We start from the raw sequence: 144,179 nt of genomic DNA on the forward strand, positions 1-144,179 counted from the left end.
CCTGTGGACCTTCATCCTGACGATGAAACACAGAAATTGCGTCGGAATTGAATACAACAGGTACCATGCCGACTTCTCTCCGGGAGAGTAATGCTTCTAACTATCTGTGCTTTGATACGTTATTGGGATGCCAGTAATAGATTCCGATGGACATGGGAAGGTTTACTGTAACCTGTGGACCTTCATCTTGACGATGAAACACAGAAATTGCGTCGGAATTGAATACAACAGGCACCATGCTGACTTCTCTCCGGGAGAGTAATGCTTCTAACTATCTGTGCTTTGATTCGTTCCTGGGATGCCAGTAATATATTCCGATGGACATGGGCAGGTTTACTGTAACCTGTGGACCTTCATCTTGACGATGAAACACAGAAATTGCGTCGGAATTGATTACAACAGGCACCATGCTGACTTCTCTCCGGGAGAGTAATGCTTCTAACTATCTGTGCTTTGATACGTTATTGGGATGCCAGTAATAGATTCCGATGGACATGGGAAGGTTTACTGTAACCTGTGGACCTTCATCTTGACGATGAAACACAGAAATTGCGTCGGAATTGAATACAACAGGCACCATGCTGATTTCTCTCCGGGAGAGTAATGCTTCTAACTATCTGTGCTTTGATTCGTTCCTGGGATGCCAGTAATAGATTCCGATGGACATGGGAAGGTTTACTGTAACCTGTGGACCTTCATCTTGACGATAAAACACAGAAATTGCGTCGGAAATGAATACAACAGGCACCATGCTGACTTATCACCGGGAGAGTAATGCTTCTAACTATCTGTGCTTTGATTCGTTCCTGGGATTCCAGTAATAGATTTCGATGGACATGGGAAGGTTTACTGTAACCTGTGGACGTTCATCTTGACGATGAAACCTAGAAATTGCGTCGGAATTGAATACAACAGGCACCATGCTGACTTCTCTCCGGGAGAGTAATGCTTCTAACTATCTGTGCTTTGATTCGTTCCTGGGATGCCAGTAATATATTCCGATGGACATGGGAAGGTTTACTGTAACCTGTGGACCTTCATCTTGACGATGAAACACAGAAATTGCGTCGGAATTGAATACAACAGTCACCATGCTGACTTCTCTCCGGGAGAGTAATACTTCAAACTATCTGTGCTTTGATTCTTTCCTGGGATGCCAGTAATATATTCCGATGGACATGGGAAGGTTTACTGTAACCTGTGGACCTTCGTCTTGACGATGAAACACAGAAATTGCGTCGGAATTGAATACAACAGGCACCATGCTGACTTCTCTCCGGGAGAGTAATGCTTCTAACTATCTGTGCTTTGATTCGTTCCTGGGATGCCAGTAATATATTCCGATGGACATGGGAAGGTTTACTGTAACCTGTGGACCTTCATCTTGACGATGAAACACAGAAATTGCGTCGGAATTAAATACAACAGGCACCATGCTGACTTTTCTCCGGTAGAGTAATGCTTCTAACTATCTGTGCTTTGATTCGTTCCTGGGATGCCAGTAATATATTCCGATGGACATGGGAAGGTTTACTGTAACCTGTGGACCTTCATCTTGACGATGAAACACAGAAATTGCGTCGGAATTGAATACAACAGGCACCATGCAGACTTCTCTCCGGGAGAGTAATGATTCTATCTATCTGTGCTTTGATTCGTTCCTGGGATTCCAGTAATTGATTCCGATGGACATGGGAAGGTTTACTGTAACCTGTGGACCTTCATCTTGACGATGAAACACAGAAATTGCGTCGGAATTGAATACAACAGGCACCATGCTGACTCCACTCCGGGAGAGTAATGCTTCTAACTATCTGTGCTTTGATTTGTTCCTGGGATGCCATTAATATATTCCGATGGACATGGGAAGGTTTACTGTAACGTGTGGACCTTCATCTTGACGTTGAAACACAGAAATTGCGTCGGAATTGAATACAACAGTCACCATGCTGACTTCTCTCCGGGAGAGTAATGCTTCAAACTATCTGTGCTTTGATTCTTTCCTGGGATGCCAGTAATATATTCCGATGGACATGGGAAGGTTTACTGTAACCTGTGGACCTTCGTCTTGACGATGTAACACAGAAATTGCGTCGGAATTGAATACAACAGGCACCATGCTGACTTCTCTCCGGGAGAGTAATGCTTCTAACTATCTGTGCTTTGATTCGTTCCTGGGATGCCAGTAATATATTCCGATGGACATGGGAAGGTTTACTGTAACCTGTGGACCTTCATCTTGACGATGAAACACAGAAATTGCGTCGGAATTGAATACAACAGGCACCATGCTGACTTTTCTCCGGGAGAGTAATGCTTCTAACTATCTGTGCTTTGATTCGTTCCTGGGATGCCAGTTATATATTCCGATGGACATGGGAAGGTTTACTGTAACCTGTGGACCTTCATCTTGACGATGAAACACAGAAATTGCGTCGGAATTGAATACAACAGGCACCATGCTGACTTCTCTCCGGGAGAGTAATGCTTCTATCTATCTGTGCTTTGTTTCGTTCCTGGGATTCCAGTAATTGATTCCGATGGACATGGGAAGGTTTACTGTAACCTGTGGACCTTCATCTTGACGATGAAACACAGAAATTGCGTCGGAATTGAATACAACAGGCACCATGCTGACTTTTCTCCTTGAGAGTAATGCTTCTCACTATCTGTGCTTTGATTCGTTCCTGGGATTCCAGTAATAGATTCCGATGGACATGGGAAGGTTTACTGTAAGCTGTGGACCTTCATCTTGACGATGAAATACAGAAATTGCGTCGGAATTGAATACAACAGTCACCATGCTGGCTTCTCTCCGGGAGAGTAATGCTTCTAACTATCTGTGCTTTGATTCTTTCCTGGGATGCCAGTAATATATTCCGATGGACATGGGAAGGTTTACTGTAACCTGTGGACCTTCATCTTGACGATGAAACACAGAAATTGCGTCAGAATTGAATACAACAGGCACCATGCTGACTTCACTCCGGGAGAGTAATGCTTCTAACAATCTGTGCTTTGATTCGTTCCTGGGATGCCAGTAATATATTCCGATGGACATGGGAAGGTTTACTGTAACCTGTGGACCTTCATCTTGACGATGAAACACAGAAATTGCGTCGGAATTGAATACAACAGGCACCATGCCGACTTTTCTCCGGGAGAGTAATGCTTCCAACTATCTGTGCTTTGATTCGTTCCTGGGATTCCAGTAATAGACTCCGATGGACACGGGAAGGTTTACTGTAACCTGTGGACCTTCATCTTGACGATGAAACACAGCAATTACGTCGGAATTGAATACAACAGGCACCATGCTGACTTCTCTCCGGGAGAGTAATGCTTCTAACTATCTGTGCTTTGATTCGTTCCCGGGATGCCAGTAATATATTATGATGGACATGGGAAGGTTTACTGTAACCTGTGGACCTTCATCTTGACGATGAAGCACAGAAATTGCGTCGGATATGAATACAACAGGCACCGTGCCGACTTCTCTCCGGGAGAGTAATGCTTCTAACTATCTGAACTTTGATTCGTTCCTGGGATTCCAGTAATAGATTCCGATGGACATGGGAATTTTTACTGTAACCTGTGGACCTTCATCTTGAAGATGAAACACAGAAATTGCGTCGGAATTTAATACAACAGGCACCATGCCGACTTCTGTCCGGGAGAGTAATACTTCTAACTGTCTCTGCTTTGATTCTTTCCTGGGGTGCCAGTAATAGATTCCGATGGACATGGGAAGGTTTGCTGTAACCTGTGGACCTTCATCTTGACGATGAAGCACAGAAATTGCGTCGGAATTGAATACAACAGGCACCATGCTGACTTCTCTCCGGGAGAGTAATGCTTCTCACTATCTGTGCTTTGATTCGTTCCTGGGATTCCAGTAATAGATTCCGATGGACATGGGAAGGTTCACTGAACCTGTGGACCTTCATCTTGACGATGAAACACAGAAATTGCGTCGGAATTTAATACAACAGGCAACATGCTGACTTCTCTCCAGGAGAGTAATGCTTCTAACTGTCTCTGCTTTGCTTCGGAAATGAATACAACAGGCACCATGCTGACTTCTCTCCTTGAGAGTAATGCTTCTCACTATCTGTGCTTTGATTCGTTCCTGGGATTCCAGTAATAGTTTCCGATGGACATGGGAAGGTTTACTGTAACCTGTGGACCTTCATCTTGACGATGAAACACACAAATTGCGTCGGAATTTAATACAACAGGCAACATGCTGACTTCTCTCCAGGAGAGTAATGCTTCTAACTGTCTCTGCTTTGATTCTTTCCTGGGATGCCAGTAATAGATTCCGATGAACATGGGAAGGTTTACTAAAACCTGTGGACCTTCATCTTGACGATGAAACACAGAATTTGCGTCGGAATTGAATACAACAGGCACCATGCTGACTTTGTTCCGGGAGAGTAATGCTTCTAACTATCTGTGCTTTGATTCTTTCCTGGGATGCCAGTAATATATTCCGATGGACATGGGCAGGTTTACTGTAACCTGTGGACCTTCATCTTGACGATGAAACACAGAAATTGCGTCGGAATTGAATACAACAGGCGCCATGCTGACTTCTCTCCGGGAGAGTAATGCTTCTAACTATCTGTGCTTTGATTCGTTATTGGCATGCCAGTAATAGATTCCGATTGACATGGGAAGGTTTACTGTAACCTGTGGACCTTCAACGTGACGATGAAGCACAGAAATTGCGTCGGAATTGAATACAACAGGCACCATGCCGACTTCTCTCCGGGAGAGAAATGTTTCTAACTGTATCTGCTTTGATTCGTTCCTGGGATGCCAGTAATAGATTCCGATGGACATGGGAAGGTTTACTGTATCCTGTGGACCTTCGTCTTGACCTTGAAGCACAGAAATAGCGTCGGAATTGAATACAACAGGCACCATGCATACTTCTCTCCGGGAGAGTAATGCTTCTAACTATCTGTGCTTTGATTCTTTCCTGGGAAGCCAGTAATATATTCCGTTGGACTTGGGAAGGTTTACTGTAACCTGTGGACCTTCATCTTGACGATGAAACACGAAAATTGCGTCGGAATTGAATACAACAGGCACCATGCTGACTTCTCTCCGGGAGAGTAATGCTTCTAACTATCTGTGCTATGATTCGTTCCTGGGATTCCAGTAATAGATTCCGATGGACATGGGAAGGTTTACTGTAACCTGTGGACCTTCAACGTGACGATGAAGCACAGAAATTGCGCCGGAATTGAATTCAACAGGCACCATGCGGACTTCTCTCCGGGAGAGTAATGCTTCTAACTGTCTCTGCTTTAATTATTTCCTGGGATGCCAGTAATAGATTCCGATGGACATGGGAAGGTTTACTGTAACCTGTGGACCTTCATCTTGACGACGAAACACAGAAATTGCGTCGGAATTGAATACAACAGTCACCATGCTGACTTCTCTCCGGGAGAGTAATGCATCTAACTATCTGTGCTTTGATTCTTTCCTGGAATGCCAGTAATAGATTCCGTTGGACATGGGAAGGTTTACTGTAACCTGTGGACCTTCATCTTGACGATGAAGCACAGAAATTGTGTCGGAATTGAATACAACAGGCACCATCCTGACTTCTCTCCTTGAGAATAATGCTTCTCACTATCTGTGCTTTGATTCGTTCCTGGGATTCCAGTAAGAGATTCCGATGGACATGGGAAGGTTTACTGTAACCTGTGGACCTTCATCTTGACGATGAAACACAGAAATTGCGTCGGAATTTAATACAACAGGCAACATGCTGACTTCTCTCCAGGAGAGTAATGCTTCTAACTGTCTCTGCTTTGATTCTTTCCTAGGATGCCAGTAATAGATTCCGATGAACATGGGAAGGTTTACTGTAACCTGTGGACCTTCATCTTGACGATGAAACACAGAAATTGCGTCGGAATTGAATACAACAGGCACCATGCTGACTTTTTTCCGGGAGAGTAATGCTTCTAACTATCTGTGCTTTGATTCTTTCCTGGGATGCCAGTAATATATTCCGATGGACATGGGAAGGTTTACTGTAACCTGTGGACCTTCATCCTGACGATGAAACACAGAAATTGCGTCGGAATTGAATACAACAGGTACCATGCCGACTTCTCTCCGGGAGAGTAATGCTTCTAACTATCTGTGCTTTGATACGTTATTGGGATGCCAGTAATAGATTCCGATGGACATGGGAAGGTTTACTGTAACCTGTGGACCTTCATCTTGACGATGAAACACAGAAATTGCGTCGGAATTGAATACAACAGGAACCATGCTGACTTCTCTCCGGGAGAGGAATGCTTCTAACTATCTGTGCTTTGATTCGTTCCTGGGATGCCAGTAATATATTCCGATGGACATGGGCAGGTTTACTGTAACCTGTGGACCTTCATCTTGACGATGAAACACAGAAATTGCGTCGGAATTGATTACAACAGGCACCATGGTGACTTCTCTCCGGGAGAGTAATGCTTCTAACTATCTGTGCTTTGATACGTTATTGGGATGCCAGTAATAGATTCCGATGGACATGGGAAGGTTTACTGTAACCTGTGGACCTTCATCTTGACGATGAAACACAGAAATTGCGTCGGAATTGAATACAACAGGCACCATGCTGATTTCTCTCCGGGAGAGTAATGCTTCAAACTATCTGTGCTTTGATTCTTTCCTGGGATGCCAGTAATATATTCCGATGGACATGGGAAGGTTTACTGTAACCTGTGGACCTTCGTCTTGACGATGAAACACAGAAATTGCGTCGGAATTGAATACAACAGGCACCATGCTGACTTCTCTCCGGGAGAGTAATGCTTCTAACTATCTGTGCTTTGATTCGTACCTGGGATGCCAGTAATATATTCCGATGGACATGGGAAGGTTTACTGTAACCTGTGGACCTTCATCTTGACGATGAAACACAGAAATTGCGTCGGAATTGAATACAACAGGCACCATGCTGACTTTTCTCCGGGAGAGTAATGCTTCTAACTATCTGTGCTTTGATTCGTTCCTGGGATGCCAGTAATATATTCCGATGGACATGGGAAGGTTTACTGTAACCTGTGGACCTTCATCTTGACGATGAAACACAGAAATTTCGTCGGAATTGAATACAACAGGCACCATGCTGACCTCTCTCCGGTAGAGTAATGATTCTATCTATCTGTGCTTTGATTCGTTCCTGGGATTCCAGTAATTGATTCCGATGGACATGGGAAGGTTTACTGTAACCTGTGGACCTTCATCTTGACGATGAAACACAGAAATTGCGACGGAATTGAATACAACAGGCACCATGCTGACTTCTCTCCTTGAGAGTAATGCTTCTCACTATCTGTGCTTTGATTCGTTCCTCGGATTCCAGTAATCGATTCCGATGGACATGGGAAGGTTTACTGTAACCTGTGGACCTTCATCTTGACGATGAAACACAGAAATTGCGTCGGAATTGAATACAACAGTCACCATGCTGGCTTCTCTCCGGGAGAGTAATGCTTCTAACTATCTGTGCTTTGATTCTTTCCTGGGATGCCAGTAATATATTCCGATGGACATGGGAAGGTTTACTGTAACCTGTGGACCTTCATCTTGACGATGAAACACAGAAATTGCGTCGGAATTGAATACAACAGGCACCATGCTGACTCCACTCCGGGAGAGTAATGCTTCTAACTATCTGTGCTTTGATTCGTTCCTGGGATGCCATTAATATATTCCGATGGACATGGGAAGGTTTACTGTAACGTGTGGACCTTCATCTTGACGATGAAACACAGAAATTGCGTCGGAATTGAATACAACAGTCACCATGCTGACTTCTCTCCGGGAGAGTAATGCTTCAAACTATCTTTGCTTTGATTCTTTCCTGGGATGCCAGTAATATATTCTGATGGTCATGGGAAGGTTTACTGTAACCTGTGGACCTTCGTCTTGACGATGAAACACAGAAATTGCGTCGGAATTGAATACAACAGGCACCATGCTGACTTCTCTCCGGGAGAGTAATGCTTCTAACTATCTGTGCTTTGATTCGTTCCTGGGATGCCAGTAATATATTCCGATGGACATGGGAAGGTTTACTGTAACCTGTGGACCTTCATCTTGACGATGAAACACAGAAATTGCGTCGGAATTGAATTCAACAGGCACCATGCTGACTTTTCTCCGGGAGAGTAATGCTTCTAACTATCTGTGCTTTGATTCGTTCCTGGGATGCCAGTTATATATTCCGATGGACATGGGAAGGTTTACTGTAACCTGTGGACCTTCATCTTGACGATGAAACACAGAAATTGCGTCGGAATTGAATACAACAGGCACCATGCTGACTTCTCTCCGGGAGAGTAATGCTTCTATCTATCTGTGCTTTGATTCGTTCCTGGGATTCCAGTAATTGATTCCGATGGACATGGGAAGGTTTACTGTAACCTGTGGACCTTCATCTTGACGATGAAGCACAGAAATTGCGTCGGATATGAATACAACAGGCACCGTGCCGACTTCTCTCCGGGAGAGTAATAATTCTAACTATCTGAACTTTGATTCGTTCCTGGGATTCCAGTAATAGATTCCGATGGACATGGGAATTTTTACTGCAACCTGTGGACCTTCATCTTGAAGATGAAACACAGAAATTGCGTCGGAATTTAATACAACAGGCACCATGCCGACTTCTGTCCGGGAGAGTAATACTTCTAACTGTCTCTGCTTTGATTCTTTCCTGGGGTGCCAGTAATAGATTCCGATGGACATGGGAAGGTTTGCTGTAACCTGTGGACCTTCATCTTGACGATGAAGCACAGAAATTGCGTCGGAATTGAATACAAGAGGCACCATGCTGACTTCTCTCCGGGAGAGTAATGCTTCTCACTATCTGTGCTTTGATTCGTTCCTGGGATTCCAGTAATAGATTCCGATGGACATGGGAAGGTTCACTGAACCTGTGGACCTTCATCTTGACGATGAAACACAGAAATTGCGTCGGAATTTAATACAACAGGCAACATGCCGACTTCTCTCCGGGAGAGTAATGCTTCTAACTGTCTCTGCTTTGCGTCGGAAATGAATACAACAGGCACCATGCTGACTTATCACCGGGAGAGTAATGCTTCTAACTATCTGCGCTTTGATTCGTTCCTGGGATTCCAGTAATAGATTCCGATGGACATGGGAAGGTTTACTGTAACCTGTGGAACTTCATCTTGACGATGAAACACAGAAATTGCGTCGGAATTGAATACAACAGGCACCATGCTGACTTCTCTCCGGGAGAGTAATGCTTCTAACTATCTGTGCTTTGATTCGTTCCTGGGATTCCAGTTATATATTCCGATGGACATGGGAAGGTTTACTGTAACCTGTGGACCTTCATCTTGACGATGAAACACAGAAATTGCGTCGGAATTGAATACAACAGTCACCATGCTGACTTCTCTCCGGGAGAGTAATGCTTCAAACTATCTGTGCTTTGATTCCTTCCTGGGATGCCAGTAATATATTCCGATGGACATGGGAAGGTTTACTGTAACCTGTGGACCTTCGTCTTGACGATGAAACACAGAAATTGCGTCGGAATTGAATACAACAGGCACCATGCTGACTTCTCTCCTTGAGAGTAATGCTTCTAACTATCTGTGCTTTGATTCGTTCCTGGGATTCCAGTAATAGATTCCGATGGACATGGGAAGGTTTACTGTAACCTGTGGACCTTCAACGTGACGATGAAACACAGAAATTGCGTCGGAATTGAATACATCAGGCACCATGCCGACTTCTGTCCGGGAGAGTAATGCTTCTCACTATCTGTGCTTTGATTCGTTCCTGGGATTCCAGTAATAGATTCCGATGGACATGGGAAGGTTTACTGTAACCTGTGGACCTTCATCTTGACGATGAAACACAGAAATTGCGTCGGAATTTAATACAACAGGCAACATGCTGACTTCTCTCCAGGAGAGTAATGCTTCTAACTGTCTCTGCCTTGATTCTTTCCTGGGATGCCAGTAGTAGATTCCGATGGACATGGGAAGGTTTACTGTAACCTGTGGACCTTCATCTTGACGATGAAACACAGAAATTGCGTCGGAATTGAATAATCCAGGCACCATGCTGACTTTTTTCCGGTATAGTAATGCTTCTAACTATCTGTGCTTTGATTCTTTCCTGGAATGCCAGTAATATATTCCGATGGACATGGGAAGGTTTACTGTAACCTGCGGACCTTCATCTTGACGATGAAACACAGAAATTGCGTCGGAATTGAATACAACAGGCACCATGCTGACTTCTCTCCTGGAGAGTAATGCTTCTAACTATCTGTGCTTTGATTCGTTCCTGGGACGCCAGTAATATTTTCCGATGGACATGGGCAGGTTTACTGTAACCTGTGGACCTTCATCTTGACGATGAAACACAGAAATTGCGTCGGAATTGAATACAACAGGCACCATGCTGACTTCTCTCCTTGAGAGTAATGCTTCTCACTATCTGTGCTTTGATTCGTTCCTCGGATTCCAGTAATAGATTCCGATGGACATGGGAAGGTTTACTGTAACCTGTGGACCTTCATCTTGACGAAGAAACACAGAAATTGCGTCGGAATTGAATACAACAGGCACCATGCTGACTTTTCTCCGGGAGAGTAATGCTTCTAACTATCTGTGCTTTGATTCGTTCCTGGGATGCCAGTTATATATTCCGATGGACATGGGAAGGTTTACTGTAACCTGTGGACCTTCATCTTGACGATGAAACACAGAAATTGCGTCGGAATTGAATACAACAGGCACCATGCTGACTTCTCTCCGGGAGAGTAATGCTTCTATCTATCTGTGCTTTGATTCGTTCCTGGGATTCCAGTAATTGATTCCGATGGACATGGGAAGGTTTACTGTAACCTGTGGACCTTCATCTTGACGATGAAACACAGAAATTGCGTCGGAATTGAATACAACAGGCACCATGCTGACTTTTCTCCTTGAGAGTAATGCTTCTCACTATCTGTGCTTTGATTCGTTCCTCGGATTCCAGTAATAGATTCCGATGGACATGGGAAGGTTTACTGTAACCTGTGGACCTTCATCTTGACGATGAAATACAGAAATTGCGTCGGATTTGAATACAACAGTCACCATGCTGGCTTCTCTCCGGGAGAGTAATGCTTCTAACTATCTGTGCTTTGATTCTTTCCTGGGATGCCAGTAATATATTCCGATGGACATGGGAAGGTTTACTGTAACCTGTGGACCTTCATCTTGACGATGAAACACAGAAATTGCGTCAGAATTGAATACAACAGGCACCATGCTGACTTCACTCCGGGAGAGTAATGCTTCTAACAATCTGTGCTTTGATTCGTTCCTGGGATTCCAGTAATAGATTCCCTTGGGCATTGGAAGGTTCACTGTAACCTGTGGACCTTCATCTTGACGATGAAACACAGAAATTGCGTCGGAATTGAATACAACAGGCACCATGCTGACTTCTGTCCGGGAGAGTAATGCTTCTAACTATCTGTGCTTTGATTCGTTCCTGGGATTCCAGTAATAGATTCCGATGGACATCGGAAATTTTACGGTAACCTGTGGACCTTCATCTTGAAGATGAAACACAGAAATTGCGTCGGAATTTAATACAACAGGCACCATGCCGACTTCTGTCCGGGAGAGTAATACTTCTAACTGTCTCTGCTTTGATTCTTTCCTGGGGTGCCAGTAATAGATTCCGATGGACATGGGAAGGTTTGCTGTAACCTGTGGACCTTCATCTTGACGATGAAGCACAGAAATTGCGTCGGAATTGAATACAACAGGCACCATGCTGACTTCTCTCCGGGAGAGTAAAGCTTCTCACTATCTGTGCTTTGATTCGTTCCTGGGATTCCAGTAATAGATTCCGATGGACATGGGAAGGTTCACTGAACCTGTGGACCTTCATCTTGACGATGAAACACAGAAATTGCGTCGGAATTTAATACAACAGGCAACATGCTGACTTCTCTCCAGGAGAGTAATGCTTCTAACTGTCTCTGCTTTGCGTCGGATATGAATACAACAGGCACCATACTGACTTATCACCGGGAGAGTAATGCTTCTAACTATCTGTGCTTTGATTCGTTCCTGGGATTCCAGTAATAGATTCCGATGGACATGGGAAGGTTTACTGTAACCTGTGGAACTTCATCTTGACGATGAAACACAGAAATTGCGTCGGAATTGAATACAACAGGCACCATGCTGACTTCTCTCCGGGAGAGTAATGCTTCTAACTATCTGTGCTTTGATTCGTTAGTGGGATGCCAGTAATATATTCCGATGGACGGGGAAGGTTTACTGTAACCTGTGGACCTTCATCTTGACGATGAAACACAGAAATTGCGTCGGAATTGAATACAACAGTCACCATGCTGACTTCTCTCCGGGAGAGTAATGCTTCAAACTATCTGTGCTTTGATTCTTTCCTGGGATGCCAGTAATATATTCCGATGGACATGGGAAGGTTTACTGTAACCTGTGGACCTTCGTCTTGACGATGAAACACAGAAATTGCGTCGGAATTGAATACAACAGGCACCATGCTGACTTCTCTCCTTGAGAGTAATGCTTCTAACTATCTGTGCTTTGATTCGTTCCTGGGATTCCAGTAATAGATTCCGATGGACATGGGAAGGTTTACTGTAACCTGTGGACCTTCATCTTGACGATGAAACACAGAAATTGCGTCGGAATTGAATAATCCAGGCACCATGCTGACTTTTTTCCGGGAGAGTAATGCTTCTAACTATCTGTGCTTTGATTCTTTCCTGGAATGCCAGTAATATATTCCGATGGACATGGGAAGGTTTACTGTAACCTGTGGACCTTCAACGTGACGATGAAACACAGAAATTGCGTCGGAATTGAATACAACAGGCACCATGCCGACTTCTATCCGGGAGAGTAATGCTTCTCACTATCTGTGCTTTGATTCGTTCCTGGGATTCCAGTAATAGATTCCGATGGACATGGGAAGGTTTACTGTAACCTGTGGACCTTCATCTTGACGATGAAACACAGAAATTGCGTCGGAATTTAATACAACAGGCAACATGCTGACTTCTCTCCAGGAGAGTAATGCATCTAACTGTCTCTGCCTTGATTCTTTCCTGGGATGCCAGTAATAGATTCCGATGGACATGGGAAGGTTTACTGTAACCTGTGGACCTTCATCTTGACGATGAAACACAGAAATTGCGTCGGAATTGAATAATCCAGGCACCATGCTGACTTTTTTCCGGGAGAGTAATGCTTCTAACTATCTGTGCTTTGATTCTTTCCTGGAATGCCAGTAATATATTCCGATGGACATGGGAAGGTTTACTGTAACCTGTGGACCTTCATCCTGACGATGAAACACAGAAATTGCGTCGGAATTGAATACAACAGGCACCATGCTGACTTCTCTCCGGGAGAGTAATGCTTCTAACTATCTGTGCTTTGATTCGTTCCTGGGATTCCAGTAATAGATTCCGATGGACATGGGAAGGTTTACTGTAACCTGTGGACATTCAACGTGACGATGAAGCACAGAAATTGCGTCGGAATTGAATACAACGGGCACCATGCCGACTTCTCTCCGGGAGAGTAATGCTTCTAACTATCTGTGCTTTGATTCGTTCCTGGGATTCCAGTAATAGATTCCGATGGACATGCGAAGGTTTACTGTAACCTTTGGACCTTCATCTTGACGATGAAGCACAGAAATTGCGTCGGATATGAATACAACAGGCACCATGCCGACTTCTCTCCGGGAGAGTAATGCTTCTATCTATCTGTGCTTTGATTCGTTCCTGGGATTCCAGTAATAGATTCCGATGGACATGGGAAGGTTTACTGTAACCTGTGGACCTTCATCTTGACGATGAAACGCAGAAATTGCGTCGGAATTGAATACAACAGGCACCATGCTGACTTCTCTCCGGGAGAGTAATGCTTCTAACTATCTGTGCTTTGATTCGTTATTGGGATGCCAGTAATAGATTCCGATGGACATGGGAAGGTTTACTGTAACCTGTGGACCTTCATCTTGACGATGAAACACAGAAATTGCGTCGGAATTGAATACAACAGTCACCATGCTGACTTCTCTCCGGGAGAGTAATGTTTCTATCTACCTGTGCTTTGATTCGTTCCTGGGATGCCAGTAATAGATTCCGATGAACATGGGAAGGTTTACTGTAACCTGTGGACCTTCATCTTGACGATGAAACTCAGAAATTGCGTCGGAATTGAATACAACAGGCACCATGCTGACTTCTCTCCGGGAGAGTAATGCTTCTAACTATCTGTGCTTTGATTCGTTCCTGGGATGCCAGTAATATATTCCGATGGACATGGGAAGGTTTACTGTAAACTGTGGACCTTCATCTTGACGATGAAACACAGAAATTGCGTCGGAATTGAATACAACAGGCACCATGCTGACTTCTCTCCGGGAGAGTAATGCTTCTAACTATCTGTGCTTTGATTCGTTCCTGGGATTCCAGTAATTGATTCCGATGGACATGGGAAGGTTTACTGTAACCTGTGGACCTTCATCTTGACGATGAAACACAGAAATTGCGTCGGAATTGAATACAACAGGCACCATGCTGACTTCTCTCCGGGAGAGTAATGCTTCTAACTATCTGTGCTTTGATTCGTTCCTGGGATGCCAGTAATAGATTCCGATGGACATGGGAAGGTTTACTGTAACCTGTGGACCTTCATCGTGACGATGAAGCACAGAAATTGCGTCCGAATTGAATACAACAGGCACCATGCCGACTTCTGTCCGGGAGAGTAATGCTTCTAACTATCTGTGCATTGTTTCTTTCCTGGGATGCCAGTAATATATTCCGATGGACATGGGAAGGTTTACTGTAACCTGTGGACCTTCATCTTGACGATGAAACACAGAAATTGCGTCGGAATTGAATACAACAGGCACCATGCCGACTTCTCTCCGGGAGAGTAATGCTTCCAACTATCTGTGCTTTGATTCGTTCCTGGGATTCCAGTAATAGACTCCGATGGACATGGGAAGGTTTACTGTAACCTGTGGACCTTCATCTTGACGATGAAACACAGAAATTGCGTCGGAATTGAATACAACAGGCACCATGCTGACTTCTCTCCGGGAGAGTAATGCTTCTAACTATCTGTGCTTTGATTCGTTCCTGGGATGCCAGTAATAGATTCCGATGGACATGGGAAGGTTTACTGTAACCTGTGGTCCTTCAACATGACGATGAAGCACAGAAATTGCGTCGGAATTGAATACAACAGGCACCATGCCGACTTCTCTAAGGGAGAGTAATGCTTCCAACTATCTGTGCTTTGATTCTTTCCTGGGATGCCAGTAATAGATTCCGATGGACATGGGAAGGTTTACTGTAACCTGTGGACCTTTATCTTGACGATGAAACACAGAAATTGCGTCGGAATTGAATACAACAGGCACCATGCTGACTTCTCTCCGGGAGAGTAATGCTTCTAACTATCTGCGCTTTGATTCGTTCCTGGGATTCCAGTAATAGATTCCGATGGACATGGGAAGGTTTACTGTAACCTGTGGACATTCAACGTGACGATGAAGCACAGAAATTGCGTCGGAATTGAATACAACAGGCACCATGCCGACTTCTCTCCGGGAGAGTAATGCTTGTAACTATCTGCGCTTTGATTCGTTCCTGGGATTCCAGTAATTGATTCCGATGGACATGGGAAGGTTTACTGTAACCTGTGGACCTTCATCGTGACGATGAAACACAGAAATTGCGTCGGAATTGAATACAACAGGCACCATGCTGACTTCTCTCCGGGAGAGTAATGCTTCTAACTATCTGTGCTTTGATTCGTTCCTGGGATGCCAGTGATAGATTCCGATGGACATGGGAAGGTTTACTGTAACCTGTGGACATTCAACGTGACGATGAAGCACAGAAATTGCGTCGGAATTGAATACAACAGGCACCATGCCGACTTCTCTCCGGGAGAGTAATGCTTGTAACTATCTGCGCTTTGATTCGTTCCTGGGATTCCAGTAATAGATTCCGATGGACATGGGAAGGTTTACTGTAACCTTTGGACCTTCATCTTGACGATGAAGCACAGAAATTGCGTCGGATATGAATACAACAGGCACCATGCCGACTTCTCTCCGGGATAGTAATGCTTCTAACTATCTGTGCTTTGATTCGTTCCTGGGATTCCAATAATAGATTCCGATGGACATGGGAAGGTTTACTGTAACCTGTGGACCTTCATCTTGACGATGAAACACAGAAATTGCGTCGGAATTTAATACCACAGGCACCATGCCGACTTCTGTCCGGGAGAGTAATACTTCTAACTGTCTGTGCTTTGATTCGTTCCTGGGATTCCAGTAATAGACTCCGATGGACATGGGAAGGTTTACTGTAACCTGTGGACCTTCATCTTGACGATGAAACACAGAAATTGCGTCGGAATTGAATACAACAGGCACCATGCTGACTTCTCTCCGGGAGAGTAATGCTTCTAACTATCTGTGCTTTGATTCGTTCCTGGGATGCCAGTAATAGATTCCGATGGACATGGGAAGGTTTACTGTAACCTGTGGACCTTCATCTTGACGATGAAACACAGAAATTGCGTCGGAATTGAATACAACAGGCACCATGCCGACTTCTCTCCGGGAGAGTAATGCTTCCAACTATCTGTGCTTTGATTCGTTCCTGGGATTCCAGTAATAGACTCCGATGGACATGGGAAGGTTTACTGTAACCTGTGGACCTTCATCTTGACGATGAAACACAGAAATTGCGTCGGAATTGAATACAACAGGCACCATGCTGACTTCTCTCCCGGAGAGTAATGCTTCTAACTATCTGTGCTTTGATTCGTTCCTGGGATGCCAGTAATAGATTCCGATGGACATGGGTAGGTTTACTGTAACCTGTGGTCCTTCAACATGACGATGAAGCACAGAAATTGCGTCGGAATTGGAAACAACAGGCACCATGCCGACTTCTCTCCGGGAGAGTAATGCTTCTAACTATCTGTGCTTTGATTCTTTCCTGGGATGCCAGTAATAGATTCCGATGGACATGGGAAGGTTTACTGTAACCTGTGGACCTTTATCTTGACGATGAAACACAGAAATTGCGTCGGAATTGAATACAACAGGCACCATGCTGACTTCTCTCCGGGAGAGTAATGCTTCTAACTATCTGCGCTTTGATTCGTTCCTGGGATTCCAGTAATAGATTCCGATGGACATGGGAAGGTTTACTGTAACCTGTGGACATTCAACGTGACGATGAAGCACAGAAATTGCGTCGGAATTGAATACAACAGGCACCATGCCGACTTCTCTCCGGGAGAGTAATGCTTGTAACTATCTGCGCTTTGATTCGTTCCTGGGATTCCAGTAATTGATTCCGATGGACATGGGAAGGTTTACTGTAACCTGTGGACCTTCATCTTCACGATGAAACACAGAAATTGCGTCGGAATTGAATACAACAGGCACCATGCTGACTTCTCTCCGGGAGAGTAATGCTTCTAACTATCTGTGCTTTGATTCGTTCCTGGGATGCCAGTAATAGATTCCGATGGACATGGGAAGGTTTACTGTAACCTGTGGACCTTCAACGTGACGATGAAACACAGAAATTGCGTCCGAATTGAATACAACAGGCACCATGCCGACTTCTGTCCGGGAGAGTAATGCTTCTAACTGTATCTGCTTTGATTCTTTCCTGGGATGCCAATAATCGATTCCGATGGACATGGGAAGGTTTACTGTAACCTGTGGACCTTCAACGTGACGATGAAGCACAGAAATTGGGTCGGAATTGAATACAACAGGCACCATGCTGACTTCTCTCCGGGAGAGTAATGCTTCTAACTATCTGTGCATTGTTTCTTTCCTGGGATGCCAGTAATATATTCCGATGGACATGGGAAGGTTTACTGTAACCTGTGGACCTTCATCTTGACGATGAAACACAGAAATTGCGTCGGAATTGAATACAACAGGCACCATGCCGACTTCTCTCCGGGAGAGTAATGCTTCCAACTATCTGTGCTTTGATTCGTTCCTGGGATTCCAGTAATAGACTCCGATGGACATGGGAAGGTTTACTGTAACCTGTGGACCTTCATCTTGACGATGAAACACAGAAATTGCGTCGGAATTGAATACAACAGGCACCATGCTGACTTCTCTCCGGGAGAGTAATGCTTCTAACTATCTGTGCTTTGATTCGTTCCTGGGATGCCAGTAATAGATTCCGATGGACATGGGAAGGTTTACTGTAACCTGTGGTCCTTCAACATGACGATGAAGCACAGAAATTGCGTCGGAATTGAATACAACAGGCACCATGCCGACTTCTCTCCGGGAGAGTAATGCTTCTAACTATCTGTGCTTTGATTCTTTCCTGGGATGGCAGTAATAGATTCCGATGGACATGGGAAGGTTTACTGTAACCTGTGGACCTTTATCTTGACGATGAAACACAGAAATTGCGTCGGAATTGAATACAACAGGCACCATGCTGACTTCTCTCCGGGAGAGTAATGCTTCTAACTATCTGCGCTTTGATTCGTTCCTGCGACTCCAGTAATAGATTCCGATGGACATGGGAAGGTTTACTGTAACCTGTGGACATTCAATGTGACGATGAAGCACAGAAATTGCGTCGGAATTGAATACAACAGGCACCATGCCGACTTCTCTCCGGGAGAGTAATGCTTGTAACTATCTGCGCTTTGATTCGTTCCTGGGATTCCAGTAATAGATTCCGATGGACATGGGAAGGTTTACTGTAACCTTTGGACCTTCATCTTGACGATGAAGCACAGAAATTGCGTCGGATATGAATACAACAGGCACCATGCCGACTTCTCTCCGGGATAGTAATGCTTCTAACTATCTGTGCTTTGATTCGTTCCTGGGATTCCAGTAATAGATTCCGATGGACATGGGAAGGTTTACTGTAACCTGTGGACCTTCATCTTGACGATGAAACACTGAAATGGCGTCGGAATTTAATACCACAGGCACCATGCCGACTTCTGTCCGGGAGAGTAAAGCTTCTAACTGTCTCTGCTTCGATTCTTTCCTCTGGTGCCAGTAATAGATTCCGATGGACATGGGAAGGTTTGCTGTAACCTGTGGACCTTCATCTTGACGATGAAGAACAGAAATTGCGTCGGAATTGAATACAACAGGCACCATGCTGACTTCTATCCGCGAGAGTATGCTTCTAACTATCTGTGCTTTGATTCGTTCCTGGGATTCCGGTAATAGATTCCGATGAACATGGGAAGGTTTACTGTAACCTGTGGACCTTCAATGTGACGATGAAGCACTGAAATTGCGTCGGAATTGAATGCAACAAGCACCATGCCGACTTCTCTCCGGGAGAGTAATGCTTCTAACTATCTGTGCTTTGATTCGTTCCTGGGATTCCAGTAATAGATTCCGATGGACATGGGAAGGTTTACTGTAACCTTTGGACCTTCATCTTGACGATGAAGCACAGAAATTGCGTCGGATGTGAATACAACAGGCACCATGCCGACTTCTCTCCGGGAGAGTAATGCTTCTAACTATCTGTGCATTGATTCGTTCCTGGGATCCCAGTAATAAATTCCGATGGACATGGGAAGGTTTACTGTAACTTGTGGACCTTCATCTTGACGATGAAACACAGAAATTGCGTCGGAATTGAATACAACAGGCACCATGCCGACTTCTGTCCGGGAGAGTAATACTTCTAACTGTCTCTGCTTTGATTCTTTCCTGGGATGCCAATAATAGATTCCGACGGACATGGGAAGGTTTACTGTAACCTGTGGACCTTCAACGTGACGATGAAGCACAGAAATTGCGTCGGAATTGAATACAACAAGCACCATGCCGACATCTCTCCGGGAGAGTAATGCTTCCAGCTATCTGTGCTTTGATTCGTTCCTGGGATTCCAGTAATAGATTTCTATGGACATGGGAAGGTTTACTGTAACCTGTGGACCTTCATCTTGACGATGAAACACAGAAATTGCGTCGGAATTGAATACAACAGGCACCATGCTGACTTCTGTCCGGGAGAGTAATACTTCTAACTGTCTCTGCTTTCATTCTTTCCTGGGATGCCAGTAATAGATTCCGATGGACATGGGTAGGTTTACTGTAACCTGTGGACCTTCATCTTGACGATGAAACACAGAAATTGCGTCGGAATTGAATACAACAGTCACCATGCTGACTTCTCTCCGGGAGAGTAATGCTTCTAACTATCTGTGCTTTGATTCGTTCCTGGGATTCCAGTAATAGATTTCGATGGACATGGGAAGGTTTACTGTAACCTGTGGACCTTCAACGTGACGATGAAGCACAGAAATTGCGTCAAAATTGAATACAACAGGCACCATGCCGACTTCTCTCCGGGAGAGTAATGCTTCTAACTATCTGTGCTTTGATTCGTTCCTGGGATTCCAGTAATAGATTCCGATGGGCATGGGAAGGTTTACTGTAACCTTTGGACCTTCATCTTGACGATGAAGCACAGAAATTGCGTCGAATATGAATACAACAGGCACCATGCCGACTTCTCTCCGGGAGAGTAATGCTTCTAACTATCTGTGCTTTGATTCGTTCCTGGGATTCCAGTAATAGATTCCGATGGACATGGGAAGGTTTACTGTAACCTGTGGACCTTCATCTTGACGATGAAACACAGAAATTGCGTCGGAATTGAATACAACAGGAACCATGCCGACTTCTGTCCGGGAGAGTAATTCTTCTAACTGTCTCTTCTTTGATTCTTTCCTGGGATGCCAGTAACAGATTCCGATGGACATGGGAAGGTGTACTGTAACCTGTGGACCTTCATCTTGACGATGAAACACAGAAATTGCGTCGGAATTGAATACAGCAGGCAACATGCTGACTTCTCTCCGGGATAGTAATGCTTCTAACTATCTGTGCTTTGATTCGTTCCTGGGATTTCAGTAATAGATTCCGATGGACATGGGAAGGTTTACTGTAACCTGTGGACCTTCAACGTGACGATGAAACACAGAAATTGCGTCGGAATTGAATACAACAGGCACCATGCCGACTTCTGTCCGGGAGAGTAATGCTTCTAACTGTCTCTGCTTTGATTCTTTCCTGGGATGCCAATAATAGATTCCGATGGACATGGGAAGGTTGACTGTAACCTGTGGACCTTCAACGTGACGATGAAGCACAGAAATTGCGTCGGAATTGAATACTACAGGCACCATGCCGACATCTCTCCCGGAGAGTAATGCTTCTATCTATCTGTGCTTTGATTCGTTCCTGGGATTCCAGTAATAGATTTCGATGGACATGGGAAGGTTTACTGTAACCTGTGGACCTTCATCTTGGCGATGAAACACAGAAATTGCGTCGGAATTGAATACAACAGGCACCATGCTGACTTCTGTCCGGGAGAGTAATACTTCTAACTGTCTCTGCTTTGATTCTTTCCTGGGATGCCAGTAATAGATTCCGATGGACATGAGAAGGTTTACTGTAACCTGTGGACCTTCGTCTTGACGATGAAGCACAGAAATTGCGTCGGAATTGAATACAGCAGGCACCATGCTGACTTCTCTCCGGGATAGTAATGCTTTTAACTATCTGTGCTATGATTCGTTCCTGGGATTCCAGTAATAGATTCGGATGGACATGGGAAGGTTTACTGTAACCTGTGGACCTTCAACGTGACGATGAAACACAGAAATTGCGTCGGAATTGAATACAACAGGCACCATGCCGACTTCTGTCCAGGAGAGTAATGCTTCTAACTGTCTCTGCTTTGATTCTTTCCTGGGATGCCAGTAATAGATTCCGATGGACATGGGAAGGTTTACTGTAACCTGTGGACCCTCAACGTGACGATGAAGCACAGAAATTGCGTCGGAATTGAATACTACAGGCACCATGCCGACATCTCTCCGGGAGAGTAATGCTTCCAACTATCTGTGCTTTGATTCGTTCCTTGGATTCCAGTAATAGATTTCGATGGACATGCGAAGGTTTACTGTAACCTGTGGACCTTCATCATGACTATGAAACACAGAAATTGCGTCGGAATTGAATACAACAGGCACCATGCCGACTTCTGTCCGGGAGAGTAATACTTCTAACTGTCTCTGCTTTGATTCTTTCCTGGGATGCCAGTAATAGATTCCGATGGACATGAGAAGGTTTACTGTAACCTGTGGACCTTCATCTTGACGATGAAGCACAGAAATTGCGTCGGAATAGAATACAACAGGCACCATGCTGACTTCTCTCCGGGAGAGTAATGCTTTTAACTATCTGTGCTATGAGTCGTTCCTGGGATTCCAGTAATAGATTCCGATGGACATGGGAAGGTTTACTGTAACCTGTGAACCTTCAACGTGACGATGAAACACAGAAATTGCGTCAGAGTCGAATACAACAGGCACCATGCCGACTTCTGTCCGGGAGAGTAATACTTCTAACTGTCTCTGCTTTGATTCTTTCCTGGGATGCCAGTAATAGATTCCGATGGACATGGGAAGGTTTACTGTAACCTGTGGACCTTCAACGTGACGATGAAGCACAGAAATGGCGTCGGAATTGAATACAACAGGCACCATGCTGACTTCTCTCCGGGAGAGTAATGCTTCTAACTATCTGTGCTTTGATTCTTTCCTGGGATGCCAGTAATAGATTCCTGTGGACCTTCAACGTGACGATGAAGCACAGAAATTGCGTCGGTATTGAATACAACAGGCACCATGCCGACTTCCCTCCAGGAGAGTAATGCTTCTAACTATCTGTGCTTTGATTCGTTCCTGGGATTCCAGTAATAGATTCCGATGGACATGGGAAGGTTTACTGGAACCTGTGGACCTTCAACGTGTCGATGAAGCACAGACATTGCGTCGGAATAGAATACAACAGGCACCATGGTGACTTCTCTCCGGGAGAGTAATGCTTCTAACTGTCCCTGCTTTGATGCTTTCCTGGGATGCCAGTAATAGATTGCGATGGACATGGGAAGGTTTACTGTAACCTGTGGACCTTCATCTTGACGATGAAGCACAGAAATTGCGCCGGAATTGAATACAACAGGCACCATGCTGACTTCTCTCCGGGAGAGTAATGCTTCCAACTATGTGTGCTTTGATTCGTTCCTGGGATTCCAGTAAGAGATTCCGATGGACATGGGAAGGTTTACTGTAACCTGTGGACATTCAACGTGACGATGAAGCACAGACATTGCGTCGGAATTGAATACAACAGGCACCATGCCGACTTCTCTCCGGGAGAGTAATGTTTCTAACTATCTGTGCTTTGATTCGTTCCTGGGATTCCAGTAATAGATTCCGATGGACATGGGAAGGTTTACTGTAACCTGTGGACCTTCATCTTCACGATGAAGCACAGAAATTGCGTCGGAATTGAATACAACAGGCACCATGCTGACTTCTCTCCGGGAGAGTAATGCTTCTAACTATCTGTGCTTTGATTCGTTCCTGGGATTCCAGTAATAGATTCCGATGGACATGGGAAGGTTTACTGCAACCTGTGGACCTTCAACGTGACGATGAAGCACAGAAATTGCGTCGGTATTGAATACGACAGGCACCATGCCGACTTCTCTCCGGGAGAGTAATGCTTCTAACTATCTGTGCTTTGATTCGTTCCTGGGATTCCAGTAATAAATTCCGATGGACGTGGGAGGATTTACTGTAACCTGTGGACCTTCAACGTGACGATGAAGCACAGAAATTGCGACGGAATTGAATACAACAGGCACCATGCTATCTTCTCTCCGGGAGAGTAATGCTTCTAACTATCTGTGCTTTGATTCGTTCCTGGGATTCCAGTAATAGATTCCGATGGACATGGGAAGGTTTACTGTAACCTGTGGACCATCATCTTGACGATGAAACACAGAAATTGCGTCGGAATTGAATACAACAGGCACCATGCCGACTTCTCTCCGGGAGAGTAGTGCTTCTAACTATCTGTGCATTGATTCTATCCTGGGATTCCAGTAATAGATTCCGATGGACATGGGTAGGTTTACTGTAACCTGTGGACCTTCAACTTGACGATGAAACACAGAAATTGCGTCAGAATCGAATACAACAGGCACCATGCCGACTTCTGTCCGGGAGAGTAATACTTCAAACTGTGTCTGCTTTGATTCTTTCCTGGGATGCCAGTAATAGATTCCCATGGACATGGGAAGGTTTACTGTAACCTGTGGACATTCAACGTGACGATGAAGCACAGACATTGCGTCGGAATTGAATACAACAGGCACCATGCCGACTTCTCTCCGGGAGAGTAATGTTTCTAACTATCTGTGCTTTGATTCGTTCCTGGGATTCCAGTAATAGATTCCGATGGACATGGGAAGGTTTACTGTAACCTGTGGACCTTCATCTTCACGATGAAGCACAGAAATTGCGTCGGAATTGAATACAACAGGCACCATGCTGACTTCTCTCCGGGAGAGTAATGCTTCTAACTATCTGTGCTTTGATTCGTTCCTGGGATTCCAGTAATAGATTCCGATGGACATGGGAAGGTTTACTGCAACCTGTGGACCTTCAACGTGACGATGAAGCACAGAAATTGCGTCGGTATTGAATACGACAGGCACCATGCCGACTTCTCTCCGGGAGAGTAATGCTTCTAACTATCTGTGCTTTGATTCGTTCCTGGGATTCCAGTAATAAATTCCGATGGACGTGGGAGGATTTACTGTAACCTGTGGACCTTCAACGTGACGATGAAGCACAGAAATTGCGACGGAATTGAATACAACAGGCACCATGCTATCTTCTCTCCGGGAGAGTAATGCTTCTAACTATCTGTGCTTTGATTCGTTCCTGGGATTCCAGTAATAGATTCCGATGGACATGGGAAGGTTTACTGTAACCTGTGGACCATCATCTTGACGATGAAACACAGAAATTGCGTCGGAATTGAATACAACAGGCACCATGCCGACTTCTCTCCGGGAGAGTAATGCTTCTAACTATCTGTGCTTTGATTCTTTCCTGGGATGCCAGTAATAGATTCCTGTGGACCTTCAACGTGACGATGAAGCACAGAAATTGCGTCGATATTGAATACAACAGGCACAATGCCGACCTCCCTCCGGGAGAGTAATGCTTCTAACTATCTGTGCTTTGATTCGTTCCTGGGATTCCAGTAATAGATTCCGATGGACATGGGAAGGTTTACTGTAGCCTGTGGACCTTCAACGTGACGATGAAGCACAGAAATTGCGTCGGAATTGAATACAACAGGCACCATGCCGACTTCTCTCCGGGAGAGTAATGCTTCTAACTGTCCCTGCTTTGATTCTTTCCTGGGATGCCAGTAATAGATTGCGATGGACATGGGAAGGTTTACTGTAACCTGTGGACCTTCATCTTGACGATGAAGCACAGAAATTGCGCCGGTATTGAATACAACAGGCACCGTGCTGACTTCTCTCCGGGAGAGTAATGCTTCTAACTATGTGTGCTTTGATTCGTTCCTGGGATTCCAGTAATAGATTCCGATGGACATGGGAAGGTTTACTGTAACCTGTGGACCTTCAACGTGACGATGAAGCACAGACATTGCGTCGGAATCGAATACAACAGGCACCATGCCGACTTCTCTCCGGGAGAGTAATGCTTCCAACTATCTGTGCTTTGATTCGTTCCTGGGATTCCAGTAATAGATTCCGATGGACATGGGAAGGTTTACTGTAACCTGTGGACCTTCAACGTGACGATGAAGCACAGAAATTGCGTCGGAATTGAATACAACAGGCACCATGCCGACTTCTCTCCGGGAGAGTAATGTATCTAACTGTCTCTGCTTTGATTCTTTCCTAGGATGCCAGTAATAGATTCCGATGGACATGGGAAGGTTTACTGTAACCTGTGGACCTTCATCTTAACGATGAAGCACAGAAATTGCGTCGGAATTGAATATAACAGGCACCATGCTGACTTCTTTCCGGGAGAGTAATGCTTCTAACTATCTGTGCTTTGATTCGTTCCTGGGATTCCAGTAATAGATTCCGATGGACATGGGACGGTTTACTGTAACCTGTGGACCCTCAACGTGACGATGAAGCACAGAAATTGCGTCGGTATTGAATACAACAGGCACCATGCCGACTTCTCTCCTTGAGAGTAATGCTTCTAACTATCTGTGCTATGATTCGTTCCTGGGATTCCAGTAATAGATTCCGATGGACATGGGAAGGTTCACTGTAACCTGTGGACCTCCATCTTGACGATGAAACACAGAAATTGCGTCGGTATTTAATACCACAGGCACCATGCCGACTTCTGTCCGGGAGAGTAATACTTCTAACTGTCTCTGCTTTGATTCTTTCCTGGGGTGCCAGTAATAGATTCCGATGGACATGGGAAGGTTTGCTGTAACCTGTGGAACTTCATCTTGACGATGAAGCACAGAAATTGCGTCGGAATTGAATACAACATGCACCATGCTGACTTCTCTCCGGGAGAGTAATGCTTGTAACTATCTGTGCTTTGATTCGTTCCTGGGATTCCAGTAATAGATTCCGATGGACATGGGAATGTTTACTGTATCCTGTGGACCTTCAACGTGATGATGAAACACAGAAATTGCGTCGGAATTGAATACAACAGGCACCATGCCGACTTCTGTCCGGGAGAGTAATACTTCTAACTGTCTCTGCTTTGATTCTTTCCTGGGATACCAGTAACAGATTCCGATGGACATGGGAAGGTTTACTGTAACCTGTGGACCTTTATTTTGACGATGAAACACAGAAATTGCGTCGGAATTGAATACTACAGGCACCTTGCTGACTTCTCTCCGGGAGAGTAATGCTTCTAACTATCTGTGCTTTGATTCGTTCCTGGGATTCCAGTAATAGATTCCGATGGACATGGGAAGGTTTACTGTAACCTGTGGACCTTCATCTTGACGATGAAACACAGAAATTGCGTCGGAATTTAATACAACAGGCACCATGCCGACTTCTGTCCGGGAGAGTAATACTTCTAACTGTCTCTGCTTTGATTCTTTCCTGGGGTGCCAGTAATAGATTCCGATGGACATGGGAAGGTTTGCTGTAACCTGTGGACCTTCATCTTGACGATGAAGCACAGAAATTGCGTCGGAATTGAATACAACAGGCACCATGCTGACTTCTCTCCGGGAGAGTAATGCTTGTAACTATCTGTGCTTTGATTCGTTCCTGGGACACCAGTAATAGATTCCGATAGACATGGGAAGGTTTACTGTAACCTGTGGACCTTCAACGTGACGATGAAACACAGAAATTGCATCGGAATTGAATACAACAGGCACCATGCCTACTTCTGTCCGGGAGAGTAATACTTCTAACTGTCTCTGCTTTGATTCTTTCCTGGGATGCCAGTAATAGATTCCGATGGACATGAGAAGGTTTACTGTAACCTGTGGACCTTCATCTTGACGATGAAGCACAGAAATTGCGTCGGAATTGAATACAGCAGGCAACATGCTGACTTCTCTCCGGGATAGTAATGCTTCTAACTATCTGTGCTTTGATTCGTTCCTGGGATTCCAGTAATAGATTCCGATGGACATGGGAAGGTTTACTGTAACCTGTGGACCTTCAACGTGGCGATGAAACACAGAAATTGCGTCGGAATTGAATACAACAGGCACCATGCCGACTTCTGTCCGGGAGAGTAATGCTTCTAACTGTCTCTGCTTTGATTCTTTCCTGGGATGCCAATAATAGATTCCGATGGACATGGGAAGGTTTACTGTAACCTGTGGACCTTCAACGTGACGATGAAGCACAGAAATTGCGTCGGAATTGAATACAACAGGCACCATGCCGACATCTCCCCGGGAGAGTAATGCTTCTAACTATCTGTGCTTTGATTCGTTCCTGGGATTCCAGTAATAGATTTCGATGGACATGGGAATGTTTACTGTAACCTGTGGACCTTCATCTTGACGATGGAACACAGAAATTGCGTCGGAATTGCATACAACAGGCACCATGCTGACTTCTGTCCAGGAGAGTAATACTTCTAACTGTCTCTGCTTTGATTCTTTCCTGGGATGCCAGTAATAGATTCCGATGGACATGAGAAGGTTTACTGTAACCTGTGGACCTTCATCTTGACGATGAAGCACAGAAATTGCGTCGGAATTGAATACAGCAGGCACCATGCTGACTTCTCTCCGGGAGAGTAATGCTTTTAACTATCTGTGCTATGATTCGTTCCTGGGATTCCAGTAATAGATTTCGATGGACATGGGAAGGTTTACTGTAACCTGTGGACCTTCATCTTGACGATGAAACACAGAAATTGCGTCGGAATTGAATACAACAGGCACCATGCCGACTTCTGTCCGGGAGAGTAATACTTCTAACTGTCTCTGCTTTGATTCTTTCCTGGGATGCCAGTAATAGATTCCGATGGACATGAGAAGGTTTACTGTAACCTGTGGACCTTCATCTTGACGATGAAGCACAGAAATTGCGTCGGAATTGAATGGAGCAGGCACCATGCTGACTTCGCTCCGGGAGAGTAATGCTTTTAACTATCTGTGCTATGATTCGTTCCTGGGATTCCAGTATAGATTCCGATGGACATGGGAAGGTTTACTGTAACCTGTGGACCTTCAACGTGACGATGAAGCACAGAAATTGCGTCGGAATTGAATACAACAGGCACCATGCTGACTTCTCTCCGGGAGAGTAATGCTTCTAACTATCTGTGCTTTGATTCGTTCCTGGGATTCCAGTAATAGATTCCGATGGACATGGGAAGGATTACTGTAACCTGTGGACCTTCAACGTGACGATGAAGCACAGAAATTGCGTCGGAATTGAATACAACAGGCACCATGCCGACTTCTCTCCGGGAGAGTAATGCTTCTAACTATCTGTGCTTTGATTCGTTCCTGGGATTCCAGTAATAGATTCCGATGGACATGGGAAGGTCTACTGTAACCTGTGGACCTTCAACGTGACGATGAAGGACAGAAATTGCGTCGGAATTTAATACAACAGGCACCATGCCGACTTGTCTCCGGGAGAGTAATGCTTCTAACTATCTGTGCTTTGATTCGTTCCTGGGATTCCAGTAATAGATTCCGATGGACATGGGAAGGTTTACTGTAACCTTTGGACCTTCATCTTGACGATGAAGCACAGAAATTGCGTCGGATATGAATACAACAGGCACCATGCCGACTTCTCTCCGGGAGAGTAATGCTTCTAACTATCTGTGCTTTGATTCGTTCCTGGGATTCCAGTAATAGATTCCGATGGACATGGGAAGGTTTACTGTAACCTGTGGACCTTCATCTTGACGATGAAACACAGAAATTGCGTCGGAATGGAATACAACAGGCACCATGGCGACTTCTGTCCGGGAGAGTAATACTTCTAACTCTCTCTGCTTTGATTCTTTCCTGGGGTGCCAGTTATACATTCCGATGGACATGGGAAGGTTTGCTGTAACCTGTGGACCTTCAACGTGACGATGAAGCACAGAAATTGCGTCAGAATGGAATACAACAGGCACCATGCCGACATCTCTCCGGGAGAGTAATGCTTCTAACTATCTGTGCTTTGATTCGTTCCTGGGACTCCAGTAATAGGTTTCGATGGACATGGGGAGGTTTACTGTAACCTGTGGACCTTCATCTTGACGATGGAACACAGAAATTGCGTCGGAATTGAATACAACAGGCACCATGCTGACTTCTGTCCGGGAGAGTAATACTTCTAACTGTCTCTGCTTTGATTCCTTCCTGGGATGCCAGTAATAGATTCCGATGGACATGAGAAGGTTTACTGTAACCTGTGGACCTTCATCTTGACGTTGAAGCACAGAAATTGTGTCGGAATTGAATACAGCAGGCACCATGCTGACTTCTCTCCGGGAGAGTAATGCTTTTAACTATGTGTGCTATGATTCGTTCCTGGGATTCCAGTAATAGATTTCGATGGACATGGGAAGGTTTACTGTAACCTTTGGACCTTCATCTTGACGATGAAGCACAGAAATTGCGTCGAATATGAATACAACAGGCACCATGCCGACTTCTCTCCGGGAGGGTAATGCTTCTAACTATCTGTGCTTTGATTCGTTCCTGGGACTCCAGTAATAGATTTCGATGGACATGGGGAGGTTTACTGTAACCTGTGGACCTTCATCTTGACGATGGAACACAGAAAGTGCGTCGGAATTGAATACAACAGGCACCATGCTGACTTCTGTCCGGGAGAGTAATACTTCTAACTGTCTCTGCTTTGATTCCTTCCTGGGATGCCAGTAATAGATTCCGATGGACATGAGAAGGTTTACTGTAACCTGTGGACCTTCATCTTGACGTTGAAGCACAGAAATTGCGTCGGAATTGAATACAGCAGGCACCATGCTGACTTCTCTCCGGGATAGTAATGCTTTTAACTATCTGTGCTAAGATTCGTTCCTGGGATTCCAGTATAGATTCCGATGGACATGGGAAGGTTTACTGTAACCTGTGGACCTTCAACGTGACGATGAAGCACAGAAATTGCGTCGGAATTGAATACAACAGGCACCATGCCGACTTCTCTCCGGGAGAGTAATGCTTCTAACTATCTGTGCTTTGATTCGTTCCTGGGATTCCAGTAATAGATTCCGATGGACATGGGAAGGTTTACTGTAACCTTTGGACCTTCATCTTGACGATGAAGCACAGAAATTGCGTCGAATATGAATACAACAGGCACCATGCCGACTTCTCTCCGGGAGGGTAATGCTTCTAACTATCTGTGCTTTGATTCGTTCCTGGGATTCCAGTAATAGATTCCGATGGACGTGGGAAGGTTTACTGTAACCTGTGGACCTTCATCTTGACGATGAAACACAGAAATTGCGTCGGAATTGAATACAACAGGCACCATGGCGACTTCTGTCCGGGAGAGTAATACTTCTAACTGTCTCTGCTTTGATTCTTTCCTGGGGTGCCAGTAATAGATTCCGATGGACATGGGAAGGTTTGCTGTAACCTGTGGACCTTCATCTTGACGATGAAGCACAGAAATTGCGTCGGAATTGAATACAACAGGCACCATGCTGACTTCTCTCCGGGAGAGTAATGCTTGTAACTATCTGTGCTTTGATTCGTTCCTGGGATTCCAGTAATAGATTCCGATGGACATGGGAAGGTTTAAGGTATCCTGTGGACCTTCAACGTGACGATGAAACACAGAAATTGCGGCGGAATTGAATACAACAGGCACCATGCCGACTTCTGTCCGGGAGAGTAATACTTCTAACTGTCTCTGCTTTTGATTCTTTCCTGGGATGCCAGTAACAGATTCCGATGGACATGGGAAGGTGTACTGTAATTTGTGGACCTTCATCTTGACGATGAAGCACAGAAATTGCGTCGGATTTGAATACAGCAGGCAACATGCTGACTTCTCTCCGGGATAGTAATGCTTCTAACTATCTGTGCTTTGATTCGTTCCTGGGATTCCAGTAATAGATTCCGATGGACATGGGAAGGTTTACTGTAACCTGTGGACCTTCAACGTGACGATGAATCACAGAAATTGCGTCGGAATTGAATACAACAGGCACCATGCCGACTTCTGTCCGGGAGAGTAATGCTTCTAACTGTCTCTGCTTTGATTCTTTCCTGGGATGCCAATAATAGATTCCGATGGACATGGGAAGGTTTACTGTAACCTGTGGACCTTCAACGTGACGATGAAGCACAGAAATTGCGTCGGAATTGAATACAACAGGCACCATGCCGACATCTCTCCGGGAGAGTAATGCTTCTAACTATCTGTGCTTTGATTCGTTCCTGGGATTCCAGTAATAGATTTCGATGGACATGGGAAGGTTTACTGTAACCTGTGGACCTTCATCTTGACGATGGAACACAGAAATTGCGTCGGAATTGAATACAACAGGCACCATGCTGACTTCTGTCCGGGAGAGTAATACTTCTAACTGTCTCTGCTTTGATTCTTTCCTGGGATGCCAGTAATAGATTCCGATGGACATGAGAAGGTTTACTGTAACCTGTGGACCTTCATCGTGACGATGAAGCACAGAAATTGCGTCGGAATTGAATTCAGCAGGCACCATGCTGACTTCTCTCCGGGAGAGTAATGCTTTTAACTATCTGTGCTATGATTCGCTCCTGGGATTCCAGTATAGATTCCGATGGACATGGGAAGCTTTACTGTAACCTGTGGACCTTCAACGTGACGATGAAGCACAGAAATTGCGTCGGAATTGAATACAACAGGCACCATGCTGACTTCTCTCCGGGAGAGTAATGCTTCCAACTATCTGTGCTTTGATTCGTTCCTGGGATTCCAGTAATAGATTCCGATGGACATGGGACGGTTTACTGTAACCTGTGGACCTTCAACGTGACGATGAAGCACAGAAATAGCGTCGGAATTGAATACAACAGGCACCATGCCGACTTCTCTCCGGGAGAGTAATGCTTCTAACTATCTGTGCTTTGATTCGTTCCTGGGATTCCAGTAATAGATTCCGATGGACATGGGAAGGTTTACTGTAACCTGTGGACCTTCATCTTGACGATGAAACACAGAAATTGCGTCGGAATTGAATACAACAGGCACCATGGCGACTTCTGTCCGGGAGAGTAATACTTCTAACTGTCTCTGCTTTGATTCTTTCCTGGGGTGCCAGTAATAGATTCCGATGGACATGGGAAGGTTTGCTGTAACCTGTGGACATTCATCTTGACGATGAAGCACAGAAATTGCGTCGGAATTGAATACAACAGGCACCATGCTGACTTCTCTCCGGGAGAGTAATGCTTGTAACTATCTGTGCTTTGATTCGTTCCTGGGATTCCAGTAATAGATTCCGATGGACATGGGAATGTTTACTGTATCCTGTGGACCTTCAACGTGACGATGAAACACAGAAATTGAGTCGGATTTGAATACAACAGGCACCATGCCGACTTCTGTCCGGGAGAGTAATACTTCTAACTGTCTCTGCTTTGATTCTTTCCTGGGATGCCAGTAACAGATTCCAATGGACATGGGAAGGTGTACTGTAATTTGTGGACCTTCATCTTGACGATGAAGCACAGAAATTGCGTCGGAATTGAATACAGCAGGCAACATGCTGACTTCTCTCCGGGATAGTAATGCTTCTAACTATCTGTGCTTTGATTCGTTCCTGGGATTCCAGTAATAGATTCCGATGGACATGGGAAGGTTTACTGTAACCTGTGGACCTACAACGTGTCGATGAAACACAGAAATTGCGTCGGAATTGAATACAACAGGCACCATGCCGACTTCTGTCCGGGAGAGTAATGCTTCTAACTGTCTCTGCTTTGATTCTTTCCTGGGATGCCAATAATAGATTCCGATGGACATGGGAAGGTTTACTGTAACCTGTGGACCTTCAACGTGACGATGAAGCACAGAAATTGCGTCGGAATTGAATACAACAGGCACCATGCCGACATCTCTCCGGGAGAGTAATGCTTCTACCTAATTGTGCTTTGATTCGTTCCTGGGATTCCAGTAATAGTTTCCGATGGACATGAGAAGGTTTACTGTAACCTGTGGACCTTCATCTTGACGATGAAGCACAGAAATTGCGTCGGAATTGAATACAGCAGGCACCATGCTGACTTCTCTCCGGGAGAGTAATGCTTTTAACTATCTGTGCTATGATTCGTTCCTGGGATTCCAGTAATAGATTTCGATGGACATGGGAAGGTTTACTGTAACCTGTGGACCTTCATCTTGACGATGGAACACAGAAATTGCGTCGGAATTGAATACAACAGGCACCATGCTGACTTCTGTCCGGGAGAGTAATACTTCTAACTGTCTCTGCTTTGATTCTTTCCTGGGATGCCAGTAATAGATTCCGATGGACATGAGAAGGTTTACTGTAACCTGTGGACCTTCATCGTGACGATGAAGCACAGAAATTGCGTCGGAATTGAATTCAGCAGGCACCATGCTGACTTCTCTCCGGGAGAGTAATGCTTTTAACTATCTGTGCTATGATTCGCTCCTGGGATTCCAGTATAGATTCCGATGGACATGGGAAGCTTTACTGTAACCTGTGGACCTTCAACGTGACGATGAAGCACAGAAATTGCGTCGGAATTGAATACAACAGGCACCATGCTGACTTCTCTCCGGGAGAGTAATGCTTCTAACTATCTGTGCTTTGATTCGTTCCTGGGATTCCAGTAATAGATTCCGATGGACATGGGACGGTTTACTGTAACCTGTGGACCTTCAACGTGACGATGAAGCACAGAAATAGCGTCGGAATTGAATACAACAGGCACCATGCCGACTTCTCTCCGGGAGAGTAATGCTTCTAACTATCTGTGCTTTGATTCGTTCCTGGGATTCCAGTAATAGATTCCGATGGACATGGGAAGGTTTACTGTAACCTGTGGACCTTCATCTTGACGATGAAACACAGAAATTGCGTCGGAATTGAATACAACAGGCACCATGGCGACTTCTGTCCGGGAGAGTAATACTTCTAACTGTCTCTGCTTTGATTCTTTCCTGGGGTGCCAGTAATAGATTCCGATGGACATGGGAAGGTTTGCTGTAACCTGTGGACCTTCATCTTGACGATGAAGCACAGAAATTGCGTCGGAATTGAATACAACAGGCACCATGCTGACTTCTCTCCGGGAGAGTAATGCTTGTAACTATCTGTGCTTTGATTCGTTCCTGGGATTCCAGTAATAGATTCCGATGGACATGGGAATGTTTACTGTATCCTGTGGACCTTCAACGTGACGATGAAACACAGAAATTGAGTCGGATTTGAATACAACAGGCACCATGCCGACTTCTGTCCGGGAGAGTAATACTTCTAACTGTCTCTGCTTTGATTCTTTCCTGGGATGCCAGTAACAGATTCCAATGGACATGGGAAGGTGTACTGTAATTTGTGGACCTTCATCTTGACGATGAAGCACAGAAATTGCGTCGGAATTGAATACAGCAGGCAACATGCTGACTTCTCTCCGGGATAGTAATGCTTCTAACTATCTGTGCTTTGATTCGTTCCTGGGATTCCAGTAATAGATTCCGATGGACATGGGAAGGTTTACTGTAACCTGTGGACCTTCAACGTGTCGATGAAACACAGAAATTGCGTCGGAATTGAATACAACAGGCACCATGCCGACTTCTGTCCGGGAGAGTAATGCTTCTAACTGTCTCTGCTTTGATTCTTTCCTGGGATGCCAATAATAGATTCCGATGGACATGGGAAGGTTTACTGTAACCTGTGGACCTTCAACGTGACGATGAAGCACAGAAATTGCGTCGGAATTGAATACAACAGGCACCATGCCGACATCTCTCCGGGAGAGTAATGCTTCTAACTAATTGTGCTTTGATTCGTTCCTGGGATTCCAGTAATAGTTTCCGATGGACATGAGAAGGTTTACTGTAACCTGTGGACCTTCATCTTGACGATGAAGCACAGAAATTGCGTCGGAATTGAATACAGCAGGCACCATGCTGACTTCTCTCCGGGAGAGTAATGCTTTTAACTATCTGTGCTATGATTCGTTCCTGGGATTCCAGTAATAGATTTCGATGGACATGGAAAGGTTTACTGTAACCTGTGGACCTTCATCTTGACGATGAAACACAGAAATTGCGTCGGAAATGAATACAACAGGCACCATGCTGACTTCTGTCCGGGAGAGTAATACTTCTAACTGTCTCTGCTTTGATTCTTTCCTGGGATGCCAGTAATAGATTCCGATGGACATGAGATGGTTTACTGTAACCTGTGGACCTTCATCTTGACGATGAGGCACAGAAATTGCGTCGGAATTGAATACAGCAGGCACCATGCTGACTTCTCTCCGGGAGAGTAATGCTTTTAACTATCTGTGCTTTGATTCGTTCCTGGGATTCCAGTATAGATTCCGATGGACATGGGAAGGTTTACTGTAACCTGTGTATAAAGGCACATTTGCATGCCGAGCGTGAGTTTCCTCGGAAACGCGAGATATTAATTAAATAAATAATCAGTGACAAATAAATAAAGCCTATGGCACACAACTGCAGCGCTGTGTCGCTGATAAAACAAAAGTACATTTTCGTTAGTCGTATGTTTGATTAAAAAAAAAAAAGAAGAGCTCTCGTTGAAGTGGTGCGAGAAGCACGTATTTTAGTTTATTGTCTGGCACACCGCCATATTTCATGATATAGAAAATTGCAACCATACTAGGCACTCGATTCTGTAAAGAATTTATATTTATAAAAGTAAGTAGGATTATGAACTGTAGGCTTATTCATTGAATATATCTGATTTAACTAACTGTGTAATTTTTTGTTTAGTAGACAATCACCTCTGTACGACGTTTTGGCATGGCTGGCAAATTATTGTAATATTGAGATTTAGATTATGAGTCCGCACCTACCGCAGCAGTCTTTGGAAAAGATTTAATTACGAAGTCCGATTATTTCAGTTTTATTTCACGGTCAACTACGAGTAACATTGCCTTTACGAAAAAGCCATTGTCAAGCGTCTGATACCGAATAATCAAAACCTGACGACTCATAGGAGAGCCAATCAGACAGATAAAAATAATTAATATTTTATTTTATTTTATTTATTTTATATTGGCGACTGCGTGTCGGACTTGTTATTTTGTCATTTGTTACATTGTTCTCTTTGTTTCATGTAAAAAATCAACCTTCTGGACCTGGACTTGACTATATGAGAAATAAAAAAAATCAGAAGATATTTGCCAATTATAAAATTTTGCGGGAAGACGCAAAGAAGCTTCCAGCAAAATAAGGTAAGACGCAGCATCTTTGCATTAGCAGGCTTGACCAGACGTATAATTCAGTGTATTAGCTTTTCAGTAAAATTCTGTAGTGTTTCTTTTCCGCATAACAGTTTCAGTGATAAATTCCATTCTCAGTATTTTTCCTTAAACAATAACGTATGCAACAATACCAATACACGAGTGTACAATATGGCCGACTTCTGTACGATATCATGTAACATGGCCAGCAGCCATTACCAATAATCTCAAATTCAGTTTATATTTTTAAATTAACAGACAGCCATTGTTGCTACGACCGATTCATGCTCAACTGCATTTTATTTTAAAACCAGTGTCAAACATTAATTTCTTGAAATATATAGCACGTGTGGCATGGTAATAACTAGAAAACAATACGCAAAAATGGAACAGCAAAGACGTACTATTCAGACGCAATCCGACTCGGACGAGAGACAAATGTTAGAAAATGACTTTACGACAGCAACCGGTAGTGACGATACATCAAATATTGACGCAAGTGTCAACGGAAATTTTGACAATAGGCCGTCCACCACAAAAATTTCAAAGTCTCAGTCAGAGCCCATGTTAATACATGACGTCACGTCTAATGACGCGGCGGGGGCAGAGACCTTGCAAACAGTAAACATTGCCAACATGTTACAAATGCTAATGAAACAAAACGCAGAAAATATGGCAACCTTAAGGATGCAGAACGCGGAAAACATGGCAACCTTAAAGACACAAAATGAACAGTTAAAGACACAAAATGACGAAATTAAATCTGATCTCATAGCAATCAAGGCATGTAATGACACTTTGTGTAAACGTGTGGAACTTATAGACGCCACACTGACCGAACAGATGACTGAACTCAGTACGAAATTTTCCAAGCTTAATACGAGACAAGAAAAGACTACAAATGACGTAGCACTTTTACAGAAACAATTAAAAAACCTTAATGTCACGTGTGAAGCTCTTACTGAACAAATTCAAACATATCCTTCAGTACACGACAACCTTGAAAAACGAATTACTGACGTGCAGAATAAATTTGACGATGTTGAACAACACCTGACTGACATCTTACAATCTGATGCCACAGCTCATTTTCAAAATATTAATAAAGAATTTCATGATTGGGTAGAGAACAAAGACAAACATTTTGATAGATGCATACGTGAAAATTTACCAACAATTGTGCACGACTCCGTAGCGGAATACATCACTAATAACAAACAGCTGATTAGTGACGCAGTACAATCCGTCACTGCACCCATGAGACAATTCACCGATCAACCACAGTCTGAATGTAACGAAAATATCAGTCAAAATGTACAGTTCAGAAACCAATATACATTCGAGTATGACGCACACATACCGCACACCACAAACACACAAGAACAAAACACACCACGACTACAACACATACCACGACGTGCAACCACAAACACAAGCTATTATCATGGTAAACCACAGCAACATTATCGTAATTACTCGCCAGCTGAGCATTGCAGTTATTACAGTGGAACAAATCCATATCATAATGCAAAGGAAGACGAAAGCTTAATAAAACACAGGCAATTTCAGGCTTTTATCCCAGAGAAACGAACCATTCATCCGGTGATTTTTCTTAAATCTTTTAGTAACGCATTTCCACGCACTTGGAGTGACCGGAAAAAGATTTCATATATTGTCGGTTACATCCAAGGCGATGCAGCTGTCTGGGCATACAGTCAAGCTGACGTATGTACCACGTACAGAGAGTTTGAGCGTGCCTTTCTGAACAAATTCTGGTCGCAATCCGTCCAGGAGCGACTCAGGAGACAAATTTTAGAACCTGAAACTTTTAACAGTAAAAATGGTAACTTACGCAGATATTTTGAAAAATACTTGAACATGGGACATTTTTTAGACGAACCAGTCGCAACACGTGATATACTCCGAGCGTTGAAGGCCAAATTGCCTTTCAACATTAAGGAAAAACTTCTACATATCCCGGATGACGATTCAGATTATTTTTTAACAGCTTTAGATTCGGTTGACATGTTACTTGAAGATCAGCGCTTCGCGCGGCAAAACAGCAGCCACAATGTTTACACTAGTGGTATGCAAAACATGCAGGCTTGCCAACACAATTCTGGCGCGCCCACAGTTGGATACGCGGTACAACAAAAACAGCAAACTCACATGCCGTCTCAGTACGGAAATCAAAATCAACACGCGTATTCCAATACGAACAATAGTTACAACAGTAATAACATTTCATGCGGCAATCCATACAAAAGGCACCGCGGTAATAACTGCAACGGTAACAACGGATACAAAGGTAATAACAAAAACACAAACAGAAATAGAAATAATAATAACTACGAGCCAAGACAGCATCAAGGTTGGACTCGTAACGATCAGTACTTTCATTCAAACTCTGCTTTACCACAGCAGCCACCAGGTCAAAATTGGAGCATACCTTACGACCGACAGGTAAGTTATAATGCGCAACAGCAACAACAACCGCAAAAGTTTGGAGATCATAATAGGCAATATCCGAATGTGAATATAATAGAAATGACACCTGATGCACAACCTCAATCTGTGTCAGTACCTAGTACAAATGATAATCCAACAAACTAGAAACAGTCACTACTTTGCCCCAGGTCGTGGCTGAAGAATCCTTGGGGGGCGGCTTCAATGTTAATCAGTTATTTGACACCACACTTGAACAACAGAATAATGATATGCCGAGTAATTCTAAACAAAAACTACCTGTTTTATTTATAAGATACAACCACAATAACAATATATCAGATAAACTTTTACAAGACAGTACACAATGTCGTTTAAACACAAATGAAATTGTTTTAGCATCCACTACTGGTGTAGTAGGTGGGATTCCAACTACTATTATCCTACATACAGGTGCAGCTGTGAGCGTTTTATCTTTTAATTTTTATAAAAAGATGTGTGAATTGGAACCTGTGCCTGAGTTTCCTGCCCAAAACTGTAAAATAACTACTGCACTAGGTAATAAGTCATGTAGGGTTACGAAGCAAGTTTTTGTAAACGTTAAAATAGGTAATGGAACCGTACAATGGCCATTCCTGGTTGTACAAAACCTTGTGACAAATTGCATATTAGGAATAGATATTATGAGCGAGAAGGACTGCATTATAGACTTCTCCAAAGGTAAATGTATTTTAAATGATAAAGGCAGTGTAATTATTATTGATTTGGACAGGAGAACTCTAAAGCATGACAAACACTGTACAGGGTACAAGGTACAGTTAGTACTTGACAAAGACATTCAAGACATGCAAACACACTCATCTGACAGAGAGCTAATGGACTTGAAAACATTGCTTGATCATAAGATAAGTGAAGCTACAGCTCTCAGTGTACATGAACGTATAAAACTACAGGAAGTGTTATCCAAATATTTACAAGTTTTTACCAAACGATTAGGTGTTATCAACACGTATGTGTACAAGATTGAAGTTAAGCCTCACAAGATCTTCTACCATAAGACATATAACGTACCGTTATCTCAACGACCTGCTGTGTGGCAAGAATTAAAACAAATGTTAGACTGGAAGGTCATTGAACCATCCACCTCACCTTATTGTAGTCCTCTACTTGTTGTCAAAAAATCAAATGGAGGCATTAGGTTAGTGTTAGACGCACGAGCTATTAATGAAATAATTTTACCGGTTCACACAAAACCTGAAAATTTAGAAGAGCAATTACAGAAATTTCTAGATGCAAAATATTTTTCCACAATAGATCTCGCTAATTCGTTTTGGCAGGTGGGTATCACTCCTGATTCTCGGAAATATACTGCATTTATGTTCGGGGGGCGAACCTATCAGTTTTGTGTTCTACCCTTCGGACTGAATGTCAGCTCTGGGGTATTCATTACAGCCCTGGATACCGTGCTTGGCGACGATTTAGTTGAGACAGTCACACACTATGTAGATGATATACTGATAGCTACACAATCCTGGAATGAACACGTTGACACACTTCAAAGAATTTTAGAAAAATTTGCACAAGCTGGAGTCACAGCCAACCTAAGAAAATCAAAATTTGGTTGCAGTGAGATAAAGTATTTAGGACATATCATTAATTCACAGGGCATACGTCCGGATCCCAGTAAATTAGATGCTATCAGAAACTTTCCTAGCCCTCGAACTAAAAAGCAGTTAAAATCATTCCTTGGGCTATGTTCATTTTTCAGACGTTTTTTGCCACAACCACTTTTGAACAGTAAACATCTGCTAAATCTACTCAGAAGGAATCAAGTTTGGATCTGGTCGGAACAGTGCCAGAATGACTTTAATACAATTAAACATGCTTTAGTGAATGCTAACATTTTGAGCCATCCAGATTTCAATTTAGATTTTTGTATGACTTGTGACACTTCACGTACTGGCTTGGGCTGTTGCTTATTTCAAGTTGTAAAGAATAAAGAGGAGGAACAGATAAGAATTATTGGGTTTGCGAGTCGCACTCTAACTGAATGTGAGCGTACATACTCCACTACTGAGTTAGAAACACTTTCCATAGTATGGGCATTCAAGAAATTCAATTATTATTTATTTGGAAAACATACGGTAATTTACACCGATCACCAGGCCCTGACATTTTTGTTAACTTGTAAACTTGTACATCCTAGACTATCACGATGGGCAGTTACACTTCAGAACTACTCTTTTGAAATTAAGTACATAAGAGGTAAGGGCAACACCATTGCAGACACTTTGTCTAGACTTCCACAAGGTATGAATGATACCAACAGTGACTTAGAAAATATAAATGACTACAGGATTCTCTTAATGCAAGACAAGCAGTATCACCAATATTATATTGATATGTGCAGAAACATGGCTGAATTACAAAAATCTGATCCTCACTGGTATAAGATAATAACATTACTGGTAGAAAAACACAACCATCCTTTGACTCAGTATTACAAGTTACACAATGATGTGTTATTTTACCGCCGACATCCAAATGCTACTAACTGGTGTGTATGCATTCCCAAAGAGTCTGAACGTAATCTAATTTGGCACACACACTTAGTTTGGGGTCATTATGGGACGAAAAAGTGTTTGGCAAAGCTCAGCACATACTGTTATTTTAGCAATATGAGAAGAAAAATTTACAGGGAACTAAAAACATGTGTCATATGTCAAAAATCAAAACCTCAGAATTTATCCACAAAAACAGATTTACATTCTATTTTACCTGGTAGACCCCTGGAAATTCTGTGTACTGACATTAGTGGACCGCATCCAGCAAGCTCTGGAGGCGTCAAATATATCTTAGCTTTTTACGATATATTTTCTAAACACGTAAAACTTTATGCTTTAAAATCCGCCACTGCAAATGCTATAATACGAAGATTCTCAAGTGATTACCTGACGCACGTGGGAAAACCTAAAGCAATTCTGTCAGATAATGCAGCATACTACTCTGGGTACAAATGGAGAAATTTCTTGAAGGACAATAACATTAAAAGTATATTTATTTCGAGGTTTAGTCCACAATGTAACGCGACTGAGAGACTTTTCCGAGAATTAAATCGATTCATGAGGACCTATATTTCATCAAAACATACTAATTGGGTGTCCTACCTAAGTCTTTTCGAAGACGTACACAATAACTTAAATATTTACGATACAAATTACACACCTAACGAGATCATGTTCAATTGCAAACAGAACGATCAGTGGATAGAACCATTACCTAAGTTGTCAGACAAGGAAATCACACCTGAACAGAAAATAAAAGAAGTATTGACTACGCTGACACATCACGCACAGATACGAAACAAACATCACAGAAACATAATAAAAAGAAAACAAAAATTCGAGGTAGGAATGCTTGTACTACTTCGTACTCATCATAAATCTGTTGCACTCAAACGACGCAACGCTAAGTGGCGTCTGCTATATGAAGGACCTTATATAATTGTTAACATACCGCACCCTGGTGCGTATCTGTTACAACATCGTAGAACTAACAAAATTATTGGGCTATACGCACACCAAGATCTTAGAGCATTTCATGCTGAATAATGTAAAAGTCATACCCATCAAAATATTGCTAAGCAACTCGAAAAAACTCTGTTGCTACAACACAGATAATAAGTAGTATAGAAATTTTCATTTCAGCGTTCCAGAGTCGCAGTTGAAGACAGAAGAACTTTTCTTTCAACGCCGCGGTTCCACCGAGAAGACTGAATATTAAAGTAAAATTTATGATTACGTAGCAGTGAATGATATATAAATTTTTCACGGAACATTTGTGACTGTAGGTACCACTGACTTGCTATGACACCTGACGAACCGACAGACGTCATCTGTGAAGCGATCTTTTACTTCGAGAAATAGATTAGACGCACATCTCTCAGCAAGAAAAGCATCTACCAGTAGTCAAGGCCACACAGACACACTACACACACGCACAAAACGCGAGGAATCGAACATTTTCTCTCTCTTACTATTTTGAATATTTATTGAGTAGTGAAAACGCCTGGTCTTGCCTACTGATGTAATGAATGTTGTGTCTAACCTATCTTAATTTCAGATGACATCACAAAAAACATCGATAAAATCCCAGCAAAACCGTTAAAGAGGATGTAAATATCTGCAATCCATGTAATCAAATGTGACACAATGTAATAATTTATAGCTATGTAATAATGATGAAAACATGTTTATGTGTAACTGTATTATGTTTATGCTAAGAAAATATGTGACGTGTATATGTATGATTACTTATGTTTTCTTAACTGATGTATAATGTAACTGTTACTGTGTGAAAATTTGAACGATAACGAGTGCCAAAATGTGAAAAACTTTAAAAAAAAAAAAAAAATTGCGTAGTGAACCACTATTCACGGACATTAACGTACATTACTAAGTCTGCAACTACGCAGAAACCTATGTGAAAGAAACTGTTAATGACATTCATGATGCATCGTACCTTTGTTAACGCGATGAACGATTTCTTCGATGAGTAACCACGAACATTTAGGTGAGCTATATTTAAAAAAAAAAAACTGAATATGTGAAGTGCATAATTCGTGCATCGTCTAGCGACATTACTACAGTACCCAACTTCAAGATGTTAACTGGATTAAATGGACACAAAGTGCCTGTCCAGAAAACAACACGACGGGTGGAAGAATTTTGGTTGGAACTTCAGGGAATGAAATGTTCTCGAAATGTGACGGACACGCTTACCTGGACTGTCCAAGGATCGACGCCAGCTATGTGCCGTCCGAGGTTCTGCAACCAAGCTTCCACGGAATATCGAAAACGAACTGCATATGGACTAATTACTCGACGGGTCACGTCTGATCTGTAATAAACAATGCTTTTTGTCACAACGAACTGCATCACAACGACTATAATGGAAATAGGAAATGGACATGCTTATGTATCAATCACGTTGTTATACAACGATGTTACTGTGATCAAAAAAACTTTACCACGACGATACTAACCTGTAAAAAATTATTGTGCAGCAGATGAATATGAACTGTGATAACGACACCATGTGTATAGGTCAACGCACCTGAAAAATACGGACATTTTTCTTTGAAGCATTTCATTGCAATGCTATGTAACTAAGAACATTCAACAATCTAAAGTTGTATTGTATTATAACAAATATTGTAATTTTAAAACTAAGTTACCTGTCATAGAATGTAGTCTTCATATGTAATCTTGGTGGAATATTTTCTTTGTGCAACGACTAAGAAATGCGCGCGCACACGAACAATATGATCTGCAATACTGTGCCGCGTGATCTAAATTTACGAAATAACGGCAGTGCCGTAGTTACACAGACGCTTCTGCGCATGCGCGCACTCTATCTGCCAACATAAGAACTTTTTCGGCGCACGCGCGTCATTCAAATTTTGTATATAATATACAGTATAATGTAAGTCATGTAAATAGTTGTAGATAACTTAGATTTTCTTGTGCCTTTAGGTGAATTGCTCGCCTGCAGGTGTGTCCTTTCGCCTCGCAATTCAGGGGGCAATATAAAGGCACATTTGCATGCCGAGCGTGAGTTTCCTCGGAAACGCGAGATATTAATTAAATAAATAATCAGTGACAAATAAATAAAGCCTATGGCACACAACTGCAGCGCTGTGTCGCTGATAAAACAAAAGTACATTTTCGTTAGTCGTATGTTTGATTAAAAAAAAAAAAGAAGAGCTCTCGTTGAAGTGGTGCGAGAAGCACGTATTTTAGTTTATTGTCTGGCACACCGCCATATTTCATGATATAGAAAATTGCAACCATACTAGGCACTCGATTCTGTAAAGAATTTATATTTATAAAAGTAAGTAGGATTATGAACTGTAGGCTTATTCATTGAATATATCTGATTTAACTAACTGTGTAATTTTTTGTTTAGTAGACAATCACCTCTGTACGACGTTTTGGCATGGCTGGCAAATTATTGTAATATTGAGATTTAGATTATGAGTCCGCACCTACCGCAGCAGTCTTTGGAAAAGATTTAATTACGAAGTCCGATTATTTCAGTTTTATTTCACGGTCAACTACGAGTAACATTGCCTTTACGAAAAAGCCATTGTCAAGCGTCTGATACCGAATAATCAAAACCTGACGACTCATAGGAGAGCCAATCAGACAGATAAAAATAATTAATATTTTATTTTATTTTATTTTATTTTATTTATTTTATATGTGGACCTTCAACGTGACGATGAAGCACAGAAATTGCGTCGGAATTGAATACAACAGGCACCATGCTGACTTCTCTCCGGGAGAGTAATGCTTCTAACTATCTGTGCTTTGATTCGTTCCTGGGATTCCAGTAATAGATTCCGATGGACATGGGAAGGTTTACTGTAACCTGTGGACCTTCAACGTGACGATGAAGCACAGAAATTGCGTCGGAATTGAATACAACAGGCACCATGCCGACTTCTCTCCGGGAGAGTAATGTTTCTATCTATCTGTGCTTTGATTCGTTCCTGGGATTCCAGTAATAGATTCCGATGGACATGGGAAGGTTTACTGTAACCTGTGGACCTTCAACGTGACGATGAAGCTCAGAAATTGCGTCGGAATTTAACACAACAGGCACCATGCCGACTTCTCTCCGGGAGAGTAATGCTTCTAACTATCTGTGCTTTGATTCGTTCCTGGGATTCCAGTAATAGATTCCGATGGACATGGGAAGGTTTACTGTAACCTTTGGACCTTCATCTTGACGATGAAGCACAGAAATTGCGTCGGAATTGAATACAGCAGGCAACATGCTGACTTCTCTCCGGGATAGTAATGCTTCTAACTATCTGTGCTTTGATTCGTTCCTGGGATTCCAGTAATAGATTCCGATGGACATGGGAAGGTTTAATGTAACCTGTGGACCTTCAACGTGACGATGAAACACAGAAATTGCGTCGGAATTGAATACAACAGGCACCATGCCGACTTCTGTCCGGGAGAGTAATGCTTCTAACTGTCTCTGCTTTGTTTCTTTCCTGGGATGCCAATAATAGATTCCGATGGACATGGGAAGGTTTACTGTAACCTGTGGACCTTCAACGTGACGATGAAGCACAGAAATTGCGTCGGAATGGAATACAACAGGCACCATGCCGACATCTCTCCGGGAGAGTAATGCTTCTAACTATCTGTGCTTTGATTCGTTCCTGGGATTCCAGTAATAGATTTCGATGGACATGGGAAGGTTTACTGTAACCTGTGGACCTTCATCTTGACGATGGAACACTGAAATTGCGTCGGAATTGAATACAACAGGCACCATGCTGACTTCTGTCCGGGAGAGTAATACTTCTAACTGTCTCTGCTTTGATTCTGTCCTGGGGTGCCAGTAATAGATTCCGATGGACATGGGAAGGATTGCTGTAACCTGTGGACCTTCATCTTGACGATGAAGCACAGAAATTGCGTCGGAATTGAATACAACAGGCACCATGCTGACTTCTCTCCGGGAGAGTAATGCTTGTAACTATCTGTGCTTTGATTCGTTCCTGGGATTCCAGTAATAGATTCCGATGGACATGGGAATGTTTACTGTATCCTGTGGACCTTCAACGTGACGATGAAACACAGAAATTGCGTCGGAATTGAATACAACAGGCACCATGCCGACTTCTGTCCGGGAGAGTAATACTTCTAACCGTCTCTGCTTTGATTCTTTCCTGGGATGCCAGTAACAGATTCCGATGGACATGGGAAGGTGTACTGTAATTTGTGGACCTTCATCTTGACGATGAAGCACAGAAATTGCGTCGGAATTGAATATAGCAGGCAACATGCTGACTTCTCTCCGGGATAGTAATGCTTCTAACTATCTGTGCTTTGATTCGTTCCTGTGATACCAGTAATAGATTCCGATGGACATGGGAAGGTTTACTGTAACCTGTGGACCTTCAACGTGACGATGAAACACAGAAATTGCGTCGGAATTGAATACAACAGGCACCATGCCGACTTCTGTCCGGGAGAGTAATGCTTCTAACTGTCTCTGCTTTGATTCTTTCCTGGGATGCCAATAATAGATTCCGATGGACATGGGAAGGTTTACTGTAACCTGTGGACCTTCAACGTGACGATGAAGCACAGAAATTGCGTCGGAATTGAATACAACAGGCACCATGCCGACATCTCTCCGGGAGAGTAATGCTTCTAACTATCTGTGCTTTGATTCGTTCCTGGGATTCCAGTAATAGATTTCGATGGACATGGGAAGGTTTACTGTAACCTGTGGACCTTCATCTTGACGATGGAACACAGAAATTGCGTCGGAGTTGAATACAACAGGCACCATGCTGACTTCTGTCCGGGAGAGTAATACTTCTAACTGTCTCTGCTTTGATTCTTTCCTGGGATGCCAGTAATAGATTCCGATGGACATGAGAAGGTTTACTGTAACCTGTGGACCTTCATCTTGATGATGAAGCACAGAAATTGCGTCGGAATTGAATACAGCAGGCACCATGCTGACTTCTCTCCGGGAGAGTAATGCTTTTAACTATCTGTGCTATGATTCGTTCCTGGGATTCCAGTAATAGATTTCGATGGACATGGGAAGGTTTACTGTAACCTGTGGACCTTCATCTTGACGATGAAACACAGAAATTGCGTCGGAATTGAATACAACAGGTACCATGCTGACTTCTGTCCGGGAGAGTAATACTTCTAACTGTCTCTGCTTTGATTCTTTCCTGGGATGCCAGTAATAGATTCCGAAGGACATGAGAAGGTTTACTGTAACCTGTGGACCTTCATCTTGACGATGAAGCACAGAAATTGCGTCGGAATCGAATACAGCAGGCACCATGCTGACTTCTCTCCGGGAGAGTAATGCTTTTAACTATCTGTGCTATGATTCGTTCCTGGGATTCCAGTATAGATTCCGATGGACATGGGAAGGTTTACTGTAACCTGTGGACCTTCAACGTGACGATGAAGCACAGAAATTGCGTCGGAATTGAATACAACAGGCACCATGCCGACATCTCTCCGGGAGAGTAATGCTTCTAACTATCTGTGCTTTGATTCGTTCCTGGGATTCCAGTAATAGATTTCGATGGACATGGGAAGGTTTACTGTAACCTGTGGACCTTCAACGTGACGATGAAACACAGAAATTGCGTCGGAATTGAATACAACAGGCACCATGCCGACTTCTGTCCGGGAGAGTAATGCTTCTAACTGTCTCTGCTTTGATTCTTTCCTGGGATGCCAATAATAGATTCCGATGGACATGGGAAGGTTTACTGTAACCTGTGGACCTTCAACGTGACGATGAAGCACAGAAATTGCGTCGGAATTGAATACAACAGGCACCATGCCGACATCTCTCCGGGAGAGTAATGCTTCTAACTATCTGTGCTTTGATTCGTTCCTGGGATTCCAGTAATAGTTTCCGATGGACATGAGAAGGTTTACTGTAACCTGTGGACCTTCATCTTGACGATGAAGCACAGAAATTGCGTCGGAATTGAATACAGCAGGCACCATGCTGACTTCTCTCCGGGAGAGTAATGCTTTTAACTATCTGTGCTATGATTCGTTCCTGGTATTCCAGTAATAGATTTCGATGGACATGGGAAGGTTTACTGTAACCTGTGGACCTTCATCTTGACGATGAAACACAGAAATTGCGTCGCAAATGAATACAACAGGCACCATGCTGACTTCTGTCCGGGAGAGTAATACTTCTAACTGTCTCTGCTTTGATTCTTTCCTGGGATGCCAGTAATAGATTCCGATGGACATGAGATGGTTTACTGTAACCTGTGGACCTTCATCTTGACGATGAGGCACAGAAATTGCGTCGGAATTGAATACAGCAGGCACCATGCTGACTTCTCTCCGGGAGAGTAATGCTTTTAACTATCTGTGCTATGATTCGTTCCTGGGATTCCAGTATAGATTCCGATGGACATGGGAAGGTTTACTGTAACCTGTGGACCTTCAACGTGACGATGAAGCACAGAAATTGCGTCGGAATTGAATACAACAGGCACCATGCTGACTTCTCTCCGGGAGAGTAATGCTTCTAACTATCTGTGCTTTGATTCGTTCCTGGGATTCCAGTAATAGATACCGATGGACATGGGAAGGTTTACTGTAACCTGTGGACCTTCAACGTGACGATGAAGCACAGAAATTGCGTCGGAATTGAATACAACAGGCACCATGCCGACTTCTCTCCGGGAGAGTAATGTTTCTATCTATCTGTGCTTTGATTCGTTCCTGGGATTCCAGTAATAGATTCCGATGGACATGGGAAGGTTTACTGTAACCTGTGGACCTTCAACGTGACGATGAAGCACAGAAATTGCGTCGGAATTTAATACAACAGGCACCATGCCGACTTCTCTCCGGGAGAGTAATGCTTCTAACTATCTGTGCTTTGATTCGTTCCTGGGATTCCAGTAATAGATTCCGATGGACATGGGAAGGTTTACTGTAACCTTTGGACCTTCATCTTGACGATGAAGCACAGAAATTGCGTCGGAATTGAATATAGCAGGCAACATGCTGACTTCTCTCCGGGATAGTAATGCTTCTAACTATCTGTGCTTTGATTCGTTCCTGGGATTCCAGTAATAGATTCCGATGGACATGGGAAGGTTTACTGTAACCTGTGGACCTTCAACGTGACGATGAAACACAGAAATTGCGTCGGAATTGAATACAACAGGCACCATGCCGACTTCTGTCCGGGAGAGTAATGCTTCTAACTGTCTCTGCTTTGATTCTTTCCTGGGATGCCAATAATAGATTCCGATGGACATGGGAAGGTTTACTGTAACCTGTGGACCTTCAACGTGACGATGAAGCACAGAAATTGCGTCGGAATTGAACACAACAGGCACCATGCCGACATCTCTCCGGGAGAGTAATGCTTCTAACTATCTGTGCTTTGATTCGTTCCTGGGATTCCAGTAATAGATTTCGATGGACATGGGAAGGTTTACTGTAACCTGTGGACCTTCATCTTGACGATGGAACACAGAAATTGCGTTGGAGTTGAATACAACAGGCACCATGCTGACTTCTGTCCGGGAGAGTAATACTTCTAACTGTCTCTGCTTTGATTCTTTCCTGGGATGCCAGTAATAGATTCCGATGGACATGAGAAGGTTTACTGTAACCTGTGGACCTTCATCTTGATGATGAAGCACAGAAATTGCGTCGGAATTGAATACAGCAGGCACCATGCTGACTTCTCTCCGGGAGAGTAATGCTTTTAACTATATGTGCTATGATTCGTTCCTGGGATTCCAGTAATAGATTTCGATGGACATGGGAAGGTTTACTGTAACCTGTGGACCTTCATCTTGACGATGAAACACAGAAATTGCGTCGGAATTGAATACAACAGGCACCATGCTGACTTCTGTCCGGGAGAGTAATACTTCTAACTGTCTCTGCTTTGATTCTTTCCTGGGATGCCAGTAATAGATTCCGAAGGACATGAGAAGGTTTACTGTAACCTGTGGACCTTCATCTTGACGATGAAGCACAGAAATTGCGTCGGAATTGAATACAGCAGGCACCATGCTGACTTCTCTCCGGGAGAGTAATGCTTTTAACTATCTGTGCTATGATTCGTTCCTGGGATTCCAGTATAGATTCCGATGGACATGGGAAGGTTTACTGTAACCTGTGGACCTTCAACGTGACGATGAAGCACAGAAATTGCGTCGGAATTGAATACAACAGGCACCATGCCGACATCTCTCCGGGAGAGTAATGCTTCTAACTATCTGTGCTTTGATTCGTTCCTGGGATTCCAGTAATAGATTTCGATGGACATGGGAAGGTTTACTGTAACCTGTGGACCTTCAACGTGACGATGAAACACAGAAATTGCGTCGGAATTGAATACAACAGGCACCATGCCGACTTCTGTCCGGGAGAGTAATGCTTCTAACTGTCTCTGCTTTGATTCTTTCCTGGGATGCCAATAATAGATTCCGATGGACATGGGAAGGTTTACTGTAACCTGTGGACCTTCAACGTGACGATGAAGCACAGAAATTGCGTCGGAATTGAATACAACAGGCACCATGCCGACATCTCTCCGGGAGAGTAATGCTTCTAACTATCTGTGCTTTGATTCGTTCCTGGGATTCCAGTAATAGTTTCCGATGGACATGAGAAGGTTTACTGTAACCTGTGGACCTTCATCTTGACGATGAAGCACAGAAATTGCGTCGGAATTGAATACAGCAGGCACCATGCTGACTTCTCCCCGGGAGAGTAATGCTTTTAACTATCTGTGCTATGATTCGTTCCTGGGATTCCAGTAATAGATTTCGATGGACATGGGAAGGTTTACTGTAACCTGTGGACCTTCATCTTGACGATGAAACACAGAAATTGCGTCGGAAATGAATACAACAGGCACCATGCTGACTTCTGTCCGGGAGAGTAATACTTCTAACTGTCTCTGCTTTGATTCTTTCCTGGGATGCCAGTAATAGATTCCGATGGACATGAGATGGTTTACTGTAACCTGTGGACCTTCATCTTGACGATGAGGCACAGAAATTGCGTCGGAATTGAATACAGCAGGCACCATGCTGACTTCTCTCCGGGAGAGTAATGCTTTTAACTATCTGTGCTATGATTCGTTCCTGGGATTCCAGTATAGATTCCGATGGACATGGGAAGGTTTACTGTAACCTGTGGACCTTCAACGTGACGATGAAGCACAGAAATTGCGTCGGAATTGAATACAACAGGCACCATGCTGACTTCTCTCCGGGAGAGTAATGCTTCTAACTATCTGTGCTTTGATTCGTTCCTGGGATTCCAGTAATAGATTCCGATGGACATGGGAAGGTTTACTGTAACCTGTGGACCTTCAACGTGACGATGAAGCACAGAAATTGCGTCGGAATTGAATACAACAGGCACCATGCCGACTTCTCTCCGGGAGAGTAATGTTTCTATCTATCTGTGCTTTGATTCGTTCCTGGGATTCCAGTAATAGATTCCGATGGACATGGGAAGGTTTACTGTAACCTGTGGACCTTCAACGTGACGATGAAGCACAGAAATTGCGTCGGAATTTAATACAACAGGCACCATGCCGACTTCTCTCCGGGAGAGTAATGCTTCTAACTATCTGTGCTTTGATTCGTTCCTGGGATTCCAGTAATAGATTCCGATGGACATGGGAAGGTTTACTGTAACCTTTGGACCTTCATCTTGACGATGAAGCACAGAAATTGCGTCGGAATTGAATACAGCAGGCACCATGCTGACTTCTCTCCGGGAGAGTAATGCTTTTAACTATCTGTGCTTTGATTCGTTCCTGGGATTCCAGTAATAGTTTCCGATGGACATGAGAAGGTTTACTGTAACCTGTGGACCTTCATCTTGACGATGAAGCACAGAAATTGCGTCGGAATTGAATACAGCAGGCACCATGCTGACTTCTCTCCGGGAGAGTAATGCTTTTAACTATCTGTGCTATGATTCGCTCCTGGGATTCCAGTAATAGATTCCGATGGACATGAGATGGTTTACTGTAACCTGTGGACCTTCATCTTGACGATGAGGCACAGAAATTGCGTCGGAATTGAATACAGCAGGCACCATGCTGACTTCTCTCCGGGAGAGTAATGCTTTTAACTATCTGTGCTATGATTCGTTCCTGGGATTCCAGTATAGATTCTGATGGACATGGGAAGGTTTACTGTAACCTGTGGACCTTCAATGTGACGATGAAACACAGAAATTGCGTCGGAATTGAATACAACAGGCACCATGCCGACTTCTGTCCGGGAGAGTAATGCTTCTAACTGTCTCTGCTTTGTTTCTTTCCTGGGATGCCAATAATAGATTCCGAAGGACATGGGAAGGTTTACTGTAACCTGTGGACCTTCAACGTGACGATGAAGCACAGAAATTGCGTCGGAATGGAATACAACAGGCACCATGCCGACATCTCTCCGGGAGAGTAATGCTTCTAACTATCTGTGCTTTGATTCGTTCCTGGGATTCCAGTAATAGATTTCGATGGACATGGGAAGGTTTACTGTAACCTGTGGACCTTCATCTTGACGATGGAACACTGAAATTGCGTCGGAATTGAATACAACAGGCACCATGCTGACTTCTGTCCGGGAGAGTAATACTTCTAACTGTCTCTGCTTTGATTCTTTCCTGGGGTGCCAGTAATAGATTCCGATGGACATGGGAAGGATTGCTGTAACCTGTGGACCTTCATCTTGACGATGAAGCACAGAAATTGCGTCGGAATTGAATACAACAGGCACCATGCTGACTTCTCTCCGGGAGAGTAATGCTTGTAACTATCTGTGCTTTGATTCGTTCCTGGGATTCCAGTAATAGATTCCGATGGACATGGGAATGTTTACTGTATCCTGTGGACCTTCAACGTGACGATGAAACACAGAAATTGCGTCGGAATTGAATACAACAGGCACCATGCCGACTTCTGTCCGGGAGAGTAATACTTCTAACCGTCTCTGCTTTGATTCTTTCCTGGGATGCCAGTAACAGATTCCGATGGACATGGGAAGGTGTACTGTAATTTGTGGACCTTCATCTTGACGATGAAGCACAGAAATTGCGTCGGAATTGAATATAGCAGGCAACATGCTGACTTCTCTCCGGGATAGTAATGCTTCTAACTATCTGTGCTTTGATTCGTTCCTGGGATTCCAGTAATAGATTCCGATGGACATGGGAAGGTTTACTGTAACCTGTGGAACTTCAACGTGACGATGAAACACAGAAATTGCGTCGGAATTGAATACAACAGGCACCATGCCGACTTCTGTCCGGGAGAGTAATGCTTCTAACTGTCTCTGCTTTGATTCTTTCCTGGGATGCCAATAATAGATTCCGATGGACATGGGAAGGTTTACTGTAACCTGTGGACCTTCAACGTGACGATGAAGCACAGAAATTTCGTCGGAATTGAATACAACAGGCACCATGCCGACATCTCTCCGGGAGAGTAATGCTTCTAACTATCTGTGCTTTGATTCGTTCCTGGGATTCCAGTAATAGATTTCGATGGACATGGGAAGGTTTACTGTAACCTGTGGACCTTCATCTTGACGATGGAACACAGAAATTGCGTCGGAGTTGAATACAACAGCCACCATGCTTACTTCTGTCCGGGAGAGTAATACTTCTAACTGTCTCTGCTTTGATTCTTTCCTGGGATGCCAGTAATAGATTCCGATAGACATGAGAAGGTTTACTGTAACCTGTGGACTTTCATCTTGATGATGAAGCACAGAAATTGCGTCGGAATTGAATACAGCAGGCACCATGCTGACTTCTCTCCGGGAGAGTAATGCTTTTAACTATCTGTGCTATGATTCGTTCCTGGGATTCCAGTATAGATTCCGATGGACATGGGAAGGTTTACTGTAACCTGTGGACCTTCAACGTGACGATGAAGCACAGAAATTGCGTCGGAATTGAATACAACAGGCACCATGCCGACTTCTCTCCGGGAGAGTAATGCTTCTAACTATCTGTGCTTTGATTCGTTCCTGTGATTCCAGTAATAGATTCCGATGGACATGGGAAGGTTTACTGTAACCTTTGGACCTTCATCTTGACGATGAAGCACAGAAATTGCGTCGGAATTGAATACAGCAGGCAACATGCTGACTTCTCTCCGGGATAGTAATGCTTCTAACTATCTGTGCTTTGATTCGTTCCTGGGATTCCAGTAATAGATTCCGATGGACATGGGAAGGTTTACTGTAACCTGTGGACCTTCAACGTGTCGATGAAACACAGAAATTGTGTCGGAATTGAATACAACAGGCACCATGCCGACTTCTGTCCGGGAGAGTAATGCTTCTAACTGTCTCTGCTTTGATTCTTTCCTGGGATGCCAATAATAGATTCCGATGGACATGGGAAGGTTTACTGTAACCTGTGGACCTTCAACGTGACGATGAAGCACAGAAATTGCGTCGGAATTGAATACAACAGGCACCATGCCGACATCTCTCCGGGAGAGTAATGCTTCTAACTATCTGTGCTTTGATTCGTTCCTGGGATTCCAGTAATAGTTTCCGATGGACATGAGAAGGTTTACTGTAACCTGTGGACCTTCATCTTGACGATGAAGCACAGAAATTGCGTCGGAATTGAATACAGCAGGCACCATGCTGACTTCTCTCCGGGAGAGTAATGCTTTTAACTATCTGTGCTATGATTCGTTCCTGGGATTCCAGTAATAGATTTCGATGGACATGGGAAGGTTTACTGTAACCTGTGGAACTTCATCTTGACGATGAAACACAGAAATTGCGTCGGAAATGAATACAGCAGGCACCATGCTGACTTCTCTCCGGGAGAGTAATGCTTTTAACTGTCTCTGCTTTGATTCTTTCCTGGGATGCCAGTAATAGATTCCGATGGACATGAGATGGTTTACTGTAACCTGTGGACCTTCATCTTGACGATGAGGCACAGAAATTGCGTCGGAATTGAATACAGCAGGCACCATGCTGACTTCTCTCCGGGAGAGTAATGCTTTTAACTATCTGTGCTATGATTCGTTCCTGGGATTCCAGTATAGATTCTGATGGACATGGGAAGGTTTACTGTAACCTGTGGACCTTCAACGTGACGATGAAGCACAGAAATTGCGTCGGAATTGAATACAACAGGCACCATGCTGACTTCTCTCCGGGAGAGTAATGCTTCTAACTATCTGTGCTTTGATTCGTTCCTGGGATTCCAGTAATAGATTCCGATGGACATGGGAAGGTTTACTGTAACCTGTGGACCTTCAACGTGACGATGAAGCACAGAAATTGCGTCGGAATTGAATACAACAGGCACCATGCCGACTTCTCTCCGGGAGAGTAATGTTTCTATCTATCTGTGCTTTGATTCGTTCCTGGGATTCCAGTAATAGATTCCGATGGACATGGGAAGGTTTACTGTAACCTGTGCACCCTTAACGTGACGATGAAGCACAGAAATTGCGTCGGAATTTAATACAACAGGCACCATGCCGACTTCTCTCCGGGAGAGTAATGCTTCTAACTATCTGTGCTTTGATTCGTTCCTGGGATTCCAGTAATAGATTCCGATGGACATGGGAAGGTTTACTGTAACCTTTGGACCTTCATCGTGACGATGAAGCACAGAAATTGCGTCGGAATTGAATACAGCAGGCAACATGCTGACTTCTCTCCGGGATAGTAATGCTTCTAACTATCTGTGCTTTGATTCGTTCCTGGGATTCCAGTAATAGATTCCGATGGACATGGGAAGGTTTACTGTAACCTGTGGACCTTCAACGTGACGATGAAACACAGAAATTGCGTCGGAATTGAATACAACAGGCACCATGCCGACTTCTGTCCGGGAGAGTAATGCTTCTAACTGTCTCTGCTTTGTTTCTTTCCTGGGATGCCAATAATAGATTCCGATGGACATGGGAAGGTTTACTGTAACCTGTGGACCTTCAACGTGACGATGAAGCACAGAAATTGCGTCGGAATGGAATACAACAGGCACCATGCCGACATCTCTCCGGGAGAGTAATGCTTCTAACTATCTGTGCTTTGATTCGTTCCTGGGATTCCAGTAATAGATTTCGATAAACATGGGAAGGTTTACTGTAACCTGTGGACCTTCATCTTGACGATGGAACACTGAAATTGCGTCGGAATTGAATACAACAGGCACCATGCTGACTTCTGTCCGGGAGAGTAATACTTCTAACTGTCTCTGCTTTGATTCTTTCCTGGGGTGCCAGTAATAGATTCCGATGGACATGGGAAGGATTGCTGTAACCTGTGGACCTTCATCTTGACGATGAAGCACAGAAATTGCGTCGGAATTGAATACAACAGGCACCATGCTGACTTCTCTCCGGGAGAGTAATGCTTGTAACTATCTGTGCTTTGATTCGTTCCTGGGATTCCAGTAATAGATTCCGATGGACATGGGAATGTTTACTGTATCCTGTGGACCTTCAACGTGACGATGAAACACAGAAATTGCGTCGGAATTGAATACAACAGGCACCATGCCGACTTCTGTCCGGGAGAGTAATACTTCTAACCGTCTCTGCTTTGATTCTTTCCTGGGATGCCAGTAACAGATTCCGATGGACATGGGAAGGTGTACTGTAATTTGTGGACCTTCATCTTGACGATGAAGCACAGAAATTGCGTCGGAATTGAATATAGCAGGCAACATGCTGACTTCTCTCCGGGATAGTAATGCTTCTAACTATCTGTGCTTTGATTCGTTCCTGGGATTCAAGTAATAGATTCCGATGGACATGGGAAGGTTTACTGTAACCTGTGGACCTTCAACGTGACGATGAAACACAGAAATTGCGTCGGAATTGAATACAACAGGCACCATGCCGACTTCTGTCCGGGAGAGTAATGCTTCTAACTGTCTCTGCTTTGATTCTTTCCTGGGATGCCAATAATAGATTCCGATGGACATGGGAAGGTTTACTGTAACCTGTGGACCTTCAACGTGACGATGAAGCACAGAAATTGCGTCGGAATTGAATACAACAGGCACCATGCCGACTTCTCTCCGGGAGAGTAATGCTTCTAACTATCTGTGCTTTGATTCGTTCCTGGGATTCCAGTAATAGATTTCGATGGACATGGGAAGGTTTACTGTAACCTGTGGACCTTCATCTTGACGATGAAACACAGAAATTGCGTCGGAAATGAATACAACAGGCAACATGCTGACTTCTGTCCGGGAGAGTAATACTTCTAACTGTCTCTGCTTTGATTCTTTCCTGGGATGCCAGTAATAGATTCCGATGGACATGAGATGGTTTACTGTAACCTGTGGACCTTCATCTTGACGATGAGGCACAGAAATTGCGTCGGAATTGAATACAGCAGGCACCATGCTGACTTCTCTCTGGGAGAGTAATGCTTTTAACTATCTGTGCTATGATTCGTTCCTGGGATTCCAGTATAGATTCTGATGGACATGGGAAGGTTTACTGTAACCTGTGGACCTTCAACGTGACGATGAAGCACAGAAATTGCGTCGGAATTGAATACAACAGGCACCATGCTGACTTCTCTCCGGGAGAGTAATGCTTCTAACTATCTGTGCTTTGATTCGTTCCTGGGATTCCAGTAATAGATTCCGATGGACATGGGAAGGTTTACTGTAACCTGTGGACCTTCAACGTGACGATGAAGCACAGAAATTGCGTCGGAATTGAATACAACAGGCACCATGCCGACTTCTCTCCGGGAGAGTAATGTTTCTATCTATCTGTGCTTTGATTCGTTCCTGGGATTCCAGTAATAGATTCCGATGGACATGGGAAGGTTTACTGTAACCTGTGCACCTTCAACGTGACGATGAAGCACAGAAATTGCGTCGGAATTTAATACAACAGGCACCATGCCGACTTCTCTCCGGGAGAGTAATGCTTCTAACTATCTGTGCTTTGATTCGTTCCTGGGATTCCAGTAATAGATTCCGATGGACATGGGAAGGTTTACTGTAACCTTTGGACCTTCATCTTGACGATGAAGCACAGAAATTGCGTCGGAATTGAATACAGCAGGCAACATGCTGACTTCTCTCCGGGATAGTAATGCTTCTAACTATCTGTGCTTTGATTCGTTCCTGGGATTCCAGTAATAGATTCCGATGGACATGGGAAGGTTTACTGTAACCTGTGGACCTTCAACGTGACGATGAAACACAGAAATTGCGTCGGAATTGAATACAACAGGCACCATGCCGACTTCTGTCCGGGAGAGTAATGCTTCTAACTGTCTCTGCTTTGTTTCTTTCCTGGGATGCCAATAATAGATTCCGATGGACATGGGAAGGTTTACTGTAACCTGTGGACCTTCAACGTGACGATGAAGCACAGAAATTGCGTCGGAATGGAATACAACAGGCACCATGCCGACATCTCTCCGGGAGAGTAATGCTTCTAACTATCTGTGCTTTGATTCGTTCCTGGGATTCCAGTAATAGATTTCGATGGACATGGGAAGGTTTACTGTAACCTGTGGTCCTTCATCTTGACGATGGAACACTGAAATTGCGTCGGAATTGAATACAACGGGCACCATGCTGACTTCTGTCCTCGAGAGTAATACTTCTAACTGTCTCTGCTTTGATTCTTTCCTGGGGTGCCAGTAATAGATTCCGATGGACATGGGAAGGATTGCTGTAACCTGTGGAGCTTCATCTTGACGATGAAGCACAGAAATTGCGTCGGAATTGAATACAACAGGCACCATGCTGACTTCTCTCCGGGAGAGTAATGCTTGTAACTATCTGTGCTTTGATTCGTTCCTGGGATTCCAGTAATAGATTCCGATGGACATGGGAATGTTTACTGTATCCTGTGGACCTTCAACGTGACGATGAAACACAGAAATTGCGTCGGAATTGAATACAACAGGCACCATGCCAACTTCTGTCCGGGAGAGTAATACTTCTAACCGTCTCTGCTTTGATTCTTTCCTGGGATGCCAGTAACAGATTCCGATGGACATGGGAAGGTGTACTGTAATTTGTGGACCTTCATCTTGACGATGAAGCACAGAAATTGCGTCGGAATTGAATATAGCAGGCAACATGCTGACTTCTCTCCGGGATAGTAATGCTTCTAACTATCTGTGCTTTGATTCGTTCCTGGGATTCCAGTAATAGATTCCGATGGACATGGGAAGGTTTACTGTAACCTGTGGACCTTCAACGTGACGATGAAACACAGAAATTGCGTCGGAATTGAATACAACAGGCACCATGCCGACTTCTGTCCGGGAGAGTAATGCTTCTAACTGTCTCTGCTTTGATTCTTTCCTGGGATGCCAATAATAGATTCCGATGGACATGGGAAGGTTTACTGTAACCTGTGGACCTTCAACGTGACGATGAAGCACAGAAATTGCGTCGGAATTGAATACAACAGGCACCATGCCGACATCTCTCCGGGAGAGTAATGCTTCTAACTATCTGTGCTTTGATTCGTTCCTGGGATTCCAGTAATAGATTTCGATGGACATGGGAAGGTTTACTGTAACCTGTGGACCTTCATCTTGACGATGGAACACAGAAATTGCGTCGGAGTTGAATACAACAGGCACCATGCTGACTTCTGTCCGGGAGAGTAATACTTCTAACTGTCTCTGCTTTGATTCTTTCCTGGGATGCCAGTAATAGATTCCGATAGACATGAGAAGGTTTACTGTAACCTGTGGACTTTCATCTTGATGATGAAGCACAGAAATTGCGTCGGAATTGAATACAGCAGGCACCATGCTGACTTCTCTCCGGGAGAGTAATGCTTTTAACTATCTGTGCTATGATTCGTTCCTGGGATTCCAGTAATAGATTTCGATGGACATGGGAAGGTTTACTGTAACCTGTGGACCTTCATCTTGACGATGAAACACAGAAATTGCGTCGGAATTGAATACAACAGGCACCATGCTGACTTCTGTCCGGGAGAGTAATACTTCTAACTGTCTCTGCTTTGATTCTTTCCTGGGATGCCAGTAATAGATTCCGAAGGACATGAGAAGGTTTACTGTAACCTGTGGACCTTCATCTTGACGATGAAGCACAGAAATTGCGTCGGAATTGAATACAGCAGGCACCATGCTGACTTCTCTCCGGGAGAGTAATGCTTTTAACTATCTGTGCTATGATTCGTTCCTGGGATTCCAGTATAGATTCCAATGGACATGGGAAGGTTTACTGTAACCTGTGGACCTTCAACGTGACGATGAAGCACAGAAATTGCGTCGGAATTGAATACAACAGGCACCATGCCGACTTCTCTCCGGGAGAGTAATGCTTCTAACTATCTGTGCTTTGATTCGTTCCTGTGATTCCAGTAATAGATTCCGATGGACATGGGAAGGTTTACTGTAACCTTTGGACCTTCATCTTGACGATGAAGCACAGAAATTGCGTCGAATATGAATACAACAGGCACCATGCCGACTTCTCTCCGGGAGAGTAATGCTTCTAACTATCTGTGCTTTGATTCGTTCCTGGGATTCCAGTAATAGATTTCGATGGACATGGGAAGGTTTACTGTAACCTGTGGACCTTCATCTTGACGATGGAACACAGAAATTGCGTCGGAATTGAATACAACAGGCACCATGCTGACTTCACTCCGGGAGAGTAATGCTTCTAACTGTCTCTGCTTTGATTCTTTCCTGGGATGCCAGTAATAGATTCCGATGGACATAAGAAGGTTTACTGTAACCTGTGGACCTTCATCTTGACGATGAAGCACAGAAATTGCGTCGGAATTGAATACAGCAGGCACCATGCTGACTTCTCTCCGGGAGAGTAATGCTTTTAACTATCTGTGCTATGATTCGTTCCTGGGATTCCAGTAATAGATTCGGATGGACATGGGAAGGTTTACTGTAACCTGTGGACCTTCAACGTGACGATGAAACACAGAAATTGCGTCGGAATTGAATACAACAGGCACCATGCCGACATCTCTCCGGGAGAGTAATGCTTCTAACTATCTGTGCTTTGATTCTATCCTGGGATGCCAGTGATAGATTCCTGTGGACCTTCAACGTGACGATGAAGCACAGAAATTGCGTCGGTATTGAATACAACAGGCACCATGCCGACTTCCCTCCGGGAGGGTAATGCTTCTAACTATCTGTGCTATGATTCGTTCCTGGGATTCCAGTTGTAGATTCCGATGGACATGGGAAGGTTTACTGTAACCTGTGGACCTTCAACGTGACGATGAAGCACAGACATTGCGTCGGAATTGAATACAACAGGCACCATGCCGACTTCTCTCCGGGAGAGTAATGTTTCTAACCATCTGTGCTTTGATTCGTTCCTGGGATTCCAGTAATAGATTCCGATGGACATGGGAAGGTTTACTGTAAACTGTGGACCTTCAACGCGACGATGAAGCAGAGAAATTGCGTCGGAATTGAATACAACAGGCACCATTCCGACTTCTCTCCGGGAGAGTAATGTATCTAACTGTCTCTGCTTTGATTCTTTCCTGGGATGCCCGTAATAGATTCCGATGGACATGGGAAGGTTTACTGTAACCTGTGGACCTTCATCTTAACGATCAAGCACAGAAATTGCGTCGGAATTGAATATAACAGGCACCATGCTGACTTCTTTCCGGGAGAGTAATGATTCTAACTATCTGTGCTTTGATTCGTTCCTGGGATTCCAGTAATAGATTCCGATTGACATGGGACGGTTTACTGTAACCTGTGGACCTTCAACGTGACGATGAAGCACAGAAATTGCGTCGGAATTGAATACAACATGCACCATGCCGACATCTCTCCGGGAGAGTAATGCTTCCAACTGTCTGTGCTTTGATTCGTTTCTGGGATTCCAGTAATAGATTCCGATGGACATGGGAAGGTTTACTGTAACCAGTGGACCTTCATCTTGACGATGAAGTACAGAAATTGCGTCGGAATTGAATACAACAGGCACCATGCTGACTTTTCTCCGGGACAGTAATGCTTCTAATTATCTGTGCTTTGATTCGTTCCTGGGATTCCAGTAATAGATTCCGATGGACACGAGAAGGTTTGTTGCAACCTGTGGACCTTCAACGTGACGATGAAGCACAGAAATTGCGTCAGAATTGAATACAACAGGCACCATGCCGACTTCTGTCCGGGAGAGTAATGCTTCTAACTGTCTCTGCTTTGATTCTTTCCTGGGATGCCAATAATAGATTCCGATGGACATGGGAAGGTTTACTGTAACCTGTGGACCTTCAACGTGACGATGAAGCACAGAAATTGCGTCGGAATTGAATACAACAGGCACCATGCCGACATCTCTCCGGGAGAGTAATGCTTCTAACTATCTGTGCTTTGATTCGTTCCTGGGATTCCAGTAATAGATTTCGATGGACATGGGAAGGTTTACTGTAACCTGTGGACCTTCATCTTGACGATGGAACACAGAAATTGCGTCGGAGTTGAATACAACAGGCACCATGCTGACTTCTGTCCGGGAGAGTAATACTTCTAACTGTCTCTGCTTTGATTCTTTCCTGGGATGCCAGTAATAGATTCCGATGGACATGAGAAGGTTTACTGTAACCTGTGGACCTTCATCTTGATGATGAAGCACAGAAATTGCGTCGGAATTGAATACAGCAGGCACCATGCTGACTTCTCTCCGGGAGAGTAATGCTTTTAACTATCTGTGCTATGATTCGTTCCTGGGATTCCAGTAATAGATTTCGATGGACATGGGAAGGTTTACTGTAACCTGTGGACCTTCATCTTGACGATGAAACACAGAAATTGCGTCGGAATTGAATACAACAGGCACCATGCTGACTTCTGTCCGGGAGAGTAATACTTCTAACTGTCTCTGCTTTGATTCTTTCCTGGGATGCCAGTAATAGATTCCGAAGGACATGAGAAGGTTTACTGTAACCTGTGGACCTCCATCTTGACGATGAAGCACAGAAATTGCGTCGGAATTGAATACAGCAGGCACCATGCTGAATTCTCTCCGGGAGAGTAATGCTTTTAACTATCTGTGCTATGATTCGTTCCTGGGATTCCAGTATAGATTCCGATGGACATGGGAAGGTTTACTGAAACCTGTGGACCTTCAACGTGACGATGAAGCACAGAAATTGCGTCGGAATTGAATACAACAGGCACCATGCCGACTTCTCTCCGGGAGAGTAATGCTTCTAACTATCTGTGCTTTGATTCGTTCCTGTGATTCCAGTAATAGATTCCGATGGACATGGGAAGGTTTACTGTAACCTTTGGACCTTCATCTTGACGATGAAGCACAGAAATTGCGTCGAATATGAATACAACAGGCACCATGCCGACTTCTCTCCGGGAGAGTAATGCTTCTAACTATCTGTGCTTTGATTCGTTCCTGGGATTCCAGTAATAGATTTCGATGGACATGGGAAGGTTTGCTGTAACCTGTGGACCTTCATCTTGACGATGGAACACAGAAATTGCGTCGGAATTGAATACAACAGGCACCATGCTGACTTCACTCCGGGAGAGTAATGCTTCTAACTGTCTCTGCTTTGATTCTTTCCTGGGATGCCAGTAATAGATTCCGATGGACATGAGAAGGTTTACTGTAACCTGTGGACCTTCATCTTGACGATGAAGCACAGAAATTGCGTCGGAATTGAATACAGCAGGCACCATGCTGACTTCTCTCCGGGAGAGTAATGCTTTTAACTATCTGTGCTATGATTCGTTCCTGGGATTCCAGTAATAGATTCGGATGGACATGGGAAGGTTTACTGTAACCTGTGGACCTTCAACGTGACGATGAAACACAGAAATTGCGTCGGAATTGAATACAACAGGCACCATGCCGACTTCTGTCCAGGAGAGTAATGCTTCTAACTGTCTCTGCTTTGATTCTTTCCTGGGATGCCAGTAATAGATTCCGATGGACATGGGAAGGTTTACTGTAACCTGTGGACCTTCAACGTGACGATGAATCACAGAAATTGCGTCGGAATTGAATACAACAGGCACCATGCCGACATCTCTCCGGGAGAGTAATGCTTCTAACTATCTGTGCTTTGATTCTATCCTGGGATGCCAGTGATAGATTCCTGTGGACCTTCAACGTGACGATGAAGCACAGAAATTGCGTCGGTATTGAATACAACAGGCACCATGCCGACTTCCCTCCGGGAGGGTAATGCTTCTAACTATCTGTGCTATGATTCGTTCCTGGGATTCCAGTTGTAGATTCCGATGGACATGGGAAGGTTTACTGCAACCTGTGGACCTTCAACGTGACGATGAAGCACAGACATTGCGTCGGAATTGAATACAACAGGCACCATGCCGACTTCTCTCCGGGAGAGTAATGTTTCTAACCATCTGTGCTTTGATTCGTTCCTGGGATTCCAGTAATAGATTCCGATGGACATGGGAAGGTTTACTGTAAACTGTGGACCTTCAACGCGACGATGAAGCAGAGAAATTGCGTCGGAATTGAATACAACAGGCACCATTCCGACTTCTCTCCGGGAGAGTAATGTATCTAACTGTCTCTGCTTTGATTCTTTCCTGGGATGCCAGTAATAGATTCCGATGGACATGGGACGGTTTACTGTAACCTGTGGACCTTCATCTTAACGATCAAGCACAGAAATTGCGTCGGAATTGAATATAACAGGCACCATGCTGACTTCTTTCCGGGAGAGTAATGATTCTAACTATCTGTGCTTTGATTCGTTCCTGGGATTCCAGTAACAGATTCCGATTGACATGGGACGGTTTACTGTAACCTGTGGACCTTCAACGTGACGATGAAGCACAGAAATTGCGTCGGAATTGAATACAACATGCACCATGCCGACATCTCTCCGGGAGAGTAATGCTTCCAACTGTCTGTGCTTTGATTCGTTCCTGGGATTCCAGTAATAGATTCCGATGGACATGGGAAGGTCTACTGTAACCAGTGGACCTTCATCTTGACGATGAAGTACAGAAATTGCGTCGGAATTGAATACAACAGGCACCATGCTGACTTCTCTTCGGGAGAGTATTGCTTCTAACTATCTGTGCTATGATTCGTTCCTGGGATTCCAGTAATAGATTCCGATGGACACGAGAAGGTTTGCTGCAACCTGTGGACCTTCAACGTGACGATGAAGCACAGAAATTGCGTCAGAATTGAATACAACAGGCACCATGCCGACTTCTCTCCGGGAGAGTAATGCTTCTAACTGTCTCTGCTTTGATTCTTTCCTGGGATGCCAGTAATAGATTCCGATGGACATGGGAAGGTTAACTGTAACCTGTGGACCTTCATCTTGACGATGAAGCACAGAAATTGCGTCGGAATTGAATACAACAGGCACCATGCTGACTTCTCTTCGGGAGAGTATTGCTTCTAACTATCTGTGCTTTGATTCGTTCCTGGGATTCCAGTAATAGATTCCGATGGACATGGGAAGGTTTACTGTAACCTGTGGACCTTCAACGTGACGATGAAGCACAGAAATTGCGTCGGTATTGAATACAACAGGCACCATGCCGACTTCCCTCCGGGAGGGTAATGCTTCTAACTATCTGTGCTATGATTCGTTCCTGGGATTCCAGTAATTGATTCCGATGGACGTGGGAAGGTTTACTGTAACCTGTGGACCTTCAACGTGACGATGAAGCGCAGACATTGCGTCGGAATTGAATACAACAGGCACCATGCCGACTTCTCTCCGGGAGAGTAATGCTTCTAACTGTCCCTGCTTTGATTCTTTCCTGGGATGCCAGTAATAGATTGCGATGGACATGGGAAGGTTTACTGTAACCTGTGGACCTTCATCTTGACGATGAAGCACAGAAATTGCGCCGGAATTGAATACAACAGGCACCATGCTGACTTCTCTCCGGGAGAGTAATGCTTCTAACTATGTGTGCTTTGATTCGTTCCTGGGATTCCAGTAGTAGATTCCGATGGACATGGGAAGGTTTACTGTAACCTGTGGACCTTCAACGTGACGATGAAGCACAGACATTGCGTCGGAATTGAATACAACAGGCACCATGCCGACTTCTCTCCGGGAGAGTAATGTTTCTAACTATCTGTGCTTTGATTCGATCATGGGATTCCAGTAATAGATTCCGATGGACATGGGAAGGTTTACTGTAAACTGTGGACCTTCAACGCGACGATGAAGCACAGAAATTGCGTCGGAATTGAATACAACAGGCACCATTCCGACTTCTCTCCGGGAGAGTAATGTATCTAACTGTCTCTGCTTTGATTCTTTCCTGGGATGCCAGTAATAGATTCCGATGGACATGGGAAGGTATACTGTAACCTGTGGACCTTCATCTTAACGATGAAGCACAGAAATTGCGTCGGAATTGAATATAACAGGCACCATGCTGACTTCTTTCCGGGAGAGTAATGATTCTAACTATCTGTGCTTTGATTCGTTCCTGGGATTCCAGTAATAGATTCCGATTGACATGGGACGGTTTACTATAACCTGTGGACCTTCAACGTGACGATGAAGCACAGAAATTGCGTCGGAATTGAATACAACATGCACCATGCCGACATCTCTCCGGGAGAGTAATGCTTCCAACTGTCTGTGCTTTGATTCGTTCCTGGGATTCCAGTAATAGATTCCGATGGACATGGGAAGGTTTACTGTAACCAGTGTACCCTCATCTTGACGATGAAGTACAGAAATTGCGTCGGAATTGAATACAACAGGCACCATGCTGACTTTTCTCCGGGACAGTAATGCTTCTAATTATCTGTGCCTTGATTCGTTCCTGGGATTCCAGTAATAGATTCCGATGGACACGAGAAGGTTTGCTGTAACCTGTGGACCTTCAACGTGACGATGAAGCACAGAAATTGCGTCAGAATTGAATACAACAGGCACCATGCCGACTTCTCTCCGGGAGAGTAATGCTTCTAACTGTCTCTGCTTTGATTCTTTCCTGGGATGCCAGTAATAGATTCCGATGGACATGGGAAGGTTAACTGTAACCTGTGGACCTTCATCATGACGATGAAGCACAGAAATTGCGTCGGAGTTGAATACAACAGGCACCATGCTGACTTCTCTTCGGGAGAGTATTGCTTCTAACTATCTGTGCTTTGATTCGTTCCTGGGATTCCAGTAATAGATTCCGATGGACATGGGAAGGTTTACTGTAACCTGTGGACCTTCAACGTGACGATGAAGCACAGAAATTGCGTCGGTATTGAATACAACAGGCGCCATGCCGACTACTCTCTGGGAAAGTAATGCTTCTAACTATCTGTGCTTTGATTCGTTCCTGGGATTCCAGTAATAAATTCCGATGGACGTGGGAAGGTTTACTGTAACCTATGGACCTTCAACGTGACGATGAAGCACAGAAATTGCGTCGGAATTGAATACAACCGGAACCATGCGCGCTTCTCTCCGGGAGAGTGATGCTTCTAACTGTCTCTGCTTTGATTCTTTCCTGCGATGCCAGTAATAGATTCCAATGGACATGGGAAGGTTTACTGTAACCTGTGGACCTTCAGCGTGACGATGAAACACAGAAATTGCGTCGGAATTGAATACAACAGGCACCATGCCGACTTCTCTCCGGGAGAGCAATGCTTCTAACTATCTGTGCATTGATTCTTTCCTGGGATTCCAGTAATAGATTCCGATGGACAAGGGAAGGTTTACTTTAACCTGTGGACCTTCATCTTGGCGATGAAACACAGAAATTGCGTCGGAATTGAATACAACAGGCAACATGCTGACTTCTGTCCGGGAGAGTAATACTTCTAACTGTCTCTGCTTTGATTCTTTCCTGGGATGCCAGTATTAGATTCCGATGGACATGAGAAGGTTTACTGTAACCTGTGGACCTTCATCTTGACGATGAAGCACAGAAATTGCGTCGGAATTGAATACAGCAGGCACCATGCTGACTTCTCTCCGGGAGAGTAATGCTTTTAACTATCTGTGCTATGATTCGTTCCTGGGATTCCAGTAATACATTCGGATGGACATGGGAAGGTTTACTGTAACCTGTGGACCTTCAACGTGACGATGAAACACAGAAATTGCGTCGGAATTGAATACAACAGGCACCATGCCGACTTCTGTCCAGGAGAGTAATGCTTCTAACTGTCTCTGCTTTGATTCTTTCCTGGGATGCCAGTAATAGATTCCGATGGACATGGGAAAGTTTACTGTAACCTGTGGACCTTCAACGTGACGATGAATCACAGAAATTGCGTCGGAATTGAATACAACAGGCACCATGCCGACATCTCTCCGGGAGAGTAATGCTTCTAACTATCTGTGCTTTGATTCTATCCTGGGATGCCAGTGATAGATTCCTGTGGACCTTCAACGTGACGATGAAGCACAGAAATTGCGTCGGTATTGAATACAACAGGCACCATGCCGACTTCCCTCCGGGAGGGTAATGCTTCTAACTATCTGTGCTATGATTCGTTCCTGGGATTCCAGTAATTGATTCCGATGGACGTGGGAAGGTTTACTGTAACCTGTGGACCTTCAACGTGACGATGAAGCGCAGACATTGCGTCGGAATTGAATACAACAGGCACCATGCCGACTTCTCTCCGGGAGAGTAATGCTTCTAGCTGTCCCTGCTTTGATTCTTTCCTGGGATGCCAGTAATAGATTGCGATGGACATGGGAAGGTTTACTGTAACCTGTGGACCTTCATCTTAACGATGAAGCACAGAAATTGCGCCGGACTTGAATACAACAGGCACCATGCTGACTTCTCTCTGGGAGAGTAATGCTTCTAACTATGTGTGCTTTGATTCGTTCCTGGGATTCCAGTAGTAGATTCCGATGGACATGGGAAGGTTTACTGTAACCTGTGGACCTTCAACGTGACGATGAAGCACAGACATTGCGTCGGAATTGAATACAACAGGCACCATGCCGACTTCTCTCCGGGAGAGTAATGTTTCTAACTATCTGTGCTTTGATTCGTTCCTGGGATTCCAGTAATAGATTCCGATGGACATGGGAAGGTTTACTGTAAACTGTGGACCTTCAACGCGACGATGAAGCACAGAAATTCCGTCGGAATTGAATACAACAGGCACCATCCCGACTTCTCTCCGGGAGAGTAATGTATCTAACTGTCTCTGCTTTGATTCTTTCCTGGGATGCCAGTAATAGATTCCGATGGACATGGGAAGGTTTACTGTAACCTGTGGACCTTCATCTTAACGATGAAGAACAGAAATTGCGTCGGAATTGAATATAACAGGCACCATGCTGACTTCTTTCCGGGAGAGTAATGATTCTAACTATCTGTGTTTGATTCGTTCCTGGGATTCCATTAATAGATTCCGATTGACATGGGACGGTTCACTGTAACCTGTGGACCATCAACGTGACGATGAAGCACAGAAATTGCGTCGGAATTGAATACAACATGCACCATGCCGACATCTCTCCGGGAGAGTAATGCTTCCAACTGTCTGTGCTTTGATTCGTTCCTGGGATTCCAGTAATAGATTCCGATGGACATGGGAAGGTTTACTGTAACCAGTGGACCTTCATCTTGACGATGAAGTACAGAAATTGCGTCGGAATTGAATAACACAGGCACCATGCTGACCTTTCTCCGGGACAGTAATGCTTCTAATTATCTGTGCTTTGATTCGTTCCTGGGAGTCCAGTAATAGATTCCGATGGACACGAGAAGGTTTGCTGTAACCTGTGGACCTTCAACGTGACGATGAAGCACAGAAATTGCGTCAGAATTGAATACAACAGGCACCATGCCGACTTCTCTCCGGGAGAGTAATGCTTCTAACTGTCTCTGCTTTGATTCTTTCCTGGGATGCCAGTAATAGATTCCGATGGACATGCGTAGGTTAACTGTAACCTGTGGACCTTCATCTTGACGATGAAGCATAGAAATTGCCTCGGAATTGAATACAACAGGCACCATGCTGACTTCTCTTCGGGAGAGTATTGCTTCTAACTATCTGTGCTTTGATTCGTTCCTGGGATTCCAGTAATAGATTCCGATGGACATGGGAAGGTTTACTGTAACCTGTGGACCTTCAACGTGACGATGAAGCACCGAAATTGCGTCGGTATTGAATACAACAGGCACCATGCCGACTTCTCTCTGGGAGAGTAATGCTTCTAACTATCTGTGCTTTTATTCGTTCCTGGAATTCCAGTAATAAATTCCGATGGACGTGGGAAGGTTTACTGTAACCTATGGACCTTCAACGTGACGATGAAGCACAGAAATTGCGTCGGAATTGAATACAACAGGAACCATGCCGACTTCTCTCCGGGAGAGTAATGCTTCTAACTGTCTCTGCTTTGATTCTTTCCTGGGATGCCAGTAATAGATTCCGATGGACGTGGGAAGGTTTACTGTAACCTGTGGACCTTCAGCGTGACGATGATACACAGAAATGGCGTCGGAATTGAATACAACAGGCACCATGCCGACTTCTCTCCGGGAGAGTAAAGCTTCTAACTATCTGTGCTTTGATTCTTTCCTGGGATGCCAGTAATAGATTCCTGTGGACCTTCATCTTGACGATGAAACACAGAAATTGCGTCGGAATTGAATACAACAGGCACCATGCCGACTTCTCTCCGGGAGAGTAATACTTCTAACTGTCTCTGCTTTGATTCTTTCCTTGGATGCCAGTAATAGATTCCGATGGACATGGGAAGGTTTACTGTAACCTGTGGACCTTCAACGTGACGATGAAACACAGAAATTGCGTCGGAATTGAATACAACAGGCACCATGCCGTCTTCTGTCCGGGAGAGTAATACTTCTAACTGTCTCTGCTTTGATTCTTTCCTGGGATGCCAGTAATAGATTCCGATGGACATGGGAAGGTTTACTGTAACCTGTGGACCTTCAACGTGACGATGAAACACAGAAATTGCGTCAGAATCGAATACAACAGGCACCATGCCGACTTCTGTCCGGGAGAGTAATACTTCTAACTGTCTCTGCTTTGATTCTTTCCTGGGATGCCAGTAATAGATTCCGATGGACATGGGAAGGTTTACTGTAACCTGTGGACCTTCAACGTGACGATGAAACACAGAAATTGCGTCGGAATTGAATACAACAGGCACCATGCCGACTTCTCTCCGGGAGAGTAATGCTTCTAACTATCTGTGCTTTGATTCTTTCCTGGGATCCCAGTAATAGTTTCCTGTGGACCTTCAACGTGACGATGAAGCACAGAAATTGCGTCGGTATTGAATACAACAGGCACCATGACGACTTCCCTCCGGGAGAGTAATGCTTCTAACTATCTGTGCTTTGATTCGTTCCTGGGATTCCAGTAATAGATTCCGATGGACATGGGAAGGTTTACTGTAACCTGTGGACCTTCAACGTGACGATGAAGCACAGAAATTGCGTCGGAATTGAATACAACAGGCACCATGCCGACTTCTCTCCGGGAGTGTAACGCTTCTAACTGTCCCTGCTTTGATTCTTTCCTGGGATGCCAGTAATAGATTGCGATGGACATGGGAAGGTTTACTGTAACCTGTGGACCATCATCTTGACGATGAAGCACAGAAATTGCGCCGGAATTGAATACAACAGGCACCATGCTGACTTCTCTCCGGGAGAGTAATGCTTCTAACTATGTGTGCTTTGATTCGTTCCTGGGATTCCAGTAATAGATTCCGATGGACATGGGAAGATTTACTGTAACCTGTGGACCTTCAACGTGACGATGAAGCACAGACATTGCGTCGGAATTGAATACAACGGGCACCATGCCGACTTCTCTCTGGGAGAGTAATGCTTCTAACTATCTGTGCTTTGATTCGTTCCTGGGATTCCAGTAGTAGATTCCGATGGACATGGGAAGGTTTACTGCAACCTGTGGACCTTCAACGTGACGATGAAGCACAGAAATTGCGTCGGAATTGAAAACAACAGGCACCATGCCGACTTCTCTCCGGGAGAGTAATGTATCTAACTGTCTCTGCTTTGATTCTTTCCTGGGATGCCAGTAATAGATTCCGATGGACATGGGAAGGTTTACTGTAACTTGTGGACCTTCATCTTAATGATGAAGCACAGAAATTGCGTCGGAATTGAATATAACAGGCACCATGTTGACTTCTTTCCGGGAGAGTAATGCTTCTAACTATCTGTGCTTTGATTCGTTCCTGGGATTCCAGTAATAGATTCCGATGGACATGGGACGGTTTACTGTAACCTGTGGACCTTCAACGTGGCGATGAAGTACAGAAATTGCGTCGGAATTGAATACAACATGCACCAAGGTGACTTCTCTCCGGGAGAGTAATGCTTCTAACTGTCAGTGCTTTGATTCTTTCCTGGGATGCCAGTAATAGATTCCGATGGACATGGGAACGTTTACTGTAACCTGTGGACCTTCAACGTGACGATGAAACACAGAAATTGCGTCAGAATCGAATACAACAGGCACCATGCCGACTTCTGTCCGGGAGAGTAATACTTCTAACTGTCTCTGCTTTGATTCTTTCCTGGGATGCCAGTAATAGATTCCGATGGACATGGGAAGGTTTACTGTAACCTGTGGACCTTCAACGTGACAATGAAACACAGAAATTGCGTCGGAATTGAATACAACAGGCACCATGCCGACTTCTCTCCGGGAGAGTAATGCTTCTAACTATCTGTGCTTTGATTCTTTCCTGGGATGCCAGTAATAGTTTCCTGTGGACCTTCAACGTGACGATGAAGCACAGAAATTGCGTCGGTATTGAATACAACAGGCACCATGACGACTTCCCTCCGGGAGAGTAATGCTTCTAACTATCTGTGCTTTGATTCGTTCCTGGGATTCCAGTAATAGATTCCGATGGACATGGGAAGGTTTACTGTAACCTGTGGACCTTCAACGTGACGATGAAGCACAGAAATTGCGTCGGAATTGAATACAACAGGCACCATGCCGACTTCTCTCCGGGTGTGTAACGCTTCTAACTGTCCCTGCTTTGATTCTTTCCTGGGATGCCAGTAATAGATTGCGATGGACATGGGAAGGTTTACTGTAACCTGTGGACCATCATCTTGACGATGAAGCACAGAAATTGCGTCGGTATTGAATACAACAGGCACCATGACGACTTCCCTCCGGGAGAGTAATGCTTCTAACTATCTGTGCTTTGATTCGTTCCTGGGATTCCAGTAATAGATTCCGATGGACATGGGAAGGTTTACTGTAACCTGTGGACCTTTCTTCGTGACGATGAAGCACAGAAATTGCGCCGGAATTGAATACAACAGGCACCATGCTGACTTCTCTCCGGGAGAGTAATGCTTCTAACTATGTGTGCTTTGATTCGTTCCTGGGATTCCAGTAATAGATTCCGATGGACATGGGAAGGTTTACTGTAACCTGTGGACCTTCAACGTGACGATGAAGAACAGAAATTGCGCCGGAATTGAATACAACAGGCACCATGCCGACTTCTCTCCGGGAGAGTAATGTATCTAATTGTCTCTGCATTGATTCTTTCCTGGGATGCCAGTAATAGATTCCGATGGACATGAGAAGGTTTACTGTAACTTGTGGACATTCATCTTAATGATGAAGCACAGAAATTGCGTCGGAATTGAATATAACAGGCACCATGTTGACTTCTTTCCGGGAGAGTAATGCTTCTAACTATCTGTGCTTTGATTCGTTCCTGGGATTCGAGTAATAGATTCCGATGGACATGGGACGGTTTACTGTAACCTGTGGACCTTCAACGTGGCGATGAAGTACAGAAACTGCGTCGGAATTGAATACAACATGCACCAAGCTGACTTCTCTCCGGGAGAGTAATGCTTCTAACTGTCCCTGCTTTGATTCTTTCCTGGGATTCCAGTAATAGATTCCGATGGACATGAGAAGGTTTACTGTAACCTGTGGCCCTTCAACGTGACGATGAAGCACAAAAATTGCGTCAGAATTGAATACCACAGGCACCATGCCGACTTCTCTCCGCGAGAGTAATGCTTCTAACTGTCTCTGCTTTGATTCTTTCCTGGGATGCCAGTAATAGATTCCGATGGACATGGGAAGGTTTACTGTAACCTGTGGACCTTCATCTTGACGATGAAGCACAGAAACTGCGTCGGAATTGAATACAACAGGCACCATGCTGACTTCTCTCCGGGAGAGTAATGCTTCTAACTATCTGTGCTTTGATTCTTTCCTGGGATTCCAGTAATAGATCCCGATGGACATGGGAACGTTTACTGTAACCTGTGGACTTTCAACGTGACGATGAAACACAGAATTTGCGTCGGAATTGAATACAACAGGCACCATGCCGACTTCTCTCCGGGAGAGTAATGCTTCTAACTATCTGTGCTTTGATTCGTTCCTGGGATTCCAGTAATAGATTCCGATGGACATGGGAAGGTTTACTGTAACCTGTGGACCTTCAACGCGACAATGAAGCACAGAAATTGCGTCGGAATTGAATACAACAGGCACCATGCCGACTTCTCTCCGGGAGAATAATGTATCTAACTGTCTCTGCTTTGATTCTTTCCTGGGATGCCAGTAATAGATTCCGATGGACATGGGAAGGTTTACTGTAACCTGTGGACCTTCATCTTAACGATGAAGCACAGAAATTGCGTCGGAATTGAATATAACAGGCACCATGCTGACTTCTTTCCGGGAGAGTAATGCTTCTAACTATCTGTGCTTTGATTCGTTCCTGGGATTCCAGTAATAGATTCCGATGGACATGGGAAGGTTTACTGTAACCTGTGGACCTTCAACGTGACGATGAGGCACAGAAATTGCGTCGGAATTGAATACAACATGCACCATGCCGACTTCTCTCCGGGAGAGTAATGCTTCTAACTATCTGTGCTTTGATTCGTTCCTGGGACTCCAGTAATAGATTCCGATGGACATGGGAAGGTTTACTGTAACCAGTGGACCTTCATCCTGACGATCAAGTACAGAAATTGCGTCGGAATTGAATACAACAGGCACCATGCTGACTTCTCTCCGGGAGAGTAATGCTTCTAACTATCTGTGCTTTGATTCGTTCCTGGGATTCCAGTAATAGATTCCGATGGATATGAGAATGTTTACTGTAACCTGTGGACCTTCAACGTGACGATGAAGCACAGAAATTGCGTCAGAATTGAATACAACAGGCAGCATGCCGACTTCTCTCCGGGAGAGTAATGCTTCCAACTGTCTCTGCTTTGATTCTTTCCTGGGATGCCAATAATAGATTCCGATGGACATGGGAAGGTTTACTGTAACCTGTGGACCTTCATCTTGACGATGAAGCACAGAAATTGCGTCGGAATTGAATACAACAGGCACCATGCTGACTTCTCTCCGGGAGAGTAATGCTTCTAACTATCTGTGCTTTGATTCGTTCCTGGGATTCCAGTAATAGATTCCGATGGACATGGGAAGGTTTACTGTAACCTGTGGACCTTCAACGTGACGATGAAGCACAGAAATTGCGTCGGTATTGAATAAACAGGCACCATGCCGACTTCTCTCCGGGAGAGTAATGCTTCTAACTATCTGTGCTTTGATTCGTTCCTGGGATTCCAGTAATAGATTCTGATGGACGTGGGAAGGTTTACTGTAACCTGTGGACCTTCAACGTGACGATGAAACACAGAAATTGCGTCGGAATTGAATACAACAGGCACCATGCTAACTTCTCTCCGGGAGAGTAATGCTTCTAACTATCTGTGCTTTGATTCGTTCCTGGGATTCCAGTAATAGTTTCCGATGGACATTGGAAGGTTTACTGTAACCTGTGGACCTTCAACGTGACGATGAAGCACAGAAATTGCGTCGGAATTGAATACAACAGGCACCATGCTAACTTCTCTCCGTGAGAGTAATGCTTCTAACTATCTGTGCTTTGATTCGTTCCTGGGATTCCAGTAATAGATTCCGATGGACATGCGAAGGTTTACTGTAACCTGTGGACCTTCATCTTGACGATGAAACACAGAAATTGCGTCGTAATTGAATACAACAGGCACCATGCTGACTTCTCTCCGGGAGTGTAATGCTTCTAACTATCTGTGCTTTGATTCGTTCCTGGGATTCCAGTAATAGATTCCGATGGACATGGGAAGGTTTACTGTAACCTGTGGACCTTCAACGTGACGATGAAGCACAGAAATTGCGTCGGAATTGAATACAACAGGCACCATGCCGACTTCTCTCCGGGAGAGTAATACTTCTAACTGTCCCTGCTTGATTCGTTCCTGGGATGCCAGTAATAGATTGCGATGGACATGGGAAGGTTTACTGTAACCTGTGGACCTTCATCTTGACGATGAAGCACAGAAATTGCGCCGCAATTGAATACAACAGGCACCATGCTGACTTCTCTCCGGGACAGTAATGCTTCTAACTATGTGTGCTTTGATTCGTTCCTGGGATTCCAGTAATAGATTCCGATGGACATGGGAAGGTTTACTGTAACCTGTGGACCTTCAACGTGACGATGAAGCGCAGAAATTGCGTCGGAATTGAATACAACATGCACCATGCCGACTTCTCTCCGGGAGAGTAATGCTTCTAACTATTTGTGCTTTGATTCGTTTCTGGGATTCCAGTAATGGATTCCGATGGACATGGGAAGGTTTACTGTAACCAGTGGACCTTCATCTTGACGATGAAGTACAGAAATTGCGTCGGAATTGAATACAACAGGCACCATGCCGACTTCTCTCCGGGAATGTAATGCTTCAAACTGTCTCTGCTTTGATTCCTTCCTGGGATGCCAGTAATAGGTTGCGATGGACATGGGAAGGTTTACTGTAACCTGTGGACCTTCATCTTGACGATGAAGCACAGAAATTGCGCCGCAATGGAATACAACAGGCACCATGCTGACTTCGCTCCGGGAGAGTAATGCTTCTAACTATGTGTGCTTTGATTCGTTCCTGGGATTCCAGTAATAGATTCCGATGGACATGGGAAGGTTTACTGTAACCTGTGGACCTTCAACGTGACGATGAACCACAGACATTGCGTCAGAATTGAATACAACAGGCACCATGCCGACTTCTCTCCGGGAGAGTAACGCTTCTAACTATCTGTGCTTTGATTCGTTCCTGGGTTTCCAGTAATAGATTCCGATGGACATGGGAAGGTTTACTGTAACCTGTGGACCTTCAACTCGACGATGAAGCACAGAAATTGCGTCGGAATTGAATACAACAGGCACCATGCCGACTTCTCTCCGGGAGAGTAATGTATCTAACTGTCTCTGCTTTGATTCTTTCCTGGGATGCCAGTAATAGATTCCGATGGACTTGGGAATATTTACTGTAACCTGTGGACCTTCATCTTAACGATGAAGCCCAGAAATTGCGTCGGAATTGAATACAACAGGCACCATGCTGACTTCTCTCCGGGAGAGTAATGCTTCTAACAATCTGTGCTTTGATTCGTTCCTGGGATTCCAGTAATAGTTTCCGATGGACATGGGAAGGTTTACTGTAACCTGAGGACCTTCAACGTGACGATGAAGCACAGAAATTGCGTCGGAATTGAATACAACAGGCACCATGCTAACTTCTCTCCGGGAGAGTAATGCTTCTAACTATCTGTGCTTTGATTCGTTCCTGGTATTCCAGTAATAGATTCCGATGGACATGGGAAGGTTTACTGTAACCTGTGGGCCTTCATCTTGACGATGAAACACAGAAATTGCGTCGGAATTGAATACAACAGGCACCATGCTGACTTCTCTCCGGGAGTGTATTGCTTCTAACTATCTGTGCTTTGATTCTTTCCTGGGATTCCAGTAATAGATTCCGATGGACATGGGAAGGTTTACTGTAACCTGTGGACATTCAACGTGACGATGAAGCACAGAAATTGCGTCGGAATTGAATACAACAGGCACCATGCCGACTTCTCACCGGGAGAGTAATACTTCTAACTGTCCCTGCTTTGATTCGTTCCTGGGATGCCAGTAATAGATTGCGATGGACATGGGAAGGTTTACTGTAACCTGTGGACCTTCATCTTGACGATGAAGCACAGAAATTGCGCCGCAATTGAATACAACAGGCACCATGCTGACTTCTCTCCGGGACAGTAATGCTTCTAACTATGTGTGCTTTGATTCGTTCCTGGGATTCCAGTAATAGATTCCGATGGACATGGGAAGGTTTACTGTAACCTGTGGACCTTCAACGCGACGATGAAGCACAGAAATTGCGTCGGAATTGAATACAACAGGCACCATGCCGAATTCTCTCCGGGAGAGTAAAGTATCTAAATGTCTCTGCTTTGATTCTTTCCTGGGATGCCAGTAATAGATTCCGATGGACATGGGAAGGTTTCCTGTAACCTATGGACCTTCATCTTAACGATGGAGCACAGAAATTGCGTCGGAATTGAATATAACAGGCACCATGCTGACTTCTTTCCGGGAGAGTAATGCTTCTAACTATCTGTGCTTTGATTCGTTCCTGGGATTCCAGTAATAGATTTCGATGGACATGGGAAGGTTTACTGTAACCTGTGGACCTTCAACGTGACGATTAAGCACGGAAATTGCGTCGGAATTGAATACAACATGCACCATGCCGACTTCTCTCCGGGAGAGTAATGCTTCTAACTATCTGTGCTTTGATTCGTTTCTGGGATTCCAGTAATAGATTCCGATGGACATGGGATGGTTTACTGTAACCAGTGGACCTTCATCTTGACGATGAAGTACAGAAATTGCGTCGGAATTGAATACAACAGGCACCATGCTGACTTCTCTCCGGGAGAGTAATGCTTCTAACTATCTGTGCTTTCATTCGTTAGTGGGATTCCAGTAATTGATTCCGATGGACATGAGAAGGTTTACTGTAACCTGTGGACCTTCAACGTGACGATGAAGCACAGAAATTGCGTCAGAATTGAACACAACAGGCACCATGCCGACTTCTCTCCGGGAGAGTAATGCTTCTAACTGTCTCTGCTTTGATTCTTTCCTGGGATGCCAGTAATAGATTGCGATGGACATGGGAAGGTTTACTGTAACCTGTGGACCTTCATCTTGACGATGAAGCACAGAAATTGCGCCGCAATTGAATACAACAGGCACCATGCTGACTTCGCTCCGGGAGAGTAATGCTTCTAACTATGTGTGCTTTGATTCGTTCCTGGGATTCCAGTAATAGATTCCGATGGACATGGGAAGGTTTACTGTAACCTGTGGACCTTCAACGTGACGATGAACCACAGACATTGCGTCGGAATTGAATACAACAGGCACCATGCCGACTTCTCTCCGGGAGAGTAATGCTTCTAACTATCTGTGCTTTGATTCGTTCCTGGGTTTCCAGTAATAGATTCCGATGGACATGGGAAGGTTTACTGTAACCTGTGGACCTTCAACGTGACGATGAAGCACAGAAATTGCGTCGGAATTGAATACAACAGGCACCATGCCGACTTCTCTCCGGGAGAGTAATACTTCTAACTGTCCCTGCTTGTTTCGTTCCTGGGATGCCAGTAATAGATTGCGATGGACATGGGAAGGTTTACTGTAACCTGTGGACCTTCATCTTGACGATGAAGCACAGAAATTGCGCCGCAATTGAATACAACAGGCACCATGCTGACTTCTCTCCGGGACAGTAATGCTTCTAACTATGTGTGCTTTGATTCGTTCCTGGGATTCCAGTAATAGATTCCGATGGACATGGGAAGGTTTACTGTAACCTGTGGACCTTCAACGTGACGATGAAGCGCAGAAATTGCGTCGGAATTGAATACAACATGCACCATGCCGACTTCTCTCCGGGAGAGTAATGCTTCTAACTATTTGTGCTTTGATTCGTTTCTGGGATTCCAGTAATGGATTCCGATGGACATGGGAAGGTTTACTGTAACCAGTGGACCTTCATCTTGACGATGAAGTACAGAAATTGCGTCGGAATTGAATACAACAGGCACCATGCCGACTTCTCTCCGGGAATGTAATGCTTCAAACTGTCTCTGCTTTGATTCCTTCCTGGGATGCCAGTAATAGGTTGCGATGGACATGGGAAGGTTTACTGTAACCTGTGGACCTTCATCTTGACGATGAAGCACAGAAATTGCGCCGCAATGGAATACAACAGGCACCATGCTGACTTCGCTCCGGGAGAGTAATGCTTCTAACTATGTGTGCTTTGATTCGTTCCTGGGATTCCAGTAATAGATTCCGATGGACATGGGAAGGTTTACTGTAACCTGTGGACCTTCAACGTGACGATGAACCACAGACATTGCGTCAGAATTGAATACAACAGGCACCATGCCGACTTCTCTCCGGGAGAGTAACGCTTCTAACTATCTGTGCTTTGATTCGTTCCTGGGTTTCCAGTAATAGATTCCGATGGACATGGGAAGGTTTACTGTAACCTGTGGACCTTCAACTCGACGATGAAGCACAGAAATTGCGTCGGAATTGAATACAACAGGCACCATGCCGACTTCTCTCCGGGAGAGTAATGTATCTAACTGTCTCTGCTTTGATTCTTTCCTGGGATGCCAGTAATAGATTCCGATGGACTTGGGAAGGTTTACTGCAACCTGTGGACCTTCATCTTAACGATGAAGCCCAGAAATTGCGTCGGAATTGAATACAACAGGCACCATGCTGACTTCTCTCCGGGAGAGTAATGCTTCTAACAATCTGTGCTTTGATTCGTTCCTGGGATTCCAGTAATAGTTTCCGATGGACATGGGAAGGTTTACTGTAACCTGAGGACCTTCAACGTGACGATGAAGCACAGAAATTGCGTCGGAATTGAATACAACAGGCACCATGCTAACTTCTCTCCGGGAGAGTAATGCTTCTAACTATCTGTGCTTTGATTCGTTCCTGGTATTCCAGTAATAGATTCCGATGGACATGGGAAGGTTTACTGTAACCTGTGGGCCTTCATCTTGACGATGAAACACAGAAATTGCGTCGGAATTGAATACAACAGGCACCATGCTGACTTCACTCCGGGAGTGTATTGCTTCTAACTATCTGTGCTTTGATTCTTTCCTGGGATTCCAGTAATAGATTCCGATGGACATGGGAAGGTTTACTGTAACCTGTGGACATTCAACGTGACGATGAAGCACAGAAATTGCGTCGGAATTGAATACAACAGGCACCATGCCGACTTCTCACCGGGAGAGTAATACTTCTAACTGTCCCTGCTTTGATTCGTTCCTGGGATGCCAGTAATAGATTGCGATGGACATGGGAAGGTTTACTGTAACCTGTGGACCTTCATCTTGACGATGAAGCACAGAAATTGCGCCGCAATTGAATACAACAGGCACCATGCTGACTTCTTTCCGGGAGAGTAATGCTTCTAACTATCTGTGCTTTGATTCGTTCCTGGGATTCCAGTAATAGATTTCGATGGACATGGGAAGGTTTACTGTAACCTGTGGACCTTCAACGTGACGATTAAGCACGGAAATTGCGTCGGAATTGAATACAACATGCACCATGCCGACTTCTCTCCGGGAGAGTAATGCTTCTAACTATCTGTGCTTTGATTCGTTTCTGGGATTCCAGTAATAGATTCCGATGGACATGGGATGGTTTACTGTAACCAGTGGACCTTCATCTTGACGATGAAGTACAGAAATTGCGTCGGAATTGAATACAACAGGCACCATGCTGACTTCTCTCCGGGAGAGTAATGCTTCTAACTATCTGTGCTTTCATTCGTTAGTGGGATTCCAGTAATTGATTCCGATGGACATGAGAAGGTTTACTGTAACCTGTGGACCTTCAACGTGACGATGAAGCACAGAAATTGCGTCAGAATTGAACACAACAGGCACCATGCCGACTTCTCTCCGGGAGAGTAATGCTTCTAACTGTCTCTGCTTTGATTCTTTCCTGGGATGCCAGTAATAGATTGCGATGGACATGGGAAGGTTTACTGTAACCTGTGGACCTTCATCTTGACGATGAAGCACAGAAATTGCGCCGCAATTGAATACAACAGGCACCATGCTGACTTCGCTCCGGGAGAGTAATGCTTCTAACTATGTGTGCTTTGATTCGTTCCTGGGATTCCAGTAATAGATTCCGATGGACATGGGAAGGTTTACTGTAACCTGTGGACCTTCAACGTGACGATGAACCACAGACATTGCGTCGGAATTGAATACAACAGGCACCATGCCGACTTCTCTCCGGGAGAGTAATGCTTCTAACTATCTGTGCTTTGATTCGTTCCTGGGTTTCCAGTAATAGATTCCGATGGACATGGGAAGGTTTACTGTAACCTGTGGACCTTCAACTCGACGATGAAGCACAGAAATTGCGACGGAATTGAATACAACAGGCACCATGCCGACTTCTCTCCGGGAGAGTAATGTATCTAACTGTCTCTGCTTTGATTCTTTCCTGGGATGCCAGTAATAGATTCCGATGGACATGGGAAGGTTTACTGTAACCTGTGGACCTTCATCTTAACGATGAAGCACAGAAATTGCGTCGGAATTGAATACAACAGGCACCATGCTAACTTCTCTCCGGGAGAGTAATGCTTCTAACTATCTGTGCTTTGATTCGTTCCTGGGATTCCAGTAATAGATTCCGATGGACATGGGAAGGTTTACTGTAACCTGTGGACCTTCATCTTGACGATGAAACACAGAAATTGCGTCGGAATTGAATACAACAGGCACCATGCTGACTTCTCTCCGGGAGTGTATTGCTTCTAAATATCTGTGCTTTGATTCGTTCCTGGGATTCCAGTAATAGATTCCGATGGACATGGGAAGGTTTACTGTAACCTGTGGACCTTCAACGTGACGATGAAGCACAGAAATTGCGTCGTAATTGAATACAACAGGCACCATGCCGACTTCTCTCCGGGAGAGTAATGCTTCTAACTGTCTCTGTTTGATTCTTTCCTGGGATGAACGTAATAGATTCCGATGGACATAGGAAGGTTTACTGTAACCTGTGGACCTTCAACGTGACGATGAACCACAGAAATTGCGTCGGAATTGAATACAACAGGCACCATGCCGACTTCTCTCCGGGAGAGTAATGCTTCTAATTATCTGTGCTTTGATTCGTTCCTGGGATTCCAGTAATAGATTCCGATGGACATGGGAAGGTTTACTGTAACCTGTGGACCTTCAACGCGACGATGAAGCACAGAAATTGCGTCGGAATTGAATACAACAGGCACCATGCCGACTTCTCTCCGGGAGAGTAATGCTTCTAACTGTCTCTGCTTTGATTCTTTCCTGGGATGCCAGTAATAGATTCCGATGGACATGGGAAGGTTTACTGTAACCAGTGGACCTTCATCTTGACGATGAAGCACAGAAATTGCGTCGGAATTGAATACAACAGGCACTATGCTGACTTCTCTCCGGGAGAGTAATGCTTCTAACTATGTGTGCTTTGATTCGTTCCTGGGATTCCAGTAATAGATTCCGATGGACATGAGAAGGTTTACTGTATCCTGTGGACTTTTAACGTGACGATGAAGCACAGAAATTGCGTCAGAATTCAATACAACAGGCACCATGCCGACTTCTCTCCGGGAGAGTAATGCTTCTAACTGTCTCTGCTTTGATTCTTTCCTGGGATGCCAGTAATAGATTCCGATGGACATGGGAAGGTTTACTGTAACCAGTGGACCTTCATCTTGACGATGAAGCACAGAAATTGCGTCGGAATTGAATACAACAGGCACCATGCTGACTTCTCTCCGGGAGAGTAATGCTTCTAACTATCTGTGCTTTGATTCGTTCCTGGGATTCCAGTAATAGATTCCGATGGACATGGGAAGGTTTACTGTAACCTGTGGACCATCAACGTGACGATGGAGCACAGAACTTGCGTCGGTATTGAATACAACAGGCACCATGCCGACTTCTCTCCGGGAGAGTAATGCTTCTAACTATCTGTGCTTTGATTCGTTCCTGGGATTCCAGTAATAAATTTCGATGGACATGGGAAGGTTTACTGTAACCTGTGGACCTTCATCTTGACGATGAAACACACAAATTGCGTCGGAATTGAATACAACATGCACCATGCCGACTTCTCTCAGGGAGAGTAATGCTTCTAACTATCTGTGCATTGATTCTTTCCTGGGATTCCAGTAATAGATTCCGATGGACATGGGAAGGTTTACTGTAACCTGTGGACCTTCAACGTGACGATGAAACACAGAGATTGCGTCGGAATTGAATACAACAGGCACCATGCCGACTTCTCTCCGGGAGAGTAATGCTTCTAACTATCTGTGCTATGATTCGTTCCTGGGATTCCAGTAATAGATTCCGATGGACATGGGAAGGTTTACTGTAACCTGTGGACCTTCATCTTGACGATTAAACACAGAAATTGCGTCGGAATTGAATACAACTGGCACCATGCCGACTTATCTCCAGGAGAGTAATGCTTCTAACTGTCTCTGCTCTGATTCTTTCCTGGGATTCCAGTAATACATTCCGATTGACATGGGAAGGTTTACTGTAACCTGTGGACCTTCAACGTGACGATGAAACACAGAAATTGCGTCGGAATTGAATACAACAGGCACCATGCTGACTTCTCTCCGGGAGAGTAATGCTTCTAACTATCTGTGCTTTGATTCGTTCCTGGGATTCCAGTAATAGATTCCGATGGACATGGGAAGGTTTACTGTAACCTGTGGACCTTCATCTTGTCGATGAAACACAGAAATGGCGTCGGAATTGAATACAACAGGCACCATGCTGACTTCTCTCCGGGAGAGTAATGCTTCTAACTATCTGTGCTTTTATTCGTTCCTGGGATTCCAGTAATAGATTCCAATGGACATGGGGAGGTTTACTGTAACCTGTGGACCTTCAACGTGACGATGAAACACAGAAATTGCGTCGGAATTGAATACAACAGGCACCATGCCGACTTCTCTCCGGGAGAGTAATGCTTCTAACTGTCTCTGTTTGATTCTTTCCTGGGATGAACGTAATAGATTCCGATGGACATAGGAAGGTTTACTGTAACCTGTGGACCTTCAACGTGACGATGAACCACAGAAATTGCGTCGGAATTGAATACAACAGGCACCATGCCGACTTCTCTCCGGGAGAGTAATGCTTCTAATTATCTGTGCTTTGATTCGTTCCTGGGATTCCAGTAATAGATTCCGATGGACATGGGAAGGTTTACTGTAACCTGTGGACCTTCATCTTGACTATGAAACACAGAAATTGCGTCGGAATTGAATACAACAGGCACCATGCTGACTTCTCTCCGGGAGAGTAATGCTTCTAACTATCTGTGCTTTTATTCGTTCCTGGGATGCCAGTAATAGATTCCGATGGACATGGGAAGGTTTACTGTAACCTGTTTACCTTCATCTTGACGATGAAACACAGAAAATGCGTCGGAATTGAATACAACAGGCACCATGCTGACTTCTCTCCGGGAGAGTAATGCTTCTAACTATCTGTGCTTTGATTCGTTCCTGGGATTCTAGTAATAGATTCCGATGGACATGGGAAGGTTTACTGTAACCTGTGGACCCTCATCTTGACGATGAAACACAGATATTGCGTCGGAATTGAATACAGCAGGCACCATGCTGTCTTCTCTCCGGGAGAGTAATGCTTCTAACTATCTGTGCTTTGATTCGTTCCTGGGATTCCAATAATAGATTCCGATGGACATGGGTAGGTTAACTGTAACCTGTGGACCTTCATCTTGACGATGAAACACAGACATTGCGTCGGAATTGAATACAACAGGCACCATGCTGACTTGTCTCCGGGAGAGTAATGCTTCTAACTATCTGTGCTTTGATTCGCTCCTGGGATTCCAGTAATAGATTCCGATGGACATGGGAAGGTGTACTGTAACCTGTGGACCTTCAACTTGATGATGAAGCACAGAAATTGCGTCGGAATTGAATACAGCAGGCACCATGCCGACTTCCTGCGGGAGAGTAATGCTTCTAACCATCTGTGCTTTGCTTCGTTCCTGGGATTCCAGTAACAGATTCCGATGGACATGGGAAGGTTTACTGTAACCTGTGGACCTTCATCTTGACGATGAAACACAGAAATTGCGTCGGAATTGAATACAACAGGCACCATGCTGACTTCTCTGCGGGAGAGTAATGCTTCTAACCATCTGTGCTTTGATTCGTTCCTGGGATTCCAGTAATAGATTCCGATGGACATGGGAAGGTTTACTGTAACCTGTGGACCTTCATCTTGACGATGAAACACAGAAATTGCGTTGGAATTGAATACAGCAGGCACCATGCTGACTTCTCTCCGGGAGAGTAATGCTTCTAACTATGTGTGCTTTGATTCTTTCCTGGGATTCCAGTAATAGATTCCGATGGACATGGGAAGGTTTACTGTAACCTGTGGACCTTCATCTTGACGATGAAACGCAGAAATTGCGTCGGAATTGAATACAACAGGCACCATGCTGACTTCTCTCCGGGAGAGTAATGCTTCTAACTATCTGTGCTTTGATTCGATCCTGGGATTCCAGTAATAGATTCCGATGGACATGGGAAGGTGTACTGTAACCTGTGGACCTTCAACGTGACGATGAAGCACAGAAATTGCGTCGGAATTGAATACAACAGGCACCATGCTGACTTCTCACCTGGAGAGTAATGCTTCTAACCATCTGTGCTTTGATTCGTTCCTGGGATTCCAGTAATAGATTCCGATGGACATGGGAAGGTTTACTGTAACCTGTGGACCTTCATCTTGACGATGAAACACAGAAATTGCGTCGGAATTGAATACAGCAGGCACCATGCTGACTTCTCTCCGGGAGAGTAATGCTTCTAACTATCTGTGCTTTGATTCGTTCCTGGGATTCCAGTAATAGATTCCGATGGACATGGGTAGGTTTACTGTAACCTGTGGACCTTCATCTTGACGATGAAACACAGACATTGCGTCGGAATTGAAGACAACAGGCACTACGCTGACTTGTCTCCGGGAGAATAATGCTTCTAACTATCTGTGCTTTGATTCGTTCCTGGGATTCCAGTAATAGATTCCGATGGACATGGCAAGGTTTACTGTAACCTGTGGACGTTCTTCTTGACGATGAAACACAGAAATTGCGTCGGAATTGAATACAGCAGGCACCATGCTGACTTCTCTCCGGGAGAGTAATGCTTCTAACTATCTGTGCTTTGATTCGTTCCTGGGATTCCAGTAATAGATTCCGATGGACGTGGGAAGGTGTACTGTAACCTGTGGACCTTCAACGTGACGATAAAGCACAGAGATTGCGTCGGAATTGAATACAACAGGCACCATGCCGACTTCTCTCCGGGAGAGTAATGCTTCTAACCATCTGTGCTTTGAATCGTTCCAGGGATTCCAGTAATAGATTCCGATGGACATGGGAAGGTTTACTATAACCTTTGGATCTTCATCTTGAAGATGAAACACAGAAATTGCGTCGGAATTGAATACAGCAGGCACCATGCCGACTTCTCTCCGGGAGAGTAATGCTTCTAACTATCTGTGCTTTGATTCGTTCATGGGATTCCAGTAATAGTTTCCGATGGACATGGGAAGGTTTACTGTAACCTGTGGACCTTCATCTTGACGATGAAACACAGAAATTGCGTCGGAATTGAATACAACAGGCACCATGCTGACTTCTCTCCGGGAGAGTAATGCTTCTAACTATCTGTGCTTTGATTCGTTCCTGGGATTCCAGTAATAGATTCCGATGGACATGGGAAGGTTTTCTGTAACCTGTGGACCTTCATCTTGACGATGAAACACAGAAATTGCGTCAGAATTGAATACAACATGCACCATGCCGAATTCTCTCCGGGAGAGTAATGCTTCTAACTATCTGTGCTTTGATTCGTTCCTGGGATTCCAGTAATAGATTCCGATGGACATGGGAAGGTTTACTGTAACCAGTGGACCTTCGTCTTGACGATGAAATACAGAAATTGCGTCGGAATTGAATACAACAGGCACCATGCTGACTTCTCTCCGGGAGAGTAATGCTTTTAACTATCTGAGCATTGATTCGTTCCTGGGATTCCAGTAATAGATTCCGATGGACATGAGAAGGTTTACTGTATCCTGTTGACTTTTAACGTGACGATGAAGCACAGAAATTGCGTCGGAATTGAATACAACAGGCACCATGCCGACTTCTCTCCGGGAGAGTAATGCTTCTAACTGTCTCTGCTTTGATTCTTTCCTGGGATGCCAGTAATAGATTCCGATGGACATGGGAAGGTTTACTGTAACCAGTGGACCTTCATCTTGACGATGAAGCACAGAAATTGCGTCGGAATTGAATACAACAGGCACCATGCTGACTTCTCTCCGGGAGAGTAATGCTTCTAACTATCTGTGCTTTGATTCGTTCCTGGGATTCCAGTAATAGATTCCGATGGACATGAGAAGGTTTACTGTAGCCTGTGGACCATCAACGTGACGATGGAGCACAGAAATTGCGTCGGTATTGAATACAACAGGCACCATGCCGACTTCTCTCCGGGAGAGTAATGCTTCTAACTATCAGTGCTTTGATTCGTTCCTGGGATTCCAGTAATAGATTCCGATGGACGTGGGAAGGTTTTCTGTAACCTGTGGACCTTCAACGTGACGATGAAGCAAAGAAATTGCGTCGGAATTGAATACAACAGGCACCATGCACACTTCTCTCCGGGAGAGTAGAGCTTCTAACTGTCTCCGCTTTGATTCTTTCCTGGGATGCCAGTAATAGATTCCGATGGACATGGGAAGGTTTACTGTAACCTGTGGACCATCAACGTGACGATGGAGCACAGAAATTGCGTCGGTATTGAATACAACAGGCACCATGCCGACTTCTCTCCGGGAGAGTAATGCTTCTAACTGTCTCTGTTTGATTCTTTCCTGGGATGAACGTAATAGATTCCGATGGACATAGGAAGGTTTACTGTAACCTGTGGACCTTCAACGTGACGATGAACCACAGAAATTGCGTCGGAATTGAATACAACAGGCACCATGCCGACTTCTCTCCGGGAGAGTAATGCTTCTAATTATCTGTGCTTTGATTCGTTCCTGGGATTCCAGTAATAGATTCCGATGGACATGGGAAGGTTTACTGTAACCTGTGGACCTTCATCTTGACGATGAAACACAGAAATTGCGTCGGAATTGAATACAACAGGCACCATGCTGACTTCTCTCCGGGAGAGTAATGCTTCTAACTATCTGTGCTTTTATTCGTTCCTGGGATGCCAGTAATAGATTCCGATGGACATGGGAAGGTTTACTGTAACCTGTTTACCTTCATCTTGACGATGAAACACAGAAAATGCGTCGGAATTGAATACAACAGGCACCATGCTGACTTCTCTCCGGGAGAGTAATGCTTCTAACTATCTGTGCTTTGATTCGTTCCTGGGATTCCAGTAATAGATTCCGATGGACATGGGAAGGTTTACTGTAACCTGTGGACCCTCATCTTGACGATGAAACACAGAAATTGCGTCGGAATTGAATACAGCAGGCACCATGCTGTCTTCTCTCCGGGAGAGTAATGCTTCTAACTATCTGTGCTTTGATTCGTTCCTGGGATTCCAGTAATAGATTCCGATGGACATGGGTAGGTTAACTGTAACCTGTGGACCTTCATCTTGACGATGAAACACAGACATTGCGTCGGAATTGAATACAACAGGCACCATGCTGACTTGTCTCCGGGAGAGTAATGCTTCTAACTATCTGTGCTTTGATTCGCTCCTGGGATTCCAGTAATAGATTCCGATGGACATGGGAAGGTGTACTGTAACCTGTGGACCTTCAACTTGATGATGAAGCACAGAAATTGCGTCGGAATTGAATACAGCAGGCACCATGCCGACTTCCTGCGGGAGAGTAATGCATCTAACCGTCTGTGCTTTGCTTCGTTCCTGGGATTCCAGTAATAGATTCCGATGGACATGGGAAGGTTTACTGTAACCTGTGGACCTTCATCTTGACGATGAAACACAGAAATTGCGTCGGAATTGAATACAACAGGCACCATGCTGACTTCTCTGCGGGAGAGTAATGCTTCTAACCATCTGTGCTTTGATTCGTTCCTGGGATTCCAGTAACAGATTCCGATGGACATGGGAAGGTTTACTGTAACCTGTGGACCTTCATCTTGACGATGAAACACAGAAATTGCGTCGGAATTGAATACAACAGGCACCATGCTGACTTCTCTCCGGGAGAGTAATGCTTCTAACTATCTGTGCTTTGATTCGTTCCTGGGATTAGAGTAATAGATTCCGATGGACATGGGAAGGTTTTCTGTAACCTGTGGACCTTCATCTTGACGATGAAACACAGAAATTGCGTCGGAATTGAATACAACATGCACCATGCCGAATTCTCTCCGGGAGAGTAATGCTTCTAACTATCTGTGCTTTGATTCGTTCCTGGGATTCCAGTAATAGATTCCGATGGACATGGGAAGGTTTACTGTAACCAGTGGACCTTCGTCTTGACGATGAAATACAGAAATTGCGTCGGAATTGAATACAACAGGCACCATGCTGACTTCTCTCCGGGAGAGTAATGCTTTTAACTATCTGAGCATTGATTCGTTCCTGGGATTCCAGTAATAGATTCCGATGGACATGAGAAGGTTTACTGTATCCTGTTGACTTTTAACGTGACGATGAAGCACAGAAATTGCGTCAGAATTGAATACAACAGGCACCATGCCGACTTCTCTCCGGGAGAGTAATGCTTCTAACTGTCTCTGCTTTGATTCTTTCCTGGGATGCCAGTAATAGATTCCGATGGACATGGGAAGGTTTACTGTAACCAGTGGACCTTCATCTTGACGATGAAGCACAGAAATTGCGTCGGAATTGAATACAACAGGCACCATGCTGACTTCTCTCCGGGAGAGTAATGCTTCTAACTATCTGTGCTTTGATTCGTTCCTGGGATTCCAGTAATAGATTCCGATGGACATGGGAAGGTTTACTGTAGCCTGTGGACCATCAACGTGACGATGGAGCACAGAAATTGCGTCGGTATTGAATACAACAGGCACCATGCCGACTTCTCTCCGGGAGAGTAATGCTTCTAACTATCAGTGCTTTGATTCGTTCCTGGGATTCCAGTAATAGATTCCGATGGACGTGGGAAGGTTTTCTGTAACCTGTGGACCTTCAACGTGACGATGAAGCACAGAAATTGCGTCGGAATTGAATACAACAGGCACCATGCAGACTTCTCTCCGGGAGAGTAGAGCTTCTAACTGTCTCCGCTTTGATTCTTTCCTGGGATGCCAGTAATAGATTCCGATGGACATGGGAAGGTTTACTGTAACCTGTGGACCATCAACGTGACTATGGAGCACAGAAATTGCGTCGGTATTGAATACAACAGGCACCATGCCGACTTCTCTCCGGGAGAGTAATGCTTCTAACTATCTGTGTTTTGATTCGTTCCTGGGATTCCAGTAATAGATTTCGATGGACATGGGAAGGTTTACTGTAACCTGTGGACCTTCATCTTGACGATGAAACACACAAATTGCGTCGGAATTGAATACAACATGCACCATGCCGACTTCTCTCAGGGAGAGTAATGCTTCTAACAATCTGTGCATTGATTCTTTCCTGGGATTCCAGTAATAGATTCCGATGGACATGGGAAGGTTTACTGTAACCTGTGGACCTTCAACGTGACGATGAAACACAGAGATTGCGTCGGAATTGAATACAACAGGCACCATGCCGACTTCTCTCCGGGAGAGTAATGCTTCTAACTATCTGTGCTATGATTCGTTCCTGGGATTCCAGTAATAGATTCCGATGGACATGGGAAGGTTTACTGTAACCTGCGGACCTTCATCTTGACGATTAAACACAGAAATTGCGTCGGAATTGAATACAACTGGCACCATGCCGACTTATCTCCAGGAGAGTAATGCTTCTAACTGTCTCTGCTCTGATTCTTTCCTGGGATTCCAGTAATACATTCCGATTGACATGGGAAGGTTTACTGTAACCTGTGGACCTTCATCTTGACGATGAAACACAGAAATTGCGTCGGAATTGAATACAACAGGCACCATGCTGACTTCTCTCCGGGAGAGTAATGCTTCTAACAATCTGTGCTTTGATTCGTTCCTGGGATTCCAGTAATAGTTTCCGATGGACATGGGAAGGTTTACTGTAACCTGTGGACCTTCAACGTGACGATGAAGCACAGAAATTGCGTCGGAATTGAATACAACAGGCACCATGCTAACTTCTCTCCGGGAGAGTAATGCTTCTAACTATCTGTGCTTTGATTCGTTCCTGGGATTCCAGTAATAGATTCCGATGGACATGGGAAGGTTTACTGTAACCTGTGGACCTTCATCTTGACGATGAAGCACAGAAATTGCGTCGGAATTGAATACAACAAGCACCATGCTGACTTCTCTCCGGGAGAGTAATGCTTCTAACTATCTGTGCTTTGATTCGTTCCTGGGATTCCAGTAATAGATTCCGATGGACATGGGAAGGTTTACTGTAACCTGTGGACCTTCAACGTGACGATGAAACACAGAAATTGCGTCGGAATTGAATACAACAGGCACCATGCTGACTTCTCTCCGGGAGAGTAATGCTTCTAACTATCTGTGCTTTTATTCGTTCCTGTGATTCCAGTAATAGATTCCAATGGACATGGGGAGGTTTACTGTAACCTGTGGACCTTCAACGTGACGATGAAACACAGAAATTGCGTCGGAATTGAATACAACAGGCACCATGCCGACTTCTCTCCGGGAGAGTAATGCTTCTAACTGTCTCTGTTTGATTCTTTCCTGGGATGAACGTAATAGATTCCGATGGACATAGGAAGGTTTACTGTAACCTGTGGACCTTCAACGTGACGATGAACCACAGAAATTGCGTCGGAATTGAATACAACAGGCACCATGCCGACTTCTCTCCGGGAGAGTAATGCTTCTAATTATCTGTGCTTTGATTCGTTCCTGGGATTCCAGTAATAGATTCCGATGGACATGGGAAGGTTTACTGTAACCTGTGGACCTTCATCTTGACGATGAAACACAGAAATTGCGTCGGAATTGAATACAACAGGCACCATGCTGACTTCTCTCCGGGAGAGTAATGCTTCTAACTATCTGTGCTTTTATTCGTTCCTGGGATGCCAGTAATAGATTCCGATGGACATGGGAAGGTTTACTGTAACCTGTTTACCTTCATCTTGACGATGAAACACAGAAAATGCGTCGGAATTGAATACAACAGGCACCATGCTGACTTCTCTCCGGGAGAGTAATGCTTCTAACTATCTGTGCTTTGATTCGTTCCTGGGATTCCAGTAATAGATTCCGATGGACATGGGAAGGTTTACTGTAACCTGTGGACCCTCGTCTTGACGATGAAACACAGAAATTGCGTCGGAATTGAATACAGCAGGCACCATGCTGTCTTCTCTCCGGGAGAGTAATGCTTCTAACTATCTGTGCTTTGATTCGTTCCTGGGATTCCAGTAATAGATTCCGATGGACATGGGTAGGTTAACTGTAACCTGTGGACCTTCATCTTGACGATGAAACACAGACATTGCGTCGGAATTGAATACAACAGGCACCATGCTGACTTGTCTCCGGGAGAGTAATGCTTCTAACTATCTGTGCTTTGATTCGCTCCTGGGATTCCAGTAATAGATTCCGATGGACATGGGAAGGTGTACTGTAACCTGTGGACGTTCAACTTGATGATGAAGCACAGAAATTGCGTCGGAATTGAATACAGCAGGCACCATGCCGACTTCCTGCGGGAGAGTAATGCATCTAACCGTCTGTGCTTTGCTTCGTTCCTGGGATTCCAGTAATAGATTCCGATGGACATGGGAAGGTTTACTGTAACCTGTGGACCTTCATCTTGACGATGAAACACAGAAATTGCGTCGGAATTGAATTCAACAGGCACCATGCTGACTTCTCTGCGGGAGAGTAATGCTTCTAACCATCTGTGCTTTGATTCGTTCCTGGGATTCCAGTAATAGATTCCGATGGACATGGGAAGGTTTACTGTAACCTGTGGACCTTCATCTTGACGATGAAACACAGAAATTGCGTCGGAATTGAATACAGCAGGCACCATGCTGACTTCTCTCCGGGAGAGTAATGCTTCTAACTATGTGTGCTTTGATTCGTTCCTGGGATTCCAGTAATAGATTCCGATGGACATGGGAAGGTTTACTGTAACCTGTGGACCTTCATCTTGACGATGAAACGCAGAAATTGCGTCGGAATTGAATACAACAGGCACCATGCTGACTTCTCTCCGGGAGAGTAATGCTTCTAACTATCTGTGCTTTGATTCGATCCTGGGATTCCAGTAATAGATTCCGATGGACATGGGAAGGTGTACTGCAACCTGTGGACCTTCAACGTGACGATGAAGCACAGAAATTGCGTCGGAATTGAATACAACAGGCACCATGCTGACTTCTCTCCTGGAGAGTAATGCTTCTAACCATCTGTGCTTTGATTCGTTCCTGGGATTCCAGTAATAGATTCCGATGGACATGGGAAGGTTTACTGTAACCTGTGGACCTTCATCTTGACGATGAAACACAGAAATTGCGTCGGAATTGAATACAGCGGGCACCATGCTGACTTCTCTCCGGGAGAGTAATGCTTCTAACTATCTGTGCTTTGATTCGTTCCTGGGATTCCAGTAATAGATTCCGATTGACATGGGTAGGTTTACTGTAACCTGTGGACCTTCATCTTGACGATGAAACACAGACATTGCGTCGGAATTGAAGACAACAGGCACTACGCTGACTTGTCTCCGGGAGAATAATGCTTCTAACTATCTGTGCTTTGATTCGTTCCTGGGATTCCAGTAATAGATTCCGATGGACATGGCAAGGTTTACTGTAACCTGTGGACGTTCTTCTTGACGATGAAACACAGAAATTGCGTCGGAATTGAATACAGCAGGCACCATGCTGACTTCTCTCCGGGAGAGTAATGCTTCTAACTATCTGTGCTTTGATTCGTTCCTGGGATTCCAGTAATAGATTCCGATGGACGTGGGAAGGTGTACTGTAACCTGTGGACCTTCAACGTGACGATAAAGCACAGAGATTGCGTCGGAATTGAATACAACAGGCACCATGCCGACTTCTCTCCGGGAGAGTAATGCTTCCAACCATCTGTGCTTTGAATCGTTCCTGGGATTCCAGTAATAGATTCCGATGGACATGGGAAGGTTTACTGTAACCTTTGGACCTTCATCTTGTCGATGAAACACAGAAATTGCGTCGGAAATGAATACAACAGGCACCATGGTGACTTCTCTCCGGGAGAGTAATGCTTCTAACTATCTGTGCTTTTATTCCTTCCTGGGATTCCAGTAATAGATTCCAATGGACGTGGGGAGGTTTACTGTAACCTGTGGACCTTCAACGTGACGATGAAACACAGAAATTGCGTCGGAATTGAATACAACAGGCACCATGCCGACTTCTCTCCGGGAGAGTAATGCTTCTAGCTGTCTCTGTTTGATTCTTTCCTGGGATGAACGTAATAGATTCCGATGGACATAGGAAGGTTTACTGTAACCTGTGGACCTTCAACGTGACGATGAACCACAGAAATTGCGTCGGAATTGAATACAACAGGCACCATGCCGACTTCTCTCCGGGAGAGTAATGCTTCTAATTATCTGTGCTTTGATTCGTTCCTGGGATTCCAGTAATAGATTCCGATGGACATGGGAAGGTTTACTGTAACCTGTGGACCTTCATCTTGACGATGAAACACAGAAATTGCGTCGGAATTGAATACAACAGGCACCATGCTGACTTCTCTCCGGGAGAGTAATGCTTCTAACTATCTGTGCTTTTATTCGTTCCTGGGATGCCAGTAATAGATTCCGATGGACATGGGAAGGTTTACTGTAACCTGTTTACCTTCATCTTGACGATGAAACACAGAAAATGCGTCGGAATTGAATACAACAGGCACCATGCTGACTTCTCTCCGGGAGAGTAATGCTTCTAACTATCTGTGCTTTGATTCGTTCCTGGGATTCCAGTAATAGATTCCGATGGACATGGGAAGGTTTACTGTAACCTGTGGACCCTCATCTTGACGATGAAACACAGAAATTGCGTCGGAATTGAATACAGCAGGCACCATGTTGTCTTCTCTCCGGGAGAGTAATGCTTCTAACTATCTGTGCTTTGATTCGTTCCTGGGATTCCAGTAATAGATTCCGATGGACATGGGTAGGTTAACTGTAACCTGTGGACCTTCATCTTGACGATGAAACACAGACATTGCGTCGGAATTGAATACAACAGGCACCATGCTGACTTGTCTCCGGGAGAGTAATGCTTCTAACTATCTGTGCTTTGATTCGCTCCTGGGATTCCAGTAATAGATTCCGATGGACATGGGAAGGTGTACTGTAACCTATGGACCTTCAACTTGATGATGAAGCACAGAAATTGCGTCGGAATTGAATACAGCAGGCACCATGCCGACTTCCTGCGGGAGAGTAATGCTTCTAACCATCTGTGCTTTGCTTCGTTCCTGGGATTCCAGTAATAGATTCCGATGGACATGGGAAGGTTTACTGTAACCTGTGGACCTTAATCTTGACGATGAAACACAGAAATTGCGTCGGAATTGAATACAACAGGCACCATGCCGACTTCTCTGCGGGAGAGTAATGCTTCTAACCATCTGTGCTTTGATTCGTTCCTGGGATTCCAGTAATAGATTCCGATGGACATGGGAAGGTTTACTGTAACCTGTGGACCTTCATCTTGACGATGAAACACAGAAATTGCGTCGGAATTGAATACAGCAGGCACCATGCTGACTTCTCTCCGGGAGAGTAATGCTTCTAACTATGTGTGCTTTGATTCGTTCCTGGGATTCCAGTAATAGATTCCGATGGACATGGGAAGGTTTACTGTAACCTGTGGACCTTCATCTTGACGATGAAACGCAGAAATTGCGTCGGAATTGAATACAACAGGCACCATGCTGACTTCTCTCCGGGAGAGTAATGCTTCTAACTATCTGTGCTTTGATTCGTTCATGGGATTCCAGTAATAGATTCCGATGGACGTGGGAAGGTGTACTGTAACCTGTGGACCTTCAACGTGACGATAAAGCACAGAGATTGCGTCGGAATTGAATACAACAGGCACCATGCCGACTTCTCTCCGGGAGAGTAATGCTTCTATCTATCTGTGCTTTGATTCGTTCCTGGGATTCCAGTAATAGATTCCGATGGACATGGGAAGGTTTTCTGTAACCTGTGGACCTTCATCTTGACGATGAAACACAGAAATTGCGTCGGAATTGAATACAACAGGCACCATGCCGACTTCTCTCCGGGAGAGTAGTGCTTCTAAATATCTGTGCTTTGATTCGTTCCTGGGATTCCAGTAATAGATTCCGATGGACATGGGAAGGTTTACTGTAACCTGTGGACCTTCATCTTGACGATGAAACACAGAAATTGCGTCGGAATGGAATGCAAAAGGCACCATGCTGACTTCTCTCCGGGAGAGTAATGCTTCTAACTATCTGTGCTTTTATTCGTTCCTGGGATGCCAGTAATAGATTCCGATGGACATGGGAAGGTTTACTGTAACCTGTTTACCTTCATCTTGACGATGAAACACAGAAATTGCGTCGGAATTGAATACAACAAGCACCATGCTGACTTCTATCCGGGAGAGTAATGCTTCTAACTATCTGTGCTTTGATTCGTTCCTGGGATTCCAGTAATAGATTCCGATGGACATGGGAAGGTTTACTGTAACCTGTGGACCCTCATCTTGACGATGAAACACAGAAATTGCGTCGGAATTGAATACAGCAGGCACCATGCTGTCTTCTCTCCGGGAGAGTAATGCTTCTAACTATCTGTGCTTTGATTCGTTCCTGGGATTCCAGTAATAGATTCCGATGGACATGGGTAGGTTAACTGTAACCTGTGGACCTTCATCTTGACGATGAAACACAGACATTGCGTCGGAATTGAATACAACAGGCACCATGCTGACTTGTCTCCGGGAGAGTAAAGCTTCTAACTATCTGTGCTTTGATTCGCTCCTGGGATTCCAGTAATAGATTCCGATGGACATGGGAAGGTGTACTGTAACCTGTGGACCTTCAACTTGATGATGAAGCACAGAAATTGCGTCGGAATTGAATACAGCAGGCACCATGCCGACTTCCTGCGGGAGAGTAATGCTTCTAACCATCTGTGCTTTGAATCGTTCCTGGGATTCCAGTAATAGATTCCGATGGACATGGGAAGGTTTTCTCTAATCTGTGGACCTTAATCTTGACGATGAAACACATAAATTGCATCGGAATTGAATACAACAGGCACCATGCTGACTTCTCTCCGGGAGAGTAATCCTTCTAACTATATGTGCTTTGATTCGTTCCTGGGATTCCAGTAATAGATTCCGATGGACATTGGAAGGTTTTCTGTAACCTGTGGACCTTCATCTTGACGATGAAGCACAGAAATTGCGTCGGAATTGAAAACAACAGGCACCATGCCGACTTCTCTCCGGGAGAGTAATGCTTCTATCTATCTGTGCTTAGATTCGTTCCTGGGATTCCAGTAATAGATTCCGATGGACATGGGAAGGTTTTCTGTAACCTGTGGACCTTCATCTTGACGATGAAACACAGAAATTGCGTCGGAATTGAATACAACAGGCACCATGCCGACTTCTCTCCGGGAGAGTAGTGCTTCTAAATATCTGTGCTTTGATTCGTCCCTGGGATTCCAGTAATAGATTCCGATGGACATGGGAAGGTTTACTGTAACCTGTGGACCTTCATCTTGACGATGAAACACAGAAATTGCGTCGGAATGGAATACAAAAGGCACCATGCTGACTTCTCTCCGGGAGAGTAATGCTTCTATCTATCTGCGCTTTGATTCGTTCCTGGGATTCCAGTAATAGATTCCGATGGACATGGGAAGGTTTACTGGTCCCTGTGGACCTTCATCTTGACGATGAAACACATAAATTGCGTCGGAATTGAATACAACAAGCACCATGCTGACTTCCATCCGGGAGAGTAATGCTTCTAACTCTCTGTGCTTTGATTCGTTCCTGGGATTCCAGTAATAGATTCCGATGGACATGAGAAGGTTTACTGTAACCTGTGGACCTTCATCTTGACGATGAAACACAGAATTTGCACCGGAATTGAATACAACAGGCACCATGCTGACTTCTCTCCGGGAGAGTAATGCTTCTAACTACGAGGGCCGTTCAGAAAGTAACCTCCGGTTGATTTAAAAAAATACACCAAGTTAAATAAAAATATTTTAATATATACATCTTACAACTACATGTTTGCACTATTTTTCTGCATAGTCTCCATAGCGATTGAGGCACTTATCGTATCTCTTCACAAGCTTTGAAATTCCTTCTGCATAAAAATCACCCGCTTGTGCCTGGAGCCAGCCTGTGACCGCATCTTTGAGCTCTTCGTCGTCATCAAACCGCTGTGACCCGAGCCATTTCTTCAAATGCATGAAGAGGTGATAATCACTTGGCGCCAGGTCTGGGCTGTAAGGTGAATGGTTGATAACGTCCCACTTGATGGACTCAAGAAGGGCCGTTGTTCTGCGAGCAGAGTGAGGACGGGCGTTATCGTGCAAAAAAACGACACCGGAAGTCAGCATACCACGGCGTTTGTTCTGTATAGCCCGTCGTAACTTTTTTATTGTTTCACAGTACACGTCTTGATTAATGGTCGTACCACGTTCCATGAATTCAACCAACAACACCCCTTTGGCATCCCAAAACACCGTTGCCATCAGTTTTCTGGCAGAAAAATCTTGCAAGGCTTTTCTTGGTTTGGTAGGCGAATTTGAATGTGCCCACATCTTTGATTGTTCTTTTGTCTCAGGGTTCACGTACTTAATCCAGGTTTCGTCACCGGTCACGATTCTGTTTAACAATGGTTCTCCTTCGTCCTCATAACGTGACAGAAAGTCTAATGCAGAGGCCATTCTTTGAGTTTTGTGGTGGTCGGTAAGAATTTTGGGCACCCATCGTGCACAGAACTTACGGTAACCCAATCTTGCTGTCACTATCTCGTACAAGAGAGTCTTAGAAATCTGTGGAAAACCAGTAGACAACTCCGAGATTGAGAAACGTCGATTTTCACGAACTTTTGCATCAACTGTCTGAACGAGTTCGTCAGTCACCAATGATGGTCTACCACTCCTCTCTTCATCATGAACGTTTTCTCGTCCATTTTTAAATAAACGTACCCATTCACGGACAACTCCTTCACTCATAACTCTTGGTCCGTACATGGCACAAAGCTCACGATGAATAGCTGCTGCAGAATATCCTTTGGCTGTAAAAAACCTTATGACAGCACGCACTTCACATTTGGCGAGGTTTTCTATTGCAGCACACATTTCAAACTGCCACAAAAACTAAACTAGCGCAGGTACGACGTTCACTCGACCACGGCTTGATGCCGACTGACCTGTTGAGTGCGTGAACGCACAGATGGCGTCGCTACTCCCCCCACAACCCGCACTGTGACCAATCGGAGGTTACTTTCTGAACCGCCCTCGTATATGTGCTTTGATTCGTTCCTGGGATTCCAGTAATAGATTCCGATGGACATGGGAAGGTTTAAATAACCTGTGGACCTTCATCTTGACTATGAAACACAGAATTTGCGTCGGAATTGAATACAACAGGCACCATCCTGACTTCTCTCCGGGAGAGTAATGCTTCTAACTATCTGTGTTTTGATTCATTCCTGGGATTCCAGTAATAGATTCCGATGGACATGAGAAGGTTTACTGTAACCTGTGGACCTTCATCTTGACGATGAAACACAGAAATTGCGTCGGAATTGAATACAACAGGCACCATGCTGACTTCTCTCCAGGAGAGTAATGCTTCTATCTATCTGTGCTTTGATTCGTTCCTGGGATTCCAGTAATAGATTCCGATGGACATTGGAAGGTTTACTGGTCCCTGTGGACCTTCATCTTGACGATGAAACACATAAATTGCGTCGGAATTGAATACAACAGGCACCATGCTGACTTCTCTCCGGGAGAGTAATGCTTCTAACTATCTGTGCTTTGATTCGTTCCTGGGATTCCAGTAATAGATTCCGATGGACGTGGGAAGGTGTACTGTAACCTGTGGACCTTCAACGTGACGATAAAGCACAGAGATTGCGTCGGAATTGAATACAACAGGCACCATGCTGACTTCTCTCCGGGAGAGTAATGCTTCTAACTATCTGTGCTTTGATTCGTTCCTGGGATTCCAGTAATAGATTCCGATGGACATGGGAAGGTTTTCTGTAACCTGTGGACCTTCATCTTGATGATGAAACACAGAAATTGCGTCCTAATTGAATACAACAGGCACCATGTTGGCTTCTCTCCGGGAGAGTAATGCTTCTAACTATCTGTGCTTTGATTCGTTCCTGGGATTCCAGTAATAGATTCCGATGGATATGGGAAGGTTTTCTCTAATCTGTGGACCTTAATCTTGACGATGAAACACATAAATTGCATCGGAATTGAATACAACAGGCACCATGCTGACTTCTCTCCGGGAGAGTAATCCTTCTAACTATATGTGCTTTGATTCGTTCCTGGGATTCCAGTAATAGATTCCGATGGACATTGGAAGGTTTTCTGTAACCTGTGGACCTTCATCTTGACGATGAAGCACAGAAATTGCGTCGGAATTGAATACAACAGGCACCATGCCGACTTCTCTCCGGGAGAGTAATGCTTCTATCTATCTGTGCTTTGATTCGTTCCTGGGATTCCAGTAATAGATTCCGATGGACATGGGAAGGTTTTCTGTAACCTGTGGACCTTCATCTTGACGATGAAACACAGAAATTGCGTCGGAATTGAATACAACAGGCACCATGCCGACTTCTCTCCGGGAGAGTAGTGCTTCTAAATATCTGTGCTTTGATTCGTTCCTGGGATTCCAGTAATAGATTCCGATGGACATGGGAAGGTTTACTGTAACCTGTGGACCTTCATCTTGACGATGAAACACAGAAATTGCGTCGGAATGGAATGCAAAAGGCACCATGCTGACTTCTCTCCGGGAGAGTAATGCTTCTATCTATCTGCGCTTTGATTCGTTCCTGGGATTCCAGTAATAGATTCCGATGGACATGGGAAGGTTTACTGGTCCCTGTGGACCTTCATCTTGACGATGAAACACATAAATTGCGTCGGAATTGAATACAACAGGCACCATGCTGACTTCTCTCCGGGAGAGTAATGCTTCTAACTATCTGTGCTTTGATTCGTTCCTGGGATGCCAGTAATAGATTCCGATGGACATGGGAAGGTTTACTGTAACCTGTTTACCTTCATCTTGACGATGAAACACAGAAATTGCGTCGGAATTGAATACAACAGGCACCATGCTGGCTTCTATCCGGGAGAGTAATGCTTCTAACTATCTGTGCTTTGATTCGTTCCTGGGATTCCAGTAATAGATTCCGATGGACATGGGAAGGTTTACTGTAACCTGTGGACCCTCATCTTGACGATGAAAGACAGAAATTGCGTCGGAATTGAATACAGCAGGCACCATGCTGTCTTCTCTCCGGGAGAGTAATGCTTCTAACTATCTGTGCTTTGATTCGTTCCTGGGATTCCAGTAATAGATTCCGATGGACATGGGTAGGTTAACTGTAACCTGTGGACCTTCATCTTGACGATGAAACACAGACATTGCGTCGGAATTGAATACAACAGGCACCATGCTGACTTGTCTCCGGGAGAGTAAAGCTTCTAACTATCTGTGCTTTGATTCGCTCCTGGGATTCCAGTAATAGATTCCGATGGACATGGGAAGGTGTACTGTAACCTGTGGACCTTCAACTTGATGATGAAGCACAGAAATTGCGTCGGAATTGAATACAGCAGGCACCATGCCGACTTCCTGCGGGAGAGTAATGCTTCTAACCATCTGTGCTTTGAATCGTTCCTGGGATTCCAGTAATAGATTCCGATGGACATGGGAAGGTTTTCTCTAATCTGTGGACCTTAATCTTGACGATGAAACACATAAATTGCATCGGAATTGAATACAACAGGCACCATGCTGACTTCACTCCGGGAGAGTAATCCTTCTAACTATATGTGCTTTGATTCGTTCCTGGGATTCCAGTAATAGATTCCGATGGACATTGGAAGGTTTTCTGTAACCTGTGGACCTTCATCTTGACAATGAAGCACAGAAATTGCGTCGGAATTGAATACAACAGGCACCATGCCGACTTCTCTCCGGGAGAGTAATGCTTCTATCTATCTGTGCTTTGATTCGTTCCTGGGATTCCAGTAATAGATTCCGATGGACATGGGAAGGTTTTCTGTAACCTGTGGACCTTCATCTTGACGATGAAACACAGAAATTGCGTCGGAATTGAATACAACAGGCACCATGCCGACTTCTCTCCGGGAGAGTAGTGCTTCTAAATATCTGTGCTTTGATTCGTCCCTGGGATTCCAGTAATAGATTCCGATGGACATGGGAAGGTTTACTGTAACCTGTGGACCTTCATCTTGACGATGAAACACAGAAATTGCGTCGGAATGGAATACAAAAGGCACCATGCTGACTTCTCTCCGGGAGAGTAATGCTTCTATCTAACTGCGCTTTGATTCGTTCCTGGGATTCCAGTAATAGATTCCGATGGACATGGGAAGGTTTACTGGTCCCTGTGGACCTTCATCTTGACGATGAAACACATAAATTGCGTCGGAATTGAATACAACAAGCACCATGCTGACTTCCATCCGGGAGAGTAATGCTTCTAACTCTCTGTGCTTTGATTCGTTCCTGGGATTCCAGTAATAGATTCCGATGGACATGAGAAGGTTTACTGTAACCTGTGGACCTTCATCTTGACGATGAAACACAGAATTTGCACCGGAATTGAATACAACAGGCACCATGCTGACTTCTCTCCGGGAGAGTAATGCTTCTAACTATATGTGCTTTGATTCGTTCCTGGGATTCCAGTAATAGATTCCGATGGACATGGGAAGGTTTAAATAACCTGTGGACCTTCATCTTGACTATGAAACACAGAATTTGCGTCGGAATTGAATACAACAGGCACCATCCTGACTTCTCTCCGGGAGAGTAATGCTTCTAACTATCTGTGTTTTGATTCATTCCTGGGATTCCAGTAATAGATTCCGATGGACATGAGAAGGTTTACTGTAACCTGTGGACCTTCATCTTGACGATGAAACACAGAAATTGCGTCGGAATTGAATACAACAGGCACCATGCTGACTTCTCTCCGGGAGAGTAATGCTTCTAACTATCTGTGCTTTGATTCGTTTCTGGGATTCCAGTAATGGATTCCGATGGACATGGGATGGTTTACCGTAACCTGTAGACGTTCAACGTGAAGATGAAGCACAAAAAATTGCGTCGGAATTTAATACAACAGGCACCATCCCGACTTCTCTCCGGGAGAGTAATGCTTCTAACCATCTGTGCTTTGATTCGTTCCTGGGATTCCAGTAATAGATTCCAATGGACATGGGAAGGTTTACTGGTCCCTGTGGACCTTCATCTTGACGATGAAACACATAAATTGCGTCGGAATTGAATACAACAGGCACCATGCTGACTTCCATCCGGGAGAGTAATGCTTCTAACTATCTGTGCTTTGATTCGTTCCTGGGATTCCAGTAATAGATTCCGATGGACATGAGAAGGTTTACTGTAACCTGTGGACCTTCATCTTGACGATGAAACACAGAAATTGCGTCGGAATTGAATACAACAGGCACCATGCTGACTTCTCTCCAGGAGAGTAATGCTTCTACCTATCTGTGCTTTGATTCGTTCCTGGGATTCCAGTAATAGATTCCGATGGACATTGGAAGGTTTACTGGTCCCTGTGGACCTTCATCTTGACGATGAAACACATAAATTGCGTCGGAATTGAATACAACAGGCACCATGCTGACTTCTCTCCGGGAGAGTAATGCTTCTAACTATCTGTGCTTTGATTCGTTCCTGGGATTCCAGTAATAAATTCCGATGGACATGGGAAGGTTTACTGTAACCTGTGGACCTTCATCTTGACGATGAAACACAGAATTTGCACCGGAATTGAATACAACAGGCACCATGCTGACTTCTCTCCGGGAAAGTAATGCTTCTAACTATATGTGCTTTGATTCGTTCCTGGGATTCCAGTAATAGATTCCGATGGACATGGGAAGGTTTAAATAACCTGTGGACCTTCATCTTGACTATGAAACACAGAATTTGCGTCGGAATTGAATACAACAGGCACCATCCTGACTTCTCTCCGTTAGAGTAATGCTTCTAACTATCTGTGTTTTGATTCATTCCTGGGATTCCAGTAATAGATTCCGATGGACATGAGAAGGTTTACTGTAACCTGTGGATTTTCATCTTGACGATGAAACACAGAAATTGCGTCGGAATTGAATACAACAGGCACCAAGCTGACTTCTCTCCAGGAGAGTAATGCTTCTATCTATCTGTGCTTTGATTCGTTCCTGGGATTCCAGTAATAGATTCCGATGGACATTGGAAGGTTTACTGGTCCCTGTGGACCTTCATCTTGACGATGAAACACATAAATTGCGTCGGAATTGAATACAACAGGCACCATGCTGACTTCTCTCCGGGAGAGTAATGCTTCTAACTATCTGTGCTTTGATTCGTTTCTGGGATTCCAGTAATAAATTCCGATGGACATGGGAAGGTTTACTGTAACCTGTGGACCTTCATCTTGACGATGAAACACAGAATTTGCGTCGGAATTGAATACAACAGGCACCATGCTGACTTCTCTCAGGGAGAGTATTTCTTCTAACTATCTGTGCTTTGATTCGTTCCTGGGATTCCAGTAATAGATTCCGATGGACATGGGAAGGTTTTCTGTAACCTGTGGACCTTCATCTTGACGATGAAGCACAGAAATTGCGTCGGAATTGAATACAACAGGCACCATGCTGACTTCTCTCCGGGAGAGTAATGCTTCTAACTATCTGTGCTTTGATTCGTTCCTGGGATTCCAGTAATAGATTCCGATGGACATGGGAAGGTTTACTGTAACCTGTGGACCTTCAACGCGACGATGAAACACATAAATTGCGTCGGAATTGAATACAACAGGCACCATGCCGACTTCTCTCCGGGAGAGTAATGCTTCTAACTATCTGTGCTTTGATTCGTTCCTGGGATTCCAGTAATAGATTCCGATGGACATGGAAGGGTTTACTGTAACCTGTGGACCTTCGTCTTGACGCTGAAACACATAAATTGCGTCGGAATTGAATACAACATGCACCATGCTGACTTCTCTCCGGGAGAGTAATGCTTCTAACTATCTGTGCTTCTATTCGTTCCTGGGATTCCAGTAATAGATTCCGATGGACATGGGAAGGTTTTCTGTAACCTGGGGACCTTCAACGTGACGATGAAGCACAGAAATTGCGTCGGAATTGAATACAACAGGCACCATGCCGACTTCTCTCCGGGAGAGTAATGCTTCTAACCATCTGTGCTTTGATTCGTTCCTGGGATTCCAGTAATAGATTCCGATGGACATGGGAAGGTTTACTGTAACCTGTGGACCTTGAACGCGACGATGAAACACATAAATTGCGTCGGAATTGAATACAACAGGCACCATGCCGGCTTCTCTCCGGGAGAGTAATGCTTCTAACTATCTGTGCTTTGATTCGTTCCTGGGATTCCAGTAATAGATTCCGATGGACATGGGAAGGTTTACTGTAACCTGTGGACCTTCAACGTGACGATGATGCACAGAAATTGCGTCGGAATTGAATACAACTGGCACCATGCCGACTTCTCTGCGGGAGAGTAATCCTTCTAACTATCTGTGCTTTGATTCGTTCCCGGGATTCCAGTAATAGATTCCGATGGACATGGGAAGGTTTTCTGTAACCTGTGGACCTTCATCATGACGATGAAACACAGAAATTGCGTCGGAATTGAATACAACAGGCACCATGCCGACTTCTCTCCGGGTTAGTAACGCTTCTAATTATCTGTGCTTTGATTCGTTCCTGGGATTCCAGTAATAGATTCCGATGGACATGGGAAGGTTTACTGTAACCTGTGGACCTTCAACGTGACGATGAAACACATAAATTGCGTCGGAATTAAATACAACAGGCACCATGCCGGCTTCTCTCCGGGAGAGTAATGCTTCTAACTATCTGTGCTTTGATTCGTTCCTGGGATTCCAGTAATAGATTCCGATGGACATGGGAAGGTTTACTGTAACCTGTGGACCTTCATCTTGACGATTAAACACAGAAATTGCGTCGGAATTGAATACAACAGGCACCATGCTGACTTCTCTCCGGGAGAGTAATGCTTCTAACTATCTGTGCTTTGATTCGTTCCTGGGATTCCAGTAATAGATTCCGATGGACATGGGAAGGTTTACTGTAACCTGTGGACCTTCAGCTTGACGATGAAACACATAAATTGCGTCGGAATTTAATACAACAGGCACCATCCCGACTTCTCTCCGGGAGAGTAATGCTTCTAACTATCTGAGCATTGATTCGTTCCTGGGGTTCCAGTAATAGATTCCGATGGACATGGGAAGGTTTACTGTAACCTGTGGACCTTCAACGTCACGATGAAGCACAAAAAATTGCGTCGGAATTGAATACAACAGGCACCATGCCGACTTCTCTCCGGGAGAGTAATGCTTCTAACTATCTGTGCTTTGATTCGTTCCTGGGATTCCAGTAATAGATTCCGATGGACATGGGAAGGTTTACTGTAACCTGTGGACCTTCAACGTGACGATGAAACACATAAATTGCGTCGGAATTAAATACAACAGGCACCATGCCGGCTTCTCTCCGGGAGAGTAATGCTTCTAACTATCTGTGCTTTGATTCGTTCCTGGGATTCCAGTAATAGATTCCGATGGACATGGGAAGGTTTACTGTAACCTGTGGACCTTCACCGTGACGATGAAGCACAAGAAATTGCGTCGGATTTAAATACAACAGGCACCATGCCGACTTCTCTCCGGGAGAGTAATGCTTCTAACTGTCTCTGCTTTGATTCTTTCCTGGGATGCCAGTAATAGATTCCGATGGACATGGGAAGGTTTACTGTAACCTGTGGACCTTCATCTTGACGATGAAACACAGAAATTGCATCGGAATTGAATACAACAGGCACCATGCTGACTTCTCTCCGGGAGAGTAATGCTTCTAACTATCTGTGCTTTGATTCGTTCCTGGGATTCCAGTAATAGATTCCGATCGACATGGGAAGGTTTACTGTAACATGTGGACCTTCATCTTGACGACGAAACACAGAAATTTCGTCGGAATTGAATACAACAGGCACCATGCTGACTTCTCTCCGGGAGAGTAATGCTTATAACTATCAGTGCTTTGATTCGTTCCTGGGATTCCAGTAATAGATTCCGATGGACATGGGAAGGTTTACTGTAACCTGTGGACCTTCAACGTGACGATGAAGCACAGAAACTGCGTCGGTATTGAATACAACATGCACCATGCCGACTTCTCTCCGGGAGAGTAATGCTTCTAACTATCTGTGCTTTGATTCGTCCCTGGGATACCAGTAATAGAGTCCGATGGACATGGGAATGTATACTGTAACCTTTGGACCTTCAACTTAACGATGAAACACAGAAATTGCGTCGTAAATGAATACAACAGGCACCTTGACGACTTCTGTCCGGGAGAGTAACACTTCTAACTGTCTCTGCTTTGATTCTTTCCTGGGATGCCAGTAATAGATTCCGATGGACATGGGAAGGTTTACTGTAACCTGTGGACCTTCAACGTGTCGATGAAGCACAGAAATTGCGTCGGAATTGAATACAACAGGCACCATGCAGACTTCTCTCCGGGAGAGTAATGCTTCTAACTGTCTCTGCTTTGATTCTTTCCTGGGATGCCAGTTATAGATTCCGATGGACATGGGAAGGTTTACTGTAACCTGTGGACCTTCATCTTGACGATGAAACACAGAAATTGCGTCGGAATTGAATACAACAGGCGCAATGCTGACTTCTCTCCGGGAGAGTAATGCTTCTAACTATCTGTGCTTTGATTCGTTCCTGGGATTCCAGAAATAGATTCCGATGGACATGGGAAGGTTTACTGTAACCTGTGGACCTTCAACGTGACGATGACGCACAGAAATTGCGTCGGAATTGAATACAACATGCACCATGCCGACTTCTCTCCGGCAGACTAATGCTTCTAACTATCTGTGCTTTGATTCGTTCCTGAGATTCCAATAATAGATTCCGATGGACATGGGAATGTATACTGTAACCTTTGGACCTTCAACTTAATGATGAAACACAGAAATTGCGTCGTAATTGAATACAACAGGCACTATTCCGACTTCTGTCAGGAAGAGTAATACTTCTAACTGTCACTGCTTTGATTCTTTCCTGGGATGCCAGTAATAGATTCCGATGCACATGGGAAGGTTTAATGTAGCCTGTGGACCTTCAACGTGACGATGAAGCACAGAAATTGCGTCGGAATTGAATACAACAGGCACCATGCCGACTTCTCTCCGGGAGAGTAATGCTTCTAACTATCTGTGCTTTGATTCTTTCCTGGGATTCCAGTAATAGATTCCGATGGACATGGGATTGTTTACTGTAACCTGTGGACCTTGATCTTGACGATGAAACACAGAAATTGTGTCGGAATTGAATACAACAGGCACCATGCTGACTTCTCCGCGGGAGAGTAATGCTTCTAACTATCTGTGCTCTGATTCGTTCCTGGGATTCCAGTAATAGATTCCGATGGACATGGGAAGGTTTACTGTAACCTGTGGACCTTCAACGTGACGATGAAGCACAGAAATTGCGTCGGAATTGAATACAACACGCAGCATGCCGACTTCTCTCCGGGAGAGTTATGCCTCTAACTATCTGTGCTTTGATTCGTTCCTGGGATTCCAGTAATAGATTCCGATGTACATGGGAATGTATACTGTAACCTTTGGACCTTCAACTTAACGATGAAACATAGAAAGTGCGTCGGAATTGAATACAACAGGCACCATGCAGACTTCTCTCCGGGAGAGCAATGCTTCTAACTGTCTCTGCTTCGATTCTTTCCTGGGATGCCAGTTATAGATTCCGATGGACATGGGAAGGATTACTGTAACCTGTGATCCTTCATCTTGACGATGAAACACATAAAATGCGTCGGAATTGAATACAACAGGCACCATGCTGACTTTTCTCCGGGAGAGTAATTCTTCTAACTATCTGTGCTTTGATTCGTTCCTGGGATTCCAGTAATAGATTACGATGGACATGGGAAGGTTTACTGTAACCTGTGGACCTTCACCGTGACGATGAAGCACAAGAAATTGCGTCGGATTTAAATACAACAGGCACCATGCCGACTTCTCTCCGGGAGAGTAATGCTTCTAACTATCTGTGCTTTGATTCGTTCCTGGGATTCCAGTAATAGATTCCGATGGACATGGGAAGGTTTACTGTAACCTGTGGACCTTCAACGTGACGATGAAACACATAAATTGCGTCGGAATTGAATACAACAGGCACCATGCCGACTTCTCTCCGGGAGAGTAATGCTTCTATCTGTGCTTTGATTCGTTCCTTTGATTCCAGTAATAGATTCCGATGGACATAGGAACGTTTACTGTAACCTGTGGACCTTCAACGTGACGATGAAGCACAGAAATAGCGTCGGAATTGAATACAACAGGTACCATGCCGACTTCTCTCCGTGAGAGTAATTCTTCTAACTATCTGTGCTTTGATTCGTTCCTGGTATTCCAGTAATAGATTCCGATGGACATGGGAAGGTTTACTGTAACCTGTGGACCTTCAACGTGTCGATGAAGCACAGAAATTGCGTCGGAATTGAATACAACAGGCACCATGCAGACTTCTCTCCGGGAGAGTAATGCTTCTAACTGTCTCTGCTTTGATTCTTTCCTGGGATGCCAGTTATAGATTCCGATGGACATGGGATGGTTTACTGTAACCTGTGGACCTTCATCTTGACGATGAAACACAGAAATTGCGTCGGAATTGAATACAACAGGCGCAATGCTGACTTCTCTCCGGGAGAGTAATGCTTCTAACTATCTGTGCTTTGATTCGTTCCTGGGATTCCAGTAATAGATTCCGATGGACATGGGAAGGTTTACTGTAACCTGTGGACCTTCAACGTGACGATGAAACACATAAATTGCGTCGGAATTAAATACAACAGGCACCATGCCGGCTTCTCTCCGGGAGAGTAATGCTTCTAACTATCTGTGCTTTGATTCGTTCCTGGGATTCCAGTAATAGATTCCGATGGACATGGGAAGGTTTACTGTAACCTGTGGACCTTCATCTTGACGATTAAACACAGAAATTGCGTCGGAATTGAATACAACAGGCACCATGCTGACTTCTCTCCGGGAGAGTAATGCTTCTAACTATCTGTGCTTTGATTCGTTCCTGGGATTCCAGTAATAGATTCCGATGGACATGGGAAGGTTTACTGTAACCTGTGGACCTTCAGCTTGACGATGAAACACATAAATTGCGTCGGAATTTAATACAACAGGCACCATCCCGACTTCTCTCCGGGAGAGTAATGCTTCTAACTATCTGAGCATTGATTCGTTCCTGGGGTTCCAGTAATAGATTCCGATGGACATGGGAAGGTTTACTGTAACCTGTGGACCTTCAACGTCACGATGAAGCACAAAAAATTGCGTCGGAATTGAATACAACAGGCACCATGCCGACTTCTCTCCGGGAGAGTAATGCTTCTAACTATCTGTGCTTTGATTCGTTCCTGGGATTCCAGTAATAGATTCCGATGGACATGGGAAGGTTTACTGTAACCTGTGGACCTTCAACGTGACGATGAAACACATAAATTGCGTCGGAATTAAATACAACAGGCACCATGCCGGCTTCTCTCCGGGAGAGTAATGCTTCTAACTATCTGTGCTTTGATTCGTTCCTGGGATTCCAGTAATAGATTCCGATGGACATGGGAAGGTTTACTGTAACCTGTGGACCTTCATCTTGACGATGAAACACAGAAATTGCATCGGAATTGAATACAACAGGCACCATGCTGACTTCTCTCCGGGAGAGTAATGCTTCTAACTATCTGTGCTTTGATTCGTTCCTGGGATTCCAGTAATAGATTCCGATCGACATGGGAAGGTTTACTGTAACATGTGGACCTTCATCTTGACGACGAAACACAGAAATTTCGTCGGAATTGAATACAACAGGCACCATGCTGACTTCTCTCCGGGAGAGTAATGCTTATAACTATCAGTGCTTTGATTCGTTCCTGGGATTCCAGTAATAGATTCCGATGGACATGGGAAGGTTTACTGTAACCTGTGGACCTTCAACGTGACGATGAAGCACAGAAACTGCGTCGGTATTGAATACAACATGCACCATGCCGACTTCTCTCCGGGAGAGTAATGCTTCTAACTATCTGTGCTTTGATTCGTCCCTGGGATACCAGTAATAGATTCCGATGGACATGGGAATGTATACTGTAACCTTTGGACCTTCAACTTAACGATGAAACACAGAAATTGCGTCGTAATTGAATACAACAGGCACCTTGACGACTTCTGTCCGGGAGAGTAACACTTCTAACTGTCTCTGCTTTGATTCTTTCCTGGGATGCCAGTAATAGATTCCGATGGACATGGGAAGGTTTACTGTAAAATGTGGACCTTCAACGTGTCGATGAAGCACAGAAATTGCGTCGGAATTGAATACAACAGGCACCATGCAGACTTCTCTCCGGGAGAGTAATGCTTCTAACTGTCTCTGCTTTGATTCTTTCCTGGGATGCCAGTTATAGATTCCGATGGACATGGGAAGGTTTACTGTAACCTGTGGACCTTCATCTTGACGATGAAACACAGAAATTGCGTCGGAATTGAATACAACAGGCGCAATGCTGACTTCTCTCCGGGAGAGTAATGCTTCTAACTATCTGTGCTTTGATTCGTTCCTGGGATTCCAGAAATAGATTCCGATGGACATGGGAAGGTTTACTGTAACCTGTGGACCTTCAACGTGACGATGAAGCACAGAAATTGCGTCGGAATTGAATACAACATGCACCATGCCGACTTCTCTCCGGCAGACTAATGCTTCTAACTATCTGTGCTTTGATTCGATCCTGAGATTCCAATAATAGATTCCGATGGACATGGGAATGTATACTGTAACCTTTGGACCTTCAACTTAATGATGAAACACAGAAATTGCGTCGTAATTGAATACAACAGGCACTATTCCGACTTCTGTCAGGAAGAGTAATACTTCTAACTGTCCCTGCTTTGATTCTTTCCTGGGATGCCAGTAATAGATTCCGATGGACATGGGAAGGTTTAATGTAACCTGTGGACCTTCAACGTGACGATGAAGCACAGAAATTGCGTCGGAATTGAATACAACAGGCACCATGCCGACTTCTCTCCGGGAGAGTAATGCTTCTAACTATCTGTGCTCTGATTCGTTCCTGGGATTTCAGTAATAGATTCCGATGGACATGGGAAGGTTTACTGTAACCTGTGGACCTTCAACGTGACGATGAAGCACAGAAATTGCGTCGGAATTGAATACAACACGCAGCATGCCGACTTCTCTCCGGGAGAGTTATGCCTCTAACTATCTGTGCTTTGATTCGTTCCTGGGATTCCAGTAATAGATTCCGATGTACATGGGAATGTATACTGTAACCTTTGGACCTTCAACTTAACGATGAAACATAGAAAGTGCGTCGGAATTGAATACAACAGGCACCATGCAGACTTCTCTCCGGGAGAGCAATGCTTCTAACTGTCTCTGCTTCGATTCTTTCCTGGGATGCCAGTTATAGATTCCGATGGACATGGGAAGGATTACTGTAACCTGTGATCCTTCATCTTGACGATGAAACACATAAAATGCGTCGGAATTGAATACAACAGGCACCATGCTGACTTCTCTCCGGGAGAGTAATTCTTCTAACTATCTGTGCTTTGATTCGTTCCTGGGATTCCAGTAATAGATTACGATGGACATGGGAAGGTTTACTGTAACCTGTGGACCTTCACCGTGACGATGAAGCACAAGAAATTGCGTCGGATTTAAATACAACAGGCACCATGCCGACTTCTCTCCGGGAGAGTAATGCTTCTAACTATCTGTGATTTGATTCGTTCCTGGGATTCCAGTAATAGATTCCGATGGACATGGGAAGGTTTACTGTAACCTGTGGACCTTCAACGTGACGATGAAACACATAAATTGCGTCGGAATTGAATACAACAGGCACCATGCCGACTTCTCTCCGGGAGAGTAATGCTTCTATCTGTGCTTTGATTCGTTCCTTTGATTCCAGTAATAGATTCCGATGGACATAGGAACGTTTACTGTAACCTGTGGACCTTCAACGTGACGATGAAGCACAGAAATAGCGTCGGAATTGAATACAACAGGTACCATGCCGACTTCTCTCCGTGAGAGTAATTCTTCTAACTATCTGTGCTTTGATTCGTTCCTGGTATTCCAGTAATAGATTCCGATGGACATGGGAAGGTTTACTGTAACCTGTGGACCTTCAACGTGTCGATGAAGCACAGAAATTGCGTCGGAATTGAATACAACAGGCACGATGCAGACTTCTCTCCGGGAGAGTAATGCTTCTAACTGTCTCTGCTTTGATTCTTTCCTGGGATGCCAGTTATAGATTCCGATGGACATGGGAAGGTTTACTGTAACCTGTGGACCTTCATCTTGACGATGAAACACAGAAATTGCGTCGGAATTGAATACAACATGCACCATGCCGACTTCTCTCCGGCAGACTCATGCTTCTAACTATCTGTGCTTTGATTCGTTCCTGGGATTCCAATAATAGATTCCGATGGACATGGGAATGTATACTGTAACCTTTGGACCTTCAACTTAATGATGAAACACAGAAATTGCGTCGTAATTGAATACAACAGGCACTATTCCGACTTCTGTCAGGAAGAGTAATACTTCTAACTGTCCCTGCTTTGATTCTTTCCTGGGATGCCAGTAATAGATTCCGATGGACATGGGAAGGTTTAATGTAACCTGTGGACCTTCAACGTGACGATGAAGCACAGAAATTGCGTCGGAATTGAATACAACAGGCACCATGCCGACTTCTCTCCGGGAGAGTAATGCTTCTAACTATCTGTGCTTTGATTCTTTCCTGGGATTCCAGTAATAGATTCCGATGGACATGGGATTGTTTACTGTAACCTGTGGACCTTCATCTTGACGATGAAACACAGAAATTGCGTCGGAATAGAATACAACAGGCACCATGCTGACATCTCCGCGGGAGAGTAATGCTTCTAACTATCTGTGCTCTGATTCGTTCCTGGGATTCCAGTAATAGATTCCGATGGACATGGGATGGTTTACTGTAACCTGTGGACCTTCAACGTGACGATGAAGCACAGAAATTGCGTCGGAATTGAATACAACACGCAGCATGCCGACTTCTCTCCGGGAGAGTTATGCCTCTAACTATCTGTGCTTTGATTCGTTCCTGGGATTCCAGTAATAGATTCCGATGGACATGGGAATGTATACTGTAACCTTTGGACCTTCAACTTAACGATGAAACACAGAAATTGCGTCGTAATTGAATACAACAGGCACCATGCCGACTTCTGTCCGGGAGAGTAATAATTCTAACTGTCTCTGCTTTGATTCTTTCCTGGGATGCCAGTAATAGATTCCGATGGACATGGGAAGGTTTACTGTAACCTGTGGACCTTCAACGTGACGATGAAGCACAGAAATTGCGTCGGAATTGAATACAACAGGCACCATGCCGACTTCTGTCCGGGAGAGTAATACTTCTAACTGTCTCTGCTTTGATTCTTTCCTGGGATGCCAGTAATAGATTCCGATGGACATGGGAAGGATTACTGTAACCTGTGGACTTTCAACTTGACGATGAAGCACAGAAATTGCGTCGGAATTGAATACAACAGGCACCATGCAGACTTCTCTCCGGGAGAGTAATGCTTCTAACTGTCTCTGCTTTGATTCTTTCCTGGGATGCCAGTTATAGATTCCGATGGACATGGGAAGGTTTACTGTAACCTGTGGACCTTCATCTTGACGAAGATACACAGAAATTGCGTCGGAATTGAATACAACAGGCGCAATGATGACTTCTCTCCGGGAGAGTAATGCTTCTAACTATCTGTGCTTTGATTCGTTCCTGGGATTCCAGAAACAGATTCCGATGGACATGGGAAGGTTTACTGTAACCTGTGGACCTTCAACATGAAGATGAAGCACAGAAATAGCGTCGGAATTGAATACAACATGCACCATGCCGACTTCTCTCCGGCAGAGTAATGCTTCTAACTATCTGTGCTTTGATTGGTTCCTGGGATTCCAGTAATAGATTCCGATGGACATGGGAATGTATACTGTAACCTTTGGACCTTCAACTTAACGAAGAAACACAGCAATTTCGTCGTAATTGAATACAACAGGCACCATGCCGACTTCTGTCCGGGAGAGTAATAGTTGTAACTGTCTCTGCTTTGATTCTTTCCTGGGCTGCCAGAAAATAGATTCCGATGGACATGGGAAGGTTTACTGTAACCTGTGGACCTTCAACGTGACGATGAAGCACAGAAATTGCGTCGGAATTGAATACGACAGGCACCATGCTGACTTCTCTCTGGGAGAGTAATGCTTCTAACTATCTGTGCTTTGATTCGTTCCTGGGATTCCAGTAATAGATTCCGATGGACATGGGATTGTTTACTGTAACCTGTGGACCTTGATCTTGACGATGAAACACAGAAATTGTGTCGGAATTGAATACAACAGGCACCATGCTGACTTCTCCGCGGGAGAGTAATGCTTCTAACTATCTGTGCTCTGATTCGTTCCTGGGATTCCAGTAATAGATTCCGATGGACATGGGAAGGTTTACTGTAACCTGTGGACCTTCAACGTGACGATGAAACACATAAATTGCGTCGGAATTGAATACAACAGGCACGATGCAGACTTCTCTCCGGGAGAGTAATGCTTCTAACTATCTGTGCTTTGATTGGTTCCTGGGATTCCAGTAATAGATTCCGATGTACATGGGAATGTATAATGTAACCTTTGGACCTTCAACTTAACGATGAAACATAGAAAGTGCGTCGGAATTGAATACAACAGGCACCATGCAGACTTCTCTCCGGGAGAGCAATGCTTCTAACTGTCTCTGCTTCGATTCTTTCCTGGGATGCCAGTTATAGATTCCGATGGACATGGGAAGGATTACTGTAACCTGTGATCCTTCATCTTGACGATGAAACACATAAAATGCGTCGGAATTGAATACAACAGGCACCATGCTGACTTCTCTCCGGGAGAGTAATTCTTCTAACTATCTGTGCTTTGATTCGTTCCTGGGATTCCAGTAATAGATTACGATGGACATGGGAAGGTTTACTGTAACCTGTGGACCTTCACCGTGACGATGAAGCACAAGAAATTGCGTCGGATTTAAATACAACAGGCACCATGCCGACTTCTCTCCGGGAGAGTAATGCTTCTAACTATCTGTGCTTTGATTCGTTCCTGGGATTCCAGTAATAGATTCCGATGGACATGGGAAGGTTTACTGTAACCTGTGGACCTTCAACGTGACGATGAAACACATAAATTGCGTCGGAATTGAATACAACAGGCACCATGCCGACTTCTCTCCAGGAGAGTAATGCTTCTATCTGTGCTTTGATTCGTTCCTTTGATTCCAGTAATAGATTCCGATGGACATAGGAGCGTTTACTGTAACCTGTGGACCTTCAACGTGACGATGAAGCACAGAAATAGCGTCGGAATTGAATACAACAGGTACCATGCCGACTTCTCTCCGTGAGAGTAATTCTTCTAACTATCTGTGCTTTGATTCGTTCCTGGTATTCCAGTAATAGATTCCGATGGACATGGGAAGGTTTACTGTAACCTGTGGACCTTCAACGTGTCGATGAAGCACAGAAATTGCGTCGGAATTGAATACAACAGGCACGATGCAGACTTCTCTCCGGGAGAGTAATGCTTCTAACTGTCTCTGCTTTGATTCTTTCCTGGGATGCCAGTTATAGATTCCGATGGACATGGGAAGGTTTACTGTAACCTGTGGACCTTCATCTTGACGATGAAACACAGAAATTGCGTCGGAATTGAATACAACATGCACCATGCCGACTTCTCTCCGGCAGACTCATGCTTCTAACTATCTGTGCTTTGATTCGTTCCTGGGATTCCAATAATAGATTCCGATGGACATGGGAATGTATACTGTAACCTTTGGACCTTCAACTTAATGATGAAACACAGAAATTGCGTCGTAATTGAATACAACAGGCACTATTCCGACTTCTGTCAGGAAGAGTAATACTTCTAACTGTCCCTGCTTTGATTCTTTCCTGGGATGCCAGTAATAGATTCCGATGGACATGGGAAGGTTTAATGTAACCTGTGGACCTTCAACGTGACGATGAAGCACAGAAATTGCGTCGGAATTGAATACAACAGGCACCATGCCGACTTCTCTCCGGGAGAGTAATGCTTCTAACTATCTGTGCTTTGATTCTTTCCTGGGATTCCAGTAATAGATTCCGATGGACATGGGATTGTTTACTGTAACCTGTGGACCTTCATCTTGACGATGAAACACAGAAATTGCGTCGGAATAGAATACAACAGGCACCATGCTGACATCTCCGCGGGAGAGTAATGCTTCTAACTATCTGTGCTCTGATTCGTTCCTGGGATTCCAGTAATAGATTCCGATGGACATGGGATGGTTTACTGTAACCTGTGGACCTTCAACGTGACGATGAAGCACAGAAATTGCGTCGGAATTGAATACAACACGCAGCATGCCGACTTCTCTCCGGGAGAGTTATGCCTCTAACTATCTGTGCTTTGATTCGTTCCTGGGATTCCAGTAATAGATTCCGATGGACATGGGAATGTATACTGTAACCTTTGGACCTTCAACTTAACGATGAAACACAGAAATTGCGTCGTATTTGAATACAACAGGCACCATGCCGACTTCTGTCCGGGAGAGTAATAATTCTAACTGTCTCTGCTTTGATTCTTTCCTGGGATGCCAGTAATAGATTCCGATGGACATGGGAAGGTTTACTGTAACCTGTGGACCTTCAACGTGACGATGAAGCACAGAAATTGCGTCGGAATTGAATACAACAGGCACCATGCCGACTTCTGTCCGGGAGAGTAATACTTCTAACTGTCTCTGCTTTGATTCTTTCCTGGGATGCCAGTAATAGATTCCGATGGACATGGGAAGGATTACTGTAACCTGTGGACTTTCAACTTGACGATGAAGCACAGAAATTGCGTCGGAATTGAATACAACAGGCACCATGCAGACTTCTCTCCGGGAGAGTAATGCTTCTAACTGTCTCTGCTTTGATTCTTTCCTGGGATGCCAGTTATAGATTCCGATGGACATGGGAAGGTTTACTGTAACCTGTGGACCTTCATCTTGACGAAGATACACAGAAATTGCGTCGGAATTGAATACAACAGGCGCAATGATGACTTCTCTCCGGGAGAGTGATGCTTCTAACTATCTGTGCTTTGATTCGTTCCTGGGATTCCAGAAACAGATTCCGATGGACATGGGAAGGTTTACTGTAACCTGTGGACCTTCAACATGAAGATGAAGCACAGAAATAGCGTCGGAATTGAATACAACATGCACCATGCCGACTTCTCTCCGGCAGAGTAATGCTTCTAACTATCTGTGCTTTGATTGGTTCCTGGGATTCCAGTAATAGATTCCGATGGACATGGGAGTGTATACTGTAACCTTTGGACCTTCAACTTAACGAAGAAACACAGCAATTTCGTCGTAATTGAATACAACAGGCACCATGCCGACTTCTGTCCGGGAGAGTAATAGTTGTAACTGTCTCTGCTTTGATTCTTTCCTGGGCTGCCAGAAAATAGATTCCGATGGACATGGGAAGGTTTACTGTAACCTGTGGACCTTCAACGTGACGATGAAGCACAGAAATTGCGTCGGAATTGAATACGACAGGCACCATGCAGACTTCTCTCTGGGAGAGTAATGCTTCTAACTATCTGTGCTTTGATTCGTTCCTGGGATTCCAGTAATAGATTCCGATGGACATGGGAAGGTTTACAGTAACCTGTGGACCTTCATCTTGACGATGAAACACAGAAATTGCGTCGGAATTGAATACAACAGGCACCATGCTGACTTCTCTGCGGGAGAGTAATGCTTCTAACTATCTGTGCTCTGATTCGTTCCTCGGATTCCAGTAATAGATTCCGATGGACATGGGAAGGTTTACTGTAACCTGTGGACCTTCAACGTGACGATGAAGCACAGAAATTGCGTCGGAATTGAATACAACAGGCACCATGCCGACTTCTGTCCGGGAGAGTAATACTTCTAACTGTCTCTGCTTAGATTCTTTCCTGGGATGCCAGTAATTGATTAATATGGACTTGGGAAGGTTTACTGTAACCTGTGGACCTTCAACGTGACGATGAAGCACAGAAATTGCGTCGTAATTGAATACAACATGCACCATGCCTACTTCTCTCCGGGAGAGTAATGCTTCTAACTATCTGTGCTTTGATTCGTTCCTGGGATTCCAGTAATAGATTCCTATGGACATGGGAATGTATACTGTAGCCTTTGGACCTTCAACTTAACGATGAAACACAGAAATTGCGTCGTAATTGAATGCAACAGGCACCATGCCGACTTCTGTCCGGGAGAGTAATACTTCTAACTGTCTCTGCTTTGATTCTTTCCTGGGATGCCAGTAATAGATTCCGATGGACATGGGAAGGTTTACTGTAACCTGTGGACCTTCAACGTGACGATGATGCACAGAAATTGCGTCGGAATTGAATACAACAGGCACCATGCTGACTTCTCTCCGGTAGAGTAATGCTTCTAACTATGTGTGCTTTGATTCGTTCCTGGGATGCCAGTAATAGATTCCGATGGACATGGGAAGGTTTAATGTAACCTGTGGACCTTCAACGTGACGATGAAGCACAGAAATTGCGTCGGAATTGAATACAACAGGCACCATGCCGACTTCTCTCCGGGAGAGTAATGCTTCTAACTATCTGTGCTTTGATTCTTTCCTGGGATTCCAGTAATAGATTCCGATGGACATGGGATTGTTTACTGTAACCTGTGGACCTTCATCTTGACGATGAAACACAGAAATTGCGTCGGAATAGAATACAACAGGCACCATGCTGACTTCTCCGCGGGAGAGTAATGCTTCTAACTATCTGTGCTCTGATTCGTTCCTGGGATTCCAGTAATAGATTCCGATGGACATGGGATGGTTTACTGTAACCTGTTGACCTTCAACGTGACGATGAAGCACAGAAATTGCGTCGGAATTGAATACAACACGCAGCATGCCGACTTCTCTCCGGGAGAGTTATGCCTCTAAATATCTGTGCTTTGATTCGTTCCTGGGATTCCAGTAATAGATTCCGATGGACATGGGAATGTATACTGTAACCTTTGGACCTTCAACTTAACGATGAAACACAGAAATTGCGTCGTAATTGAATACAACAGGCACCATGCCGACTTCTGTCCGGGAGAGTAATAATTCTAACTGTCTCTGCTTTGATTCTTTCCTGGGATGCCAGTAATAGATTCCGATGGACATGGGAAGGTTTACTGTAACCTGTGGACCTTCAACGTGACGATGAAGCACAGAAATTGCGTCGGAATTGAATACAACAGGCACCATGCCGACATCTGTCCGGGAGAGTAATACTTCTAACTGTCTCTGCTTTGATTCTTTCCTGGGATGCCAGTAATAGATTCCGATGGACATGGGAAGGATTACTGTAACCTGTGGACTTTCAACTTGACGATGAAGCACAGAAATTGCGTCGGAATTGAATACAACAGGCACCATGCAGACTTCTCTCCGGGAGAGTAATGCTTCTAACTGTCTCTGCTTTGATTCTTTCCTGGGATGCCAGTTATAGATTCCGATGGACATGGGAAGGTTTACTGTAACCTGTGGACCTTCATCTTGACGAAGATACACAGAAATTGCGTCGGAATTGAATACAACAGGCGCAATGATGACTTCTCTCCGGGAGAGTAATGCTTCTAACTATCTGTGCTTTGATTCGTTCCTGGGATTCCAGAAACAGATTCCGATGGACATGGGAAGGTTTACTGTAACCTGTGGACCTTCAACATGAAGATGAAGCACAGAAATAGCGTCGGAATTGAATACAACATGCACCATGCCGACTTCTCTCCGGCAGAGTAATGCTTCTAACTATCTGTGCTTTGATTGGTTCCTGGCATTCCAGTAATAGATTCCGATGGACATGGGAATGTATACTGTAACCTTTGGACCTTCAACTTAACGAAGAAACACAGCAATTTCGTCGTAATTGAATACAACAGGCACCATGCCGACTTCTGTCCGGGAGAGTAATAGTTGTAACTGTCTCTGCTTTGATTCTTTCCTGGGCTGCCAGAAAATAGATTCCGATGGACATGGGAAGGTTTACTGTAACCTGTGGACCTTCAACGTGACGATGAAGCACAGAAATTGCGTCGGAATTGAATACGACAGGCACCATGCTGACTTCTCTCTGGGAGAGTAATGCTTCTAACTATCTGTGCTTTGATTCGTTCCTGGGAATCCAGCAATAGATTCCGATGGACATGGGAAGGTTTACTGTAACCTGTGGACCTTCATCTTGACGATGAAACACAGAAATTGCGTCGGAATTGAATACAACAGGCACCATGCTGACTTCTCTGCGGGAGAGTAATGCTTCTAACTGTCTCTGCTTAGATTCTTTCCTGGGATGCCAGTAATTGATTAATATGGACTTGGGAAAGTTTACTGTAACCTGTGGACTGTCAACGTGACGATGAAGCACAGAAATTGCGTCGTAATTGAATACAACATGCACCATGCCTACTTCTCTCCGGGAGAGTAATGCTTCTAACTATCTGTGCTTTGATTCGTTCCTGGGATTCCAGTAATAGATTCCGATGGACATGGGAATGTATACTGTAACCTTTGGACCTTCAACGTAACGATGAAACACAGAAATTGCGTCGTAATTGAATGCAACAGGCACCATGCCGACTTCTGTCCGGGAGAGTAATACTTCTAACTGTCTCAGCTTTGATTCTTTCCTGGGATGCCAGTAATAGATTCCGATGGACATGGGAAGGTTTACTGTAACCTGTGGACCTTCAACGTGACGATGATGCACAGAAATTGCGTCGGAATTGAATACAACAGGCACCATGCTGACTTCTCTCCGGTAGAGTAATGCTTCTAACTATGTGTGCTTTGATTCGTTCCTGGGATTCCAGTAATAGATTCCAAAGGACATGGGAAGGTTTACTGTAACCTGTGGACCTTCAACGTGACGATGAAGCACAGAAATTGCGTCGGAATTGAATACAACATACACCATGCCGACTTCTCTCCGGGAGAGTAATACTTCTAACTGTCTCTGATTTGATTCTTTCCTGGGATGCCAGTAATAGATTCCGATGGACATGGGAAGGTTTACTGTAACCTGTGGCCCTTCATCGTGACCATGAAGCACAGAAATTGCTTCGGAATTGAATACAACATGCACCATGCCGACTTCTCTCCGGGAGAGTAATGCTTCTAACTATCTGTGCTTTGATTCGTTCCTGGGATTCCAGTAATAGATTCCGATGGACATGGGAATGTATACTGTAACCTTTGGACCTTCAACTTAACGATGAAACACAGAAATTGCGTCGGAATTGAATACAACAGGCACCATGCCGACATCTGTCCGGGAGAATAATGCTTCTAACTGTCTCTGCTTTGATTCTTTCCTGGGATGCCAGTAATAGATTCCGATGGAAATGGGAAGGTTTACTGTAACATGTGGACCTTCAACGTGACAATGAAGCACAGAAATTGTGTCGGAATTGAATACAACAACCACCATGCTGACTTCTCTCCGGGAGAGTAATGCCTCTAACTATCTGTGCTTTGACTCGTTCCTGGGATTCCAGTAATAGATTCCGATGGACATGGGAAGGTTTACTGTAACCTTTGGACCTTCAACTTAACGATGAAACACAGAAATTGCGTCGGAATTGAATACAACAGGCACCATGCCGACTTCTGTCCGGGAGAGTAATACTTCTAACTGTCTCTGCTTTGATTCTTTCCTGGGATGCCAGTAATAGATTCCGATGGTAATGGGAAGGTTTACTGTAACCTGTGGACCTTCAACGTGACGATGAAGCACAGAAATTGCGTCGGAATTGAATACAACATGCACCATGCCGACTTCTCTCCGGGAGAGTAATGCTTCTAACTATCTGTGCTTTGATTCGTTCCTGGGATTCCAGTAAGAGATTCCGATGGACATGGGAATGTATACTGTAACCTTTGGACCTTCAACTTAACGATGAAACACAGAAATTGCGTCGGAATTGAATACAACATGCACCATGCCGACTTCTCTCCGGAAGAGTAATGCTTCCAACTATCTGTGCTTTGATTCGTTCCTGGGATTCCAGTAATAGCTTCCGATGGACATGGGAAGGTTTACTGTAACCTTCGGACCTTCAACATAACGATGAAACACAGAAATTGCGTCGGAATTGAATACAACAGGCCCCATGCCGACTTCTGTCCCGGAGATTAATACTTCTAACTGTCTCTGCTTTGATTCTTTCCTGGGATGCCAGTAATAGATTCCAATGGACATGGGAAGGTTTACCGTAACCTGTGGACCTTCAACGTGACGATGAAGCACAGAAATTGCGTCGGAATTGAATACAACAGGCACCATGCTGACTTCTCTCCGGGAGAGTAATGCTTCTAAGTATCTGTGCTTTGATTCGTTCCTTGGATTCCAGTAATAGATTCCGATGGACATGGGAATGTATACTGTAACCTTTGGACCTTCAACTTAACGATGAAACATAGAAAGTGCGTCGGAATTGAATACAACAGGCACCATGCCGACTTCTGTCCGGGAGAGTAATACTTCTAACTGTCTCTGCTTAGATTCTTTCCTGGGATGCCAGTAATAGATTAATATGGACTTGGGAAGGTTTACTGTAACCTGTGGACCTTCAACGTGACGATGATGCACAGAAATTGCGTCGGAATGGAATACAACAGGCACCATGCTGACTTCTCTCCGGTAGAGTAATGCTTCTAACTATGTGTGCTTTGATTCGTTCCTGGGATTCCAGTAATAGATTCCGATGGACATGGGAAGGTTTACTGTAACCTGTGGACCTTCAATGTGACGATGAAGCACAGATATTGCGTCGGAATTGAATACAACATACACCATGCCGACTTCTCTCCGGGAGAGTAATGCTTCTAACTATCTGTGCTTTGATTCGTTCCTGGGATTCCAGTAATAGATTCCGATGAACATGGGAATGTATACTGTAACCTGTGGACCTTCAACTTAACGAAGAAACACAGAAAATGCGTCGGAATTGAATACAACAGGAACCATGCCGACTTCTGTCCGGGAGAGTAATACTTCTAACTGTCTCTGATTTGATTCTTTCCTGGGATGCCAGTAATAGATTCCGATGGACATGGGAAGGTTTACTGTAACCTGTGGACCTTCAACGTGACGATGAAGCACAGAAATTGCGTCGGAATTGAATACAACATGCACCATGCCGACTTCGCTCCGGGAGAGTAATGCTTCTAACAATCTGTGCTTTGATTCGTTCGTGGGATTCCAGTAATAGATTCCGATGGACATGGGAATGTATACTGTAACCTTTGGACCTTCAACTTAACAATGAAACACAGAAATTGCGTCGGAATTGAATACAACAGGCACCATGCCGACATCTGTCCGGGAGAGTAATGCTTCTAACTGTCTCTGCTTTGATTCTTTCCTGGGATGCCAGTAATAGATTCCGATGGAAATGGGAAGGTTTACTGTAACATGTGGACCTTCAACGTGACAATGAAGCACAGAAATTGTGTCGGAATTGAATACAACAGGCACCATGCTGACTTCTCTCCGGGAGAGTAATGCTTATAAAGGCACATTTGCATGCCGAGCGTGAGTTTCCTCGGAAACGCGAGATATTAATTAAATAAATAATCAGTGACAAATAAATAAAGCCTATGGCACACAACTGCAGCGCTGTGTCGCTGATAAAACAAAAGTACATTTTCGTTAGTCGTATGTTTGATTAAAAAAAAAAAAGGAGAGCTCTCGTTGAAGTGGTGCGAGAAGCACGTATTTTAGTTTATTGTCTGGCACACCGCCATATTTCATGATATAGAAAATTACTGCGAGTTGCAACCATACTAGGCACTCGATTCTGAAAAGAATTTATATTTATAAAAGTAAGTAGGATTATGAACTGTAGGCTTATTCATTGAATATATCTGATTTAACTAACTGTGTAATTTTTTGTTTAGTAGACAATCACCTCTGTACGACGTTTTGGCATGGCTGGCAAATTATTGTAATATTGAGATTTAGATTATGAGTCCGCACCTACCGCAGCAGTCTTTGGAAACGATTTAATTACGAAGTCCGATTATTTCAGTTTTATTTCACGGTCAACTACGAGTAACATTGCCTTTACGAAAAAGCCATTGTCAAGCGTCTGATACCGAATAATCAAAACCTGACGACTCATAGGAGAGCCAATCAGACAGATAAAAATAATTAATATTTTATTTTATTTTATTTTATTTTATTTATTTTATATTGGCGACTGCGTGTCGGACTTGTTATTTTGTCATTTGTTACATTGTTCTCTTTGTTTCATGTGAAAAATCAACCTTCTGGTCCTGGACTTGACTATATGAGAAATAAAAAAAAAAAAAAATCAGAAGATATTTGCCAATTATAAAATTTTGCGGGAAGACGCAAAGAAGCTTCCAGCAAAATAAGGTAAGACGCAGCATCTTTGCATTAGCAGGCTTGACCAGACGTATAATTCAGTGTATTAGCTTTTCAGTAAAATTCTGTAGTGTTTCTTTTCCGCATAACAGTTTCAGTGATAAATTCCATTCTCAGTATTTTTCCTTAAACAATAACGTATGCAACAATACCAATACACGAGTGTACAATATGGCCGACTTCTGTACGATATCATGTAACATGGCCAGCAGCCATTACCAATAATCTCAAATTCAGTTTATATTTTTAAATTAACAGACAGCCATTGTTGCTACGACCGATTCATGCTCAACTGCATTTTATTTTAAAACCAGTGTCAAACATTAATTTCTTGAAATATATAGCACGTGTGGCATGGTAATAACTAGAAAACAATACGCAAAAATGGAACAGCAAAGACGTACTATTCAGACGCAATCCGACTCGGACGAGAGACAAATGTTAGAAAATGACTTTACGACAGCAACCGGTAGTGACGATACATCAAATATTGACGCAAGTGTCAACGGAAATTTTGACAATAGGCCGTCCACCACAAAAATTTCAAAGTCTCAGTCACAGCCCATGTTAATACATGACGTCACGTCTAATGACGCGGCGGGGGCAGAGACCTTGCAAACAGTAAACATTGCCAACATGTTACAAATGCTAATGAAACAAAACGCAGAAAATATGGCAACCTTAAGGATGCAGAACGCGGAAAACATGGCAACCTTAAAGACACAAAATGAACAGTTAAAGACACAAAATGACGAAATTAAATCTGATCTCATAGCAATCAAGGCATGTAATGACACTTTGTGTAAACGTGTGGAACTTATAGACGCCACACTGACCGAACAGATGACTGAACTCAGTACGAAATTTTCCAAGCTTAATACGAGACAAGAAAAGACTACAAATGACGTAGCACTTTTACAGACACAATTAAAAAACCTTAATGTCACGTGTGAGGCTCTTACTGAACAAATTCAAACATATCCTTCAGTACACGACAACCTTGAAAAACGAATTACTGACGTGCAGAATAAATTTGACGATGTTGAACAACACCTGACTGACATCTTACAATCTGATGCCACAGCTCATTTTCAAAATATTAATAAAGAATTTCATGATTGGGTAGAGAACAAAGACAAACATTTTGATAGATGCATACGTGAAAATTTACCAACAATTGTGCACGACTCCGTAGCGGAATACATCACTAATAACAAACAGCTGATTAGTGATGCAGTACAATCCGTCACTGCACCCATGAGACAATTCACCGATCAACCACAGTCTGAATGTAACGAAAATATCAGTCAAAATGTACAGTTCAGAAATCAATATACATTCGAGTATGACGCACACATACCGCACACAACATACACACAAGAACAAAACACACCACGACAACAACACATACCACAACGTGCAAACACAAACACAAGCTATTATCATGGTAAACCACAGCAACATTATCGTAATTACTCGCCAGCTGAGCATTGCAGTAATTACAGTGGAACAAATCCATATCGTAATGCAAAGGAAGACGAAAGCTTAATAAAACACAGGCAATTTCAGGCTTTTATCTCAGAGAAACGAACCATTCATCCGGTGATTTTTCTTAAATCTTTTAGTAACGCATTTCCACGCACTTGGAGTGACCTGAAAAAGATTTCATATATTGTCGGTTACATCCAAGGCGATGCAGCTGTCTGGGCATACAGTCAAGCTGACGTATGTACCACGTACAGTGAGTTTGAGCGTGCTTTTCTGAACAAATTCTGGTCGCAATCCGTCCAGGAGCGACTCAGAAGACAAATTTTAGAACCTGAAACTTTTAACAGTAAAAATGGTAACTTACGTAGATATTTTGAAAAATACTTGAACATGGGACATTTTTTAGACGAACCAGTCGCAACACGTGATATACTCCGAGCGTTGAAGGCCAAATTGCCTTTCAACATTAAGGAAAAACTTCTACATATCCCGGATGACGATTCAGATTATTTTTTAACAGCTTTAGATTCGGTTGACATGTTACTTGAAGATCAGCGCTTCGCGCGGCAAAACAGCAGCCACAATGTTTACACTAGTGGTATGCAAAACATGCAGGCTTGCCAACACAATTCTGGCGCGCCCACAGTTGGATACGCGGTACAACAAAAACAGCAAACTCACATGCCGTCTCAGTACGGAAATCAAAATCAACACGCGTATTCCAATACGAACAATAGTTACAACAGTAATAACATTTCATGCGGCAATCCATACAAAAGGCACCGCGGTAATAACTGCAACGGTAACAACGGATACAAAGGTAATAACAAAAACACAAACAGAAATAGAAATAATAATAACTACGAGCCAAGACAGCATCAAGGTTGGACTCGTAACGATCAGTACTTTCATTCAAACTCTGCTTTACCACAGCAGCCACCAGGTCAAAATTGGAGCATACCTTACGACCGACAGGTAAGTTATAATGCGCAACAGCAACAACAACCGCAAAAGTTTGGAGATCATAATAGGCAATATCCGAATGTGAATATAATAGAAATGACACCTGATGCACAACCTCAATCTGTGTCAGTACCTAGTACAAATGATAATCCAACAAACTAGAAACAGTCACTACTTTGCCCCAGGTCGTGGCTGAAGAATCCTTGGGGGGCGGCTTCAATGTTAATCAGTTATTTGACACCACACTTGAACAACAGAATAATGATATGCCGAGTAATTCTAAACAAAAACTACCTGTTTTATTTATAAGATACAACCACAATAACAATATATCAGATGAACTTTTACAAGACAGTACACAATGTCGTTTAAACACAAATGAAATTGTTTTAGCATCCACTACTGGTGTAGTAGGTGGGATTCCAACTACTATTATCCTAGATACAGGTGCAGCTGTGAGCGTTTTATCTTTTAATTTTTATAAAAAGATGTGTGAATTGGAACCTGTGCCTGAGTTTCCTGCCCAAAACTGTAAAATAACTACTGCACTAGGTAATAAGTCATGTAGGGTTACGAAGCAAGTTTTTGTAAACGTTAAAATAGGTAATGGAACCGTACAATGGCCATTCCTGGTTGTACAAAACCTTGTGACAAATTGCATATTAGGAATAGATATTATGAGCGAGAAGGACTGCATTATAGACTTCTCCAAAGGTAAATGTATTTTAAATGATAAAGGCAGTGTAATTATTATTGATTTGGACAGGAGAACTCTAAAGCATGACAAACACTGTACAGGGTACAAGGTACAGTTAGTACTTGACAAAGACATTCAAGACATGCAAACACACTCATCTGACAGAGAGCTAATGGACTTGAAAACATTGCTTGATCATAAGATAAGTGAAGCTACAGCTTTCAGTGTACATGAACGTATAAAACTACAGGAAGTGTTGTCCAAATATTTACAAGTTTTTACCAAACGATTAGGTGTTATCAACACGTATGTGTACAAGATTGAAGTCAAGCCTCACAAGATCTTCTACCATAAGACATATAACGTACCGTTATCTCAACGACCTGCTGTGTGGCAAGAACTAAAACAAATTACAACATAGATTATAAGTAGTATAGAAATTTTCATTTCAGCGTTCCAGAGTCGCAGTTGAAGACAGAAGAACTTTTCTTTCAACGCCGCGGTTCCACCGAGAAGACTGAATATTAAAGTAAAATTTATGATTACGTAGCAGCGAATGATATATAAATTTTTCACGGAACATTTGTGACTGTAGGTACCACTGACTTGCTATGACACCTGACGAACCGACAGACGTCATCTGTGAAGCGATCTTTTACTTCGAGAAATAGATTAGACGCACATCTCTCAGCAAGAAAAGCATCTACCAGTAGTCAAGGCCACACAGACACACTACACACACGCACAAAACGCGAGGAATCGAACATTTTCTCTCTCTTACTATTTTGAATATTTATTGAGTAGTGAAAACGCCTGGTCTTGCCTACTGATGTAATGAATGTTGTGTCTAACCTATCTTAATTTCAGATGACATCACAAAAAACATCGATAATATCCCAGCAAAACCGCTAAAGAGGATGTAAATATCTGCAATTCATGTAATCAAATATGACACAATGTAATAACCTATAGCTATGTAATGATGATGTAAACATGTTTATGTGCAACTGTATTATGTTTATGCTAAGAAAATATGTGACGTGTGTATGTATTATTACTTATGTTTTTTTTAAACTGATGTATAATGTAACTGTTACTGTGTGAAAATTTGAACGATAACGAGTGCCAAAATGTGAAAAACTTTTAAAAAAAAAAAAAAAATTGCGTAGTGAACCACTATTCACGGACATTAACGTACATTACCAAGTCTGCAACTACGCAGAAACCTATGTGAAAGAAACTGTTAATGACATTCATGATGCATCGTACCTTTGTTAACGCGATGAACGATTTCTTCGATGAGTAACCACGAACATTTAGGTGAGCTATATTTAAAAAAAAAAAACTGAATATGTGAAGTGCATAATTCGTGCATCGTCTAGTGACATTACTACAGTACCCAACTTCAAGATGTTAACTGGATTAAATGGACACAAAGTGCCTGTCCAGAAAACAACACGACGGGTGGAAGAGTTTTGGTTGGAACTTCAGGGAATGAAATGTTCTCGAAATGTGACGGACACGCTTACCTGGACTGTCCAAGGATCGACGCCAGCTATGTGCCGTCCGAGGTTCTGCAACCAAACTTCCACGGAATATCGAAAACGAACTGCATATGGACTAATTACTCGACGGGTCACGTCTGATCTGTAATAAACAATGCTTTTTGTCACAACGAACTGCATCACAACGACTATAATGGAAATAGGAAATGGACATGCTTATGTATCAATCACGTTGTTATACAGCGATGTTACTGTGATCAAAAAACTTTACCACGACGACACTAACCTGTGAAACAGTACTGTGCAGTAGATGAATATAAACCGTAATAACGACACGATGTGTATAGGTCAACGCACCTGAAACAACAGAACATTTTTCTTTGAAGTATTTCAAAACAATACTATGTAACTAAGAACATTCAACAATCTAAAGTTGTATTGTATTATAACAAATATTGTAATTTTAAAACTAAGTTACCTGTCATAGAATGTAGTCTTCATATGTAATCTTGGTGCAATATTTTCTTTGTGCAACTACTAAGAAATGCGCGCGCACACGAACAATATGAACTGCAATACTGTGCCGCGTGATCTAAATTTACGAAATAGCGGCAGTGCCGTAGTTACACAGACGCTTCTGCGCATGCGCGCACTCTGTTTTGCCAACATAAGAACTTTTTCGGCGCACGCGCGTCATTCAAATTTTGTGTATAATATACAGTATAATGTAAGTCATGTAAATAGTTGTAGATAACTTAGATTTTCTTGTGCCTTTAGGTGAATTGCTCGCCTGCAGGTGTGTCCTTTCGCCTCGCAATTCAGGGGGCAATATAAAGGCACATTTGCATGCCGAGCGTGAGTTTCCTCGGAAACGCGAGATATTAATTAAATAAATAATCAGTGACAAATAAATAAAGCCTATGGCACACAACTGCAGCGCTGTGTCGCTGATAAAACAAAAGTACATTTTCGTTAGTCGTATGTTTGATTAAAAAAAAAAAAGGAGAGCTCTCGTTGAAGTGGTGCGAGAAGCACGTATTTTAGTTTATTGTCTGGCACACCGCCATATTTCATGATATAGAAAATTACTGCGAGTTGCAACCATACTAGGCACTCGATTCTGAAAAGAATTTATATTTATAAAAGTAAGTAGGATTATGAACTGTAGGCTTATTCATTGAATATATCTGATTTAACTAACTGTGTAATTTTTTGTTTAGTAGACAATCACCTCTGTACGACGTTTTGGCATGGCTGGCAAATTATTGTAATATTGAGATTTAGATTATGAGTCCGCACCTACCGCAGCAGTCTTTGGAAACGATTTAATTACGAAGTCCGATTATTTCAGTTTTATTTCACGGTCAACTACGAGTAACATTGCCTTTACGAAAAAGCCATTGTCAAGCGTCTGATACCGAATAATCAAAACCTGACGACTCATAGGAGAGCCAATCAGACAGATAAAAATAATTAATATTTTATTTTATTTTATTTTATTTTATTTATTTTATATGCTTCTAACTATCTGTGCTTTGATTCGTTCCTGGGATTCCAGTAATAGATTCCGATGGACATGGGAAGGTTTACTGTAACCTGTGGAACTTCATCTTGACGATGAAACACAGAAATTGCGTCGGAATTGAATACAACAGGCACCATGCCGACTTCTCTCCGGGAGAGTAATACTTCTAACTGTCTCTGCTTTGGTTCTTTCCTGGGATGCCAGTAATAGATTCCGATGGACATGGGAAGGTTTACTGTAACCTGTGGACCTTCAACGTGACGATGAAGCAAAGAAATTGCGTCGGAATTGAATACAACATGCACCATGCCGACTTCTCTTCGGGAGAGTAATGCTTCTAACTATCTGTGATTTGATTCGTTCCTGGGATTCCAGTAATAGATTCCGATGGACAGCGGGATGTATACTGTAACCTTTGGACCTTCAACTTAACGATGAAACACAGAAATTGCGTCGGAATTGAATACAACAGGCACCATGCGACTTCTGTGAGGGAGAGTAATACTTCCAACTGTCTCTGCTTTGATTCTTTCCTGGGATGCAAGTAATAGATTCCGATGGACATGGGAAGGTTTACTGTAACCTGTGGACCTTCAACGTGACGATGTAGCACAGAAATTGCGTCGGAATTGAATACAACATGCACCATGCCGACTTCTCTCCTTGAGAGTAATGCCTCTAACTATCTGTGCTTTGACTCGTTCCTGGGATTCCAGTAATAGATTCCGATGGACATGGGAAGGTTTACTGTAACCTTTGGACCTTCAACTTAACGATGAAACACAGAAATTGCGTCGGAATTGAATACAACAGGCACCATGCCGACTTCTGTCCGGGAGAGTGATACTTCTAACTGTCTCTGCTTTGATTCTTTTCTGGGATGCCAGTAATAGATTCCGATGGTAATGGGAAGGTTTACTGTAACCTGTGGACCTTCAACGTGACGATGAAGCACAGAAATTGCGTCGGAATTGAATACAACATGCACCATGCCGACTTCTCTCCGGGAGAGTAATGCTTCTAACTATCTGTGCTTTGATTCGTTCCTGGGATTCCAGTAAGAGATTCCGATGGACATGGGAATGTATACTGTAACCTTTGGGCCTTCAACTTAACGATGAAACACAGAAATTGCGTCGGAATTGAATACAACAGGTACCATGCCGACATCTGTCCGGGAGAGTAATGCTTCTAACTGTCTCTGCCTTGATTCTTTCCTGGGATTCCAGTAATAGATTCCGATGGACATGGGAAGGCTTACTGTAACCTGTGGACCTTCATCTTGACGATGAAACACAGAAATTGCGACGGAATTGAATACAACAGGCACCATGCCGACTTCTGTCCGGGAGAGTAATACTTCTAACTGTCTCTGCTTTGATTCTTTCCTGGGATGCCAGTAATAGATTCCGATGGACATGGGAAGGTTTACTGTAACCTGTGGACCATCAACGTGACGATGAAGCACAGGAATTGCGTCGGATTTGAATACGACAGGCACCATGCTGACTTCTCTCCGGGTGAGTAATGCTTCTAACTACCTGTGCTTTGATTCGTTCCTGGGAATCCACTAATACATTCCGATGGACATGGGAAGGTTTACTGTAACCTGTCGACCTTCATCTTGACGATGAAACACAGAAATTGCGTCGGAATTGAATACAACAGGCACCATGCTGACTTCTCTCCTGGAGAGTAATGCTTCTAACTATCTGTGCTTTGATTCGTTCCTGGGATTCCAGAAATAGATTCCGATGGACATGGGAAGGTTTACTGTAACCTGTGGACCTTCATCTTGCCGATGAAACACAGAAATTGCGTCGGATTGGAATACAACAGGCACCATGCCGGCTTCTGTCCGGGAGAGTAATACTTCTAACTGTCTGTGCTTTGATTCTTTGCTGGGATGCCAGTAATAGATTCCGATGGACATGGGAAGGTTTACTGTAACCTGTGGACCTTCAACGTGCCGATGAAGCACAGAAATTGCGTCGGAATTGAATACAACAGGCACCATGCCGACTTCTGTCCGGGAGAGTAATGCTTCTAACTGTCTGTGCGTTGATTCTTTCCTGGGATTCCAGTAATAGATTCCGAAGAACATGGGAAAGTTTACTGTAACCTGTGGACCTTCATCTTGACGATGAAACACAGAAATAGCGTCGGAATTGAATACAACAGGCACCATGCTGACCTCTCTCCGGGAGAGTAGTGCTTCCAACTATCTGTGCTTTGATTCGTTCCTGAGATTCCAGTAATAGATTCCGATGGACATGGGAAGGTTTACTGTAACCTGTGGACCTTCAACGTGACGATGAAGCACAGAAATTGAGTCGGAATTGAATACAACAGGCACCATGCCGACTTCTGTCCGGGAGAGTAATGCTTCAAACTATCTGTGCTTTGATTCGTTCCTGGGATTCCGGTAATAAATTCCGATGGACATGGGAAGGTTTACTGGAACCTGTGGACCTTCAACGTGACGATGAAGCACAGAAATTGCGTCGGAATTGAATACAACAGGCACCATGCCGACTTCTGTCCGGGAGAGTAATGCTTCTAACTGTCTGTGCTATGATTCTTTCCTGGGATTCCAGTAATAGATTCCGATGGACATGGGAAGGTTTACTGTAACCTGTGGACCTTGAACATGACGATGAAGCACAGAAATTGCGTCGGAATTAAATACAACAGGCACCATGCAGACTTCTGTCCGGAAGAGTAATGCTTTTAACTATCTGTGCTTTGATTCGTTCCTGGCATTCCAGTAATAGATTCAGATGGACATGGGAATGTATACTGTAACCTCTGGACCTTCAATTTAACGATGAAACACAGAAATTGGGTCGGAATTCAATACAACAGGCACCATGCCGACTACTGTCCGGGAGAGTAATACATCTAACTGTCTCTGCTTTGATTCTTTCCTCTGACGCCAGTAATAGATTCCGATGGACATCGGAAGGTTTACTGTAACCTGTGGACCTTCAACGTGACGATGAAGCACAGAAATTGCGTCGGAATCGAATACAACAGGCACCATGCTGACTTCTCTCCGGGAGAGTAATGCTTCTAACTATCTGTGCTTTGATTCGTTCCTGGGATTCCAGTAATAGATTCCGATGGACATGGGAAGGTTTACTGTAACCTGTGGACCTTCATCTAGACGATGAAACACAGAAATTGCGTTCGAATTGTATACAACAGGCACCATGCCGACTTCTGTCCGGGAGAGTAATGCTTCTAACTGTCTCTGCTTTGATTCTTTCCTGGGATTCCAGTAATAGATTCCGATGGACATGGGAAGGCTTACTGTAACCTGTGGACCTTCATCTTGACGATGAAACACAGAAATTCCGACGGAATTGAATACAACAGGCACCATGCCGACTTCTGTCCGGGAAAGTAATACTTCTAACTGCCTCTGCTTTGATTCTTTCCTGGGATGCCAGTAATAGATTCCGATGGACATGGGAAGGTTTACTGTAACCTGTGGACCTTCAACGTGACGATGAAGCACAGGAATTGCGTCGGATTTGAATACAACAGGCACCACGCTGACTTCTCTCCGGGAGAGTAATGCTTCTAACTATCTGTGCTTTGATTCGTTCCTGGGATTCCAGTAATACATTCCGATGGACATGGGAAGGTTTACTGTAACCTGTGGACCTTCATCTTGACGATGAAACACAGAAATTGCGTCGGAATTGAATACAACAGGCACCATGCTGACTTCTCTCCGGGAGAGTAATGCTTCTAACAATCTGTGCTTTGATTCGTTCCTGGGATTCCAGTAATAGATTCCGATGGACATGGGAAGGTTTACTGTAACCTGTGGACCTTCATCTTGCCGATGAAACACAGAAATTGCGTCGGAATGGAATACAAAAGGCACCATGCCAGCTTCTGTCCGGGAGAGTAATACTTCTAACTGTCTGTGCTTTGATTCTTTGCTGCGATGCCAGTAATAGATTCCGATGGACATGGGAAGTATACTGTAACCTGTGGACCTTCAACGTGCCGATGAAGCACAGAAATTGCGTCGGAATTGAATACAACAGGCACCATGCTGACTCCTATCCGGGAGAGTAATGCTTCTAACTATCTGTGTTTTGATTCGTTCCTGGGATTCCAGTAATAGATTCCGATGTAAATGGGAATGTTTACTGTAACCTGTGGACCTTCATCTTGACGATGATACACAGAAATTGCGTCGGAATTGAATACAACAGGCACCATGCCGACTTCTGTCCGGGAGAGTAATGCATCTAACTGTCTCTGCTTTGATTCTTTCCTGGGATTCCAGTAATAGATTCCGATGGACATGGGAAGGCTTACTGTAACCTGTGGACCTTCATCTTGACGATGAAACACAGAAATTGCGACGGAATTGAATACAACAGGCACCATGCCGACTTCTGTATGGGTGAGTAATACTTCTAACTGTCTTTGCTTTGACTCTTTCCTGGGATGCCAGTAATAGATTCCGATGGACATGGGAAGGTTTACTGTAACCTGTGGACTTTCAACGTGACGACGAAGCACAGGAATTGCGTCGGAATTGAATACAACAGGCACCATGCTGACTTCTCTCCGGGAGAGTAATGCTTCTAACCATCTGTGCTTTGACTCGTTCCTGGGATGCCAGTAATAGATTCCGATGGACATGGGAAGGTTTACTGTAACCTGTGGACCTTCATCTTGACGATGAAACACAGAAATTGCGTCGGACTTGAATACAACATGCACCATGCCGACTTCTCTCCGGGAGAGTAATGCTTCTAACTATCTGTGCTTTGATTCGTTCCTGGGATTCCAGTAATAGATTCCGATGGACATGGGAAATTATACTGTAACCTCTGGACCTTCAATTTAACGATGAAACACAGAAATTGGGTCGGAATTGAATACAACAGGCACCATGCCGACTTCTGTCCGGGAGAGTAATACATCTAACTGTCTCTGCTTTGATTCTTTCCTCTGACGCCAGTAATAGATTCCGATGGACATGGGAAGGTTTACTGTAACCTGTGGACCTTCAACGTGACGATGAAGCACAGAAATTGCGTCGGAATCGAATACAACAGGCACCATGCTGACTTCTCTCCGGGAGAGTAATGCTTCTAACTATCTGTGCTTGGATTCGTTCCTGGGATTCCAGTAATAGATTCCGATGGACATGGGAAGGTTTACTGTAACCTGTGGACCTTCATCTTGACGATGAAACACAGAAATTGCGTCGGAATTGAATACATCATTCACCATGCCGACTTCTGTCCGGGAGAGTAATGCTTCTAACTGTCTCTGCTTTGATTCTTTCCTGGGATTCCAGTAATAGATTCCGATGGACATGGGAAAGCTTACTGTAACCTGTGGACCTTCATCTTGACGATGAAACACAGATATTTCGACGGAATTGAATACAACAGGCTCCATGCCGACTTCTGTCCGGGAGAGTAATACTTCTAACTGTCTCTGCTTTGATTCTTTCCTGGGATGCCAGTAATAGATTCCGATGGACATGGGAAGGTTTACTGTAACCTGTGGACCTTCAACGTGACGATGAAGCACAGGAATTGCGTCGGATCTGAATACAACAGGCACCATGCTGACTTCTCTCCGGGAGAGTAATGCTTCTCACTATCTGTGCTTTGATTCTCTCCTGGGATTCCAGTATTACATTCCGATGGACATGGGAAGGTTTACTGTAACCTGTGGACCTTCATCTTGACGATGAAACACAGAAATTGCGTCGGAATTGAATACAACAGGCACCATGCTGACTTCTCTCCGGGAGAGTAATGCTTCTAACTATCTGTGCTTTGATTCGTTCCTGGGATTCCAGTAATAGATTCCGATGGACATGGGAGGGTTTACTGTAACCTGTGGACCTTCATCTTGCCGATGAAACACAGAAATTGCGTCGGAATGGAATACAACAGGCACCATGCCGGCTACTGTCCGGGAGAGTAATACTTCTAACTGTCTGTGCTTTGATTCTTTGCTGGGTTGCCAGTAATAGATTCCGATGGACATGGGAAGGTTTACTGTAACCTGTGGACCTTCAACGTGACGATGAAGCACAGAAATTGCGTCGGAATTGAATACAACAGGCACCATGCCGACTTCTGTCCGTTAGAGTAATGCTTCTAACTGTCTGTGCTTTGATTCTTTCCTGGGATTCCAGTAATAGATTCCGAAGAACATGGGAAAGTTTACTGTAACCTGTGGACCTTCATCTTGACGATGAAACACAGAAATTGCGTCGGAATTAAATACAACAGGCACCATGCCGACTTCTGTCCGGGAGAGTAATGCTTTTAACTATCTGTGCTTTGATTCGTTCCTGGGATTCCAGTAATAGATTCAGATGGACATGGGAATGTATACTGTAACCTTTGGACCTTCAACTTAACGATGAAACACAGAAATTGCGTCGGAATTGAATACAACAGGCACCATCCCGACTTCTGTCCGGGAGAGTAATACTTCTAACTGTCTCTGCTTTGATTCTTTCCTGGGATGCCAGTAATACATTCCGATGGACATGGGAAGGTTTACTGTAACCTGGGGACCTTCAACGTGACGATGAAGCACAGAAATTGCGTCGGAATTGAATTCAACAGGCACCATGCTGACTTCTATCCAGGAGAGTAATGCTTCTAACTATCTGTGCTTTGATTCGTTCCTGGGATTCCAGTAATAGATTCCGATGGACATGGGAAGGTTTACTGTAACCTGTGGACCTTCATCTTGACGATGATACACAGAAATTGCGTCGGAATTGAATACAACAGGCACCATGCCGACTTCTGTCCGGGAGAGTAATGCTTCTAACTGTCTCTCCTTTGATTCTTTCCTGGGATTCCAGTAATAGATTCCGATGGACATGGAAAGGCTTACTGTAACCTGTGGACCTTCATCTTGACGATGAAACACAGAAATTGCGACGGAATTGAATACAACAGGCAGCATGCCGACTTCTGTCCGGGAGAGTAATACTTCTAACTGTCATTGCTTTGATTCTTTCCTGGGATGCCAGTAATAGATTCCGATGGACATGGGAAGGTTTACTGTAACCTGTGGATATTCATCTTGACGATGAAACACAGAAATTGCGTCGGAATTGAAATAACATGCACCATACCGACTTCTCTCCGGGAGAGTAATGCTTCTAACTATCTGTGCTTTGATTCGTTCCTGGGATTCCAGTAATAGATTCCGATGGACATGGGAAGGTTTACTGTAACCTGTGGACCTTCAACTTAACGATGAAACACAGAAATTGCGTCGGAATTGAATACAACAGGCACCATGCCGACTTCTGTCCGGGAGAGTAATACTTCCAACTGTCTCTGCTTTGATTCTTTCCTCTGACGCCAGTAATAGATTCCGATGGACATGGGAAGGTGTACTGTAACCTATGGACCTTCAACGAGACGATGAAGCACAGAAATTGCGTCGGAATTGAATACAACAGGCACCATGCTGACTTCTGTCCGGGAGAGTAATGCTTCTAACTATCTGTGCTTTGATTCGTTCCTGGGATTCTAGTAATAGATTCCGATGGACATGGGAAGGTTTACTGTATCCTGTGGACCTTCATCTTGACGATGAAACACAGAAATTGCGTCGGAATTGAATACAACAGGCACCATGCTGACTTCTCTCCGGGAGAGTAATGCTTCTAACTATCTGTGCTTTGATTCGTTCCTGGGATTCCAGTAATAGATTCCGATGGACATGGGAAGGTTTACTGTAACCTGTGGACCTTCATCTTGCCGATGAAACACAGAAATTGCGACGGAATGGAATACAAAAGGCACCATGCCGGCTTCTGTCCGGGAGAGTAATACTTCTAACTGTCTGTGCTTTGATTCTTTGCTGGGATGCCAGTAATAGATTCCGATGGACATGGGAAGGTATACTGTAACCTGTGGACCTTCAACGTGCCGATGAAGCACAGAAATTGCGTCGGAATTGAATACAACAGGCACCATGCTGACTCCTATCCGGGAGAGTAATGCTTCTAACTATCTGTGTTTTGATTCGTTCCTGGGATTCCAGTAATAGATTCCGATATAAATGGGAAGGTTTACTGTAACCTGTGGACCTTCATCTTGACGATGATACACAGAAATTGCGTCGGAATTGAATACAACAGGCACCATGCCGACTTCTGTCCGGGAGAGTAATGCTTCTAACTGTCTCTCCTTTGATTCTTTCCTGGGATTCCAGTAATAGATTCCGATGGACATGGGAAGGCTTACTGTAACCTGTGGACCTTCATCTTGACGATGAAACACAGAAATTGCGACGGAATTGAATACAACAGGCACCATGCCGACTTCTGTATGGGTGAGTAATACTTCTAACTGTCTTTGCTTTGACTCTTTCCTGGGATGCCAGTAATAGATTCCGATGGACATGGGAAGGTTTACTGTAACCTGTGGACTTTAAACGTGACGACGAAGCACAGGAATTGCGTCGGAATTGAATACAACAGGCACCATGCTGACTTCTCTCCGGGAGAGTAATGCTTCTAACCATCTGTGCTTTGACTCGTTCCTGGGATGCCAGTAATAGATTCCGATGGACATGGGAAGGTTTACTGTAACCTGTGGACCTTCATCTTGACGATGAAACACAGAAATTGCGTCGGAATTGAATACAACATGCACCATGCCGACTTCTCTCCGGGAGAGTAATGCTTCTAACTATCTGTGCTTTGATTCGTTCCTGGGATTCCAGTAATAGATTCCGATGGACATGGGAATGTATACTGTAACCTCTGGACCTTCAATTTAACGATGAAACACAGAAATTGGGTCGGAATTGAATACAACAGGCACCATGCCGACTTCTGTCCGGGAGAGTAATACATCTAACTGTCTCTGCTTTGATTCTTTCCTCTGACGCCAGTAATAGATTCCGATGGACATGGGAAGGTTTACTGTAACCTGTGGACCTTCAACGTGACGATGAAGCACAGAAATTGCGTCGGAATCGAATACAACAGGCACCATGCTGACTTCTCTCCGGGAGAGTAATGCTTCTAACTATCTGTGCTTGGATTCGTTCCTGGGATTCCAGTAATAGATTCCGATGGACATGGGAAGGTTTACTGTAACCTGTGGACCTTCATCTTGACGATGAAACACAGAAATTGCGTCGGAATTGAATACATCATTCACCATGCCGACTTCTGTCCGGGAGAGTAATGCTTCTAACTGTCTCTGCTTTGATTCTTTCCTGGGATTCCAGTAATAGATTCCGATGGACATGGGAAGGCTTACTGTAACCTGTGGACCTTCATCTTGACGATGAAACACAGATATTCCGACGGAATTGAATACAACAGGCTCCATGCCGACTTCTGTCCGGGAGAGTAATACTTCTAACTGTCTCTGCTTTGATTCTTTCCTGGGATGCCAGTAATAGATTCCGATGGACATGGGAAGGTTTACTGTAACCTGTGGACCTTCAACGTGACGATGAAGCACAGGAATTGCGTCGGATCTGAATACAACAGGCACCATGCTGACTTCTCTCCGGGAGAGTAATGCTTCTCACTATCTGTGCTTTGATTCTCTCCTGGGATTCCAGTATTACATTCCGATGGACATGGGAAGGTTTACTGTAACCTGTGGACCTTCATCTTGACGATGAAACACAGAAATTGCGTCGGAATTGAATACAACAGGCACCATGCTGACTTCTCTCCGGGAGAGTAATGCTTCTAACTATCTGTGCTTTGATTCGTTCCTGGGATTCCAGTAATAGATTCCGATGGACATGGGAGGGTTTACTGTAACCTGTGGACCTTCATCTTGCCGATGAAACACAGAAATTGCGTCGGAATGGAATACAACAGGCACCA

Source organism: Schistocerca serialis, chromosome 5 (assembly GCF_023864345.2).
Source record: "Schistocerca serialis cubense isolate TAMUIC-IGC-003099 chromosome 5, iqSchSeri2.2, whole genome shotgun sequence".
Lineage (NCBI taxonomy): Eukaryota > Metazoa > Arthropoda > Insecta > Orthoptera > Acrididae > Schistocerca > Schistocerca serialis.